This window comes from Nilaparvata lugens, chromosome 3 (assembly GCF_014356525.2).
Source record: "Nilaparvata lugens isolate BPH chromosome 3, ASM1435652v1, whole genome shotgun sequence".
Classification (NCBI taxonomy): domain Eukaryota; kingdom Metazoa; phylum Arthropoda; class Insecta; order Hemiptera; family Delphacidae; genus Nilaparvata; species Nilaparvata lugens.
The window spans coordinates 40,983,982-41,128,160 of NC_052506.1; the positions used below are offsets into that span (position 1 = coordinate 40,983,982).

General features: G+C 35.7%; 3 protein-coding genes, 2 long non-coding RNA genes and 1 other non-coding gene across 8 annotated transcripts in view; 4 read left to right on the top strand and 2 right to left on the bottom strand.

Moving 5' to 3' along the window:
- The window catches only part of LOC120350428, a 105,259-nt gene extending 86,741 nt beyond the window's left edge, over positions 1-18,518 (bottom strand). The window contains exon 1 of one of the 2 annotated variants that reach the window (XM_039423798.1): positions 18,403-18,518. The gene's annotated coding sequence lies outside the window, so the exon portion shown is untranslated. Of the gene's footprint in view, positions 1-18,398 lie in introns of both variants that reach the window. The other variant, XM_039423797.1, reaches the window with a different exon arrangement.
- Positions 18,519-31,563: 13,045 nt separating this feature from the next.
- On the top strand, positions 31,564-37,086 carry LOC120350432. Of its 2 annotated transcripts, none has more exons than XR_005570767.1 (2): positions 31,564-31,670; positions 36,388-37,086. It is a non-coding gene; the product is annotated as an uncharacterized LOC120350432 (long non-coding RNA). The 2 variants fall into 2 exon arrangements; XR_005570766.1 differs by lacking the exon at positions 31,564-31,670 and adding an exon at positions 34,526-34,661.
- On the bottom strand, positions 33,873-38,796 carry LOC111050349. Its single transcript, XR_005570763.1, has 3 exons — positions 38,073-38,796; positions 36,764-36,901; positions 33,873-34,618 (listed from the first exon to the last, which is right to left on the bottom strand). It is a non-coding gene; the product is annotated as an uncharacterized LOC111050349 (transcript).
- A 1,071-nt stretch (positions 38,797-39,867) lies between these two features.
- Positions 39,868-92,649, top strand: LOC111050347 (26S proteasome regulatory subunit 10B). The gene is made up of 9 exons (XM_022336660.2): positions 39,868-40,208; positions 54,005-54,084; positions 59,502-59,541; positions 60,369-60,604; positions 79,264-79,413; positions 82,266-82,389; positions 87,472-87,572; positions 88,845-89,007; positions 92,366-92,649. Exons 1-9 carry the CDS (start codon positions 40,112-40,114, stop codon positions 92,554-92,556), a joined length of 1,182 nt encoding a protein of 393 aa, XP_022192352.1. The 5' UTR covers positions 39,868-40,111; the 3' UTR covers positions 92,557-92,649.
- A 510-nt stretch (positions 92,650-93,159) lies between these two features.
- LOC111050341 lies at positions 93,160-115,909 on the top strand. The gene is made up of 5 exons (XM_039423803.1): positions 93,160-93,172; positions 97,563-97,564; positions 99,990-101,026; positions 104,865-105,255; positions 115,689-115,909. Exons 3-5 carry the CDS (start codon positions 100,637-100,639, stop codon positions 115,739-115,741), a joined length of 834 nt encoding a protein of 277 aa, XP_039279737.1. The 5' UTR covers positions 93,160-93,172; positions 97,563-97,564; positions 99,990-100,636; the 3' UTR covers positions 115,742-115,909.
- Positions 115,910-125,798: 9,889 nt separating this feature from the next.
- Positions 125,799-128,525, top strand: LOC120350430. The gene is made up of 2 exons (XR_005570764.1): positions 125,799-126,507; positions 127,687-128,525. It is a non-coding gene; the product is annotated as an uncharacterized LOC120350430 (long non-coding RNA).
- The last annotated feature ends 15,654 nt before the right edge of the window (positions 128,526-144,179 follow it).

The following is a 144,179-nucleotide window of genomic DNA, read 5'->3' on the forward strand; positions in this document are numbered from 1 at the left end:
TTTGCATAAAAATTTGCCATTGGTAGAACGATTGTGACGTAGACATGACGTCAGTGGCAAGCAAGAGAATATAATTCCTTTAATTACAATAATAACTCAGTTTATATAATTCTTAAAACTGCTTAAGCTCCTCGACATAGTTCCTCTTATACAATGCATATGTGCTAGCGTATATGATAAGGCAGGTTTGTTGTCTGATAGTAGATTAACATATGTTGTTTTCAAACGATCACCTTTTTGGTGCTATTTCTATGCACTATGATTGGCTTAGGCTTGCCAAAGAGATTTAATTACCATGTGGTTCAGTTGAAGTAATAATTAATAAATTAATATTCTTATACAATTCTTATTATGTTTGAGACTGTTATAATTAATTTCTGCTGTCTTTATCAATAATATAATTTCATGCTATGACCTAGTTAGTTACAATAAGACCTGACATATAATATAATTTCTTAAATAATAAATAATTTCAACAATAATACAACATTTTATTTTTTATTCGAAATTCTTGGTCCTTTATTGATAGTTTTATAATTTTTAGGAATGATATTATACCTTGCATGAAACTGGCATGACATTTGACAATACTTTGAATCAGTCAGCTGTGTTCGAACTGCTTTAAACATCTGATCGGCAGTAAACAAAGTGTAACCTCAAAATTCAATGAGCAATTCATAAATAATTCGTGCTTTATTTGCAGAATAATTATAATTTTATTGAATAATTTTCTAGAAAATATTCAGTACAGAACGGTACTCTTATCTAATATACAGTTACTGATAAGTAAGCTTTATCGCTCGGTCGCTAACTATTCCTTTAGCAAATTCTTTCATTTTAAAAGGTAATCACAATTTTTCTCTCTTCTCATGAGATCTATTTGAAAGATTCATCACACAAAAGCCCCCAGGATATTTTAAATAGGTAATTGGGAGACGAGTCGAAACAATGACTATTTGAAAAATCCGATATTGTGATGAATACACCATTTCATCTCCTTACTTCTACAAAAACTCCACACTTAACACTAAAACGATATATCGTGCACTTTTGGCTACGAGAAAATAAATAATTGATTGTTCCTTCCATTGGATACAATCGAAATACAATAATTAATGAGGTCTCTTTGGACCCTTCATTAAAACAACTCCACAACTTCCATTCACGGGTGGCTTATGAGCAGACCCATAACTATAACAAATATACAAAATTCAACATATTATCCTCTTAGGATTCAAACAGTATTTGCAACAAATATAGATTTTCATCATTTTTCATGGTTATTACAAGTTTCGACTCTTTGTCCTGGCTTTTACATAAATTGGGTGAGAATGTGATTAACTTCGGTGACTTGACAATTGTCTACCGCTTGATTCGAGCAATTTCTTTTTTACGCTTAGTACATTGTGTACAAACAGGGTTACACTTGAAGTGATTTTCGATTTTTATCAATGCTGGTTACTAATACTATGTTTTCAAGATTATATTTATCAATTTGAATTACAATTCATGATCCTTTGATGCAACAATAATAAATTTTCACATTTGAAGGTAAGAATTTCATTTTCTTTTAAGCTTTTTAGAGATACATTTATATAACATAGAACATGCGCATTTCGTGCAATTTAACATAAATATATATTTTTGGTTGCGTTTTTTACTTATAATTTCACATTAAATAATAGGTTACAATAATTAATAACGATATTGCTTTGATTCCATTAAAATTGACTCTATGATCTCGCACACATTGGTTGGTGTGACAAAGAAAATTATCAAACAGGCTTTGGCTCTGAATAGATTTTTCTATCGATTCTGTATTTCGAGGTTAGATTTACACATTTTTTCAAATAAACTTTGTTTATTTTCTTTCCTCCTATTCACCACTAACTTCATCTGATTTCTAATTTACAAATATTTTCTGTTGATAATATAACTCTTGTTTCTGTTTTTCAGTTGTGCGGATGGTACTAGGCGATTTTTCCTGTGATGACTATGACATGAGGCGGATGGCTTGATTAGGTTGGTAAATTTTTAAGTAGAATTTTTTTGTAGATTTCGGTATTATTCAAGGTCCAATTCCAATTTTTGACTATCCATTTTATCAAACTTGGTTTAAAACGAATGTGCCTGTGGTGTAGATCATTTCTTACAAATGTATTTCCTATTTGTCGGCCTGTAACATGCAGTTTGATATTTTTAAACCTGACATGCCAGTGGTGTCTGTGGGTTTTTTCAAATAATCTTTTTCTTTCCTGCATGCTGGTGTACAGTCTGCTTGATTTTAACCGGACATGACTGCGGTGTAAATAGATTCTTCCTGAGACTATTTTTCTTTTTTCTTGCATGTTGGTACAATGTTTGATGTGGGATTTCAGCCTTATATGACGGCGGTGTAAATGAACTCTATTAATGCTTCTTCTTTTCTGTTGAACTACTATTTTGCTTGTATGTTGTTTTGTTTTGTAGGTTTTTACTTTCAATTGTGATTTCGATTTGTTGTGGGTTTCCGTTTCATTTCTATTGTTTAGTGGGCGATCTTCACGAGTATTGGTTTCACATGTTTCAGGTGCTGTTCGCGGTGGATGGACGATGATGTGGGCGGTCGGCGGTCCGGGCTGCTCTTCAACTTGGTGGGCAATGTCTTTGGATTCCTGATGTCCGGCGCGCGGTGGTATGGGCTGTCCCTCAATGCCATGGATGACGTCTTCAGCTTGGCTGGTGATGTCGTCCGTTTCCTCCTGGCGTTCTGCGGGGTGTGGTGCGATCTCAGTCCTAATATTCTCGGTATGTTGGTCTTTCATACATGTGTCACGTTTGCTTGCCTGTTTTATGATCTCTCCTTCGAGTGTGTCTGCTTTCGCATGCATGGGTTCAGTCTCTGGTCCAATATTGATTCTAATTGTCTGACTTTTCTCCTTGATTTGCCATCCTAACATCCTGCTTCTTTCCACTGCTTCCTCCAACTGTTGATCCAGTTTCTCAAAACCTTGTTCACTTGCTTTCCTCCACTGTTTGATTTCCTTCTTTAATTCTTCTCTTGCTTGTTTGTGTCCTTTGTGTAGTTCTTTACTTGCTTTCCTTAATTCTTCATTTGCTTGTTTGGTGTCTGTAATCATATTGTTTAGTGTTTCATTTATTTGTTTCTTTTCTTCCTTTACTTCTTGGATTTCCTTCTTTAATTCTTCATTTGATCGTGTGATTTCTTCATGTGCATCATTTAATGCTTTCAGGATGATGTCTGTCCAACATAGCGAGATGGGTGTGTGGTCTTTGGTCAGCGGTGGGGATTCTGTAGTATGAGGTACAGACGTCTGGACCTCTGGAACGGCGGTGCATGGGCGTTTCTCCCGCGCGATATCTTCCGTCCTTGAGGTCGCCGATACGGTCTCCAGGATGCGAGGTGGTTCTTCCATAATTTATTGGATGATACAATGATGCGAGTGCAGTGAAACGATCGCAAATATGTGGGGTTATGTGCAAGATTACAAATGAATGACCACAAGTTGAAATAGTGTAAAAAATTCGTTGAATGAAGAAATACAAAAGTGTGATTCAACAATGTGTTCAGTGATGAAGTGAATCAAATCAGCAATATCGTTAACATAAAATGATAATACATACAGGATACACAATGGACATTTATGCGGTAATACAGGTACGCCTCTTATAATTTATTATTATTATTATTATAAATATTTTACTCTTATAATTTCTTGCCGCAATTATAGGCCTATATAGGGCTAGTATTCTTCGCAAAATTTTATATAAAAGCAGCAATGTTCTGCTTGAATTATTCCACAATATATCCGTGATTTAATTTTACTTCCCTCTTTATGCTTTAAAAATTTTAAAAAATGTAGATAACTTCAACCCTCTTTTCCGTAAATTTTTTATAAATTGTTTTAATATAGACCTAATATTCTTAAAATAATATGACTTCTCTTATGGTATTTCTTATACCTATGACTTATAATATGACCAATTTTCGAATAACACAATAATGAAATTCTGAGTTCGATTCTTTCTCTAAAAAATTCATCAATCGATAAATTTCTTTTCTGTTCAAAAATTGAGTATGGTACGTCTGATTATTTTTTATAACAGTGAACAGTTAATATAAAATTTGAAGAAATTCACAACCATGAATTTTTCAAAAATTTTCCCGTTGTCAGCGCTATAGTATACTGAGCAACTAAATAATCCTCGTAGTCGATTATCCACCTCTTCAATGCCCCCCACGTTGGGCGCCAAATCATGTGGTGCTGTATTTACTCGCCTCACATATGTAGAGAGATTTGCCAAATCATGTAGTGTTGTATCTAAATGCCCCATGTTGGGCGCCAAATCATGTAGTGCGTTTTTTTTACTCGCCTCACACATGTAGAGAGATTTGCCAAATCATGTGGTGCTGTATCTAAATGCCTCACGTTGGGCCGGCAAATCATGTAAAGCGTGGTTTGAAGGCTTCACACATGTAGAGTGAATCTTGTACTAAATCAACGGTGTTGGGGTTATAAATTTTGTAACTGCGTGCGTGGACGCTGAGTGTACACCAGACTGATTGATTCACTACAAGATTCAATACAATTGTCGGAATCGCGGGAGGCCTAAACGCTCGCTCACCCTTGATTCTTCTAATGACAGATTGTATAGTGATGAAATTTTTATAAGCAGTGTAGCGATCGCTAAACACTGAAGACGGATATCTTAAAATTATTACCTGTGAAGAATGAGCATACAGAATCATACAGGTCGAGCAAAAATCCCGATGTAGATAATTTACGGGACTGCGTCTCTAATAAGTTCCGAAGGATTAAGATACGGTATTTGAACCAAATATCGTTCGGAATATATTTTGAGAACAGAGTCTTGTCGGGTTTTAAGCTCTATTGTAGGAAATTATAGGATCTCTGGCTGCATCTGCTGTACAACTGATGTATTCGCTCCTAAGTCGAGGTTGGTAACAGATAAAAGCTGATATATGAGCAGGTAAGGACAAAGAATAAATATCTCGATCTGACCCCACTCGCTACATCCACTTAGACCTGTTCCAATATCCAGCTTAATTCAATTATTCCAATGATCGTATTCGATCGGTTCTTGATGATATAGAACGTATCAGACACAATAATTGACAGGCTTAAGAAATAATTGAACTCAGAAAACGAATTAACAAAATTGTAATATATTATAATAAAATATATGATCTCACAGTTCAGATTCAGAATATAATTTACAGATTGAAAGTGGTTTAACATTAACAAAAATGATTAGCAATTTTCTTGTACTTGCATGATACCATGCGTGATTCGACAGAATTTTACAATTGATAAAATTTAACAGTTTCGAAAAAATAGTGAAGAATGAATAAAAAATGTTTTTTAAAATTGTTCGGGGTCGTGGTTCTGGCAGCGGAGGATAGCTAATCAACTACAAATTCTTAGAAATTCTATATGAATAAATTCTAGGCTCTTAAATGCTAAAGCGCTTGTCGGCGTGGCCAATAATTTAACGAAGAAAAAATTTATGTTTTCTGCACTGTAATATTTTCGAAGCGTAGATTGGGGCCCCTTTAAACTTATAACTCACGTGAAATTCCTTGGCGGTCGTGGTTTTCTTCTTTAGATCAAAAATCGTTTGATCGGCAGCGGGTCCAGGCTTCGGTTTCAGCACGTGGGGAATTTTAATTTAAATATCTCCTTCACCAAATTAATTAAGGGATAATTTAACTTTAAACTTTTAATTTATCGATTGCTGAACATAGATTTACGAATAACAAATAGAATAGCCTAAAATATTGGCTCACAAATAAAACATATAAAATCGAACAAGAATTTTTTACGAATAGGTCTTGGTAACTATAAAGAGATCTGAACGGTGAGGATTTCAAAAGGGAAGTGAAGTCTTTTTCTCTCAGCTTCTTGGCTAGACCTTTCTTCTGAGAATCTCGGTGTAGTAAATTTGCATAAAAATTTGCCATTGGTAGAACGATTGTGACGTAGACATGACGTCAGTGGCAAGCAAGAGAATATAATTCCTTTAATTACAATAATAACTCAGTTTATATAATTCTTAAAACTGCTTAAGCTCCTCGACATAGTTCCTCTTATACAATGCATATGTGCTAGCGTATATGATAAGGCAGGTTTGTTGTCTGATAGTAGATTAACATATGTTGTTTTCAAACGATCACCTTTTTGGTGCTATTTCTATGCACTATGATTGGCTTAGGCTTGCCAAAGAGATTTAATTACCATGTGGTTCAGTTGAAGTAATAATTAATAAATTAATATTCTTATACAATTCTTATTATGTTTGAGACTGTTATAATTAATTTCTGCTGTCTTTATCAATAATATAATTTCATGCTATGACCTAGTTAGTTACAATAAGACCTGACATATAATATAATTTCTTAAATAATAAATAATTTCAACAATAATACAACATTTTATTTTTTATTCGAAATTCTTGGTCCTTTATTGATAGTTTTATAATTTTTAGGAATGATATTATACCTTGCATGAAACTGGCATGACATTTGACAATACTTTGAATCAGTCAGCTGTGTTCGAACTGCTTTAAACATCTGATCGGCAGTAAACAAAGTGTAACCTCAAAATTCAATGAGCAATTCATAAATAATTCGTGCTTTATTTGCAGAATAATTATAATTTTATTGAATAATTTCTAGAAAATATTCAGTACAGAACGGTACTCTTATCTAATATACAGTTACTGATAAGTAAGCTTTATCGCTCGGTCACTAACTATTCCTTTAGCAAATTCTTTCATTTTAAAAGGTAATCACAATTTTTCTCTCTTCTCATGAGATCTATTTGAAAGATTCATCACAATACTTATCCGCATCATATAGGTATGAGCAATCCAATTGAAAACAATGCATCAAATCTAATCGTCCGATGCGTGCAGTCCGTCTGATGACGATCTGTGTGCGCTTACCATAAGTGTGTAAAGTTCGTCTTTTAGCATGTATATTCTTCTTCTCCCAATCTCTTAATAATTATAATTGAAATGTCCATATCATTATGTTACTATAGAACTATAATCTAGAAATAGTAACTCTTCAAAACAGTTGTTAACTGGCAACTAAATTAATTATTTTGTCAGGTTGGTATTAAGTTGAGATGACTTCAGTAGGTTGGCACCAAGTTGAAGAACTAATTAAAATGCATTTATCGAGAACAAAATTGATTGGGCACTGCTGCTTCAACCGGAGCTATCTATACCTTGGAGTATAGATAATTTTAATTTTTCATAGAACAAACTTTCATGACTGGAGTTGCTTCTATCAATAAATTTATCCTATTCTATCAAGACTAATTTTGTTTGACATATCGCGAGAACTGTTGAAATAATTTCGATGAAATTTTAGTAATTCAGTATGATATATGGAGGGTATTTTCAAAACTTCAGAAGTGGAATCTATTTGCAAAGAATGAGGAAATTCGACCAAAATTTAACTTGGGCGAAAGAAAGGGGTTTTTAGAACAGCCAAATAGCTGTTGTTGCTTTTCCTAATGTAAAAATATCTTCCATAGAAGTAAGGCGCTTTTCCCATGAATCAATTCTTCCCAAACATTGATTGTTTGTTCTAAAAATATTGGAGAATATGCATAACAGTTCGTTGACTGTCAGTATTCCTCATTAATAGCATCAATGCTCCCCATTCAAACAATGCTGACACATTTATGTGAATCTTACTATAATTTGGTTACTTTAGATCAGACTAGCCGTCAGGCTCGCTTCGCTCGAATTTGTATCTATGTATAATGTATCGTTGGTTGCTCTATGATCACAACTCTCTGTGTTGATGCAATGGCCGATGCCTGATTTTCCCTGTTGTGTGGCTGAATTATGTATTTTCCATTATTACATTCTTACATTCTTTTTGCATACCTATCATGAAGTGTTCAATTTGTCTAAATAAAATAGATATTTTCTTCAATATTGCAGTTTTTATTCAAAAAGTTATGGGCCCAGCAAAGCCCAGTGAAAGTCAGTAAAGTAACGGATGTGCTATGCTGTTTCGTGTATGAGATTGAAGAATGCTACGATTGTTCAATTCTGAAACTATTGAGATACCAACATTGTTGAGTTTATTCTAATTGTGACTGATGATTTTGACTGATGATTTGTCTACGGTATTGACTTAAACTCTGAAAGGTTAGTAATTCATTCTCCAAGTGCTTACAAGTATTTGTTCCACAAGTTCTGATTCTTGAACAAAAATGGCTGAAGCTGATCGTCAAAACATCAAAAAAATTTAACGCTGAAAACTTTCACTTGTGGAAATTCCAGATGAACTCTATTTTCGTGGAAAATGGTCTTCTGGAGATCGTGAATGGCAGTGATGGTAAGCCAAAAACTGCTGGAACTGAATTGTCTACATGGAAAAAACAAAATGCTAAAGCTATGTTCATCTTATCATCCTCGATGGAATATTAACAGCTAGAACAATTTCTAACTTGTGTATAACCGCCGCTTAAATGTGGACTAAATTGAGTGCTATCCAAGAACAAAAGAGTGCTGCAAACAAACTGTGTATGATGACTAAATTCCATGAATACAAAATGACTCTCGGTGACACTGTAGTGCAACACATAACGAAAATTGAAAACCTGGCTCGACAACTGAAAGACATTGGTGAAAACGTATCTGACACTATGATAATGGCGAAAATACTAGGAAGTCTTCCGGCAAAGTACAATGGCTTTATAATAGCTAGGGACAGCGTCGATGAGATCAAACAAACCATACAATATCTGACTGAACGACTGATCAAAGAAGAAAGCAGGATGACGACCACTGAAGATGTAGCTGGCACATTTACGACAAGCCTTCATCAAAAGTATCCTTTTAAGAAACATAATCAAGGTAAACAAACAAATAAACCAAACAAAAATTTCAAGTGTCATTACTGTGGAAAAATGGGGCATATTGCCAGAAATTGTTATAAGAAACAAAAAGATTCTAATGTTAAGAAAGATACTGAAAATGGTAAGTCAAATCTTCAAGCTTTCAATGTAGTTCATGATAATGCTCACACTAATCTGATGAATCTAGATTCAAATGAAATATGGCTTTCTGATAGTGGAGCTTCACAGCATATGAGTTTTCGTCGTGAATGGTTTCATGAATTCACTGAATGTAATTCTGAATCAGTTAGGTTGGGTAATGATTCAACTTGTGAAATTAAAGGCAAAGGTACTATTTACATTAAAAGATTGTTTAATAATGAATGGCTAGATGGTAAATTGGAAAATGTTTTATACATCCCTACTTTATGCAAAAATCTATTTTCAATTGGTACTTGTACTGAGAAAGGTCTTGAACTAAAATTTCATTCCAATAAAATTGACATTTTTGATACAGATTCAAAATTAGTTGCTACTGGTTTAAACAAAGTAATAATCTTTTCAGACTATTATTTAAAGTACAAACAAATGAATTGAATGTTGCTTCATCTGAAAATCTAAAACTTTGGCATGCACGTTTAGGTCATATTAACTGTAACTCAATTAAAAATGCTGCAAAGAATGATTTGATTCTCAATGTAAAATTAATTAATGTTGATAGATTTGTATGTGAACCATGTCTGTACGGGAAACAATCCAAACTACCATTCAAGGCCATTCAACATGATAAAAGTATTAAACCTGGTGAAATGATACACACTGACATTTGCGGTCCAATGACTGAAACTTCTGTAGGAGGTGCAAAATATTTTCTTTTATTTTAGGATGAAAAGTCAAGTTTTCGTCATGTATACTTCTTGAAAAATAAAAGTGACACTTCTGAAGTTTTCAAAGAATATGAAGCTATGATCTATAATAAATTTAATCAGAGAATAAAAATAATTCGATCTGACAATGGTACAGAATACACTAATTCTGCTATGAAAAATTATCTTTCATCTAGAGGTATCCAGTTACAAACTTCTGCTCCCTACACACCCCAGCAGAATGGTAGGTCTGAAAGAGAGATTAGGACAATAGTTGAAAGCGCTAGGTCTATGCTCATTGCCAAGAATTTTCCCAGAAAATTGTGGGCTGAGGCCATCAATACTGCTGTTTATATTTTGAATAGAATTCCCTGTTCACAAATTGACACTACAGCTGATGAAAATTGGTATAATAAGAAACCCCAGCTAACTCACATGAAAATATTTGGATGTGAGGCATATGCTCATGTTCCCAAACAGTTCAGAACTGAATGGGATGCAAAATCTACGAAAATGATTTTTGTAGGGTATGAAAAAGATTCAAATAACTACAGGCTTTTTGATTTGAGAACTAATAAGTTGAAAATTTCTAGAGATGATGTATTCAATGAAAATGCTAATCCTGTTAATGTAAATCAAGAAAATCAAATATTCATTGATCATGATTTGAATGAGTTTGAACCTGTGCATGTAAATCCTGAAAATGTAAATGAAAATTTGAATGAAAATCTTGACATTGTAAATGATGCTGAAGAAAATGTAGGTTTCAATAATAATGAAAATGATAGTGAAACAGTTCCCACTCCTAATATTTGTAATTCAGGAACTTCCAATGAATACAATTTTAGAAACAGAAATACGATTAAACCACCTGCTAGATTCGAGCTTTGTTTAACTTATTATGAGGAACCTAAAACTTATAATCAAGCTATTTGTGATGTAAATTCTGAAAAATGGAAAATAGCTATTACTGAAGAGCTGCAAGCTCATGAAGAAAATAAAACATGGGATATTGTCACTCTACCTGATAATAAAAAGACTATTAACTGTAAATGGGTATTCAAAATAAAAAAATCACAAGAATCCAATGACCCCCGTTTCAAAGCAAGATTATGTGCAAAAGGATTTTCCCAGAAAGCTGGTGAAGACTATCAAGAGATTTTTTCTCCTGTAGTTCGCTATGATTCAATTAGAATATTGTTAGCTATTGCTGTTAATGAAAATTTCGAAATTGCACAATTTGATATAAAAACAGCATTTTTAAATGGTAAATTAGACTATGACATTTACATGAAAATACCTGAAGGACTAGAAATACCGTATATGATGAAACGCTGATTTGTAAGTTGAATAAGTCACTGTATGGTCTAAGACAGGCTTCAAGATGTTGGAATGTATCTTTTGATTCTTTCTTACAAAAATTCAAATTAGTCAAAACTAATGCTGATCCTTGTGTTTATTATGGTACTTTCAATAATGACAAATTATATTTAGCTCTCTATGTAGATGATGGACTACCTAGTATTGGGCAGTTCAAAACGCATTATTGATGAATTTATGCATACTTTGTGTACAACTTTCAAAGCAGCAGTCTTAAAACCAGATTATTTGGTTGGAATGGAAATGATCCATGACAAATTGAATAAAACTATCCATATCCATCAAAGTACCTACATTGACAAAATAATTAATCGATTCAACATGATTGATGCAAATCCTTTGAGTGTACCTGCTGACCCAAATGTAAATCTAATAAAATCTAATGAAAACGAAACCATTGATACAATTCCTTGTAGGGAGGCTGTAGGTTCTCTTTTATTCTTAGCAATGGTTTCTAGGCCAGATATTGCATATGCTGTTAGTATAACTAGTAGATTTTTGAATAAATACAACAGCAGTCACTGGCAAGCAGTAAAGAGAATAATGAGATACTTGAAAAATACTAAAGATTTTGGAATAATGTATAGCAGCAGTGGGAGTGATTTGAAGTTGGAAGGTTTTTCGGATTCTGATTATGCTGGTGATCTCGATACTCGAAGATCGACCACTGGATATATTTTCAAATTGAGTAATGGCCCTGTTACATGGTGTTCAAAACGCCAAGACACTGTTAGTCTCAGTACTACTGAAGCAGAATACATTGCAGCTTCTGCAGCAACCAAAGAAGCTGTATGGATTCGAAAACTTTTGAATGATTTAGGATAGTATAAATTTAGTGATCCAACTGTAATTAATATTGACAATCAGAGTGCAATGAAACTTGTTTCAAACCCAGAATTTCACAAAAGAACTAAGCACATTGATGTGCGTTATCACTTTATTAGAGAAAAGTTTGAATCCAAAGAGATTTCTATTGCCTATATCAATACTACTGAAGCAGAATACATTGCAGCTTCTGCAGCAACCAAAGAAGCTGTATGGATTCAAAACTTTTGAATGATTTAGGATATAAATGTAGTGATCCAACTGTAATTAATATTGACAATCAGAGCGCAATAAAACTTGTTTCAAACCCAGAATTTCACAAAAGAACTAAGCACAAGGATCAAGATGGCGGTTGAAGGAAGTAAGACTTTTTGTGGGCTCTGTAAAAATATCATAAAAAATAACGACGATGCAATCATGTGTGATGTATTTTGTGAAAACTGGTTTCATACGTCATGCGTGAACATTTCATCGGAAAATTTAGGAAAAATTACAGAATTAGGCGAACTTTCAATGTGGCACTGCAAAAGCTGTGAAGTAAGGTTAAAACGTGTTCGAAGTGTTGAATTCGGAGTAAAAGATTTTGTGGATGTAAATGTAAAACTCGACGAAATTGCAAATAATATTAATGTAATAAACCTTGGAAATGTTAAATTGTTAGAGAAAATTAAAGTTTTATTAAGAAATCTAGGTTATTCAGAAAAATCATCTCTGTCTGAACATGTTCAACCTACAGCTCTAACCAAGTCGAACCCTACTTTGAACTACAATAAAAATCTTGTAAACGATGGAAACCTGAATATTGTGCTAGATGAACTCACGAAATTGAGTGAAAATTCACTACAACTAAGTAGAAGACTTGACATAGTGGAAGGTAAGGATCGAAATCTCAAACTCACGAAGCCAAAACTGGTAAGTGATAAAAATAATTCTTTACTTGGCATGCAAACAACTAAAACTGTGAATAGACATCTCACTAATTCACAAAAAACTTTATCAAATAGTAACCATGAGAACAACGGAGATTTTCCTCCTTCAACATCTAGTATTGACTTTCCATCATTAGTGGACAAAATAAAAGTACATCCTTTGAAATTTTAAACATTGACGAAGTTAGTGCCAAGTGTGACTTAACAGATGCATTCTGTGATGATATTGCAATTAAGGACTGTATTATAAGAGAAGATGAGTGGAAAACTGTTACAATCAGAAATGGACGTGGTAAAAATAAGACTTATGCCAAATCTGTCGGTAGTAAATACCAAAAAAATGACAAATCCCCTAATAAATTATCAAAAACCAAACAAACCTACTCTTTTAAAGATAAACCATTACTGGTTGGCTCAAACAACTCCCAAGTCAATGGCCAGGATTATAGCCTAGTATGTGACAAGCTAGCCTGGTATCATCTTGGAAAGATAAAAGCGGGTGCAACTGAGAATAATGTAAAAACATTTTTGACAGATACCTTCCCTGGACTTGATTTTGTTAGAAAGTTGCTAGAAAGCAAAAGTGTGTCATATTGTAGCTTCAAACTTGGAGTTGATTTTGATCATAAAGATACTATCCTTGATAACACTAAATGGCCAAAGTATGCTACTTTAAGACGTTTTTTATTCAAACGCCCTCAGGGAGCAAAACTGATACAAATATGAAAAAGAGCAAAGTTACCATGGATGTGAATAAAGTTACCATGAATGTAAGTAAAGTTACCATCATTGTATTGAATGTTCAGTGTATTAGAACAAAACTCGACCTTCTTGAATTTTTATTTGATGAGATTAATACTGACATTTTCTGCATAACTGAGCATTGGCTGAAAGAGGAGGAATCAGAATTTTAGAGCGACCTAAATAACCTGAATCTAGCTGCCGCCTATTATAGGAAGCACCATACAAACGGTGGTTCAGCAATATATTTAAAAAAGAGCCTGAAATATAAATCAATTGATGTTAATAAATTTTGTGACGAACTGGTCCTGGAGATTGCTGCCTTACAGTTGCTTGAGCCCTCAATGATTGTGGTATCAGTATATCGTTCCCCTAATGGTAGTTTGGATCAATTTTTCGAGAAGTTTGAGATCTTGCTGAAGTTTCTATCTAGATTTAACAAAAAAATTGTTATAGGTGGTGACTTCAATATTCACCTTGAAACCCAGAACGAACTAAGCTCCAGGTTTACATGTCCACTCCAAGAATACGGGCTCTACACTGCCAACCAGAGGTACAGCAGTCCTGGATAACATTGCAACTAACCTAGATTCCTGGGAACTTAAAACAACTGTGGTGGACCCAATGATTTCTGATCACTGTGCTGTTGTGATGGAAGTCCAACCCCTAATTGGCACTGTCAGCGTCCAACCTGAAATAGCATGGAAGGCTGAATATATCTTCAGGTACGGGCCCTAGGGACTTTTCCGCCCTGGGCGAAATCGGCAAACTCCGCCCACCCCCCCCCCCCCACCTGAGGTATCCCGTCCAATAATTGTTTACTTAAAAATTTGCCCGAAGGTTATCAGCTGTTCAAGTTGGAAATTACATTTAAACAAATAAAAATATTGAGGAATAAGTACAGCCAACGAATTCTCAAATAGAGGTATGGAGGGAAAATTTTGGAACAAAATTTTCAACTCCACAGCTCTTCTAAGGATAGTAAGAGGACTAACATATCAAAAGTCCTCACCCCTTTCCCATGTGCTAAAGGTGATTTGAAAGTACCATTTTTTTCATTTTTCGCATATATCTCGGAAACTATGCATCCTATAAACATTTTTTGTACTCTACAAAATTGAAGCTCACAACATTACCAACAAGTTTTGTTCTCTACATTTTTTCCATATCTCTTGAAGTTTCTGAGATATCCGCTCTTAAAGGTGAGACATTTTTTGAAAAAACACTTCTGCCTCAAATTTTTTCATCTTTCTGGCCTTATAATTTTTGAACGATTGATGAAAAAAAATCCGTGCTGATTATGAGCTGATGAAGCATCAAAATGAAGAAAATTCAATTATCTTCAATTTTATGTATATTTCAAATATTTTACGCATTTCCCTACAACTGTTGCAGCAGTTTTAGTGTTGAGAGTAAAATTTCTGTTCAGCAACAATAGATCAGTTGACAATGAAATTTGGAGGGAATGCTTGGAACTCAATTTTAGACTATGCAGCTTTGTTGACACTAGTTTGGAGATGAAAATATCAATAATCCCAACCCCTACATCATGTGCTGAAGGGATGAGGTTGGTTTGAAAGTTGCATTTTCCACTTATTACTTACATGCTTATATCTTGGTAACAATGTGTTATATTGACATAATCAACCTGCATAAAAATTAAGCTTAATAAATTTCCTACAAGTTTTGTCTGGTAGAGGTTTTCGATAAATCTGATACTTTTCGAGATATTCATTATGTTCTAAAGTGATGCATTTTCGAAAACTCAGTTTTTCTTCCATTTTTCGCTTTTTCAAGTCTTATAACTTTTCAACAATTGAAGAAAAAAGAATGTGCTAATTACGAGATTATAGAGCATTAAATTATCTTTTATTTAATGTATAATTCGACTATTTCACGCATTCCCATATGACTGTTGCAGCAGTTTTAGGTTTGAGAGTCAAATCTCAAGATTTGCAACAAGTGACTTTTTTTGAATATCACACTATTCTGTCATCATAAATTGGCAGTGTGCTTCAGTATGAACATTCATATTGGGTAGCTATTGGAACGTCTGTGGAACTGAACACAGGGGGTGTTTCTCAACTTCCTACCAAACAAGAGATATGAAAAAAATGTAGGAGACAAAACTTGTTGGTAATTTTGTTTGCTTTAATTTTGTACAGAGTACAAATATTCATAAGATGCATAGTTTCCGAGATATATGTGAAAAATGAAAAAAAAATGGTACTTTCAAACCACCCCAACCCCTTTAGCACATGGGATAGGGGTGAGGACTTTTGATATGTTAATCCTTTTAGTACCCTTAAAAGAGTTGTGGAGTTGAAAATTGTATTCCAAACTTTTCACTCTATAATCTTTCGTTGACTGGACTAGAACAGTAACACAAAATATCTTATTAAACTATTTTTATGTTCGGAACAGATACAGTACACAATAAGAAAACATAATTAAGACGGTAGCTCTGAATCAAGAGACTGTGAGAGAGTATCAGGCCTATTTAACTTGCTAAGTAATAAAAACTACATTTGCTACAACACGAGTTTGTTCAACACACCTGTTTCATAAGTAGAACTCGTTTGACCTTAGCATAGAAAAATTCATTTTCCAGTTCTTCAATATCTAGGTAGGGACTGAGCTATTTTATGTTCTCTAGACCACTCAGACATTCCTGGGACATTGTTGATCTTAGATATATGTCTTTATTAGCATGAGTTTGGAAAAGCTTCTTATAAAATTTTACTTTGCACATTGAATATTATGAATTTATTATTTATTTGCATTTAAAAATTTTCCGTTTCTTGCCTTTAAAAATTTGCCGCCCTAAGCGGCCGCCCGGTCCGCCCACCCCTGGGGCCGGGCCTGTATATCTTCTACAAGAGAATAGTCCGGGAGGGAGCACATTCCAATACTTCGAGGAGAACTTAAACGCATAAACTGGATGAAAATTCTCGATAATGTAAGACCAGAATTCAGACTTGATAAACTCATCTCAGTCTACATTGACAGTTTTAATCAAGTATTTCCTCAAACGCATATAAAGTCAAAATAAAATAAAAATATAACCTCCAAACTACACAGAGACAAATCCTGGTTTACCAAAGAGCTTTGCAACATGAAGGACCTGGTGACACTCCTCCACTTTTTCTACAAAGCTGCCAACTCACCTGAGCAACAAACTTCATTGTATTCTAAATACGCAGACATGAATAGAAGGTACAGAAGTGCTGTAAATTATGCTAGAAAGAAACACACAGCAAATTACATCAAATCAGCCAGCAATGTCTGCAAGGCCGCATGGAGTGTAATAAATATTCATAGGCCCAAAAAAGAAGAAGTAGAATTCGAACTGAATCCCCATGACTTCAATGACTATTTTACAACAGTTGCTGAAGAGATACAAGCAAGTTTACCAGCCAATGATATGGAACCATCTTTTAACATCATGTTGACACAACACAGAATGACTGAGTGGAAGGAAGTTAGTCCATCTCAGATAGTGAATTTAGTATGAAATTTCAGAGGCTTGAAATCGCAAGACATCCATGGCATATCATGTAATATTTTGAAAGAAACCATCACAATGATTGCTGAACCAATAGCCAGCGCAATGAATGAGTGTCTGAAATGTGGCAGATTCCCTGATATTTTGAAAACATCAAAAACCAGACCAGTTCACAAGAAAGGTGCAGTTGACCAGCCAGCTAACTTCAGGCCAATATCAATTCCTCCCACCATGGCAAAGGTGCTGGAGACTATTATGAAGCAACAAATGGTGGATTACTTCGAAAGTAACAACCTCCTCTGCCAACAGCAGCATGGTTTTAGAAGTGGCCGCTCTACAACAAGCGCACTGATTGCCCTGACTAGCGAAATCCAGAACACATTTGAGACTGGTGATACAATGGCCCTTACACTGTTTGATCTGAGTAAAGCCTTCGATTGTGTTCCACACCAAATTCTCCTAAGGAAGCTGGAAAGGTATGGAATCAGCGGCCTGGTCCTCAACACCATAAAAAGTTATCTTGAAGACAGAAGCCAAGTAGTCTCAATAAAAGGAGCTTTGTCAAGGATTAGAGATATCAAACACGGAGTGCCCCAGGGTTCTGTCTTAGGCCCCCTACTATTCATCCTTTTGACAAATGACTTTGTTCCCAGCAAGGACTCCATACTGTTTGCAGATGATACAACGGTGATGTCTAGAGGAATATCTACTGAACAAGCGTTGGCAATGAATGCAACTCACACACAGGAGGCAAAGAGATGGTTCCAAATAAACAAGCTTAAACTCAATACCCAAATATTCAACACCAAGGACAAATCCCAAATATCAATATGCTCTCTGAAAAACGGAAAACCTGAAAGCCCTACCGAACCAGTAAAATTATTGGGTTTTTGGCTTGACAGAAAATTGAAATGGGACACACACATTTCAAAGACATGCCTAAAACTAGCAAGAGTCCTACATCTCCTAAAAAAACTAAGGTATGTTGTCACTCTAGAATACTTGATGACAGCTTACTATTCGCTATTTCACAGTCACATAACATGCAGAATCCTTCTCTGGGGACATGCTTCAGCCAGCTCGGATATACTATTGCTACAAAAAAAGGCCATTAGGATAATCACATTCTCTGACCACCTGGCACACTGCAGGCCACTATTCAAAACGCTGAGAGTACTTACAATCTTTAGCCACTATGTACTCTGCTCACTCCTATTCATAAAGAACAAAGCAAACAACATGACAAAGAGAAGCAATAACTTATACATACTTACAACACTCGACATGCGGCAGACCTGGATGTACCTCGAAGCAGACTTACAGCAACTCAAAAAAGTTTCGAAATATCAGCACTGCGACTGTATAACCAGCTCCCTGAATATATAAAAAATTGCGAAGCCAGAAAGTTTAAGCAAATATTGAAAGAACGCCTAATACAACGGCCATTATCCTCATTGGCAGAAATGGTGGATGAGCCCCTATACTCAAACACAAACAGCCGCCATCCCAGAGTCTGAGGGGTGACCCCCTGAACTCCCTGACACAGTCTATCCGGTTCTCCCGGTCAAGGACGAAGAATTCAAGTATCAAGTAAGTATCAAGTATCAATACAAATAATCAATTGGCTGACTTATTTATTAAAGCTCTAGCTAAAGAAAAATTTAGGTATTTTTGTAATCAGATTGTGAAATGCTCCAAGAGTGGGAGTGTTGAAAATGAAAACTAATTTGCTTTACGCATTTCTAATATTGCACTTAGTTGACACTCTATGTATTTGATAGTATCGGGGGAACCCCAACTGTTCGATGGGAGAGCCGATCGACAGTAAACAGAGATGGCCTTGAAGTTCCTAGCGTTCCACAATTCCACTATGAATACTTTGAAGTAATGCGCATGCGCTGGATCGACCAATAGAATTTACACGCGCGACTAGCCATTACATTTCAAAATTGCTAATACTTTGAAGTAATGCGCGTGCGCTGGATCGACCAATAGAATTTACATGCGCGACTAGCCACTACATTTTTAAAGCCTAGGTTTCTCTTGACGTAATCACGCAAAAGTCTGCTGCAGCTATTGCTAGGGAAGTGTTTTCTCTGACTTCACGCGCGCAATCTCTGTAATTCCCTCTGCGTCGCGCACTCAAGAATTTTACTAGTAATTCAATTGTTCCAAAAAATAATAATGCTAATAGGTTTCAACTTGATTCAAATCAAATCATTTATTTGCCATACAACAAATACATATTCAAAACGAATAAAAGAGAATACATAATTTTATAAACAAAAGTATAAAATAATAAAACAGAAAGTAAGCATAAATAATACCAAAATCATAATTAGATACTTTTCATCAACTGTTTTGATCAATTTTTCATAATTTTTACTTCAGTTCTTGAACTTGAATTTTTTCTAGGGGAGAGGAATAAACAATTTTCCCAAATATTCAGGGATGTATCTCCCCTGTTAACGATGGAAATTAGGCTACCCCCATTTATCATAACCGGGAAATTTTAAGGGTAGAAGAAGCTGCTGGTGCATTGTTTAAGGATATGAACTACTATAGGTGGCCATACTTGTCTTCTCAACCACATACTTGAAACTCAATAAACTATGATCAACTCTGAAAAAATATAAGCTACATTGAATTTCTTCAATATAATAGATGGTGAAAAGTAACAAAATTGACTCACTTTAAAGTGCTATCTTTTTATTTTCATGCTATCTCAGTCCATATATATACTAGACCATTCACTGTCTAGCTTATAATTTCATAATTATCATTGTGCTATTCTCTCATCTCCTAGATATTTGTTCGACTCATACAATATAAAGAAAGCTAACTAAGTAGTTGCTGAATGGGCCACGAAATAAATGTAGGTCTCATTTCGCTGGTGGGGGGGGGGATACATCCTCATATCCCCCCTGGATATGCCACTGACACAACAGCACAGGACAGAATTTACTCTGATGGACAGTATTAGAGGAGGCTGTGGTTTATAACTGCGCGAGGTCTACTATTCACAGAACAGTACCTCATAAAACAAAATGTATTGAAAGCCTAAAATATTCCCTAAACTTGGTATCTTTATCAAACAGATGCCTGGTAATCACAATTATAGAAAACCCTTCTTATCCCCAGTCAATAAAAAGTTCAATGAGTTTTCATTTACAAAATTCATTAATAGATCATTAGCTACAGCAACATGTTGGACATCTATGTTGCCTATGACTGAAAATATAATCGCGCGCTGCGAGGTTGCTGTCAGAGAAAACACCCACTTTTTTATCACACACGCGTGATTTTCGCGTATCACGGTTGACAGAACCCACAATAACGCTGCGTGGTTCAGAGAAACCTAAACTTAAAATAATTGCTAATACTTTGAAGTAATGCACATGCGCTGGATCGATCAATCGAATTTACAAAAATTGCTAATATTCTCAAGCATGAGCAACGATCAACAAGAACCTATTATGTTAACATATATTATGTTATGTTATTTTATGTGTAGACTTGGTTTGACCGAAGTATAATACTAGTAGTTCTGTGAACAGTAGACCTCGCACAGTTTATAAACCGCAGCCTCCTCATATACTGTCCATCAGAGTAAATTCTATCCTGTTGTGTCGTGTCGGCAAGATATCGGTGTGAAAACGGCTAATGGCTGTTCGGGTTGGTGTATCAAAAATGCTAACATCAAAAGCTAATCTCCTTCAAGACATACTGGCAACAGGACAGCCCGAGTTCAAAGCAGAGAAAATTTGAGAGCCAATACTATGGTATTTTAGTTATTAATTGCATGCGTTATTGCACGCAATCAATAATTCATTTAATAGTGCATAAAAATTGCATTCAATGAGGCATGCAATCAATAGTCTACACAGCTGATGATTTCTTTCCCAAGTTACATTGAGATATGCGTCATGGCATGCAATTTATATTATAATCCACTCAACAGCTGATTTATGATGAATAATTCTATAGTCTGATTTTTACTCTAATATATTGGCGTACGAAGGAGGCTCCTTTTTCCTTTTATATTATCCTTGAAATTTCCAAAAACCTTGTATATACGTCGACGCACAATTTGAAAAGGAATATCTGTCAAATTGCATGAAAATCTATTACCGAGTTTCGTCGTAAATGCGCAACATATGAACATTTAAACATAAAGAGAAATGCCAAACCGTCGACTTGAATCTTAGACCTCACTTCGCTCAGTCAATTGATAGACCTGCAGTTTTACTTATGCTAGGATCGAAATTTCAGGTGGGTTCCCAACCACGGAGACGTGATTATGCAGCTCATAATTTTCTGAGCTGGCCTATGAGATCCTACGTTTATTCATTTATTCAACGAAGATTTAATCGATGATATTAATCGAACAACAGTTGTTTTTCTTCAATTTACATTGATATATTAGATTGCTTGCGTCATTGCATGCAATTTATAATCCTCTCGAAAGCTGATCTATGATGAATAATATTCTAGTGTGATTTTTACTCTAATATTGGTGTATGAAGGATGCGCCTATTCCATTTATATTATCCTTGAAATGCAAAATTTCCAAAAGCCTTGTATATACGTTGACCCACAACTTGAAAAGGTACCTGTCAAATTTCATGAAAATCTATTACCGCGTTTCGCCGTAAATGCGGAACATAATTATAAACATAAAGAGAAATGCAAAACCGTCGACTTAAATCTTAGACCTCACTTTGCTCGGTCAATTATGTTCCTATATATTGTTTATTATATATTATTTACTACATCTATATAGGCCTATTGCTATACAGTTTATACAAGCACACTATATTCAAATTGCTATACAGTCGAGCCTCTCTATAACAAGCCACCACTTAATAAATTCTTCTAAGCAACAAATATTTTTACCTTGTCCCATGACATTTCAGAATTTTGGCTCCTTATTTTCTTCTATAACGAATTTTGTACCTCTCAACTACAAAGTTATCTCTCTTCACTTCAACATACAAAATGTAGTGTGAATAAGAAGCCAACAGTCAGAATTGTTTAGTTTCAGCAGAAAGGTCAATAAACTAAAAATAATGACAAGTTCAGGTAGGGAGAAGATAGGATGGTAAACAGTGAATAGAGTTTGAAACACATGTTGGAAATTGAATGCAAGTTACTGGAAATAGAATTTCAAAAACCTGTCATTCGTAGAACAGGCAGGTAGACAGGACTTTCCCATCCTTCTGCTTTTGTCACACATTTCAATTCTTAGAGCTGATGATGATGATGATGACTGTGACGAATCTGAAGAGAAGAATCCGTCAGATCAAGAAGTTCTACAAGCTTTCAAAATTATCAGGCGAGGATTACAACTAAAAATAGTGTAGACTACCAGACAACATTTTCAACTGTTTGAATAGAGATGTGAGTCATTTATTGAACGTGATGTTTTACTCAAATGCAAAATTTAACCGAAAATTACTCACTTTTTCAAGTAAAACGCTAGAAAATGGAAAAATTGAGTCATTATAGTAACTATCTATAGTAAAGTTATTGACAAAATTACTTCTTATTCTCTTATCCGATTTCCCATGGAATAATGTGTTCTATATCCTGTATACACTGTATAAAATATGAATAAGGAAGAGAGTTCCGTAGTTTAGTATAAGATATTTCAGAGAACTTTAAATTAGATTTTTTTCCTACTCACACTGGCGATCAAGAGTCATCTCACGCCAGTGGTTTTTTCCCTTACCATCTACTATCAAATTATTGAATTGTATTATCATGCTGAACTTTATTTGAATTCTGCATTATGTATTTATGTGTCTGTGTGAAGTATTTAATATCTTTTATAGATTCATGAATAAAGTGATATTGAATATTTTTCATATTGGTCTCATTCGATGGAGCCCATTCCTATACTATTCTCATAATTTGTCTCAAAAAATTCAACCGTGAGAGACTTTAAAAGTTTTCAAATTTGGCAGGCCAGCTCCACTACGTCCAGATTGGAAAAAAGTGTGAATCAATGAAAACAATTCTGGGCTTCAGTTCTAGTTGAAAATAGTCTAGATCGTTAGTTTAGCGTTAGTTTAGGTTTGTTTTGACAAATTTGACATTTATTTAGGTTTCTAAATATCAAATTTGGAAGTTTCAAATTTTCGTCCGGGCCAACTTCACACCCCAGCCACAGACCATATTAATCAATGGAATTGGTTGAAAACTGTATAGATCGTTAGTTTAGCTTATAATAGATAAGATTTTAGCTTATAATAGGGTATAGACTAATAGATTGGAACCCACCAGTCATGTAAGTGGCTTCTTATACATTCATATCTCCTATTGTAACAGTCATGAAAGCGTTTCTACGTGTACTGCTGAGGTGAATAGGATTTTTATTAGAAGTTGGCAGTGCATTCTTTCAAAATAATTTTTTTCCATTATATCAATGGAACTATTGCTCATATCTATCAGGAACTATAGAACTATTGTGTCTGCATCCAGAACTATCGTTTTCTAATGTAGGCTACTTCTGACAAATGTTCTGCTAACTTCACACTGACCAATAGTGTCTGTAATCTTGTTATTCTTCAATAGGCTTAATTACAGCATTATAATATAGCATTATGACTATTCAACATTGAAGAATATCATCTACCTCTAAACAGAGTATTAAAATATGCTTATTATTACAATTATCTGTACTTCTATAAATGAGTGTGAGTGAAATATAATATTGACTGCAGAAAATTTTCTTCATAATAATATCGATTGAGAAATTCACCAGGAATGAGTTTTTTCACGTGGTTTAATAACCTGAATAGTTGAAACATAATATATACATCGAAAGTGGGCTTTATAATAATATATATATATATATATATATATATATATATATATATATATATATATATATATATATATAGGCTGACGTGAGACCGGCTAGTCGATGGGTGAAGATGTCAAAAACAAATGCCATAATGGAGATACAAGTCACATGTCATGGTCTCGAATAAAGAGAAGCAGACATAGAGCGAATGGCGCCGAAATGAATACCCTACTCTTCAAACAAAAAAGTAGAAAGGGCACTCCGTGCTACGAGCATGGTCATGCTAATCAGTGTTGTCTTGTGGACAGTGTTGGGGAAGGCCAAGCAGGTTAATAAATTCGTCAGTGTCCACAACGATAAAGATGACTTTTGGCGCACTAATGCAACAATATGAGCACAGACGCTAATAAGGGGCATACGTCTGAAAGAATTCTGTCTCTGAATCCAACCAACCATATACTAATGTACCATAGCTGATATTTTTCTATTTGAAACAGTCTACATTATTTCAATGATTTTCAATAGAAGGGTTCCCAAGAATTTTGTAGAAAGAAAGCCGACAGTTGGTGACAATGTTGAGGAATGGAGAAAGAAGAAGGATGCACTTGTAAAAATCTCTGTATGTCCGCCACCAGCAGTACCTGCATTCAGATGAATTCAACATAAAATATAGCATTTATTCAGCATTTATAATAGTTGCGATTCAAAGTTCTATCAAAATTATATAAAAAACCGCGGTTTTCTCAAAAACCACTCCAACAATTTTGATCAAGCTCATAATATAAATTGACATTGGTAAGATCATCACCTGCCACAAGTGCCATATCTGTGAAGGTGCGTACAGATATACGCGCCGCGAACATGAACAATTCACTTTTAATCAGCTGACTATATCTGTATTTTCACAGAAACAGAAAGATACAGATATAAAAAGCTTGGCATCAGCTGTTTCGGATGGACACGTTAAGTCATCGGTCCCGGCTGCCTAAAAAGCAGTCGTTAGGTCATGTCAGAGGCCCTGAAATTGATCAGTTGCGACCTGAAAACTCTGTCACCAGACCTGAGCCAGCCAGGTAACTCGACATTATTATTATTATTAGCTGATTAAAAGTGAATTGCTCATGTTCGCTGCGCGTATATCTGTACGCACCTTAAGAATTGCAGGTGCTCCGCCTTATCCATGTAAATTTTTATTTTCAATTTCTAATTTCTGAGCGAGCCGAAGGTGAGCAAAGCTCTTATACATGAAATTGTTATTATTTGTTGGGATACTCCTCCTAGACCGTTCGACCAATGGTCATGAAATTTTGCAGAGATATTAAGTTCGACACGGTGACTGCTACTAGCAAATAATATTCTTTATCCGACTTCAGGACTTCTTATTGATTTTTAATAAATTCAGGAAGGTTATTGTGTTATCTTTATTTGAAAAAGTATGAAACATTTTGTCCAATATCCTTTTCCACTGAAACTTCGAGGTCAACATTTGAAGTCCAAGACTTAAAAACCAGAAAATCCTTTAAGCCACGTTTATACCAAAGTTGTTAACAAAATGCTAATAACTCAATCCTTATAGATTCTATTAGATTGAACGGAACTTGACAAACTCATATGATCATCATGTGTAACTATGATAAGTTATGTTCAATCTGATGAAATCTATAAGGATTAAGTTATCAAGATATTGTTAATAACTTTGGTGTAAACGCAGCTTAAGAGCATTTAATTTATTATATGGAATTCTAAATAATAATATTCATGCCAGATTTCAGCAATTTGAAAAATTGCCATGTTCCATGCAATAGAAAAAGACTTCTTGGTGAAAAAAATCTTGTGAAAAATTATGCTGCTCAATTGATGATTAAATTATTATTTTTGAGCTCTACCAACTCTTTCTTCTTTCAACTGTTTCTTATTTCTTTGTATAAACATATTTTTCATACCCCTTCACTAACTTACCTGAATCTAACTAAAATACTGTTCTCTTCTAATCTTATTAGTTATACTGAATCGTTGAGAATATTTAATTAAGTTCGTTATTATTTTCTTCTGTTTTCCTTTTTAATTGTAAAACTATAATTATTATATAACTACACGGACACGGACACGTAAGGACAGGACATAATTCACTCTGATGGACAGTATTACAAGAGTTTTGAACTGCGCGAGGTCTACTGTTCATTGAACTACTAGTCAGCTGATCAATTTCAAAATAATAATACATCACAATGTGGTAGGTTAAATCCAAATTCATATCACATATGGATTTCAAATCATAGTCCTAAACCGAGGTTTATTGTGATAGTGGTTTATTACAATAAGGCTTTGAGCCAAGTTTGCTCAAACCTCTGTTCACACGACACCAACTTTAACAATTCCGATCGGGCAGTCGATGCAATCGGACGGCTTTCTTATCGTGCTCTGAGTAACGAGTTCGGGCCGGCCAGCCAGCTTACAGTTATATTGTTTTTCTAACCTCTCACGAGTTAATAGTTTTTCTGCTTAAACTGTATTTTTTGTGAATATCGGTAAAGTGATTATGGAGTGTGACTTGTGCAAGGCAGAAATCAATAGAGATTGTGTGAAGTGTCATGAGTGTCAAGCTGCTTTCCACCAGAACTGTGTCGGACATGGAGTTGGAAAACGAAATAAAATATGGAAGTGTGAAAAATGTTCTACATCATCTACGAGTTCCGGTAATAACAAAACGGAAGATCGTGAAATTTCGAATGAAACAATATTAGAAGCAATCACGGAGTTTAGGAAAGAGACGAACAGTAAATGGGATAAAAACAACGAAATGTGGAACCAGATCAAGGAACAATTCAAAAACGTTGAAGAAAAATGCGATAAAACTTGTAAAACCGTCGAAGCTGTGAAAGAAGAAAACGCACGTCTCAAAGAAGAACTGAAAAACGTAACATTAAACGTGCAAGAACTTCAACAACAAACTCGAAAGAATAATATTTTAATTTCCGGCGTTCCAGTTACGCATAGAGAAAGTGTACTTGACATTTTAGGAGACATAGCCATGGCTCTACAATTGCAATTTTATCCAGCAGATATTTCAGCGGCGCACAGGCTGCGGAGTCGCAATACAGACAATAAACCCCCGGCCATAGTGGTCAACTTCATATCCCGTCTAACACAAACCTTTATTATAAACTAAACCATATATAAATATTCTATATGAAGTCTTTGAAGTGTTTATAAACTTGAGATGAATAGTAACTCAAGCCTCCTCCTCCTCCTCCTACTCCTTCTCCTCCTTGACCTCCTCCATCACCTCCTCAACCCTCCACCTACTCCTCCTCCTCCTCCTCCTCCCCCAACTACTCCTCCTTCACCTCCTCATCAACCCCTCCTTCCCCCCACCCTTCTCTTCCTCCTCCTCCTCACCCTACTCTTCCTCCTCCTCCAACTATTCCCCCTCCTCCTCTACTCCTCCTCTCCCTCTTCTACCTTCTCCTTCGCCTCCTCCTCCTCTTCCTCCTCCTCCTCGCCCACCTACTCCTCCTGCATTACAGATCTGACTCGACTAAAGTTATAAAAATTATAATGTACAGCAGACAGCATTGGAATATTCAAGAAATAGATTGAGAGTCATAAGAAAATATGATTGGACTAATGTGAATAATAGTGCTTACTATTTAATTTATAAAATCTATCACTTTATTTTTTAATCACACAATAATTATAATACAACTTGGATAAAATATAAAAATGAAAAATATAAATGAATGTTTAAATATAGATTGAAATACAAACCTCAGTACCCTTTTAAATTATTTTATCACAACATGATTCAGATATTAAATACCATTTTCAAGTTTGAAAATGAATCTGAATGTTTCAGACTTGAAAATGGCATTTAATGTACGAATCATGTTGTGATAAAATAATTTAAAAGAGTACTGAGATTTGTATTTCTATTTATATTACAAAAAGCCCTAAAGAAAAAGACAAATGAATGTTTGTATGTGATTGAGAAACTACTAGACCAATAAATTATTATGAAAGTTTGGGAATATGTTGTGTGAATAAGTCTTAAGTCTAGTAACACACACATCAATTTTTGAACTTTTTTATGCCATCCTAATAAATTTGATTAAATTGAACAAAATTTGACAAACATATATTATGATGTGATCATGAGTTTGTCAAGCTCCTGGTAGAGTTTATAAGGACGAAAAAAAATTGTTCATTCAAAAATTGATGTGTGTGTAGTTAGACTTTGGACGTTCGATAAAAACTTGTTAGAATTTTTATTGTACAACCAAAACTTGTAGCTTTTAGACACATTGATTCTATATCGTGGACGTGCATTTTCAATTATTTGCTCCAGCTGCTTGCCAGCAGTAACATATTGCCATTTAAAAGCCAAAACATGAACTCCCACACATTTTCTTTTACCTTTGAACCAAATAAAATACAATTTATTAGGTCATGTTTATTTATGACTCGACTGCCTGTGTATCAGCCTGCAATGTAAACGCAATGCTGTGACAACGTCCCATGTTCATGACCATCACAATGTCCTACTTTTGTTTCTGTTTTCTCGAAGATGTGAGACACTCCCTAAAGTAGGAACTTTGAATAATTTTACCCATTGAATAGTCAATATTGTAAATAAGGATATTTATTTAAAAAAAACTCTTATTTTTCTGAAATACAAAAGTTTTTCAAGTTGCCCGATTTGAAAAAAATGTCATAATTAGTTTGTGGTTTATTTCTGGTTCAAAATTTTTCTTAATAACTCAATATCTTCAAGTTTTGAGAGTTTATTGAATGTCATCATTCTATTATATTCGGATTTAATCAAATAAAAATTTTTAGTTTTATTTCTGGATTGAAAAAATAACTCAAATCAATTCAAGAGGATAGCATAACCTATCATTTTTATTCATTCATAACTCCACTTCCATTGTATTATCATTCATCCCATCATCATCACCTAGGCTTACAATACTTCTACAAAGTCGCCTTTGTAAAATAATAAATAATCAATATTATTGATTGATAAATTAACAGGATTGGCTCGTCAAGTGCTTCAAAGGCCTAGAAATCTTTGTAGTTTGATCACCGTATGACTTGTTTATCAATAATCACCTCGGTCGGTCTTCTAAAGCTGCGTTTATACCAAAGTTATTAACAAAATGTTTATTTTTCCGTCCTTATAGATTCTATTAGATCTTGACAAACACATAGGCACATCATTTGTATGATAAGCTACAGTATGTTCAATCTAATAGAATCTATGAGGAAGGAAAAATAAACATTTTGTTAATAACTTTGGTGTAGACGCAGCTTTAGCTAGCCACTAAAAAGCCTTCCAACGGATACCACCAAATAGAAGCAAAACTGCCTTAAATATTACTAAGAATATTTCTGATATGAATTATGGAGTTGTCTGATACTTTCATTTAGGATGAAACTTTCATTACACATAGGATGTCTAATCTGGCAAGTCAAGCAGTTTATTCAGATCCAGTTATTGCAGATTCGGCTCATAGTTTCCAATACCGTACCTATGATTGACTCTTATTGGTAGAGATACGGTATATTTAACTTTGAATATCATATTTTTACCCTTTTGAAAATGAATATTTTTACAAATTTTGAATTTTATTTGGGAAGCTGTCAATTGTAATTAGGAATTGTGAATTGTTATTGAGAAATAGTAAGATGTAAGTTACTTGGGAAGTTGTTAATTGAAGATTAGAAAATAATCCACTTGTCCAACGTCATATTCCATACTTGCATTCTTTCCATGAATTTTAATTCATGAACAAGATCAACTGGATTTTCAATCAGATTTCTTAATTAAAACAGAAACTTCTGACTAACAAATCTTATTACCGCATCTCAAATTGAATTCATACTTTCTCAAATACAATGTACTATTCTTAATATTACATGATGTGATAACTTCTAAAATACAAATGTCTATTCTCAATTATTACAATTGATACTTTCTTGAAATTTAAAAAGGTATAGGTTATTACAAGTCTGGTATAGGTAATACCTACACATTTATAATCAATTCAACCAGATTTTAGCTAATACTTAGCCGTGATAAAAAATAACCTTTTAATAACAATAATAATGCTTTTATTAAATCAAGAGCAATGTTGAATTAATACAATATAAAATACCTTTAAATAATAACTTATCCACTGAGTAAACTGAATTCCATTCAATCACAACAATACATGAAAAAGGATTGTCTGTTTCATTGTTAAATCATGACTAAGTGCCAAAAGCCGGTTAAATTTTAATCGTGATTAATTCCAGGAGAGCCTATCAGACAAACCGTCTTATAAAAAATGCCTTTTCTGATTGGTTCTCGTGAAATTAATCACGGTTAAAATTTAGCCGGCTTCTGTGCAACTAACATTAATTAGAGATTATTAATATAAAATTTATCAAACAAATATGAGAAAAATAACATTGTAAGAAATCATCTGTCTGTAATAATCATTTTAGTAAAAATAGAATATTGCTATTACCCGATTTCATTCTTTACCTATTCTTCCAGTTTTTTTTTAATAATGCAATGTTTCCAAATACCGGTAACATTGCCTATTAAAATTACGCCAAAGATAAGGCTAAAAACAGCGTTTTGAAGTGCATTATTGCATTTCGAAAATTACACAAAGTACATCTAATTGAAATTTTTTGAAGTTTATAACAAGATAAGCAATGCAATTATTACTGATAAGAATGTACTAGAATAATAATGTTTTAACAAAGTGAAACCGGTGATTAGGTTAGTGATTAGTTTCCATAATGGGCCTACATTTTTAATTCATAATAAATTATTTTAAGTTGCTGTACTACTAACAAAGAATCTACTTTATTATTGTAGCTACAATACATACAGCCTATCTAAATAATCTTCTACATAATTTATTTTATACATTAATACAAATAAATGTGAAAATGATTCAAACAGTAACATAACCTTTAAACCGTGAAGTGTAAAGCCACTGTGGGTGTGGTAAAGCTTTTACAGAGTGGAAACGTGGAACGATCCTATCGAGTTTATCTTTGTTTACATTTTTGACTGTCGACCAGCTCTCCAGTCGAACAGTTTATACCCACCCATTTTATGTATAATATATCGTTGGTTGCTCTATGATCACAACTCTCCGTGTTGATGCAATGGCCGACGCCTGATTTGCCCCGTTGTGTGGCTGAATTATGTATTTTCCATTTTTACATTCTTTTAGCTTACTTATCATGAAGTGTTCAATTTGTCTAAATAAAATAGATATTTTCTTCAATATTGCAGTTCTTATTCAATTGGAGTGCGCATACCTATACGGATGCGGAATGCATCAAATCTAATAATCCGATTCGTCCGATGACGATCTGTGTGCGTCTACCTTAAGGAAGCTATATCACAGTATACATACAGTACGGAAACTTGGCTATACACTGACGCCAAAATCCGCCATTTTGTTAGGAAGCGCCGCATTGTAATAGTATTGATGGTAGGTTCGGATCACTTCAATGATCCGGATCAATTGATCTCGTTCACTGCCACGAGCCAATCAGAAGACCAGGATTGGAACTTCCCAAGGTCACGTGACGTGTTTAGTATTGGGGTCATGTAAAAAGCATTGGTTAGATAGGCGATTGATTACAAGTTTCCATTCTGTATATTCTGTGGCTATATTCCAAGTTTTGTTGCAATCCATCCTGTAGTTTTCGAGAAATCGTGATCAGTGAGTGAGTGAGATAAGAATTGTATTAGTATAAATTAGAGAATAAATAACTTAAAAATCTTAACGCATTGCCATACGACTGTTGCAGCAGTTTTAGTTTTGAGTGTGTTTGTTTGGTAGGAAGTTTAGAAACAACCCCTGTGTTTAGTTCCGTAGACGTTCCAATAGGTACTCAATATGAATGTTCATACCGAAGCACACTGCCAATTTATGATGACAGAATAGTGTGATATTCGAAAAAATTCACTTGTTGCAAATCTTGAGATTTGACACTCGAAACTAAAACTGCTGCAACAGTCGTATGGGATTGCGTTAAATAGTCGTATTATACATGAAATGAAAGATAATTTAATGCTCTACAATCTCGTATTCAGCACATTCTTGTTCCATCAATTGTTGAAAAGTTATAAGTCTTGAAAGAGCAAAAAAATGGAAGAAAAACTGTTTTTTTGAAAATGCATCAATTTTGAACATGAATATCTCGAAAAGTATAGGATTTATCGAAAACCTCTACCAGACAAAACTTGTAGGAAATTTATTAAGCTTCGTTTTTATGCAGGTTGATTATGTCAATATAACACATTGTTACCAAGATATAAGCATGTAAGTAATAAGTGGAAAATGCAACTTTCAAACCAACCTCATCCCTTCAGCACATGATGTAGGGGTTGGGATTATTGATATTTTCATCTCCAAACTAGTGTCAACAAAGCTGCAAAGTCTAAAATTGAGTTCCAAGCATTCCCTCCAAATTTCATTGTCAACTGATCTATTGTTGCTGAACAGAAAATTTCACTCTCAACACTAAAACTGCTGCAACAGTTGTAGGGAAATGCGTAAAATAGTGGAAATATACATAAAATTGAAGATAATTTGATGCTCTATCAGCTCATAATCAGCACGGATTTTGTTTCATCAATCGTTCAAAAATTATAAGGCCGAAAACATGAAAAACTTGAAGGCAGAAGTGTTTTTTCAAAAAATGTCTCACCTTCAAGGGCGGATATCTCAGAAACTATGAGAGATATGAAAAAAATGTAGAAGTCATAACTTGTTGGTAATTTTGTAAGCTTCAATTTTGCAAAGAATACAAATGTTCATAAGATGCATAGTTTCTGAGATATATGCGAGAAATGAAAAAAATGTTACTTTGAAACCACCCCCACCCCTTTAGCACAGGGGGTAGGGGTGAGGACTTTTGATATGTTAATCCTCTAACTATCCTTAAAAGAGCTGTAGAGTTGAAAATTGTGTTCCAAACTTTTCCCTCTACAATATTTCGTTGACTGGACTAATAGATCACATAACAATATGCATAATCCTTGGTTTGAGTCCTACTCTCCTTCTAAGACATTATGTACCGTATCGATTCAATTACATGCTATTTCAAAGGTTCAACATGTTAAAAGCCCATTGTTCGATTGTTATAAGTTATTCAATTCTCACAAATACTCTAAAAATTTCATTGCACCTAGTTCATTAACACTGAATATGGATATCCTCAACAAAAATTCTCAAGAGACAAGTGGTACAGGGATAATGATGATTTGTAATACAGTATAGCTAACTGAAAATGTTATGAAGAGGTTATATACTTTTATCTCAGGCAGTGAATAAAATGTTTTGTTCCACTGATTTAAAGATTTAATTATATTTTTGATTATTTTCTAGCAAGATGTTTAGCAATATTTTATTGATTTTTGGAATTGTATTTAATATATATTTGATTTTTAGATTATAAATTCTATGCAAATTTATTCCATTTTGAAAAAAAACTCAATTTCAGTTATTTTTTGAAACTGGAATAAATTTTCCTAAAACTGATACTTTCAGGAATTAAATACCTATGTCATGAGATAAACAATAACTTGGAGAATGCATGATACAAATTTAATCGATTTGTTTGCTACCAAATCGAAAATGGATCTCTCCCCAGGTATAAAATTTGGTGCTCATATCTCAAAAAGTAAAAATAAAGCCTATAAAAAGTTATTTCTCGGAAATATGTTCCATTATAGTAGCTTGACAGTATCCCAATTGAAATACTTTAAAAAATGTTACCAGTAAAAAGTTTCCAAAAGTGCGATTACACTCACTCAATGGATATGGAGCAATTCATCTGCTAAAGTAGGCCTACTAAAATATCATTCATATGAAAAGTCAAGTTATTGTTGGACAAAAGAATAAAATAAATATTTATACATGATATCATAGCTTCAATTTTATATTTACACACATGATGTACGGGAAACTACAAATTAACAGTTTAAATTCTATTCAAACAATTCACGATTACAGAACAACTAATTGTAGAAGTTGGATAGTTGTATTCAACCATAGAATGAAGATACGGTACCGTTACGTTTAATGATAACGTTACGGTAAGATAACGTTACCGTTAAAATGAAATTGAATTAAGACTTGTATTATTTGTCTCTGATTCAACTGAGCAAATGTGGAGTTTTTCTAATTATTTAAGGTACTTTTCTTCAAATTTTATGTATTAGAAGTGGTTTGGGATACATGCCTGCTGTTTCCAAACCGATTTCATGTTTATCAATAAACAAAATGAAATATTCTTAACTAAATAAATATCTCGAATGAAATCTAAAATAGTCTATCGAAGAATTTCTACCAAGGAAATTAGACGTCCAATAACGGCATTCGAGAAAAACTGGGAATATAAAAAACCGAACCGGTATCATATTCAAACAGAATAATTATTCCACAATATCGATCATCCCCATGTACTCAGTTCTTTATTCAAAACATTTCTGTAGTTAATTGGCTGCATTGATGGAGGTAGATCAGGATCAAAGTTTTGTTGTGTAAAAGATGTAGTTTTAGTTGAGTCCGTGGGGTCAATCAGTCTTTTTCTTCTCTTTTCTAGCCAGGAATCAACTGTTGGCAGATTAATTTCTGGATGCAGCTTCATATGTTCCTCTTCTCTAGCTGGAAACAAAATTGAAAAATAATGAAGTTCAACTCAAGTAGAGTGAGTTATATTATAGTATAGGATTGTTCTGATTGAAATCTTGATTGATGTAGGTGATTAATTCGTGCCTCATAAAATTATATAAATAGATAGTTAATTAAAGTAATCAAATCAAATCAATTTATTTGCATTTGAAAAAAAAAACAATAGAGACATTTTAATAAGAGAAGCATATAACCTAGATTTCAAATCAATCACAATTGAGATAAAAAAAAAACATAATTATACAAAACATTACAAAAACTCATAGCTTAAATATACTATTACCGTATTAATATTATATACTATTATTACCGTATTACTATATACTATTATCGGTCATTATTATTGAGATATTTCTCCTTTTAATTATTTTTCTATGGTGGCTACCCAGCTAGGAAAACCTGTCCGCTGGGAGCGGTTCATTTAATTATTTAAATGTATGGGAAAACCATAAAAAACGAGATAAAAATTGAGAAGAAAAGTAAAATTTATAGAATATGTAGTTTTTCTTCCAAGCAATTGGAATACACACATCACACATGAATTTATAGTTTCAAAGTAATACAGCGTACAGTAATTAATTTCTTGGACTAGACATATTGGGCCCGTTCTGTGTACATAGAATGTGGTAAATTGTCCGATTCACAATTTACCAGGTAAAAAGTTTCACGTCCCATGGGAAGAATTTCGACAGATTCTGTACCAGAAACCAGTTCCATTTCCAAGTTCCTGTCCCACAGTCGAAGCGTGGTAAATTATTCCAACAAGGTACAGTTCCAACTATCCGAGCTCTCATTGGTCGATTGAATTTTGTTGCTTGCTTCTCTGCGGATGCGCATGCGCTGATAGCTTGTTTACCATAGCATAGCCATAGAATGCATAACCAACAAAATTATGTTTGATAACCATTCCTTAAATGAATTTTTCTCTATAGAAAATTTGAAAGTAATGGAATGAAAGAAATGCACTCTTTTCTAGACGGTAAGTTTTTAAAACAACATTTCTTCATTCACGCAGCTAGTGAACGATACATTTTGGTATAAATCAACTTTATAAGTGCGCGCCAAAAGCTTGAACCAATGATTTTGAAATGGCGTTCCATGAGAACATTTTGCACTAGTCACGTGATGGAACAATTTACTGTACACAGAACGTGAACATGTATGATGATGCTATGATGTGAGGTGAGAGTGAACTTTGTACACTATGAGGATTCTGTATGATATACTTTATAATATTCTGCACTTGGATATGAGAAATCTGTATATGGTACAGTATAACTCTTCATCTATTAAGAACGTCATTGACAGATTGCAGACTGAATATTATTAATGTAGAAAAGATGAAATATTGCAGTTTCTTTGGATCGATCGACCAATAATTTTATGTGAAAATCGGTTCACTCCATGAATATGTTGATTATTGCTTACTTTTTTTTTTAATTTTTATCTTAAAGACGTCCGTCATCAATGAAGTGGTAAATATAATATATAATTGATTTCTGAATATCTTACAAATTTTACATGTTGCAAATCAATGGATAATCTATTGTAAAACTTTGTTCTGACATGAATCTTTGAAAAAATCAAAAAAATATAGATAGTATGGTAGTAACCATATAGGAATGATATTTGTCTGATGCTTTCCAGGTCTTGTTTTATTGCAAAAATTTGTCTTATTCAATTATGATAATAACTACAAATACTTCTGATAAATTCTGGTTGCAAATGATACATTTTTACAGGTTGCAGCCATCTATGTGAGATTTGATTGGTCATTCTGAAGGTGCGTACAGACTCTCGCTCTGCTCTGCAACCGAACGTCACTCCAGCAGAGCGATTGATGATCGACCGGGGAGCAACAATGGTTCGACCGGGGAACGCGAGAAGATCTAACATCTTCCGTAACGTTCATGATGGGTGCGTGGGCGGCGCGACTGTAGTTCGATGGAGGAACGAGGGCGGTACGAGGGAGGAGCGTGCTCGGTGCGGGTTGGAAGAGCGTATATGTGTACGCATCTTGAGAAGCATCAGCCCTAAGCCTAGAAAAACATAATTGGCCTTTTTTCAATACAAAAACTAAGGTATTTTGAGTGAAATATATGAATTGTCATTACAAACCTCTGAGCACCAGATCATTAAGTTGAGCTCGTGAATAGTGAGTGAAATTGCAGTGTTCTCCATAGTGACATTCCCCTGTCTGCATAAATTTCCGGCACTCAACTTTAGTTGTCTCTTCTTGGACAATTGTTTTCAAATCTAAAAATTAAAAGACAATTTCAAGTCAACGAATATAAAAAAGTACAATAGAATATAAAAGAGTACAATAGAATATCATAAAAATAATTGTAGCCTACTTCTATTGGAGAATAGGTAAGCCAATGCCTCTTGCCAAATAAATAAGTAGGCTAGTATAAAGATGGGAATAAATGTTATAACTTACATATCATTTTTTATTTAAAAAAAAAATATGAAATTATCGAGTACGGTACAAGAAATCAGGGTTTTGTTGGAATAAAAATTTGGCGTTATTCCTGAAATATTAAAATAACATTGTCTGTTGAATCACATTTGTTTCAGCACTGATTTCCAGCAAAAATCGAAAATTTTGGTCACCAGAAAGATTAGGGAGACATGTTTCTAATCAGTATAGATAGATAACAATTTATTATTTTCTTCATTTAAATTAAAAAGACAGCCAGCAAGGTTTGATTATTGTTTTTCTCCTAATAAACTGTTTAGTGTGGAAACGTTTGAGGTGACCAGAAAATAGTATAGTACTTATATAGGCTTGCGAAATGGATGGATTTTGGAAACTCCATAGGAGGCAATTTTCAAAGTAACCTAGTGTTTAACTCGGTTTATTTTATTAGTGTTTTTAGATATCATTTTAAAATCACGATTCAGTTGTCAGTCATCCCCTTAAAAGGCCAGCTTCATTAACAGAGGGTATTTGATTTTGTTTTTACAAATGAAATCCAGTAGATTGAAACACACCAAAAACTGTAGATCAACTCATCTCTCATCACATTCCCTTTCAATATCAATGCAAAAGCCAAGGACTTGGGTCTATGAAAGCTGAGCCTTCTTCAATCGAAAAGTGCATAACTTGCACCCTTCTACATTCTATCAGTAATTTAAAACAAAAATAACATTTTATGTGTTTCTAGAAAACTCAGCTGAATCCTTCTTTATAGTCTACTGGTTCACACTGTACATCATTTACAATACATCCTTACAATAGTCAACAGCCTATACTCATCAATTAGAAAATGTGGCTAAATATTGATGCACGAGCTAACTCTGTACCTCAGCTATATTTAGAGATATCGACTCAATTTTTTATGGAAAAGGACAGAAAATTAAGGCTGTGAGGCCCAAATTTAATCAAAAAATATAAATTTGAACATAAAACAGTTTGAAATCTCACCTTATTTTGAAGAAACTGATCTAAATCATATGAACCCCGTATGATGCTCATAGCCTTCATCCTGTAAACAGTCATAGACCCTCAAAAAGTCCGATACAATAGTTGTACCTGGTAGAATAAACTCTTTTATAATTGGCACCAGTGTCTCCGAAGTTCTATCTTCTACCATAAACGTATCACAAGATTGCTCATCCACTCCCCCCAAAACCCACTGTCCTCCAATAAGACGGCCTCTATTATACCTCCTTCTCCCAAACTTACTTTCACCAATTTGCACTTTCCTACCTGGACCCTGGACCACCAATTTTCTGCTTTCTAACAAGCATAGCATCAAATATTACATCTCTACAAAAAGAGCTCCAGTCTACAACTGTTTTACTTGCAATATCCATCTCCTCACTAATCACTTTTGACGAAACGTTCTTCAACCACAAATGGAAAAATCCTAAAATTTCCCACAATGCATGAAATGATTTCTCAAAAAAGGTATTTTTCCTCAAGCTCAATGAATAGCGGCATCGTTTCGTTTTGCTTTCCGTGAACAACCATAATGTGTACACTCCCACTTGCATCCTTCAAAGAAATTTTATTTATTTACTTAATTGACTGCTGTGCTTACAGTATAAATGACTTAGGCCTAACTAGTAGTAGACCTCGCGCAGTTATAAACCGCAGCTTCCTCTTATACTGTCCATCAGAGTAAATCCTGTCTGTATGTCGTGTCGGCGAGATATCAGTGTGAAAACGGCTAATGGCTGTTGGGGTTTGTGTATCAAAAATGCTAACATCTAAAGTTAATCTCCTTCAAGACATACTGGCAACAGGACAGCCCAAGTTCAAAGCAGAGAAAGTTCGAGAGACAATACTATGTTATTTTAGTTATTAATTGCATGTGTTATTGCACGCAATCAATAGCCTATTTCATTTATTTATTTACAATGGAGACAACGGGTTTCCCCAAATATGTCTCCTTAACAATAAAAATTTTACAGATACAGATGAAAAAAGAAAAATAATTATAATAATAATACGAACTTATGCAATAATAAATAATACAAACAAAAAAAAAACACCTAATTAAGAAATATACTTATAAAAATACTTATGAAAAGGTAAAAAGAAAACAAATTGAGAATTAAAAATTCCAAGACTTAAAAAAATTGAAGAATATAATAACAAATAATAAACAAAAATTTTATGAAAAGGTAAAAATAAAACAAATTGAGAATTAAAAATTCTAAGACTTAAAAAAATTGAAGAATATAATAACAAATACAGTAATAAACAAAAAATGTATTAATAGAATAAATAACATTTAAGCTATAACTGAACGACGTCCCAAACCATATGCACATCCACACTGATAAACGAACTATTTATTTGATCAGATCATGCATACCTACACAAGATTTAATTATCATAATAATAACGCTTTCAGGAATTTAACACGAGAAAACCAGAAGACATCTAGGCGCCTAGACAAGCTGTTATAAGTTCCTTGCATCCTATTTGATAGTGCATAAAAATTGCATTCAATGAGGCATGCAATTTATAGTCTACACAGCTGATGATTTTTTACCAAGTTATATTGAGATATTAAATTGCATGCGTCATGGCATGCGATTTATGATCCACTCGACAGCTGATTTATGAATAATTCTATAGTCTGATTTTCACTCTAATATTGGCGTATGAAGGAGGCTCCTTTTTCCTTTTATATTATCCTTGAAAAGCAAAATTTACAAAAACCTTGTATATACGTCGACGCGCAATTTTAAAAGGAACATACCTGTAAATTGACTCTATGAAAAGTAATATTTCTTTGATTATTACTTATTCTCTTCTATAGAATCAATTTTTGGCTATATCAATACTCTTGACTCTAGAAACATCGATAGCTGGAGAGTCGATATTTTCTGAAGTTTTGTCAGTCATCACCTCTTGTTTGCATTCATTAGAATTTTTGCTGTGTAATTATTATTCTTTTTGTTGAAATACTTTGTTATTATATAAGAAAAAATTTATATAATTCTTCCGATATGACTGCTGCTGTTGAGCCTCAAAGGGCAAGATCCCTACAAGAATATCGCCGAAAATTAACTGAACATAAAGAAGTTGAAGGAAGACTAAAAGACAGTAAGTTTTTATTTTTAAGTTTTAATTTTTAATTCTGTATTACATTCACATTCCATGTTTTATTGTTAGCTCTCTGGCAATTTCCAGATTTATATTCATATTTACTGATAAATGAAACCAAATAAGTAAAATCAACATATTATAGGTTAGAATTTTAAGTTCAAGTGTATAATGGTATAATATGTGATTAATTATTTCGGTGCAATTGTATCTCAGCTATTTTTGAAGATATCGACTCATTTTTTTTAATGAAAGAGAAAGAAAAAAAAGGTGTCGCTAGCCTAATTTCAACTAAAAAAGACGATTCTAAATAGCCTAATATTAATGCCACTCCAAAAATCTCAGATGAACTAACCTTATTTTCAGTAGACGATGCCTGTAGTCTTGAATTAATTAATATTTATGCACTCGCAAATAATATAGCATATACTATGATAATGCTTTATGCAATATAGGATTATACCAAATGAAAATTCATTTTTATTTATTTTCTTCATAAATTTTAATGTTTCAAAAGGCCTGACGGGTAACGGCATAGCCACCTCTAATACAAGGCCCCGTCCAACGATATTGCAACGTCGCAGTGTAGGCCTAGAATCATAGAGTAACAATAGCATAAGTAGATATCCCATGGTATAGGACGTTTATGTCGCAACTTTTACTGTTATCTCAAGCCGATAGTTCATGTGATTCTTTCCCTTGAAGCTGTGTGACACTGGTAGTCTCTCATATTGTGCTGTTCATACACTCTCACCCCAACAAAACAGTAAAATTCGACAATAATCAACAGTAATCGGCTTGTGATAACAGTGAAAGTTACGACATAAACGCCCTATACCATGGGATATCTACTTACGCTATCGTTTCTCCATGCTAGAATCTAAAGCTGCGTACACATATTCGCGCTTCCAACCCGCACCGAGCACGCTCCTCCCTCCTACCGCCCTCGTACCACCATCGAACCACAGTCGCTCCTCCCACGCACCCATCATGAACGTTACGGAAGATGTTAGATCTTCTCGCGTTCCCCGGTCGAACCACTCTTGCTCGCCGGTCGATCATCAATCGCTCTGCTGGAGTGACGTTCGGTTGCGGAGCAGAGCGAAAGTCTGTACGCACCTTAATACATGATTGGTGAAAAAGATTTTAAAAAATACCAGCTGATCTTTTTTACCAATCATGTATTAGATTCTAGGCCTACGCTGCGACGTTGCAATATCGTAGGCCGGGGCCTTGTATTAGAGGTGGCTATGGCAACGGCCATTTTTCCATAGACACTTGATGACTCGACTCGACAGACGACATATCGACTATCATGTTTCAATACTTCAATCTGGGGCCTATTTCACAAAGGTACAAGTATTGTTACCAACCATGGTTACGAACAAGTACTTGTAGTTACAAGTTTACAAGTACTCACGTTTCACAAAAATTTATGATCTACAAGTTTACAAGTTTACAATTTTACAAGTCTACAAGTACTTCAATAGTAAACATAACCTATTTTCATGATGATTTCCTTTTTTCATCCTTTATAAAGGTTACTTGTACTTTTCAATAATTACTTTGAAAATATTTGAAAGCAATATAATGTTTTTTGTACAGTTTACTTCAATTATTGCTGAATTTGTAACCTACACACTATATGTACTCTGTATATATATAGTAGATGTACTATATATAATGTATACTATATATACTGTGTATATATACTATAGTACACATAACCTATGAGGTAACACATTAATAACTATTTTGGAAATTTATTAAATTTGATTTCCTGATGCATATATCTACAAAATAATGAATTTTAGAGGGATATAGGGCATTTTTGATTATTAGAAATATTTATTGAATATTTAAAATTATTTTAATGATCACTTGTAAATCCTTTACATAGCTTTCCACCTCGGTAGAAATTTCATAGTTACGAACAAGTATTTTCGACAAAAATTGTTGGCTACAATGAAAATCTTTGTGAAACACTTGTTCGTAACAAGCAAATCACTTGTAAACTTGTAGAAATTCATTGTAACTACAAGTTTACAATTCTGCTTTTGTGAAACGCTAGTAATCAGCTGTTCTCCAAAACCATGGTTGGCAACAAGACTTGTAACCTACTTGTACCTTTGTGAAACGGGCCCCTGGTATCAATATTTCTACTTTCCTTGCCCAATTACCATAGGTAAGGAAAGTATTGCTTTCCGAAAAAAATTAAGGTACCTCAATTTCTAAATTTCTATACGTTTCAAGGTCCCCTGAGTCCAAAAAAGTGGTTTTTGGGTATTGGTCCGTATGTGTGTGTGTGTGTGTATGGTGTATGTGCGTCTGTGTACACGATACCTCATGTCCCAATTAACGAAATGACTTGAAATTTGGAACTTAAGGTCCTTCCCCTATAAGAATCCGACACGAACAATTTCGAACAAATCCAATACAAGATGGCGGCTGAAATAGCAAAAATGTTGTCAAAACAGGGGTTTTCGCGATTTTCTCGAAAACGGCTCTAACGATTTTGATCAAATTTATACCTAAAAATAATAGTCATTGATAAGATCTATCAACGGCCACATGTCCCATATCTGTAAAAATTTCAGGAGCTCCGCCCCATCAATGCAAAGTGTGATTTTAGATTCCCAATTATCAGGCTTCAGATACCATTTAAACAAAAAATTTCAAGTGGAAAAGATTAAGCATAAAAATCTACAATTAATGTTCAGTGACATTTTCACCTAAAATTGGAAATAAGCTCGAGATTCGAGAAAATGTGTTTATTCAATAATGCAAACGGTTGGCAACTGTTGATTCCACGGTATATAGAAGAAGACGGTAGGTGTCACGCGCATGTTTGTGCTAAATTTCTGGTGTAGCTGACGTCATTTTATATCCAATCATCTGTTTTCAACAAATAAGTTTCATAAATTGTCAATAGGTGTTAAAAACCTCGGTTGGTGGCGTTGACGTAATCTAGCTGGCTGGCCACTGCGCACACATTTCATGACCACTACCGTTTTCATCTAAATACCGTGGTTGATTCTATTAAATCATTCACTATGATACTTATAAAGAGTGACTATGACTTATAAAGAGATAGCAGACTTTGCGTGTCTCCAGCGTTATTGTCCTGTCACCAGCTGGCAGATCTTTGAATAGTAGACTTGAGATACGCGTGTACACTAGCGTCAGGTGATAAATTTTCATAACGGCAAGGAAAGTTGTGTGAGTGCGCCACACCAGATTTTTAGTTAATCGGAATCGACAATATTACTTTAGTGAGGTCCACGTTATAATGACAGTATTTGATCAACTTTGGTTTTGCTATCCTTGCTTATCATTCGACAAAGTCGGTGTTACTATCCTTTTCTAGGTCCAACACGATGCCAATTATGTTTTTGACAGTGTAGAAATATAATTTATTAATGCAGAGAATCGGCATCGCTATTCTTCTATCTTTATCCACTGCTATTATAACGTGGATCTCACTATAGTAGTTCTTTGAACAGTTGACCTCACGCAGTATTCTCATCCACAAGTACCTGATGTCAACTGTTTTAAATGTTAACAAACTCAGTTCACGTTTGAATTTGTATTCCATATGATATAATTAATACAGTTCCGTGATGATTTTTCTATTTGATGAAAATTAATTCTTTAGAATCAAAAGTATTATAATTTAGCTCCAGCATTATTTAGTTCATTTGTTTATTTTTATTCACCTATTAAATTAGTTTTTTTCGAATGTGAGAATATTGATACTGATGGGCACGCATAATAATACCATGACTGCAAAACAAAATATTGAAACCAAAGACCTTAAAGCTGCGATTAGACCAATTTTATTAAAAAAATGTTAACTCAATCCTTATAGATTATTAGATTGAACATAACTTATCATACACATGATGAACATATGTGTTTGTCAACTTCCGTTCAATCTAATAGAATCTATAAGGATTAACTTATAACCATTTTGTTAATAACTTTGGTGTAAACCCAGCATAAAGATGCATACCTCTTCAATGTCTTTGATTGAAACTATAGACTTTATACAAATACAGTAATGGACTGGCTTCTCCACACATCTGTGTAATCACTTGTCAGCTGATTTATGATGAATGATTCTATAGTCTAATTTTTACTCTAATATTGGCGTATGAAGAAGGCTCCTTTTTCCTTTTATATTATCCTTGAAATGCAAAATTCCCAAAAACCTTGTATATACGTCGACGCGCAATTCAAAAAGGAACATACCTGTCAAATTTCATGAAAATCTATTACCGCGTTTCGCCGTAAATGCGCAACATATAAACATTCAAACGTTTAAACATTCAAACATTAAGAGAAATGCCAAACCGTCGACTTCGGTCAATTATTATTTTAGATTATACTCAAGAAATTCAGCTGGCTATGGCTAAACTGACTGTTTCAGCTACTTTTTTATATTGACAACAGTCATCTTATCACTTGTGATTGCTCAAAACAAAAACAATAAGATCACATTAAATGAAATTTTCATATAGCCTATGCCATAGTAGAACTCTAATTATCCGAATTAATTGAGACTGAACTCTAGTTGGTTAGGTTAATTAATATTCTGACATATTGGAGTTCACAAACCGTCGACTTCGGTCAATTATTATTTTAGATTATACTCAAGAAATTCAGCTGGCTATGGCTAAACTGACTGTTTCAGCTACTTTTTTATATTGACAACAGTCATCTTATCACTTGTGATTGCTCAAAACAAAAACAATAAGATCACATTAAATGAAATTTTCATATAGCCTATGCCATAGTAGAACTCTAATTATCCGAATTAATTGAGACTGAACTCTAGTTGGTTAGGTTAATTAATATTCTGACATATTGGAGTTCACAAAAAAAATAGGCAGGAGTTTAAGTAATAATACCTTTACTTAATATAGTTTTTAAAATCTACTTTTAACTCCATAACTAAGCTACATTATATTGAGACAATATAATCTTTGAGATATTTCTTTAAACTATTGCTGTCTTTTTTAATAATAAGAAATTGTAATCCCACTGAAGTTTGAAATTCAGTATTTCTTAGAGTTCAAAGACCTATTATTCCAAAATAAGATTATTTTTTATAGAAATAAAAAAAAACAATTCTTCACTCACACCAACTAGCCCAATATTAGTTGAAAAGGTAAGCTTGAGTAGCCCTAATATGGACTTATTAACAATAGGCTAATGAATTGTTTTTTTTATATAGACCTACATTGCTAATATATTGTATACTCATTTTTTTTTTAAATTGAAGAGGAAGAAAAAATAGGTGTCCATATCCTGCTATAAATTGTATCATAAAATACTAATAATTTTTATGATTTAAATTATTTAAACATTAAAAAAAAACAAGTTTTAATTTCTGGAGTGGGACTCAACAATGAAGAATGAGGTTATGTTAACAATGAGGAAAGAAGCCAATGTCACAGCTGACTCTGAGAAACGGCCTAGTTGAAGATTTCAAAATAAGCGATTGCTCAAATGAATGTAGGCATCAATTCAACTTCTTCGAAAATGATTAAAGAGTAACTGCAGGCAAACATGGACATTGAAATACCATATAATTGATTACTACTTGATGAAATAGATATCAGATATTATTCTAGTCTCAAGTCATTTACATTTATAGTAATTAAGGTGATTGAATAGAATTGAACATTGAGATAGGATTCAAGAGTTAAGATTGAAGAGGTTTTTCAAAAGGTAGAGTTAAAGATTAAAGAGATTTTTCAAAAGATAGAGGTAAGAAATCTTGGAGTATAGAATGAACTTTGAAGTTCAGAACTAGGAGTTGGAAAGAGTTGAACAAGGTACAAACCTTTACTTTTGAGCACATTTTTTATGACAGCAATAAATTTTAATTGAATGAACTATTGAACCAAGTAAAATAATTGCTAACCTAACCAAGTCTGACCAAAGCTTACTGAGCCTGAGCCAAGACCAAATCTCTCCTAACCTAAGCTTTCCCTAACCTAAGCTTTTTCTAATCTGAGTTTTTCCTAACCTGAGCTTTCCTCAATCTTAGCTTTCCTCAATCTTAGCTTCCCCCAACCCAAGCTCTTTCTAACCTTAGCTTCTCCTAACCTGAGCTTTCCTAATCTAAGCTTTTCCTAACCAAAGCTTTCCTTACCTAAGTTTTTCCTAATCTTAGCTTCTCCTAACCTAAACAACTCCTAACCTAAGCTTTTCTTTGCCTAAGCTGTACCTAACCTTAGCTTTTCCCATCCTAAGCTGTCCCCAACCAAAGCTTCTCCTAACCTAAGTTTTTCCTAACCTCAGCTGCTCCTAACCTAAACATCTCCTAACCTAAGCTTTTCCCATCCTAAGCTGTCCTCAACCTAAGCTTTCCTTAACCTAAGCTTCTCCTAACCAAAGCTTCTCCTAACCTAAGCTTCTCCCAACCTTAGTTTCTTCTAACGTTAACTTCTCCTCACCTAAACTTTCCTTAATTTTCTAAAACCTAAGCTTTTCTAAACCTAAACCTCTCCTAACCTTAGCTTATCCTAACCTGAGCTTCTCCTAACCTAAGCTATTCTCAACCCAAGCTTTTCCCAACCCAAGCTTTCCCCAACCTTAACTTCCCCTAACCTCAGTTCTCTCAACCTAAGCTTTTTTCCTAACCTAAGCTTTTCTTAACCTTAGCTTCTCCTAACCCAGGCTTTTCCTATTCAAAGCTTCTCCTAACCTGAGTTATTTCAAATCTTAGCTTCTCCCAACCTAAGCCTCTCCTAACCAAAACTTCCTCACCTAAGCTTTTCCCAACCTTAGCTTCTCCAAACCTGAACTTTTCCTAATCTAAGCTTTTCCTAACCTAAGCTTTTTTTCACCCAAGCTTTTTCTAACCTAAGCTTCTCCTAACCTAAGCTTTTCCTAACCTTAGTTTTTCCTAATATAAACTTTCTAATAGAACCCTTAATTTCCTAACCTAAGTTTTATTATCCCCAATCTAAAAAGCCCAACTCAAACTAACAAATTCAGCCCAGTCCAACCCAATGAAATCCAACTTAACTTTCCCCAATGCTAGCATAGCCCAACCTAATTTAACAAAGCCTAACCATATAAAGACTGAGCAAGCCTCAGGCTTGCTCAGTCTCTATCAGGTAAGGTTTGGTGGTCACATCGAACTTTGTTAAGTAAGGTTCCATCAATAGCATTAGATACAGGAGAAAATGTGGTCAGCAGTAATGGGTATGTCCATAAATATAAAAATATTCTGAACATTTTTCAAGCAAAGATTGGCACTTTTCATATTATTCAGATTTCTTATCAACTTCAATATTATCAATACCTAGTCTGGGTTCCGAACACGTCACAGTACGACCACTGCTCTGCTCAAAGTTACTGAGGATATCAGGTCAGCTATGGATAGTAGTCAGGGTACTATTCTGACACTATTCGATTTTTCAAAGGCGTTCGACTGTGTTCATCATCCACTCCTCCTTCTGAAATTAAGAAATCTTGGTTTTGGAGAGGGTTGTGTAAAATGGATCGAGTCTTACTTGTCGAATCGCCAACAGTGTGTCAGGGCCAATAATGAGGTCTCTTCATGGAGAAATGTAACCCGAGGAGTCCCCCAAGGCTCTGTTCTTGGGCCTCTTCTGTTCTCTCTCTACATCGATGACATCGCAAAATGCATAAAACACTGCAAATTTCATCTGTATGCTGATGATCTTCAGATCTATAAACATTTTTCTGCAGGTGAGTCTGATGCATGTGTCGAGCAGATGAATTCTGATATTGATGCTATTAGTGGCTGGGCATATAATCATGCATTGAGATTGAATGAAGGTAAGACACAGAGTATCATTGTGACTCATAACCGATTCAGAGCTCAGAATGTTCCAAGGTTGAGGTTGAATGGCATTGAGTTGGAGTATTCTGAGAGTGTTAAAAACCTTGGTCTTGTTATCTCTAAAACACTCTCATGGCTCAATCAGGTTGAGATTGTTTGTAAGAGGGTGTTTGCTTGCATCCATAGCTTGAAACGATTTGCCCTGTTTCTTCCACTCAACATCAAGATCATGCTGGTCAAGACTCTTGTGCTGCCTCACTTCAGCTACTGCGACACTGTCATGAACGACATGACTGTTGAGCTCTCTAACCGACTGCAGCGTACACAGAACTATTGTATTCGATTTATTTTCAATGCTAGACGATTTGATCATGTTACACCTTTTTATGTACAACTATCTCTCCTAAAATTGAATGATCTTCGTACTTTGCACATATTGACTCTGCTTCACTCAATAATCAAAACCAAATCTCCATCTTATCTGTCTGAGAGCTTCAGATTCCTGTCTGAGATCGGTGAACGTGCAACAAGGCATGGCAGCTTGCTGCTGGCTTTTCCCATTCATAGAACGACGACTTTTGAGAGATCCTTCACTGTCACTGGTTGTAGGCTGTGGAATAATCTTCCTGCTTCTGTCCGGGCCATTGATGGGCGTGCTCGCTTTGGGGTGGAGGTCAAGCGGATTTTGTTGGCGGGTCTGCGGGGGTAGCGTGTGGTTGGCGCTTGGAACTGGTCTGGTGGGCTGTGTGAATGTTGTATGAATGATTATATTAATAATTCCTTTTTTTTACTATTGTTTCTTGAATTATATCATTGATTTTTTTTTATTCTAAATGCAGATTGACTGTTTTGTTCCAACTATGTTTCTATTTTGTAGCTATATTATTTAATGTATTTCTATTTATATATTAAGTTACACTGTATTTTTTTCAATTGCATTTGTTATGTTGAGGTTGAGTGGTAGAGAGGACTTAAAAGTCCTAACTCCGCCTAATAAAGAATTTTTTCATTTCATTTCATTTTTTACCTAAATGAGACTTTTCAAAGTCCATTCAAAATTTTAATACCCACTGGAGTTACCAATCTTTTCAGAATAATACTTCCAATTATGTAAAAATTGTAGATTGAATCAGAATTCAAATATATCAAATTAAAGTTTGTAAAATAATAATAAAAAAAAACATTAAAATTAATATTGAACTCTTGAATCAGTAATCAAACAAGTGGAAATCGGAATCTCTCTCATCGAGCAATTGCAAAAACCGATGACACTGTTAACCCTCAATTATACATGTAGCGGAATAGCGTACTGCACTTGTGCATATTGGTTCTTTTAAGGTGGCTTCATTAGCTACCATTTTGCAGTGCTTGCACGTTTTCTTTCATCATACCTTTCTGTAGTAGATGACAGTGTTGGCTGTTGGTGGGAGTCTGGGGGCGCTTCTTCGGTGTGCAGCTGACTGTTGAAGTGGGAAGACTCCATTTTTAAGATAAATAAACTTCACAATTGCACTCAATAATCTTTTCTTTGTATTATATTATCCTTTTTAAATGTTATTTTTCCTTAATGCTGAAGTTGATAACCACTTTTCCTTAAATACTAATATTATTATTTTGTATTTTCATAGAAGCTTGTTTTCTCTGCTAAACCAACAATTATATTCTATACAATTTTCTCAATCTCTATTTGAATAATTATTGTGAATAAATAATATCATATCAAAAAAGTTTTTCTCATTTTCATCATCCATGTACAGCTCAAATTCTATGAAATAAGTTTGTGAAAGGTTTGAAAATACACAATTTACATATAGGTGTAATATCATTAGAAGGCACCTAGCGTGTAGTTGAGGGTTAAGCATGCTCCAAACTAGTGATCATTTGGATAGAGCAACAACTCTTTGGTGCTTGTAAAAACATTATAGGTTAGGGTTTATAATTCAATATTGGTTACTAATATGAATAATATTAAATTCCATCGATTATAATTGTCATTCAGCTGCCGAAACCTATTTTTTCTTCCTCTTTCATTTAAAAAAAAAAAATAATCTTCAAAAAATTATGTTCAATAATTAAAAAAAATATTACTGATTCATTTTCATAGAATAAATAAAGATAAAAATGATAAATAAAAGTTTCAAAATAATTTTCCATATTTTAAATTGTTTATATAAAAAAATATTGTAAAGCAATAGTAAACTTAAATCAAAAGCTGAAATCGATGCAGGAGTTTCATAGGAAAAATTATTGATATCAATGAATCGATAATCCCATGCACCATTGAAAAACATTGATTCATCCTGCATCAATGAACTAGGTTCAGGCTATCGCCACACTATCGCTATCACATATGATACTATCTTAATCGTTTAAAGTACTGTAATTTTATTGTTTACTACGAAAAAAAAAACATTCTGAGACAAAGTTTATTTAGATTAATGAGCAAAAAATACAAGATACAAGTATTTCAACTGTAAATAAAGAAGTAAAAATACTGACTAAGTACTGATAATAAGGTTAGCTCATGTGATATTTATTTTGTTAATATTATTTAGAATAACTTTTTTGTGTTGGAATTAGGCTAGCGACACCTATTTTTTCTTTCTCTTTAATCGAAAAAAATTGAGTCGATATCTTCATAAATAGCTGAGATACAAATGTGCCGTAATTAGTAACATTAGTCATGTATATTCCCTATTCCTTATGTGTATAAGCCAGTTCTTTCCTTTATCATAGTATAGAAAACTGAAGAATACATAATACTTGAAAACCTCACAGAATCATATTGATTTTTCCAATACATCAATAAATTTTAGTTCGATTAGGATCCTCCTCAATTTGAATCAGGCAGCCTTTTGTTTTCCCAATTCCAAACAAAATACCTTAAATACCGTACTCGTTTCACTGGGAAATTCGTGTCTGATAGTACATTATAACTGAAGAATATAAATTATTACTCATTTTATTGTGATCTATTCATGTTTTTCTTATGAAATTCAATGATAGGCCTACAGCATGAAGACTATGTCCAATTCATTTGTACTGGAGGCAAAATTTTACATTAAAAATAATTATTTGATAAATTCCAAGTTCAATTGTAATGAAAAAAAATTCCTTCAAAAAATAATTGATAATAATACGTTTTGAAGGAAAAAATTAGGAACAAAAAAATTGGGAAGCATCGGGATTCGAACCGAGGAACCATCGCTCTGTAAGCTAGCGTTTTACTGTTGCGCTACACGGCTGTTCGAAAATGATAGTCTTGTAACAGCATTATAACCTCCTCATAAAAAAAACAAACTTTGGGCTGCAACAATGTAGCCTATGGAACTTCATGTACGGTAGCATAGATGAATTTGAACATTAATTCTGAAAAATCTAGAAGGAAAATAGAAATTTGGGCTTCCAGGGGCACAAGATTGATATTTTTAGGAAAGAACTATAATAAAGGAAAGAACTGGCGTAAACACATATACACGTGTAGAGGATAGGAAAATTATGCTTGACGCATCATCACTTCTGAACTACTGGACTGATTTACTTGAAATGCTGCATATAAATTCTTAACCGAGGACTCTTATAGGCCTATTTTCAATTATTCCAGATATCATTACGTCAAGTTTTTAAATAGACCCGTGCGAAGCACGAGTTACCTGCTAGTTCTCCCATATAAGCGACGCGTCATAGGGGGTTGCAAATGCTATGCGTTCCTTCTTCGGACCGCGCAAATTCAAAATGTTGGACTATCTGTTCTGGCTTTCTGCTGTATGAATTTTGTCGGAATTGAGAAAATAATTTTCAATAATATAACCATCAAATTGAGGTGTTATTAAGACGTTTCTAGAAAGGAAAGTCTCTTTCTATTGTCTGATTTGTGGGGGGTTGTGCAACCTCGCAACCTTAAGAGGAGCCGCCACTGACAGAATGGTCACTTTTGCATTTACCTATAATTTAAAGCATCCTAATTTTTCATAATTTTGATCTAGGCAACCATATCATTGTCCAATCAGTTTAGTGATGATTTATGAGAAAAAAAAACATTCTGGAAAACATAAACAAAACCAAACATAACCTTGATGAGTGAGGAACGTTAATTTTAGAATTTATATTAATATAACTTATTTTAAATGCAAAGAAAAAATTGTTGTTTCAAGTTAAACAAAATATCATCACTTAATCAAATCCATAAGTTTTATAAGGGATGGAGTAAGTACATCTTTTTAAATACCTGATGTGTCCGTTGTGAACTGGTACCGTTTCGAGGTCCCCTAAGTCCAAAAAAGTGGTTTTTGGGTATTGGTCTGTATGTGTGTGTGTCTGAGTGTGTATGAATGTATGTATGTCAAGATATCTCATCTCCCAATTAATGGAATGACTTGAAATTTGGAACTTAAGGTCCTCACTCTATAAGGATCCGACGCGAAAATTTCGATCTAATGCAATTCAAATTGCGGATAAAATGGCAAAAATTACGTCAAAAAAAGGGGTTTTCGCGATTTTCTCAAAAACGGCTCCAACGATTTTAATCAAATTTATACCTAAAGAAGTTATTGATAAGCTCTATCAACTGCCACAAGTCCTATAACTGTAAAAATTCCTGGAGCTCCGCCTCATCTTTGCAAAGTTTGATTTAAGATTTCCAATTATCAGGCTCCAGATACAATTTTAACAAAAAATTCCAAGTGGATTGATTATGAAAATCTCTACAATTAATGTCCAGTACCTAACCTTTCCACCTAAAATTGAAAATAAGCTCGAAATTAGAGAAAATGTGATTATTCAAATGCAAACTTAATGAGTGAGGCAACTGTTGATTCTATTTAATCATTTACTGTACTGGAAGAGATAGCAGAATTGATCTTGTTAGCTGATTACTTTTATATTAAAGAAAACTACACGCTGGAGACACACATTACGGCAAGGAAAGTTGTGCGTGCGCCACACCAGATTTTAATCCTTGTCTTTGCCTATAATTCCAGTCAAATTGAACTTCACTTTTATATTTTCAGAGACTTTATTATATTACATAAATACTTTTCTATTTTCAATAAATGAAATAACTTTGTATTTAGTATTACTATAGGTGAGCTTCATTTCATGAATTCAGAACCTTAGGCCTATTTACATTAGTTTACTATCCTTGTATTGGTTTGTCATTCATTGAACAAAGCGGATAGCTCTACCCTTTTCTACCTCCGCACTGTTGCCAAATCGTTTTTTAAACACGAAAAAAGGTTATTTTATCCTTCCTCTGTGATTAACAAAAAAATTGATTCGATATCTTCAATAATAACTTAAATCCAGCAAACAACCACAGACTGCTCTCAAGCTGTTTTAAACTATTGTTTAAATGAACTTATATTTTTTATTAATATTATATTGTTTAAATGTAATTAGGTTATATTTTATGTTCAAATGTAGACTACATTTTTTAGTTGAATTTGGGCTTTTTAATCTTCTTATTGTTTTTTATTTAAAAAAATTGAATAAATTGAATCGATATATATCTAATAATAGCTGAGATACATTTTTTTGTCGTGGACGATTATTTAGATGATTGTATCATTAAATATTGAGATTATATATTCTTCACAAATACAATGTTTTTTATGTTAATATTATCAACAAGAATCAGCTATCAATTATATTTTTTTATTTATCATTCACAATGAACTTAAGGACAAAATATTACTAGATAGGCTGGAATAACTTGAATCATAGCAATCTAATATAAAAGACGATAGTAACAGAGCATCGGGCACTCTGTATTCCTATAATTTTCTCTGACTTTATAACATAGATCTCACTAGGCCTGTAGAGGTAGGCTACTCCAAAATTGTCTCTTGTAAATTATCATCATTGCAGAAAAAGCAAACAACATGATCTACTTGAGTTAGTGATTTATAAATATAACTTGCACAATAAAATCCGAACCATAATTAAATGTCATTTCTGTTTGCATTTTTTTATGCAGTGAGAGAGCAGCTAAAGGATTTGACAAAAAGATATGACAAATCTGAGAACGACTTGAAAGCTCTCCAGAGTGTTGGCCAAGTAAGTAAACATGATGTAAACTGTACAAAATCATATGATTATATTTATTAGTTTAAATAAATTGTTTTAAAAAATTCAATAAATTAATTAAATTTAAGGAATCCAAAACTAATGGCATGATGGTATTCATAATAGAAAATTCTCTTTTAGAAACAAAGTATTCTATTATTATTATTTTATTTTTTTGAGAATGTTGATATCTTGATATCTAAACTTGTGCATGATTAATGAGAGGTAAGTAATCCTTCATCTTCAGTTCGCTACTGCGAAGCAATTATTTTTAACTGATTAATAATGAGTTGGAGCTTAGCTGAGTTGGCTCTTCAAATGGTCACTCGTTCAACGATGGTGGCAAACGCATGTTTCTTAACTTATCTATGCAATAGCACATCAGCTGTGATGAAAAACACTAGACTGACTAGCCACTAGCGAATGGTAGAACCGGTTATAGAGCTCGACAGTGCGTATGTACCATCCTGACCAGACGCATCCATAGCCTACATCAGTTTTTCAGATTCAGGGCTCTCCTGACGAACGAACTGAACTGACTCACAAAATGGACGCGTTCACAAATTGTTTAATTGCAGCTTATTATTTTCGTAAAAGATGGAACATAAGAAGTAGATGTCAAGTTCACCCGATGGTCGCTCAAAGAGCATTTCAAGGGGAGTTCAGTACCATATATACATCATTGCTTGGGGATGAAGATACATTTTTTAACTACTTCAGAATGTCCATCAGAAGTTTTAATGAGTCATCTGCAAAATTACAAGATAACTTGAAACGTCAAAATCTATTTCGAGCTCCTGCATCACCATTGGAAAGACTTGCAGTCATTTTAAGCTACAGAACAAATAGATGTACCGTGGATGATAATAATAATAATAAATGTTTTTTTATTTTATAGAAAAGTTGGAAATAATTGAAGAAAAGTATAGAAAAAATCTGATTTCAAATCTATATAAATAAAAATCGAGCCTCAAATTTTTACATTCAATAACTTTTTCATGTGTACACCGAATTTTATGATTTTTTTAGTTGTATTCGTTATGTTCAGGGCCATGTTTATGGCTTATCAAATTTATAATCCAACTTCAGGACTTTTTCCTACGGTCCTTCAAAGAATACAATGTAATCCTTATGGAAGAAGATTAGTGAGCTAGCCCAATACCTACTATTACTTCAAGCAATTACCTACTAGTAATAGTAGTTATTGCCTGAAGTAATAGTAGGTATTGGCTAGCCACACACAGAAATAAAAATCAGCTGTTATAATCATTGCGTCATACAACAGCTGTCGGTAGATAGTAGACAAGAGTGTGTGCTGCTCCATAACCGCCCATGTATTTTATTCTAAACGCCCCGACTAAAAACAAAATGACTGTTCTGTGTGTAACCATCCATGCGGCCTCAGGTTAAAGACTCAGGGGTGCCCACAAGGGGGGGGGGCATGGCGCAATTTGCGCCATCAACATTTTTGGGGGGGGGGCATGATTTTTTGTATATTTTGTCAACATTTTGAATTATGATTAAAAAATCAAGGTATTAAATAGAGATATCCTAATGTAGTTAATTTTTCCCACCTTTACAATGTTATATTTTGCTAAGTGTAACTCAATGCTTATAAAGCATATAAGCACAATTGATAATATTTTGTATGCAGGAATTTTAGTAATTTTAAGCCTATGAGTTTGAAGGTAAATCTTTGACAAAAATAAATTATAACTTCATCATCCACTATTATTCTGATTTCCTTTGCTTCATTTTAATTTTTAATGGTCCTGTGTTTGAGTTTCCTTGCTGTTGCAAGAAATATGCGATATTTTTCTCATTTTCACAGTCTGGACAGTTTTTCGATATAAACAGTAATGCAAGATCAATTTAGGGCAACTCAGCTTATAGAGCATGAAATTTTCTCTCATTTAAGACTAATCGCAAGTTTCTATCATGCATTGTACTCATTTTAGAGACTCTTTAATAACAGTAAAATCGCAAGAAAAATGAGAAAATAAAGATCATCATTCAATTGGCTGTAACTTTTGAACGGTATTGAAAACAGAAGTATTTCATGGGAGTGAAAAGAGGAGAAACTTCATCACAAACTCGACCACTTTTTGGATTTTGCATCTGAAGTGTTCCACAAGATACACAACGTTGCATATGCCAGACTGTGAGAATGGGGAAAATATCACAAATTTCTCGCACATTCAAAGTTGCGTATCTTGTGGAACACTTCATATATAAAATCCAAAAAGTAGTCCTGCGCGACCACTCAATTCATTGGAAATTTATTATCTTTAATATCATATAGAGAATGCTTTTTCTCGAAAAATTCAAGGTTCTCGAGATTAAATAGAAAACTTAAAAAAATCCAAAATTTTGGGGTGAAGTCGCCTTCTGGTGTGTCAGCAAATTTCAGATTAGAATTCAGCGCCCCAAAATATATATAGAACCATCGAAAAAAATTATTTCGGGGCTGTTTCCTGAAAAACGACCATTTGACTGGACTATAAGTTGTTATCCTATTATAATAGCGAGCAATTTATGTATATCTGTTTATATTTTTCTATTTCTATATCTGGTTATCTAGCTATCTGGTTATTTATGTTCAACGGATCTCGGAAACGGCTCTAACGATTTTCACGAAATTCGGAATATTGTAGGTTATGATATCAAAATTCGATTGCGCTAGGTCTCATCCCTGAGAAAACTCCCTGAAAGACATGAAAAGGATAATTCATCCTTGGAAAAACAGATGATGATTTCGTCTGAATAAATCACAGACGAAATATATATTTTTCGTAGTGAATAAATCAAAATTCGGGTAAGTAACAGTTTTGGGCTGTGCCTGTTAGTACTTCCCCAATCATTTTAAAGAAATGATTATCAATGAAATAAATCTGTTTATCAATGAATAAATAACGAGCAAAGCTCGGTGCACCGATATTTGGTATTAATAGATAGAATTTACAAAATGTACTTGTTCAGATGATATCTTTATTACAAAAACCAAACCATTTAAAGATACATTTTGTTCGACTTGTGTTATTTACTCCTGTAATGTTAAAAAGTAAATACTACCAACAACACAACATCAGTGACAACCTATTCCAATTCATGATAAATATCGGGGCACCGAGCTCCGCTCTAGAGTACCTACATATAAAAATTATTACGAAAGAAGAAATTATAATAAATATTCATAGTTCATACAGAAAGGTTCTATCTAATCACAGTGGATTGAGATTAATTCGCAGAGGAATGCGAAAATTTCTCTCACAAAAGCATGTTAAATTTTAATCCTGATTCATGTCACGTGAACCAAATCACAGAAGACCATCTCAAAAAGATAGCTTATCTGATTGGTTCTACTGGAATCAATCAGGGTTAAAATTTAACCGGCTTTTGTACAACTGTCACTAAGTACCTGATTGAATTATGTACAAAAGTTCAACAGCTGAGTCATAATTTTGTCTCCGTCCCACTCGCTCACTCACTTCCATCATCAACAGACGCCGAAATTATCAGCTGTTTTTCCAAGGATGAATAAATTCTTTTAATGTCCTTCAGCGAGTTTCCCCAGGGATGAGACCTGGTGTAATCGAATTTTCATATTATAAACCTACTATGTTCTGAATTTCGTGAGAATCGTTAGAGCCGTTTTCGAGATCCGGTGAAATACAAACATATAAACATATAAAAATTTAAACATCAAAACATCTAAACAGAAATTGCTCGTTTAATAGTATAGGATTTAGAATACCTAAACTTGCCGACATTATATATTGTATGAATAAAATCGTTCCAAATTTGTATGAATGTTTACCAAGATTGCTATGCAATATTCTTTTGCAATAAAGAATTATCAATGATATTATTATTCAACTTTTTATAAGTAACCTTAACATTTAAAAAACAAAGCCTCCCTTACTTATCTTTTAATATCCTATTAAAATATGTGTCATGCAGTTTTTCCTGATGTAATGAAGTTCTTTCTAGTCCTCCCGAACAAGAACGGGTGCACTGCTAGTCTCAAAAATAATATCAAAAAAATACTTTATTTCTATTTTAAAGAGATCGAAACGATGGTATATATTTTTACAATATTATGAAAACAGAAAGAATTCCTCACAAGACCAAAGGTAAATAATGTCCTTTGGAAGATTAGAATGTAGAGGTGCGTACAGGTATACGCGCCGCGAACATGAGCAATTCACTTTCAATCAGCTGATTATATCTGTATTTTTACAGAAACGGTAAAATACAGATATAAAAAGCTTGGCATCAGCTGATTAAAAGTGAATTGCTCATGTTCGCGGCGCGTATATCTGTAAGCACCTTAAGATGTGAATTTTATTGTCATACACTGACTAATGTTAAAAACTAAAGAGTTGGGAGTTGGGGTACTTTGGGGGGGGGTCATTACACATGGATTGGGGGGGGGCATTACACTTGAATTGGGGGGGGGCATGCGCCATTGGCCTTGGGGGGGCTGGGCACCCCTTTGAAGACTTACATGCTCTAAATACATTGCTTTGTTTCTAATAATTGTGCTGTCTTCGGTCATTCAGAATTAATTGATTTTTAGTACCTAAATTATCTATTTTTAAGTTGGAAAATTATATAAATAAAATGCCGCATCGCGCCTCCTATTGCATTAAACTATTTGGCGGTACAAAGTTGGCCGGGCCAGCTAGTCTGATATATTTATTAATTGTATTCATTCCTTATGTTATCAGCTCATTTGCGGGCAGAGCTGTGTCAGAACAGTGGTTATGGTGCGATCGGGCTACTGATCAGTACAGCTCTGAAAGCTTCTATTTGCTTCAATAGCGCTTCAGTCGACCGATGGAACGGATGCGCACGAGCTCGACTGATGGTCTTCGTACGCATGGTACTGACCGCACACATGCGCACGGTCAGTCCTGCTCTGTACGGATACATGGAATCTCTATGGAAAAGACAAGCGCGACTGACGTACACACTGACGGTCGGTCGAGCTCTGTAACCGACCTACAGCTATAGCAGATTGGCTAGATATGTTTTATAACATACAAAAAACATTTTTTGACAAAGGATAACGTCACAATATTAACAATAAGCAAACTAAAGTTGCAGTGCTTCTGCCAATTACGCAGTACTAGTTTGCCAAAATATAATTTATTAAGAAAGTACATAGTTCAAAAACAGTCAAAAAGTCTAGAGTTAATCACACTGTTCATGTCGGATTGCTTCTAGGCTGTTTATTATATTTTCTGACGATACAAAGATTGCAATGACTAAAAATAATTCCAGTCTTCAATGTAATCTTATGTGGATAATTTTAAAAAGATGCTGGATATTGATTGTTATGGTTAGCTTCCAAGTTTTTTTTTCTATATAATTCAACATTAACAAAACCGATTTAATTTTTTCAGATTGTTGGCGAAGTATTGAAACAGCTGACTGAAGAGAAATGTAAGTGGAAATAATTCCGTTTTAGTTGAACTATTTTAAATACTGTACAGGATGGTTAACTCCGTACATTTTTATGCTTGCTAATAAACCCAGACCAATATTATTCATTCCACAAAATCTTTGAATGGTAAGCCAATTCGATGTGGCTAGCAAACTTTTGAAATTCACTTGCTGCTAGTCTGTCCAAATGTTTTTGTATAGACTGTTCAAATTGTGTTGTACAATCCAAGACGAGTAATAAAATGATGTTTATGATTAGTAGTTTTTATTATTGTTCTTCTGCAGCTTGCAAATAATTTTACAAAGTATTATATGTATATCACATCCATCGATTCATCCAAGATTTTACTCAGTCACTGCATATCTATAAATAATTGGAAGATGAATTCAATTATAATTATACCACTTTAGTATGCAGACACACATCTGCGTTTTACCACTGAGACTTGAAGTATTCAAGTATTCTGCTCATTAATTTACTGTATTCAGCTCATTACAACCTCAGACTTTGAGGGATATGCGGAGCAGAGAAATGGTGGGAGGTCAGTCGATTGCAGTAATCGAGTCATAGAAAGAAGTGCAGTTGCCAAGTTTTCTATCAGACTCAGTCGATGCAGTGCTTTCAGAGAGCAAACTAGGTATGCCTATCATGGGGTGTTGAACACTCACTAAAGACTATAGAACGCTGTCCGATTTAGTACGGCAACATCTCCGCCGGAGTATCCCTACTTTTGTCTGCTCCGCATATCTCTCTAAGTCGTGGGTACAGTAGTTTTAAATCGACTATAAATTGACTGGAGATGATTGAATGTGTGTCTGGTTGACAGTTATCGTGAAGGCGACGAACGGGCCGCGCTACGTGGTGGGATGTCGCCGCCAACTGGACAAGTCCAAGCTGAAGTCGGGCACTCGAGTGGCCCTCGACATGACCACACTGACCATCATGCGCTACCTGCCTCGCGAGGTCGACCCCCTTGTCTACAACATGTCGCACGAGGACCCCGGCACCGTCACCTACTCCAGCATCGGCGGCCTCACTGAACAGCTCAGGGAACTCAGAGAGGTATTCACCTTCAATATTGTAACTTACTCTAGTGAGATTCACTTTGAACTGTCAGCATTACTTATCCAAAAGGATAGCCCCTGTGGGTTGGGGGAGCTTTGAGTCGATCATCGTACTCAATAATGTTTTGAAAACCAGAATTCATCCATAGTATCCATGCTTGTCGTAGGAGGCGACTAAAATGGACCTCAAGGCAACTCCAGAAGTTGCCTTGCCTTAAAACCCACGGGATCTGCCCATCAGGGCAGTTTCGGAGGGGCAAAAAGAAAAACCCAATAAATTAGAGATGGGTGAAACTCCAGGCACAAATGTGGGTCAAGATGCTGAGTCGAGGGTGGCCGGGCGCCGAGCGCCCTAGTGGCAGTTTGACGTCCACTCTCTCAGCGGAAGGACCTACAAAAAGGCCAGGAGTGGAACTCACGTAGGTCACGAGTTTGTGGATGGAGAGGCCAAAACTCGCCACTTCTCAAAGAAGGGCGGCTATTTAGGCAAAACTTCTTGAGAGAGGTGAGGCTTTCGACCCTGCGACTTTTCGGAGGGGCATGAAGAAAAACCCAAGAGACCAGTGATGGGTGAAAAATCAGGCACAAATGTGGGTCAAGAGGCTGAGTCAAGGGTGGCCGGGCGCCCTAGAGGCAACTTGGCCGCCCCTTCCTAGGCGGAAGGACCTACAAAGAAGGCCAGGAGTGGAACTCACGTAGGTCACGGCGACTAATCAATCTGGAAAGACTGCCAAGCATATCACACTGGATTGTGACAAGGATTGCAACCAGGTGATTAATGGAATGTTAGTATAGGGAAAAACTCCTGGTTCTTGTAAAGGACATAAGTTTTTTTTTGTGTAGTTGAGAAGTTGATATTTTAGTAATTATTCATATTGAATGAAAAAGACTAAGAAATTGTCAAAAAACCACAGATTTATTGATACTTAGAAAGACCGGTTTCGGTTATTACACCATTGTCAATCTCTGATGAACTGAAACTAAATACTAGAGCAGCAGAATTTATACTAGTAGGCGAGTACTGTTATTGGTCAAGGGCCAATGGCAGGCGTTCATGCCCTGTGGTTTTTTGACAATTTCTTGGTCTTTTTCATTCGACATAGGTATTGGTTTGCCTAACTAACATACTACTTGGGAACACAATAAGCTTCGGTTGACGTGTGGGGTTCTTTGAACCTTTGGATCCTTGAATCCGTCCCTTCAAAAACAATAAACAATATCCAAAAGCATTGGGAAAATCCACTGTAGAGATAGTTCAGTCATTATTCTAACTCGCTATAGTGAAAATCAGTTTAAACTGCCAGCTTTACTTATCAAAAAGGATTACGAAAATAAATTGTAAAGATAGTTAAGTGACGAGGATAAGCTTGTCTAGTAAAGAGGACGTGTGGTTGGCTGCGCTGTCGGTTAGTGCAAAGCAAATTGCTAGATAAACATGGCTCATACGCACTTCTCTTTAGTAAGATTCATTTTAAATACCTACAGCATTAGACTACTTACAAACCGTAAATGCTTGAATCCCATTCAACTGATGCTGATTGTTTAAAATGATGAATCTCACTGGAGAGAATGTTCAGTCACGAGAATATGTTTCAACTCAGAGAGAATAGTACCAGAAAATAATTATAGCACAAGATGCTATCTTTGCTCTATGGTTTCCTATTGCAGAGGCATGAAGGGGAACATAGTGAGATTTACTTACCTCCTCAGACCCAGTCTACAGTATAGTGTACATATGGATTTCTCTCTATCCAAACCCAACCTCTCTCTCAAAATACAACTTTTTAAGAACTTCACAGCTCAACTGTGGTCACTGCTATCTGTAAAGTTGTTGTCATACGATAGCTGACAATGTACGCTTCAGTGTACCTACAAGTCGTCTCAACCGGAAAAGTGGGAATCTACTCCACCATAACCACTATCAGCTCAGAAGGCGAATGTACAGTATAGTGTAAAAATCAACCCAAGTATACATGAGTAAGTGGAAGACGCCAGTTCTGACGAGGTTTTTCTCAACATTGCTTGGATGGGAAGCATTGATGTATTGTTTTGTTTTGTTTTTTAATACTGACAATTAAAAGTGAATGTCACAGTAGAATAATGTGTATGCGCTATGCTTCTCTAGCAATCTGTTTCACACTAACCCACATGGCAGCCAACTACCACAGGTTCTCTTTACTGGCCAAACCTATTCTCCTGACTGAACTATCCTTACATTGGATTCTGCTTGCTGAATATGTTGTTCTTATAAATCAGAGGCTTGCACGTGGGTAATGGGAGAATTTCGTCTATGACAGATGAGTAGAACTTATGTTGTACTTGTAGGTAACTATTAAGAAATGCAAATCTCTTTATTGTTTAATTCTTTTATAATGAATTTTTTGTTTCAAACACACTTTTCAGATGATTGATGACCATCGATCGTACTAGTACATAAGATGCAACCCATGTTAATGTAACCCAGTTATTATAAATGCTGGGACAGCACAAATTGTTCACTATTGGTTCTTTTAAATATGTCAGTTTGGTGATTGACTGTGTTTCTTTTGAATTTCCAATTAACATTCAATATAGATGCTATTATAATATAGGAACATTGAAGCAGTGGTCAGCATTATTTCGTAAAGAAGCATAGATTAGGTAATTGACGTTTTTCTGGAACTAGTTAAAAGGATGGCTGCTTGAGGCCACTTTCACTAATTTTCATTTGGCATCTGCACAGTAAGTGACTGCTTATGAGCTTCAAAATAAATTGCCTATGAATCTTACATAATCATTCATATCATTATTCATGCCTAAAATTTATGTTAGCATTATCCTCAGCAGAAAATTACTATATCATACTTGTTGGGGCAGAATCAATCACTAAATAACGTACATATGATATAGCAGAGTGAGACTCGTCGCTTTATGTGTGGAAAATCATGCCACTTCATTTTTTCGCCATGCCGTGAACATGTGAGCATGGAAGTTTTGCAATAGAAACATTCTTCAAAAGTGACGATAGTGTGGTGATGATACAAATGGCGTTTTATAGATGGTTTGACTTATTATTACAGTTTATGGATGCTCAAACCCTTCGAAAATGAGTTTCTAATGTAAGGGAAACAGTATCTAACGTTCCTAAAAACCAGTTGGGCGACCTTGAAAAGTGAGAAATGAAAAATAAAGTAAAGCAAATATTAGGCTGGGGGACTGCTTCTGCCGGACGGTTTTTTTGTCGGCGTCGTGCGAAGTGCAAAATACACAGGAAGGCATGGAGAAGGACACACTTCGGTTCCGGTGGGAAAATGGACCGAAGGCACTCACGGCTATTCTCTACTTCGCCGGACGGCTGTATCGCCGTTTCCCGGCTGTTTCGCCGTTCGGCAGGTTGGAGGGCATTGTACTTATGAAGAGGAACACACGGTACGGCAAACAGCCTGCCGGCCCTGTCCCTACATCTGCCACTTCTTCATTCATATTTTCAACCTTCAAAGTAGTTGTGTTGTTGATTTATGCAGTGTCCAGAGTTGACTTTGAAGTTACTATTAGCATCTCTTGTGGATGAATACAATTTCCCATTTTAGTATTTCGTCCTTGTATTTCAAATTTTATCTTATAGGAAAGCTCGATAAATGTGGTCGCGGACATCCGAAAATGATATAAACTTATATCTTGTCATTCCTGAGCTGAAGAAATGAAGAATAAAATGCTCTATGAATCTGTCTTTGCACTAGAATTGGATGAACCCAAACTCTTCGGCTGCGTTTCCTCTTTCTTCTGTGGTGGAGCAAACATAGCACAACCGATTTTTTAGTTCTTGACAGTAGCATTTCATAAACACGACTGAGAACCTCAAAGAAGACACTTCTCTTATTGCCGGCAACCGTCGAACGGCGATCCGGCGGAAACAGCCCTCCGGCAGTACGTCGTCTTGTGTGTCCTACTATTTGATTTGACCTACCTAACGCCACTAGTCCCACTCCGTTTTGTCACTTGTATACTGTTGCATTGATACGCAGTGTTGGTAGAGCTGCTCACTGATACACGGGAACTTTGTAGCTTGTTACAGATTAACTAGCAGTGATACAGGGCAGCACTTAGAAAATTTGTAATACCTCCATAAGAGGTATCTTCCTTATCTTTAGCCCTAGGGGTGTTTTGACACCTGTTTAGGGGTCATACCCCTTACCCCCCGACCCCCCCCCCAAATTTTTATTGTACCATTGGATCACTCCCCTTAAGGGAGGATCATAGCCAAAATTTCACCCCCCCCCTCACCCTTAGTTCTCTTGATATTCGCTCTTAAAGCGGATACTTTGTCCCCCCGTAACTTCCCTCCCCCTCATTCGATCCTCTCCAGATTTGGACCTGAGGTGTATGGTGACTAGCACCTTCCATCACCTGAACCTTATCCTCATACCTCCCCCCCCCCTTCACCCCATCATCCTTCAAAAATAGTGATTTTCTTTCCCCCTCCATAACTCTCTTGCCCCCTCTGTAAGGTGAGGGTTCCCTTTAGTCATAAGCTCCGCTTTTCAGTGGTGCTTCCTCCCCCCACCCATTTACCCCTCCAGCTCCACCCTTTTTTTTTTTTTTTTTTTTTTTTTTTTTTTTTTTTTTGCTGTCTCTGTGGTTTGTGGTTCAGTATGGCCTAGGATATGTCTCATACTTCGGAGGAATCGTCGGCTGGTACGGTGGAGGCGCTTGCGCTGACCGTGTCCGCCGGGACTGCGGTTCTCAAAGATCTATGGGACCTGGACAGTGCTGGTGTGAGCTTCGGAGCGAGGATTCCTGAGCTGAGGTGTCTGGCTCATGATCTCAAGAAGGAGTTAAGGCTGGTCCTGGATCAGGAGGGAGTGAAATATAAGAAGCTGACCGTGAATTTGGTGAACGTGGTTACGGGTGTCATGGACTTGATGGCTGATTGTGTGGATATCCTAAGTAACTCAGTGTCCTACTACAGGGGTAAGAGTGAGGCTGCTGGGTCCGATCCATCGGGTCAACAGGTGGTGGAGGCGGTGCGAGCTCAGCTTCAGAGCGTTGTTGAGGTTTCCGTCAAGGAGTTCAGAAAGTCCATGGCTCAGGAGATGGAGAAGAGTGTTGCGGCGACGAGAGAGGCGATGGCGAAGGAGTGCGGGGATTCGCTTGCCAAGTCTGTGGCTGTGTGTGTAAAGAAGTGTGAAAACTGTGTTGAAAGTGTGAAAGCCAGTGTGAGTGAGTGTGTGAAAAAGAGTGTGGAAGAAGGTATGAGTGTGAGTGGTACGAATGTGAGTAAAGCCAAGAGCTATGCTGGGGCCACTGAGGGTATGCTGAAGGTGAGGGGTGTTAGGGTGGGGGGACCAAGTAGGCTCCTAATGGTGACTCCTGAGGGGGCTAAAGAGGAGGAATGGACGGCCGACAAGACAAGGGAAAAAATGAGGGAAATTTTGAAGCCTGCAGACGATGGATTCCAGGTGGTGGCAGCAAGGCGTGTTACTGGAAGGAGGGGCATGGCAGTGGTGTTAGGCTCGGATGAGCAGGTTGATAGAATGAAGGCAGATCCTCGCTTGCGTGAGGCGGGCTTGTCTGTGGCTGAGCCTAAGGGCCTCCGCCCGAAGATGAAGCTTTTTGACGTGCCTGCTGAGCTCAGCGAGGATGAATTTTTGAGTTGTCTGATTCGTCAGAACTTTGAGGAGGAGGAGAGGGAGGTATCCCGTAGGGGTGTCAAGGTCGTCCGGAAGTTCGCTGGTGGCTCGGATGATGTATGTAATTATGTGGTAGAGTGTGACCCCGGTGTGCGTGAGCATTTGATATGTGCTGGACGGGTGTATGTGGACTGGCGCTCGTGTCGTGTGATCGACTGGCTGGCTCCCCTGCGCTGCCTTCGCTGCCTGTCCTATGGTCACGTGGCGAGGGTGTGCAGGCTGGCGTCCCCAGTCTGCCGTAAGTGCGGAAAAGGGGGGCATTGCGAGGCCGATTGCACGGCCCGTGCTCCAGTGTGTGTGAATTGTTCGCGCGCGGGTCGGTTGGCGGACCACTCTGTGTTGTCCCCCAACTGCCCCTCATATAAGGCGGCGTTACAGTCCTTGGCGAGATCGACCCGTCATGTTTAAGATCGTTCAAGCCAATTTTGGGCGTAGCCGAGCGGGTATGATTGAGTTGTTGTCTGATTGTGTTGCATGTGGTGTGGATGTTCTCCTTCTGCAGGAGCCGTACTCCTCTAGGGGTACTGTTCCTGTAGAGGGCATGGGTCGCGTATTCTGTGTGGGTTTGCCCCGCCAGAATCGAGGCATAGATGTCTGGGTGTGTGTGTTTGTATTGAATGATTGTTTGGGTGCAGTCCTACTGAGTGAGTTCTCTTCTCCTTATTGTGTGTCTGTGGATTTGGTGACAGGTGGTGGTTGTCGTGTGGTTGTATGTAGTGTTTATTTGCGTCCTGGTCGTGTGCATGATGATGAGTGGGGTATGGTTGAGAGAGTGAGTGTTGAGTATGAAAGGGTTCCTCTGCTGATTGGGTGTGATGTGAACTGCAGTTCGGAGTTGTGGTATGGTACAGGTCGCGGTTGTGCAAGGAGTCAGCGAATTGAGGACTGGGTAGCACTGCAGTTCATGTCTGTGTTGAATGAATGGGATGAGCGCTGTACGTTTGAAACTGTGAATGGTAGATCAAATGTGGATGTTTCTTTTTGTAATGATGCATGTCTGGTGATGAATGTGTCTTGGCGACTGGGGGATCTGTGCGTCAATCATCGTTCAATCCATATGTCTGTTGGGCTGGAGGATGACCGACGGGCAGATCCAGAGCGAGTGAGGTTTGTGCTTTCTGGTGCGAACTGGCTGACATTTGATCGCGAGTTGGTTGGTCGGATGAATGGAATTGATGGTGGTGGGGTAGACAGATTGGCTGACAGTCTAACTGCTGCGGTCCTTGGTGCTGCCAGGGCCTCTATTCCAGTTAGCCATGGTGGCAAGCGGGTGCCGTGGTGGGGACGCCAGTTGGCTGATCTTTGTAAGTCTGTGAAGCGTGCTAGAAGGCGGTTTCAATGTGCAAGGGGGGAGCGGCGACTTCGACTGCAGGTGGCTTGGAGGGATCTTCGTCGTATGTATGTGTATCCTGTGTTGGTGTGCAAGTGGAATGCATGGAGGCAGTGGGTCTCCAGAGAGGGTGCCCGAAATCCTTGGGGAATCGTGTATAAAAGTGTGATTCGTGGTTGTGTAAGGAATCGCGTGCTTGTCACTGTCCGTAGGGAAGGGAGGGTAACAGCTGGTGTGAATGAGACTTTGAATGCGTTTCTGTGTGAGCTTCTGCCTGGTGATGACGCTCGGGTTGATGCGGGAGCACAGCCTGTTGCTCGTGCTGGTTTTGTGTCTGAGGATGGTTGTGGGCCTTGTGTGGGTGAGTGGAGTCCTGAGGCCCTGGCCGTTGCCGTTTCAAAGATGATGCGTGGAACGGCTCCGGGACTGGATGAAGTCTCACCTGACCTTGTCTGGCGTGCTTGGGGGAGAGTGAAAGATGTGTGTTTGGATCTGTTCAATCGATGCCTGAACCAGGGAGTGTATCCAGCAGCCTGGAGGATCGGTGAGGTGGTTCTTATACCCAAAGCGGGTGATAGGGACTTATCCCTGGTGAAGTCATTCCGACCTATCACCTTGCTGAGTGTGTGGGGCAAGCTATTGGAGCGCCTCATTGAGACGAGCCTGCGAAGTGCTATCGGGGCTGCTGGAGGCATGAGCAGGAAGCAGTATGGCTTTGTTGGTGGGAAGAGTACTGTTGATGCTGTCAGGCATGTGATTGAGTGGGTCGGTGGGTGTGGGTATAGGTTTGTGTTGGCTGTGTTCCTTGACATCCGGGGGGCATTTGACTCGTCTTGGTGGCCGGCCATAATGCGGCAGCTGAGGCGGTTCCAGTGTCCCTTGGATGTCGTTAGGTTGGTCCGAGCGTACCTCACTGGTAGAATTGTGCGTATGGGTTGTGGCTCGGTGTTTGTGGAGCGTATGATGGAGCGTGGGTGTCCCCAGGGATCTGTTCTGGGTCCCCTCTTCTGGAACCTTCTGTTGGATGAGTGGCTTTGTATGGATCTGGGTGTGGATGTTGAATGTGTTGCCTATGCTGACGACCTGGTGCTGCTGGTGGGCGGTGATCGGCGGGCTGAGGTGGAGGAGCGAGCGACTGCTGTGTTGGACCGTCTGTTTGAGTGGAGCATCAGTGTTAAGTTGGAGTTCGCACTGGAAAAGTCTTTGTGCATGAGTATGAGAGGCCTGCGTAGCTTGTCTCGCAGGAGGAATGTTCGTATGAATGGTGTACCTGTTAGGTATGTGAGTGAATGTGTTTATCTGGGAATCACCCTTGGGGAGGACCTGCGAATGGAGGGCAACATTGCCAGATTGGAGGAGAGGTGTCTACGGGTCTTCTCGTGCTGTGGAGTGGTTGCGAGGCGCGATTGGGGCTACAAAGGAGATGCTCTCCGTGTTGTTTATAGGGGTGTGATTGAGTCGATGTGTCTGTATGGCTGTGAGGTATGGGCGAATGGTTTGAGTGATCGAGTTCTATGTCGACTGAATGGTGTGCAGAGGAAATGTTTGAAGAGTGTGACCAGGGCATATAGGACTGCAAGTGGCCCTTCATTGTGTGTGATTGCTTGTGTTTTTCCCTTGAGTGTTTTGTGTAGAATGAGAGTGCGTGAATGTGGCCTTTGTATGGGCGGTATGGATCGTAGGGCTGCTAAGTATGAAGCATACCATGAGGCGTTGGACTGTTGGCAACATGATTGGGAGAATGGGCAGTTTGGGCGGCAGACCTTTGCCTTCTTCCCGGATGTGCGTCGGAGGGTCCGTGTCCGGTTTTATGACTGGACACATTATTCCGTGCAGTATTTGACCGGGCATGGGAACTTCGCCGATATTTTGTACCGATGGGGGAGGCGGGAGAGTCCACTCTGCCCTGAATGTGGTGTCTATGAGTCCAGTGCTCATGTTATGTTTGAGTGTGCAAGGTATGAGGTCGTCCGGATGGCATTCGTGTTAGAGTATGAGAGGATTGGGTGTCGCTTTGTGTCTGAGTGTATGGTTTGTAGTGTGCAGGCATGTAAGTTGTTTGTACGATTCTGTGAGAGATTGGGTCGTATGCATGAGGACTTTGTCCAGGTTTGATGTTGCATACTTGCTCAGGTTGCTCATGTTTATGTTCAGTGGTTTTGATTTTGATTTTGATTTTGGTTAAAGAATAACCGGTTAGATGATTTTGTTGTTTTATTTGAGGAGCGGGTATGCGGCATGGTCCCGAATGCGTGTGTGTGAATGTGTGTGTGTAGTGTGTATGAGCCTCAGGAGTCACCATTGTTTAGGCGTAGGGTTTGTAGGTTGGGTGTGAATACCATGGGTTGGTTGGGTTGAACTGGTTGTGGGGGGGAGTATTTGCTAGTAATTCAGTCGGTTGGTAATGAGAAGGAGTACTGTAGGTTGGGGTTATGTTTGTATGTATGGTTGTTGTGAATGGTGTTGATGGTACGTCGTGCCTTGTGTGAATCTGTCTCTGGTGCCTGGTCGCGGGGAACCAGTCCGGAGCTCTTCCCTGAGAATTGTAAAGGGCAGAGTTCTGGACTGTTGAATGCCCATACCACTCTCCTGCGGTGAAGGCCCCTCACCGTAGGGGGTGGTCGTCATCATCTTAGCATAGGCACCAGCGTGGTGTGAGTTGGGCAGCATGGGTCTTAGGAGGCCTAGAAGGCCTGTTCCTGGGTAGTTGGGCTGGGATCGGGACCTGTGCTGTGGTATGAGTGTGTGGTTGACTCTGGGGTATCATGGGTTGGGTTGGGTTTTTGGGGATAAGTTGATGGCTGAGCTGGGTGGGATTATTTTGGTGGGTGGGGTTACTTTTGTTTGAGGTTAGGTTTTAGATTTTGGGTAGGGTTGCTGTCGGTGCTCAGACGACAGTCTAGGCGGAGTTTCGGGTAACATCTTTCCGAAACGCCCTGGCTGCTGTCTGAATGCCCCTGATTCTGTCGGGGTCATTTTGGCAGTGGCGCGGGCTTTTTCCAAGTCTTCAGGTAGCGGAGAGGATACGTCCGGGCCTTCTGGCCCACGTACCGCCGGAACTGGGCATCTGTGGTGAGGCACCTTGTCTCTCCATTGGCGTCCAGGCTAAACTCCTCAATGATGCCCACCTGACGATTGGCAGTGGTGCTACGGACCCTGAGCCGTTTTTGTGGTATGATGTAAATCAGGTACACAAGGGCTCAGGTGAGGTTTACCGGACCGGAGGGTCTACACATGTCACTTGTATACTGTGCTTGTATACTGGGAGAATGGGCAGTTTGGGCGGCAGACCTTTGCCTTCTTCCTGGATGTGCATCGGAGGGTCCGTGTCCGGTTTTATGACTGGACACATTATACCGTGCAGTATTTGACCGGGCAATGGGATATTCTGTACCGGTGGGGGAGGCGGAAGAGTCCACTCTGCCCTGAATGTGGTGGTGTCAATGAGTCCAGTGCTCATGTTATGTTTGAGTGTGCAAGGTATGAGGTCGTCCGGACGGCATTCGTGTTAGAGTATGAGAGGATTGGGTGTCGCTTTGTGTCTGAGTGTATGGTGTGTAGTGTGCAGGCGTGTAAGTTGTTTGTGCGATTCTGTGAAAGATTGGGTCGTATGCGAGAGGACTTTGTCCAGGTTTAATGTCGCATACTTGCTCAGGTTGCTCATATTTATGTTCAGTGGCTTTGATTTTGATTTTGGATAATGAATAACTGGTTAGATGAATTCGTTGATTTACTTGAGGAGCGGGTATGCGGCATGGTCCCGAATGCGTGTGTGTGAATGTGCGTGTGTAGTGTGTATGAGCCTCAGGAGTTACCATTTTAGTTTAGGTGTAGGGTCTGTAGGTTGGGTGTGAGTACCATGGGTTGTTTGGGTTGAACTGGTTGTGGGTGGGGGGAGTATTTGCTAGTAATATATTTCAGCCGGTCTGTAGCGGGGAAGGAGTATTGTAGGTTGGTGGGGTTATGTTTGTATGTATGGTTGCTGTGAATGGTGTTGATGGTACGTCGTGCCTTGTGTGGATCTGTCTCTGGTGCCTGGTCGCGGGGAACCAGTCTGGAGCTCTTCCCTGAGAATTGTAAAGGGCGGAGTTCTGGACTGTCGAATGCCCATACCACTCTCCTGCGGTGAAGGCCCCTCACCGTAGGGGGTGGTCGTCATCTTTAGCATAGGCACCAGCGTGGAGTGAGTTGGGCAGCATGGGTCTTAGGAGGCCTAGAAGGCCTGTTCCTGGGTAGTTGGGCTGGGATCGGGACCTGTGCTGTGGTATGTGTGTGTGTGTGGTTGATTCTGGGGTATCATGGGTTGGGTTGGGTTTTTGGGGTTAAGTTAGTTGCTGAGTTGGGTGGGATTATTTGGGTGGGTGGGGTATCTTTTGTTTGAGGTGGGTTTTAGGGTTCGGGTTAGGTTGCTGTCAGTGTTTAGACGACAATCTAGGCGGAGTTTCGGGTAGCATCTTTCCGAAACGCCCTGGGTGCTGTCTGAATGCCCCTGGCTCCGTCGGGGTCATTTTGGCAGTGGCGCGGGCTTTTTCCAAGTCTTCAGGTAGCTGAGAGGATACGTCCGGGCCTTCTGGCCCACGTACCACCGGAACTGGGCGTCTGTGGTGGGGCAGTTCGTCTCTCCATTGGCGTCCAGGCTAAACTCCTCAATGATGCCCATCTGACGATTGGCAGTGGTGCTATGGACCCTGAGCCGTTTTTGTGGTATGATGTAAATCAGGTACACAAGGGCTCAGGTGAGGTTTACCGGACCGGAGGGTCAACACATGTCACTTGTATGCTATTCAGTGATTTTTGACACTAGTGAATCCATTATGCCCCTCTTTGTCTATTCAGGAATTACTTTGAGCTCACTCACTTCTCAAGCTTTGAACTTTCATCATCTATCTGAACTCTCACAACCTGCTCAAAGTTAGCAGAGTTTTTTCTTTAAACATCTACTAGAGCATAAACATCTACTTATGCAATGATACGAAATGATGACATGAAAAAGCAACCATGCTGATTTGATTCGCGACTTTTTCAGCTACAGTCTATCAAACGTTGCTAGTGCCTCTAACTGAGCTATCATTTTTCACATTACAGGACTCCTTTGAGAATCCTGCTTTTTCATTCCTGATTGAACAATAATCCCGTAATAACTCACTCCATCCAGTCCAAAATTTGAACTAACTCAGAGTTGCTGCAGCAACTACGATTCAAAGCACTACTATTTACTACTATTTAAACTACTATTTACTTACTCCATTATTCTTCGCCTGTGTATTAGTAAGGCTAGTTTCACACTCATTCGGTTCGTTTCGTTTTCGGCAAATTCCGTTAAGTGTGAAACGGTAATTCGGTTTGAATTCAGTACCGAATAGAAACCGCATAGAACCGAACGCCCACTTGACTCTAATAAATTCCATCAGGTTTCAATTCGTTGCTAACGAGAGGCTACTTTCACACACTTTCAGTTCGGTTCGGCTCGTCTCGTTTTCGGCAAATTCCGATAAGTGTTAAACGATGATTCGGTTTGAACTCGGTACCGAATTGCAACCGCAAAGCACCGAACGCCCCCTTGACACGAATAGGTTTCATCATAATTCGAATTCGTTGCTAGGGAAACAGGAAAAACAAAGTCTTTTACACACGCTTGCCTTTTTTACTTTCCTTGCCCTATTACCATAGGTAAGGAAAGTATTGCTTTCCATAAAAAATTAAGGTACCCTAATTTCATGTTTTCTATACGTTTCAAGATCCCCAGAGTCCAAAAACATGATTTTTGGGTGTTGGTATGTGTGTATGTTTGTTTGTGTGTGTGGGTGTGTGTATCTGTGAACACGATAACTCCATTCCTAATCAACCGATAGACTTGAAATTTTAAACTTAATGTCCTTATACCATGAGGATCCGACATTAAGAAATTCAATAAAATTCAATTCAAAATGGCGGAAAAAATGGCGAATAATGGCTAAAAAACCATGTTTTACATGGTTTTCTCGAAAACGGCTCTAACAATTTTCTTCAAATTTATACTCTAGATAGTTAGAGATGCCCAGTTTACTTAAGAGCAGTGGACATGGAAAGAAGGAGAATTAATGTTGACGATGATTGAAGTGTGTCAACTTAATTTGCAGGGTTCCTATGTTTGTCAATCAGAATTGGAAAGGTTAGCTGAAGAAAGTCGATTCAAAATTCTACTTTTGCAAGAGATTTACACAATTGAAGGACAAATGAGAGGATTTCATGGCTGGAAAAAGTATACATTTGGGGAAGATCCAAAGACTGCTATTTTGGTGGCAGAGGAAATGGATTCGATACTGATTAGAGAGATGTCTTCAGAACATATGGTTGTTGTTAATATCCTGTTGTATGATTTTAATGTTACTTTTGTAAGCTTGTATTGTCAGTTTCGAGACCCAGTAGATATATATTTGATAAGGCTTGAGAGAGTGGTGGATAGACTTGGAAATGGTAAGATCTTGATAGGGGGGGACTTCAATGCGAAGTCACCACTATGGTTTGGTTCGGTCGTGGACCCGAGAGGTATGGAGGTTGAAACGTTTATTATTGTAAAAGAATTGGAAATTTTAAATAAACCTGGACAACTCAGTACCTACAGGGGAAATGTTGATTTAAGAAGACAGTTTGAAGGAACAAATATTGATCTCACTCTGACTAAGAACTTGGAGGACTGTGACATGGATTGGATTGTCACTGAGGACAGCAGCAGCGACCACCGGCTTATCAAAATTTGTATGAAGATGGATGGAGAGAGACCTCAGAATGGAGTTAGACCTGAAAAACGATTTAACACAAGAAATGCTGCTTGGACTCGTCTATCGAGAGAGATTGCCCGTCAGATTGGAGAATTGCAATTGGATATTGAAGTGGATACTGTTTTGACAAATTTCATGAACTGTCTGACCAATGTGTGTGAGCAGGTGCTGGGAAGGAGAGGATTAAAGTGTGTGTCCACAAGATGGTGGAATAATGAGTTAACCAACCTAAAAAGAAACGTGAGAAGGAAGAGGAGACTGTTGCAGTCAACTCCAGAACCAGAGAGGAGAGCATTTATCCTGGCTGAATATAAAGCTCTTGAGAGAGAATATTTCTCTAAAATAAGAGAGAGTAAAAGGGCATCCTGGAGAAATATTGTTGAGGAGTCAAGCGAGGACCCGTGGGGCCTGGCATACAGAGTGGTAATGGGAAAGATAAAGACTAATGTACCATTAGAAGCGATGAGATTTGAGAACGGCATTGAGATTGAACCAAGATTTGTAGTTTCCAGGTTGCTAAATCATCTTATGCCTGATGATGAGGTTGGTAATGAGGATTGGTTCCATAGAAGAATGAGAGAACAGTTGGAAATATTTGAAAACCTAGAAGATGGTTTGGCTATTGAGGAAGACGAGGTGAAAACAGCCCTGTATGGCATGGCAAGAAAGAAGGCACCAGGTGAAGATGCTCTCACTGTTGAAATTATACAGAGTATTTATCCAAAAATTAAAGATTTTGTTTTGTGTTTGTTCAACCGTTTGTACTTCTCGGGATACTTCCCGACCGAATGGAAAAAAGGTAATCTTAGGCTGATACATAAAGGACAGGGTAAGCCCTTTGACAGTCCATCGTCATATAGGCCACTTACGTTATTGTCTGTAGTTGGGAAATGGTATGAAAGAGTGCTTAACAAGAGAATAACATCAAGAATCGAGGGACACTTGCAGGATACCCAATATGGTTTTCGAAGTGGTAAAAGCACAGAAATGGCTATAAATAAGCTCTTGTCAATATCAGATGAGGCAGAAGAGACATACGTGTATGTCATCTTTATTGACATTGCTGGAGCTTTCGACAGATTGTGGTGGCCTTCAGTCCTGTATCAGCTTAAGAAGAGAGAGGTGAGTAAACAGGAATACCTTGCAATAAAAAGTTATTTTGACCAAAGAGAAGTAGTGTATAAGGTTGGAGCTGTTGAGGGTCGAAAATATCTAACTCGTGGATGTCCACAAGGAAGTATTCTAGGACCTACTATGTGGATAGTAGAGTTTGACTCGTTACTAAGGATAAGAATGCCAGAAGGGTGTTGTGCCTTGGCATACGCAGATGACTTGGTTGTAGTTGTTAAAGCGTCATCAAGAATACAGATAGAGGAAATAGGAGAAGCCTCAATGAAGTTAATTGAGAATTGGTGCAGAATGCACAAGATGAATATAAGTGTAGCCAAGACACAGGCATTGATACTGAAAGGTCATTTCAATAGATATAGGCGGCCAAGGATACATTTACAAGGAGAATTGATTTCCTATGGCGATGTAGTCAAGTACCTGGGAGTCTGTTTGGATGAGAAGTTGAGTTTCAAAGAGCACATAATGCGCACTGGAAGGAAAGCGGTGGAAACTTTTGCTAAGATAAAAAGAATAAGTAGAGCAAGTTGGGGTCTAGCTTTTAAAGATAGACTACTAATGTATAAAGCAGTTTTTGAGGGAATTCTTTTCTATGCGGCCTCTACGTGGGCACATAGAGTGAGATTATCAACATATGGAAAGTTACTGAACAGATACCAAAGACTAGCTTTACTAGTGGTTACTGGTGGTTACAGAACAGTTTCACATGAGGCGCTGTGCGTTTTGTGTGGAGTTCTTCCGGCTGACCTAAGGGCGATAGAATTGAAGACAATGTACGAGTTGAAAGCAGAAGGCAGGTTAACATCGAGAAGAAAGAGGGAGATTGAGGAGGCAACTTGGTTGGCTTGGGAGGAGCGTTGGAGAAACTCGGCAGTCGGAAATTCACTTTTTGAAGTGATACCAAGTGTTATTGAAAGAAGAGATTGGTATTGGTTTCAGCCTGACCATTACTCAACCCAGGTATTGACTGGACATGGTAAGTTTGGAGTATATTTGCGGAAATTCCATGTGTTGCAGGATTCTCGCTGTGTGCAGTGTTTGAGGCAGGAGGATAATGTAGCTCATGCTTTATATCGGTGTGGCATGCATGTTGAGGACAGGAGAACAACGGAGAGATACTTACGCCGTTTTGGTACCAGACTGGATCTTAGAGAAAATATAAGAAAAGAAATTGAATGGAAAATTACTAGTCTGTATGTCAAACATCTAATAACAGCTAGAATGAGCCAACTCTGAAAATGTTTCTATTTTTGTTAAATTTGTATGTAATATTTGTCTTTTCCAGTGTCCTTGGACTGGTCTGCTGTTTCCAGTGGTAAATAGTGGATGAAATTGATAAATTGTGTAGCTTTGACTTAAATGTAAACTTTCTATAGATGTTGAGTTCTTGTCTGGTGAGTGTGTGGTGTGTCCTCTGGAGGTCGTGGGCGAGGCCTTTGTGTGGTTCCCGGGCTGCATAAGGTAGTATCCTACGATCTCGACCGGCTAGAACCTGGAAGAGGTCAAATGGTGCTGCTGGCTGTTCGTGGACCTCACTGGGCAGTGGGCAGTTCCCCGGTCTAGCTTTTCCACGATCCCGACTGGATAGTATCCGGAAGGGGTCAAGAGGCAGCGAGCGGGCTGGGTTGAGCTGCGCCACAGGATATGCTATGCATATGCCTCTTTCCGCTCATGGCTTCTGGGGGGAGCCCCGTGCCCTTGCTTGTGCTGGTCGTATACCGGACTGATGGGATAACTATGTCAACATAAACTTAAACCTAACTGCTGATTTCAGGAGTAATGAATGCTGTACTGTGGAGTGCTCTTGGAGTAATCATGACTGAAGACTGACTGGGGTTGGTCCCTCCAAACTAGTTGACGGAGGTTCTGACAATGACTTGACGTGGGTTTGCTTTAGATTTATGAGGTGCTGTGGCCCAAAAATATCATCCGAATGAATAATGAAAATCCATAAAAACTAATATAACTGATAAAAATCAAATAAAAACTAATAAAAATTGAGAAAAGCACATAAAAACTATAAAATCAAAAAATCTCTAATTGACTGACTGACTGACTTATTGTTGATGCTTATGCATCTGGGGCTAAATTGACTGAAGAATTGAGTACAACAAGACAAGATATCGTAATAAACATTTTCTATTCATAAATAGCCACAGTAACCCTTAGAAGTGGTGCCCTCGTAGCACCAGTAGACCGAAGTAGGAGGACTAACACTAGGCGGAAAATTTCGGTCTGCTCCTGACACTGGTAACAGTGTTGGTAGCAGGCCGAGGACAGTGAGTGGTGCTATGATACTTGTATCATAGTGCCACGCTAACTCAGTGCTGATCTTAATATCACTGCGGCCTGAGTATTCAGTAGCAGCTCGCACGCGCGGGAGAGTTGCAAGTTCTGCAGGAGAGGCCTCTGGGCCTATATACTGCAGGGGTGGAAGGCGGATACAGGAGTCGGCTCCTGTATCCGGGAATTTTTGGGCTTCGGCCCCTCACACTCTAGATAGTTATTTATAGGCACTATCAACTGACATGAGTCTCATTTCTGGGAAAATCGCAGGAGCTCCTAATATTCTTGAGAAAAGTGAATTTTGTTAAATTTCTATCACGATTTTCTGAAAAATGACTTGACCGATTTTTCTCAATTCATACCCTGTATAGTTATTTATAAGCTCTATTAACTGGCATGAGTCTCCTCCCTGGGATACTAACAGGGGGTCTAACCCATCCTTGAGAAATTGACTTTGTAACTCCTTCTCGTGCGTGAGGTAGGTAGGTAGAGCAGTTTATTCAAAAGAACACAATAGTCGATATTTTATTTGTAGAACAGCTGTTTTACAACTTTTAAAAAATCATCAAATTTCACAATAATTATTATTTTTAAACAAAGGAAAATGTACTCTGAAAGCAATAAAAAAATAGTATAATCGTAGTTTTAAATATTTAGCCGCCAATCGGCATCAAGTTATTCCCCTGAATTATTCTCGTTTAAGAATGAGGCTTATAGATCAATGAGCAAGGAAAGTTGTGTGAGTGCACCACACCAGGTAATCACGATATCAGGTTAAAAAAGAAACAAAAAAACAGGAAAAAACAAAGTCTTACACACGCTTGCCTTTTTTGTTTTTATTTTAACCTGATATCGTGATCACTGTTTCAAAGTCAAAATCATAAGGTCAATTCATTTTTGTTAGTTCACAGGAACATTTTTTTCTCAATGAATAGTTTGCTAAAAAAAATATGAAAGATATATAAATTAAAACTCAGGGAGAATTTTTATTCTATTTTCCCCACGAATATTACATGATTTCATCAATGGAGAGAAGAGATGACGTTCATATACCATGTGTCAAAACAAGGAACAAATTTTTCAATTTAAAAAAATAATCTGAAAATGCAAAATTAACATAATCAAAAAGAAACTATTCAAAAAATTCACAATTTTTAATAAACTTTAAAATTTTGTTGTTCAAGAAATCATCTTACAATTTATTTAACACTCGCTGTTATATTTAAATATACCAGCATGAACTGTGAAAATTCAAACACAGCTGTGTTTGAAAAGAAAATACCTAATTAGAACCGTACGATTTAAAACCTGACATGTATGAAAGCCTCATTCGTTTTCAGTAACGAACCGAACCGAATGAAACCGAATGCGTGTGAAGCTAGCCTAATGGTGATTCCACACATTCCTCTACGACATTCCACAATCTCGAGATCAAAATCCTCCTTTGTACATTTAACTAAAATATTGAGTTTTTGTGTCTCAGGTTATTGAGCTGCCACTCCTGAATCCAGAACTGTTGTTGAGAGTAGGCATCACCCCACCGAAAGGCTGCCTTTTGTATGGTCCTCCGGGAACTGGCAAGACGCTTTTAGCTCGTGCTGTCGCCAGTCAGATGGATGCCAATTTCCTCAAGGTGAGTGCTATCAAAATATTTATGGCTCTCTTGACCATACTTATAAACCCTCATAATCTCACTGTATAAAATAAAAATAACCTTTAATCATGACATGTTACTAAAAAATAATTTCCCATAGCATTTGCGGAATTAGTTATACTCTTTCTAGTGTAAAATTCATAGTTTGTGATTTAACATAATGTCATTCCACTAATTTTCAACTGAATAATTAGACTGTAAATTTTTGTGATTATTATAAAAAGTGTTTAAATAACCTCATTTAGACTATTTTTATCAAAATTGGGGAAAGAAACAGTTTTGAGTACATCTTGATGATTCTCTCTTAATCATTAATTTGGTATTGTGATTGTGAAATGGGATATACAAATAAATAAATCCAATAAAGTTGCAATAAATTCAATAAACTTTTAGCAATATGATCACTGACTTAGATTTTTCTGTTAATTAACTATTGTAAATTATATGCCAACAATAACATTAATGACAAAAATAATGCCTAGATCTATAAAGTATACTAATCTTCTCTTACTTTTACAATGTAAATTTTGCTTAAGCTTTCCTAGCTACAGAATTACATTGCGGCTTATTGAATATCGCACTAAACTTTGGCCGCTGCGTTTTTCGTCATGGGTTCTTTCCTAAAAGAACCTAAAAGATCTTCGAGTATGATAAGATTCATGTCAAGTGGGTGCTCGTGCTCGTTCTCGTGCCAGTTAAGATCATTCTACCTACGTGCCGTGGTGGATTGCACCAATGCCTGTGCAAAGCTTTGTGTTGCTATATTATGTGTTTGCATTTGATACTCATTTTAATAAAGTCTTCACATTGCAAAAGCATCTTATAAGGGCAGCACTGGGTAAAGCAAGGCGATACCCGAGTAGGAAAATTTTTGAAGAACTAAGGGTACCCACACTTAGGCAGTTATATGTGATAAAGATTGTTTCGCATTTAAATAAAAATATAAGTAATTTAGAAATAAGGCATACACCATACCAAACACGACCAGCAGTATCAAACATTTTTAATATAAATTTTATTAAGTTAGTGGTGTGTAGACACCAATTCTCTTATTTTTGTAATATATTTTTGAACAAAGTTCCAATTATTTTCATAAATACAAAAATTACTAAAAAACTTCTTAAAGAAATAAATATATGGGTTGAACAGAATATTTATTATAGACTACCTAAATTCTAATAGTTTCATAATTTCGTTACCAGCTCCATTTTGGTTATGTGTTGAATCAGTTTTCTTGTCTTTTTTGTCATTGTACTACCTATTGGAATTTTGTTACTTCTAATTTCTTTATTTATATAATTTAATTTCCTGTATGAACTCACAGCCAGCGCACAAGTTTACTTTGATGGCTGTGCCAAGTATGTGTAAAAATGTATTTCATCTCATTATTTGTATTGTACATTGGCAAATAAATATTCTTATTCTTATTCTTATGTTTTTTTTATCAGATACTGTTTTTTGTGAAATGTAGTGATATTAATCTACAATGAAACACTAGAATATTGTCTAAAAATATCACGAAGTTTTTGAAACGCTACATAGATGTTTCAACACCTATGGACACCATAAGATGACTTCATAGGTGTTGAAACATGTATGTAACTTTCAAATAAATTCGTGATATTTTTAGACAATATTCTAGTGTTTTATTAGTTTTGTTCTGTTGATCAGTACCCTAATTTCATTTGAAATTACATTATTATAATAGTTTCTTTTCAAGTCTTTCTTAAAATATGTTGAACTAAAATTCCACAAAAAGACATACCTAGCAATCAGCTCGATCAATTGACTGTCCTGAAACTGTAAACCTCCATTTGATTGGACTTGGTATGGAAAACACTACAAAAAGAACAATATTTAAAGACACTCAACAATACTGTCATAAAAATAGCCTGCCTACAGTTCTAGTTCGCTGCGTGGTGCGGGTTTGACTGCTCTGGGAGCCTGACACCCAGAATGACCTCCGATTGGCTACTTCCCATCAACAACTGATTCTCAGCCAATCCGAGGACATTCTGGGTGTGGCAAAAAATCGTAAGCGTGAAAACGGCCATTCAGTTCAAACATATTCGTTAGTTTTAGACACAGAATGTATATCATAATATGTAATCTTAAATATCATGGAATATCTTTTATATCTTTTTATCCATAGAATCTCATAATATGGAGTCAGCCATTTTTTTTTTTCATTTAGTTTGAAATATTAGAAAAAATATGTTTCCGTAACGTATTAGAGCACTCTTTTCTCACAACACAGAAACCTCATTTCAATCTTTTCTATAACCAATTCCAGTATTTTCTATTATTTTCTCAATCTAAACCAATAAGTGCCTCAATTGTCAGATGAATACTATCATTGATTTCCATTATCATTAAACTCTACTAAGTTTTGTTTAACACACATCTACACGCTTGGTTAACATTATTCTTTATTCGCTACTATCAGAGAGAAAGTAGTCCTAAATAGATTATTTACTTCATCTCTGCTACTATTCAAACGAATCTACTTGACCAAATGAGAGTATTATGTATGCTCGTGAAGAAAATAAATTTTACTAAACTTATCTTGGGTCAAAAACCTAAAAACCTGGAACCTTGACAATCTAATTGTTTTTCTATTACTTATTTGATCACTTCAAATTCAGTAAACAGCTTTCATTTTTTCTACTTATCAATTAGCTATCAAATATATCATCAGTGAAGTCAACAATCCCAATAGTTCATATTTTAATTTAATAATAATAATACTCGATTAATGTACCTTTGAATATGGTGTAGTGTGAGATGATGAAACATGACAATTAATATTTTCTAATTACTCTTATTTGCAGGTTGTTTCGAGTGCTATAGTCGACAAATACATTGGTGAGAGCGCTCGGCTAATTCGTGAGATGTTCAACTACGCCCGCGATCATCAGCCGTGCATCATATTCATGGATGAAATTGACGCTATTGGTGAGTGGTGATCAGGCAGCCATCAGGCAGTCATCATCTTAGTTCAACCCTCTATTACACGCGGGTCTTCTCCATAAAATATTGCACCTTGTGATCTAACACCTCGTAAATAATTTTTTTCTGATTTTCCGACAGTTAGAAATACATGGTAATGTAGGTCTTGATGATCTGTTACATCAAATTACTACTAATTGACAAATCTGTTACTTCGATCTCAAGTCTAATAGATTTATTCTATTATTAAATTAAAATTAACTGATTAATAAAATGAACATAAGCCTGTATCCATCCTCGATAAAATCAGATTCCTTATGCAAAATTCAAGCTAATCAGTTCAGTAGTTCAGACGTGATGATACATCAAACATGTGTTTCTTATCCCGTACATGGATAAGCTGATTCTTTCCTTTATAATATTATTGGAGATTGATAACAATGTTGGCACTCATAGTCCGGTCAAATAGTCGTTTTTCAGGAAACAGCACCGAAAGAATTTTTCTCGACGGTTCTATATGTATTTTGAGGCGCTGAATTCGAATCTGAAATTTGCTGACACGCCAGAGGGCGGCTTCACTTCCAAAACCCCCAAAAACCCCCAAAATTTCGGACTTTTTCAATTTTCCATTTTATCTCGTAAAACGTGAGTTTCTCAAGAAAAATCATTCTCGACAAAATTAAAGAGAACAAAATTTCCAATGAATTGAGTGGTCACGCAGGATTCTACCATATTTGGTTCCAGAGCTACAAATTTTCAAAAAAGGGGTATTTTCAAGGTGTTTTCAAAATTATGCAAACCTACCACTTCTACCCTATAAAACTTGGACGTTTTTCCAGTATAGATAAAAAACCATACATCACGTGAAAGAACAATTCATTATGAACAGGATTCCTTAGAAATTTTCGAATTTAGTAGTGGGGGAAGGGGGAATACACCCAAAAATAGAAAACCATGTCCTACAGCCAAAATACAAATTTTTCATTATAATACCTTTTCAAGGCCTTCCTAACAAAAAATAAATATTTCGGCTGAAATCATCTCACTTGAAAAGGCCTTGAAAAGGTATTATAATGAAAAATTTGTATTTTGGCTGTAGGACATGGTTTTCTATTTTTGGGTGTATTCCCCCTTCCCCCACTACTAAATTCGAAAATTTCTAAGGAATCCTGTTCATAATGAATTGTTCTTTCACGTGATGTATGGTTTTTTATCTATACTGGAAAAACGTCCAAGTTTTATAGGGTAGAAGTGGTAGGTTTGCATAATTTTGAAAACACCTTAAAAATACCCCTTTTTTGAAAATTTGTAGCTCTGGAACCAAATATGGTAGAATCCTGCGTGACCACTCAATTCATTGGAAATTTTGTTCCCTTTAATTTTGTCGAGAATGATTTTTCTTGAGAAACTCACGTTTTACGAGATAAAATGGAAAATTGAAAAAGTCCGAAATTTTGGAGGTTTTTGGGGGTTTTGGAAGTGAAGCCGCCCTCTGGCGTGTCAGCAAATTTCAGATTCGAATTCAGCGCCTCAAAATACATATAGAACCGTCGAGAAAAATTCTTTCGGGGCTGTTTCCTGAAAAACGACCGACCATTTGACTGGACTATTAGGGAAAATGGTTCTCAAGAGTTATGCACTAATACCTTGTAAAAGCGCACTGTACTGGATAGTATTTCAATTTTATATCAAATTTTTCCCAATTATGAATTTGAACTTTGTAAATTGAAAATGTTTTCAAATTCATTTTGAAGTGAAACCTTGTATAGGTTGGCTCTACATAGAGTAACAACCTCTGCAAAACTATTCGTTACCTTGTTACCATGGCATGGTTTAAGGAAATGTGAATCCTTTTTCAATATCAATGATCTGTTGAATCAATCCTCCTTATCAAATTGAAATGAAAGATATGTTATCAGTCCTACATAACTTATTTAAGCCAAACTATAGTTAGGTCCACGTTATAATGGCATTGAAGAATGATAGGAGAACACCGTTGCCGATTCTCTGCCTTACCACATCCTTCTATAGAGGATAGCTGATACCGGAATATCTTATGTAATATCAAATTTCATTCTTGTTGAAAATAATTAATTATATTTTATTCGCCAATAATTCATTTATTTAAGGATACATTTTTATAACTTATATTAAATATTTCGTTGTTTAATTTATTATTATATTTTTACATTGTTGAAAACCAATATGACAACACTTCGGAGCAAGAAAAGGATAGCGTTATCTACTTTGTTGAATGATAGACAAGGACTGCCATTATAAAAACACTGGCATTATAACGTGGATCTCATTATATTGTTCCAATGCACTTGAGGCATCATCAGTGGTCTTTTTGGTTTAACTGGTGTAAATTATCTGTTACTATGTAAATGCAATGCTCCTTTTTTAATATTAGAAATATAAGACGAGGAATCTGAAGAGGTCCATTGTTTTCAATATGGAACAGAAATAATTAAAACTAACTAATACCAGCGACCCCTTGGCTTGGAGAACTCGCTCAAGAACTGTTGTGTGTCTGAAACCCGCAAATTTTAACTATACAGATTTGGTTGAAATTATGGAAACAGCTAAATATTTCTTCCACAAGAATAATATTGACAGTAGGTTTCATTGGGGTTCCTATTTGAAATGAAAATTTACTCTTCAAAAACTACTCTGTCGCTTCAACATCTTTGTCCCTCATATGAATCCAAATTCATGATACATGATTTCCATACAGAGTCCAAGAGAAAATGAATGGCGAAAACCGCACATTGACATCTCAACCCGTATCAGTTTGTTGATGTAAAAGTTGTGAATTGTGTTGTATATTAACCAGCTGAAATCATGTGTCAGTGCATAAAGAAATGTCTGTGTGATAGCTTCCAAATAGCCTCAGCTGATGTTATGAATGAATTAATGGGAAAACTGGTGAAATGGTGACTGAATGAACAAAAAATTTGGGATCACAACAAACTTTTTTTACTTTCCTTGCCCTATTACCATAGGTCGTAAGGAAAGAGGCCTATTGATTTCTGAAAAAAATTAAGGTACCCCAATTTCTAAATTTCTATACGTTTCAAGGTCCCCTGAGTTCAAAAAAGTGGTTTTTGGCTATTAGTCTGTATGTGTGTGTGTGTGTGTGTGTTTGTGTGTGTGTGTGTGTGTGTGTATGAGTGTATGTTTATTCATTTATTTACAATGCAAATAACACTAATGCAATAACACTGAAAGATGAAATAATAAGGTAGTCTTTGTGCTATTTTTCTTCCAAATTTAAAGGTTACAAAGTCCAAGATAAGGTTAGAATTTCACGTGTACAATTTTTATAAAATTTTGGTCCGAAATAAACATTAAAACTATAAATTTTGAATTTAGATGGCTTAAATTGATAAATTAATCAGAAATATTCCACTCAATTACCACTTTTAACGAATAATATTGAGTTATTTAAGAAATTTGGAGCTATTCAAGAAACACAAACTCGTAAACACCTAATGTATTGAAATCATATTAAAATCATATTTTTTTATGTGCGTCTGTGTACACGATATCTCATCTCTCAATTAACGGAATGACTTGAAATTTGGAACTTAAGGTCCTCACACTATAAGTATCCGCCATGAACATTTTCAATCAAATGCAATTCAAGATGGCGGCTGAAATGGCGAAAATGTTGTGAAAAACAGGGTTTTTCGCGATTTTCTCAAAAACGGCTCCAACAATTTTGATCAAATTCATACTTAAAATAGAAATTGATAAGCTCTATCAAGTGTCACAAATCCCATATTTGTAAAAATTTCTGGACCTCCGCCCCATCTATGCAAAGTTTGATTTTATATTCCCATATTATCAGGCTTCAGATACAATTTAAACAAAAAGATTCGAGTGGAAAAGATTGAGCATGAAATTCTCTACAATTGATTTTCAGTAACATTTTCACCTAAAATTGAAAATAAGCTCGAAATTCCAGAAAATGTGATTATCCAATTGCAAACTGTTGGTAACTGTTGATTCTATTAAATGATTCACTATGAAGAGATAGCAGACCTTGTATGTCTCCAGCATTATTGTCCTGTCACCAGCTGGCTCAGATGCGCGAGAACACTAGCGTCAGGTGATCAATTCTCATAACAGCAAGGAAAGTTGTGTGAGTGCGCCACACCAGATTTTTCTTGTGCACTTTCAATGTTATTTGTTATATATTGAAAAAGGACGAAGGAGTGAATCAATTTTGTTGTCCATCGAACTTGACCTGTAAAAAGGTTCGAAGAATACGTGTTCAAAATTTGAAGCTGAGTGATTAATTCTTTCTTAAGTTATTGTAGTAAATACAAACAACAACTTGAAGCTCGCCAACGCTCGTTCAAAAAGGCAAACTTGTCATTTAATATGATAATCCAATAGATTAAAATTCACTATAGTCGCATTACAAAATGATTGACAACAAGTATAACTAATTTACTCAATCTTTGTTAATAGCTAGTAAGGCACTAGGACATTAGGCTCTCTTGGAAGAGTATGTTTTTTTACAATCACATGGTAGCACCTTTTTTGGAAATTGAGATGTTTTGACCTCATTATACAATAAGATCCACTGTTTGCATCACAGTCATGTCTTTCTTGTAGATGAATCCTAGGACCACTAAACAATCACTATTTGAATAGGCGTTTCACTCCATCTTCTCTCTGTACATAATTATGATCTATTTTTCGTTTTTCTTGAGAAATATGAATTACATTCATACCATTTTGTAGCTCCGGAAAATCTTATTTAAAGTTGATTGTATTGATTTAGACTTTTTGCATTTGTTTGACAATAAATTCAAAGACTTCACTTCTGAAATTACAATAACAATATTAGGTTTCATGGGTTAAGAAATAATGAGGACGGGTTATTTCTTTTTCCAATAAATGTTTTGCTTATTATAACCTGATTCATTTACATATTTATACCATCATTTATTTATTTCGATAAATTTGGTAATTTGATTGTGTTTTTTCAGTCATTCTTTCAACTTCCCCGTTTATATTGTGCGTGATTTTTTTTATGTATATAATTGGTTAATAAGATGGAATGATTTGGAACAGGTGGACGTCGTTTCTCAGAGGGAACGTCTGCTGATCGTGAGATTCAGCGAACTCTCATGGAGCTGTTGAATCAGATGGATGGATTCGATTCTCTTGGACTGGTAAAAATTATTCCTTTATCAATAACTAGCAAGTAACCCGTGCTCCGCAAGGGTCAAATTGAAAACTTGGCAATCTGAAATCGTTTAGAACTTAAAATAGGCCTATTTTAAACTGAATAGAACTTAGAACTTAAAATAGGCCTTGGTAAATTAAGAATCAATATGCAGCATTTCAAGTTAATCAGTCCAGTAGTTCAGACGTGATGATGCACTATCCCGTACGCGTATAAACCAATTCTTTTCTTCATTGTATTATAGTTTACCAAGTTTTAGATTATGCATTTTCATTTTTTCTTATTCAAATTACTCGTTCAATTTGAATCATTTTAGTATTTCATGCATATGCTCCCTGAAAACGAATATAAGCTGCTTCAAATGACTATGATGGGATACTTACGACATGTGCTAGTATGCCTTCATTATAAAAAAAAAATCAAGTTTACAAACATTCTATAATAAGGGTGAATTCACATAAATGAACTTGCTGATCTGTTTATTGTTCCACCCATTAGAATAGTACAGGGGTTGATCACAATTAACGGAAGGAACCTGTATGTGTAGTGTCTCGAAGTAACTAAATAGGCATTCAGGGCCAATGAGTTTATGTATCCATCCCAAATAAATGGAAAAATATCTTGGTCACACCTGGTACGAATCTTCGATACCTCTGGTTGTCAAGGCAGCTAAAACCCCTTTTGACTGTGCCCACTTTCAATAATTGATCATGCAACAGATTTAAAATTTTCAACGTTTATGAAAAAATTTATCCTTTGAGGTCTTCTTGAACATTAGAAGATTGATAACATGAACTGTGTAAAAGAATGATTGAGTATTTGAACATAGAATCAGCGTCAATGAAACCAAAGCAAGTGTTGGAATAGAGCAGTCTCCATATACCATGTGAAGCCCATGCCCCTTTCTCTCTTTTTGTGTTACTATTATTCAAAAATGTTTGTATCATTGAAGAGGAAATAAATGGATTATAATTATAATTAAAATAATTGGGCAAGATACACATTAAAGCGTTTTGCATGTGCGCGAACCAGGCGGTGTTAGCAAACTGAATGCTGTTACGTCCCAGATCACTAGGCCAACCTGGCCGGTCTTTGAACAGATACTTTTTCAACCTCTTATTTGAATTGTCTCTAATTTATTCACATACAAAAATGAGTTTTACTTCATCAATTAGTTTTGATGAAAATGTTATTAATGAGCTTGTGTTTAACTATATTGAAGCTTTGAATGTGAAAGTATTTTATGTTTGTGCTTCAGGTGAAAATGATTATGGCCACCAACAGGCCAGATACTCTGGACCCTGCCCTTCTCCGTCCTGGACGTCTCGATCGTAAAATTGAAATTCCACTTCCCAATGAGCAGGCTCGACTCGAAATTTTGAAAATCCATGCTGCACCGATCGCTAAGCACGGAGATATTGGTAATATTATCGCTTCCTCATCATCACAGTCTTCATATTCTTACTTATATAAAATTGTCTCCTGTTTTAGTTCATGGAATGTGCAGTGCTCAAAGTATGTACAGAAAATGTACAGAGGGTAGATGTCTGGGTGTCACCCCGACAACTGGTTCTTGGAGGTGACCTATTGAAGCCGACAATTTGTCTCCTCTCTAAGGAGGTGACATGCTGACGGTAGGATTAGTTGACGCGAGCGAACAGGTGATCTCTATCGTGCACGGCAACGACAGGATGTCACCTAAGATTCCGGTGGGAGCCATGCAAAAGAATTGCCAAAACTAATGTTTTCATTCAATCTCAAAGTTTGAAAGGTGTGCGCAACTTGGCACTACTTGGCACTCACTAACTGGAGATTAATACAAGAAAAAACATCCAATTAGACTAGAATTGTAGGTAGTTTTATTCTCTTCAAGCTTTTTTCTCTGAAATTCAAATTCAACCATTCCGTTTGATTGAAAAGTGGCTTGAACTATGTAAAGAGGATGGATTTCTTGAAATCTTCATCTTCTCAAAATCCATTTAACTAACTTCAAGACGAATTTACAAAAGAGAGCAATAAACTATACAATAGAATAATGAAATAATTCTACACAATAAAACATTAGGAAATACTTCCCCAAAATAGCAAGCTCAAGCTTGGGAAACGAGATTAGCTGGATAATTAAGATTATAGTACATTGAAAAAGTATGACTTAGAATAAACCATTATATGGAACATTGTTTCGAAAAACGGAAACAAGTTATAAAATTATGAGGCGAAAATTCTCTGGCTATTTATGGGAATGACTTCCTAATCGATGGATATATGATAAAATGTGATAGGACATTAATTATAATAGGTATTATAATTGCTATTTAAGAAGGTGATATGTTGACGGAGTGACCACTTGACGCAAGCAAGCAAGGTCCCGACAGGATGGAACCTGCCATTCCAGTAAGTGACATGCTGACGGAGGGACAAGTTGACGGTAGCGATATATTTTCGCTAAGGGATAAGCTGCCGCCTGTGCTCAGAATGTCGAGGTGACAAGTAGACACTCGACTGGCATAAGGACTTGACTGGCATAAAGCAAATTAAAGCTTACATAATTTCCTACAATATTCATTACACAACTTTTTTATATCTCCTCTAGATTTCAAGATATCTGCTCTTGAAGGTGTGACATTTAAAAAAAACACTATTAAGGTGAAATAAAAAGATGTTGTCCAAATAAATGGACTCAAATAAAAACTTTGTGGAATTGAGAACATCTTTTTATTCCACCTTAATAGTGTTTTTTTTTAAATGTCACACCTTCAAGAGCAGATATCTTGAAATCTAGAGGAGATATAAAAAAGTTGTGTAATGAATATTGTAGGAAATTATGTAAGCTTTAATTTGCTTTATGCCAGTCAAGTCCTTAGGATACATAGTTTACAAGTTTTTTGCGAGAAACCAAAAAATGGTACCTTTAAACCACCCTGACTCCCTTAGCACAGGGGGTAGGGCTGGGGACTTTTGATATGTTTACCTCCTTACTACCCTAAACAGAACTGCGGGGTCAAAAATTGTCTTCCAAACTTTTCCCTCTATAATCTTTCCTTGACTGGACTAATTAGTTCTTAGTTCTTAGGGCGCAAATGCCATGAAAAAGGCACTCCGTGGTCATTTTTGGGTAACAGCCATGGAAGATGTATGAATTTCTTCGTCAGGTCTAGCATAATGTGAAACGCGATGATGATAAGTCGAAATCACAGGCAAACACCTCGAAAACAAGATGACCGCCGAAATGTTTTAGGTTTTGTTATATCGCTTGTATTCTAATATTCTCCCTCTACAATTCTTGTCTATAAAATTTCCATTTAAAACGCATATTTTATTAGTTGACACTTAAGTTTTATGATCTTCAATCCTCCTAAAAAACTTTTTTCTCAAATTTCTTTTTTTTGTAACTTTTTTGTGCAAGAGATACAGATAAATGTTAAATCATTGAAATTTAGATTGTTTTTTCAGCTTTGAAACGATATATCTTCATGCGCTGTACCTCAATAAATGTGTTCTCCAGCGCTCCCCATTGAAAAACCTGCAATATTTCTGGTGCGTTTCGCGCATGAGGTAACAACCGTTGACGCTCCAGCTTTGAAATATGGACTTGGATATATTCTACAACACTGTGCCAATAATATTAGTATAGGTCTACTGCGATCACATTTACAGGGTGGAAAGTGTTATATTGTCCCCGAGAAATGTATGTTTCAAGAGTTGAATTATGAGTACCGTACTTCAAATGAGACGATACTCTCGAATATTATATATTTTGGTTAATTCTGAAGACTTTGGTGGGAAAATCAATCCGATATCTCTCACAATAACTGAATAGGAAGCGATATAAAAACTATTGTCAGTAATGACCACCATCTTGAATTTTTCTAATGATGTCGAATATTTTTGTAATTTCCATCATCAATATTCTTATTTGGCTTGTTGTAACAAAGAAATTGAGATCATTTGCAAGTCTCTATCTTTTGAAGTAGTCATGAAAAAATCGATTTTATAGTTCTAGCTTGTTACCTCATACGTATGGAAAAACGCACTAGAAATCATGCAGGGTTTTCTTTGGAGGGTGCTGGAGAACACATTTATTGAGGAACAGCGCGATTGTTTCAAAGCTAAACATTTCTCTGTATCTCTTGCACAAAAAAAGTTATAAAAGAAATAAATTTGAAAAAAATTAGAAAAAAGTTTTTGTAGGATGTTTGAAGGTAATAACTAATAAAGTATGCGTTTTAAAGGGAAATTTTATAAAACAAAAATTGTAGAGGGAGATTATTAGAATATTTTCGTTCGAAAAACGGCAGAATATCTTGAACGGTTATTAAAATACAAGCGATATAGCAAAACTCTAAACATTTTGGCAGTCATCGCGTTTCTCATTATGCTAGACCTAACGAAGAAATTGAGACATCTTCCACGTCTGTTACCCAAAAATGACCAAGGAATGACATTCCTCTCAATCAGATTCAAATAATTTCACTTTCAAGATAAAATCTTATCATCATTCAATCCATTATGAATGTTTCATATAAACTAATTTTTCAAGATAGAAAGAGATCTATGTACATATATTATCAAACAAATAAATTCCATAATATCAAGTTTGTCGAAACATGTAAGTGGTCAATAATTATGATGCTGTGCCATATTTTTCAGCCTTCACGTTATTGTTTCAGTTTCAGATTTTGTCTCTGCTTATCTCTCCATCTGCGTGCAACTTTGCTTTAAACAATCCTCTATTGAATTCTATATAGCCTAATATTATAATTGTGATTGATTTTGCAGATTACGAAGCTGTAGTGAAGTTGTCGGATGGGTTCAACGGTGCCGATCTGAGAAACATCTGTACTGAGGCCGGCCTTGTGGCCATCCGCGCAGAGAGAGAGTACGTCATCCAGGAAGATTTCATGAAAGCTGTGCGCAAGGTTGCTGATCACAAGAACCTGGAATCGAAGCTCGATTACAAACCTGTCTAAACCGCACTGTTCTAAACGTATTATCAATAATGCATTTTGAATTTCGAATAATCTTATTTCAATGTATTATTAAACCTATAATTTTCGAACTGGTTCATGATTTTCATTGCATCAATCAAAAATCTTCAACTATCATTGTTTACTTTATTTTCTGTACTATATAATAATTATCAATTTATGTTAATCAAGATTGTAACTTTTCCATAGGCATCTCTTGAACATAATACCATGCTGTATAAGTCCATTAGACATTCTTTGGTTTGTAGTTATTTCGAACTTATTTGTTTTCTATTATATATAACATGAGAAAAAATCCAAAACTCATTTTAAACTGCGTAACTCTTATGGAGTAGGTTACTTATTGGAAATCTGGTGTGGCGCACTCATACAACTTCCCTTGCCGTTATGAAAATTGATCACCTGACGCTAGTGTTCAGGCGCATCTCAAGTCTACTATTCAAAAATTTGAGCCAGCTGGAGACAGGACAATAACGCTGGAGACACACGAGGTCTGCTATATCTTCATAGTGAATGATTCAATAGAATCAACAGTTACCAACAGTTTGCAATTGAATAATAACATTTTGTCGAATTTCGAGCTTATTTTCAATTTTAGGTGAAAATGTTACTGTACATTAATTGCAGAGATTTTCATGCACAATCTTTTCCACTTGATTTTTTTTGTTTTAATCGTATCTGAAGCCTAATAATTGGGAATCTAAAATCAAACTTTGCATAGATGGGGCGGAGCTCCTGAAATTTTCACAGATATGGGACTTGTGGCAGTTGATAGAGCTTATCAATGACTATTGTAGTTATAAATTTAATCAAAATTATAGTTGGAGCCGTTTTCCAGAAAATCGTGAAAAAACCTGTTTTTGACAACATTTTAGCCGTCATCTTGAATTTCATTTTATTGAAATTGCTCGTATCGGATCCTTATATTGTAAGGACCTTAAGTTCCAAATTTCAAGTCATTCCGTTAATTGGGAGATGAGATATCGTGTACACAGACGCACAACATACACTCACACACAGACATACAGACCAATACCCAAAAACCACTTTTTTGGTCTTAGGGGGCCTTGAAACGTGTAGAAATTTACAAATTGGGGTACCTTAATTTTTTTCGGAAAGCAATACTTTTCTTACCTATGGTAATAGGGCAAGGAAAGTAAAAACTAAAATGTTTAGTCTAAAGGTGCGTACAGACTTTCGCTCTGCTCCGCAATCGAACGTCACTCGAGCAGATCGATTGATGATCGACCGGGGATTTCAGCTATTTGAAAAATTGGATGTTGATGAAATCTTGTACAGACAGTACATCTAGTACATCTTGTACATCTAGTAGCCTATTGTAGTAATAGTATAAATGCTAAATACAGCCATGCTGAAACAGGTATAGCTAATAGATTTCGGATCTTAGTGAAGCATCAAGTCAATATTAAAACTGTTGATCAGTGTATGAGAGGGTCGATTATAACTAATCCAGTGGTATGAATCTAGATGCACCCTTCCTAATAGATTGGAGTAGAAGGAGGAAGATGAGGATGACAAAGTATTGTGATGCATTTCTCCCTGAGAGGAAAGCGTAATGCAGATGGTATCTACAGTGGAAATGTGCTTCCTTCCTCCTGCGATTTGAAGAGGAGCTTGGCGTCGAGTATGTGTGTTTGTGTCTCTGTCTCATTGTGAGTGAAGTTCAGACAGAGTGACAGAGATGGACGCTAGATATGACGTAGACGAGGGCGAATAGTCATTTGTTTTGAGAAGTATTTTTGTCGGAAGGGCCAGAAGCCTCTCAGTGGAGGAAGGGTGTCGGCAGTCTTCCTTTCTTCAAGTTATGGTGATGACTCACTAGCTCTCTGAGTCACAGCCAATCATCCGCTCGCTCGTCTAAATAGACTTGGCGACCGGAACCTATAGTGGGGACTGACGCTCTATCCTGGTCCTGGAAACACTCTACAATTCCACCGTCGAAGTTCCTCTATGAACTTTATTCCAGCCAACAACTTGTATGATTCGTTCAAGATTTTGATCAGTCGTTGTATTTATTTAGTTCGCTCAAAACGTTTGATTTCAGGTCGTTGGTTTTTCGTGTGTTTCGTTACAAGCGCTAAGGGTCCTATTAAATCCACTACCGTATATTGGTACTCTACTGATAAGGCTGTCGCAATATGATTGTGGCAGCTCAACTTGATATGCGATCGCACATATTATCTTGTCGCTATAGTATTTTTTTCAAATGCTATAATTAATGAATAATTATCATTAAACGAAAATCCCAATTAGATGCTACTGTAAAATTCGGTTACAGCATTTGGGACTTACTTTTAAGAATAATGACTCAGTTGGTTTTACAATAATGGTTGTAATATTTAAAAAAAAGAAAATATATTTAAAGGTAGGCCTACCTAATATTATTATTTATGGAAATTAATGAAAAGTTGCATTAGTTCAAAAGCTATTGAATAAATAATTATCATTAAGAGAAAATCCCAAGTTTTATATCACCTCGAGGACTTCTGCTACCTTACTGCAAATATTGACCACAGGGTGAACAGCTAGAAGTAAATTCGATGAGAGCAACTATCCAAAAATTATTCGCCAGCCCGGGAATTGAACCCGGTACCTCCTAATTGCTAGTCAGGCTAATTACACCAAACTGATTAGCTCGGGATTTGGATAGCAGCGCTCATTTTCAAATAGCGGCCAGCGAGTCTAAAAAAATGTAAATTAATCAGAAATTTTTGAAATGATAATGAACAAATTCAAATGTATTTCCACACAGAAAATAATAATAGGCTACAAATTCAAGATGCAATGTGAATCTATTTATATAAAAGCGAAATAGCACTCACGCGCAGAACTAAAAATCTACCGGACCAAAAACGTTAAAATTTGGTAGGTATGTTCAGTTGGCCCTTTAGAGGCGCACTAAGAAATCTTTTGGCGATATTTTAACTCTAAGGGTGGTTTTTAAGGGTTTAAAGCTCGTCTTTTAGCATGTATATTCTTCTTATTCCAATATCTTAAAATATTATAATTGAAATGTCCATACCATTATGTTAATATAGAACTATAATCTAGAGAGAGTACCTCTTTGAAACAGTTGTTCTGGTAACTAAATTAAACATTTTAAACTTGAATTTTAAAAAAACACTTTTGAAGTGAAAATGCACTTACTTTTGTAGTGACGATCGTTTCGACTTGTTGTTGGTCATCATCAGACTGTGGGAATTTACTCAGATGACAAGGCTATGTGTAGTAAGGGATGAAGGTGGTGGAATAGGTTGTGGTGGGGGTTGGGTTGGTGGATACTTAGTGAGGCGGTAATTTTGAACTGTGGACTATTTTGTCAAAGAGTGAGGGATTTTTTGATCATTTAGGAGACTGTTGGGAAACTGTTTTGTGTGGTTGTAAATTTCATATTGTTCCAATACATTAAGTTTTCTGCTTTTTTGTGAGATATGGAGGATTTCAAGATTGGTAGCGATGTCGGTGTATGTGTGGTCTGTTGATATAATATGGTCAGCAAAGTTTGAGTGGCTATGTGGTTTATTAATGGCTCTGAAGTGCTCTTTGTATCTTGTCTGAAAGTCACGTCCAGTCTGTCCGATATACAGTTTACTACAATCATTACATTTCAATTTGTAGATGCCTGGCTGCTCAAATCTCTGTTTTGTTTGTTTGGTAATTTTGAAAATGTTTTCTCTGTGAATTTGTTGTTTTAAAGGCGATTCTGTATTTGAGTTTTTAAAATATGATGCTACTTTCTGTGATTTTTTGTTGTAGGTAGTATATGAGTGTGATGAATTTTTAGTCATTTTCCATATTAGCCTTTCTTGGTTGAAAATTTTGTTCTTATTTTATGGAGTAGGTTGTCGACTAGAGTGGATGAGTATCCATTTTGTTGGGCAATGAATTTGATCGTGTTGAGCTCTTGATTGTAATCAAATTGTGTCATGGGGATATTCAATAGTCTGTTGATCATGTGGTGGAAAGCTGCAAGTTTATGTTGGGTTGGGTGGTTGGAGGTATTGTGAATTACTGTGTCAGTTGTGGTAGGTTTCCTGGATATTTTAAATGTTTTGAAAGTATGGATTTGTTTAAATATGGTGATGTCCAAGAAATTGTACTATTGTTTTTCAGTTCTATGGTGAAGTGCAAGTTTTTGTGTATTTTGTTCAGTTTGGAGAGAAATATTTCAGTTTGTCTGGTGTTTCATTTGTATAAAATGAAAATATCATCAACATATCTAAACCAGCTGATGATTCTGTCAAACTGATTGAGAATGTGTTTTTGTTCAATGTTGCGTGGATGAAGATCTCAGCTAAAATGCAAGAAATGGGGCTCCCCATGGGGAGACAGTTTGGCTGGAAATAATATTGGTTATTGTAACAGAAGTAATTCTGTGAGGTGACTAGGTTAGTGTTCTGTTCAAGCATTGTTTTAAGGAAATTTACAGTTTCGGGAATTGGTACATTGGTGTATAAATTTGAAATGTCTAATGAAGCTATAGTCCACAGTTCAAAATTACCGCCTCACTAAGTATCCACCAACCCAACCCCCACCACAACCTATTCCACCACCTTCATCCCTTACCACACAAAATAGCCTTGTCATCTGAGTAAATTCCCACAGTCTGATGATGACCAACAACATGTCAAAACGATCGTCACTACAAAAGTAAGTGCATTTTCACTTCAAACGTGTTTTTTAAAATTCAAGTTTAATTTTAACAGTGAAAAAGTATGGATTACAACAGATTAAAAATTTTGTCAGGTTGGCATTAAGTTGAGTTGACTTGGTTAGGTTGACACCAAGTTGAAGATTGAAATGCATTTATCCAGGACCTCCTAAGTACCAATTTATCCAGTACCTCCTAAATACCTATTCAGGAGGTCCTAATTTATTGAGTACTGCTACTTCAATCAGAGCTATTCCTGGGAATATTATATTACTAGCCGTCAGGCTCGCTTCGCTCGCCATATCCATTTAGCCAGACGTTTAGTCCAGACCACCGACTGGATCGTCCTAACATATGATAAAACAATGACATAACATTTCAAATTTGGTAGGTGTGTTCAGTTGGCCCTTTAGAGGGGCAATAAGTACGGATTTGGAAACACTTCCAAAGATACGCCCAAAATCTGCATTTTTTAGCGTTTTCTCAGCTTTATCGAAAACAAATAAACAGAAAATGTTCAAATTTATTACAGAAGCTCAGCTGGGGTGTAATAATGTTGTGTTAGAAGGAATTTGAAATAACGCCAAAGATACGCCCAAAATTAGCGTTTTTTTAGCTTTTCTGCGTTTCTTCACCTTTTTCAATAATTGATGGAAATATATTTTAAAAAATTCAGTACACAGGTTTAGCCGAGGTGGAAGAATTTGAAAGAAAGAAAGAAATATTTATTGCCAAAATCATTGAACAAACTTTACAAATGTGAAAAATATAAAAATTTTCATATACAATACATTGCAAAAACTTAAAATTAAAATATTTTTCATTTAAAAATCGATTATAATATTATCATTGGCGTTACCAGCAAAACTAAGTAGTTTGAGCGATTGCAACGAGTAATCAGTCGGCTATAATTAGTGGCTTGAGATTCAGTCGAAAATAGAAAAAATATAATAAAGAAAAAAGAAACATATGGAATGTATGAAAAACTAGAAAAAAAATAAAATTTCAATCCAAAAAGAAGAAGTACTAAGAGTGAAATACTAAGAGAACAAAAAACTTTCGTTCGCCAAAGATACGCCAATATAGTAACAGGTGTTTTTCGAGATCAAATTGACATAATACATTCAAATTCTGTACAGAGGTTCCGCTTAGGTCTACATGCAGGCGAGCGAAGCGAGCCCGCTGATCTCATTTTTGGACGATCCAGTCGGGGGGTCCAGGAGGTTCCGCCCCCTGGCTAGACAGATATGGCGAGCGAAGCGAGCCTGATGGCTAGTACTAAACTAAAAATTAAGTACAAATTCTCAAAAAATTACCCAAGTTACAGAGTTAATGAAACATTTAGGCCTATAATTTCACATAAAGAATTATTGTAAATGTATTTACATTTCTACTTAGGCCTAATGAATAATTACTATTAAAGTTTAATTATGTGAATCACCCCGAAGACTGCACATTTTGATCACAAGATGAACAGCTAACAAAAACAATGAGTTAGTGGATCAATAAAACGGACAACTTGGCCGGAGTCTATCAACTTCATCTGTGAATTGTAGTCTACCCATATTTGGTGAGGGGGGGGGTTACACCAGGACTAACTAAATACCGGACCTTCGCCTGTGTGAAAAGTTAGGTAAAATGGCGCCGTTATTTGGTGGGGTCTCAAATCAGCTAACACTAATATGTTGTCATCAGTTTTTAGTATTTACAGTTAGTTTTTAGTATTTTTGTTAGTTGTAGTTGAGTGAAGTTTGTTTACAAATGTCATGGGCTATTTAATATTTTTATGAGTTTTATAATTATTGATCAATTATCATTTCATAATTATTTAATATGCAATAGAGATTTAAATTAGATTTTTTTAGTATTCAAAGTGTTTAGTAAGTGTTTAATAAATTCAAACTGTGAATCGTTAAGTTTTGAGAATTCAAAATTTATAGTTAGTGTTGAGTGTTGGAAGTGTATTCAGTGTTCAAAGTGTTTTTATCAACAATAGGTAATTTTATAATATTCAACAGTAGCCTAGATTAATTTTTGTTTATCATCCGCAACTCATTTAGCTTTAAAACAACATGCTACAATGAGTAGGCCTATGAACAGTTTTAATTGAACATGCCTAGAAATGGGTGTGTCCCTGGGTGTGAATCGAACTATATATTATAGAAAAAACCCCTCAGTGACAATATTTACTTTCCGAAAGATAAAGAGCTGAGGAAAAAATGGACAAGGTGTAGAGAGATTCTAAAGTCACCAACAATTCGGCTGTGTTTATCAATCATTTTAGAGCATCAGACATTATTAAAGAAGACAAGTTTTTGTGTGAAGATGGTTCTTATGTGAATGTTCCAGGAAAAAAAGTAAAACTATGTTATGGTGCCTTCCCTTCAATTTTTCCAAATCAACCTTACAACACAATTAAATCGTGTGTAAAGGTATTGGGCAATATATTGAAGAATAATAATCAGTTGCCCCAGCAAGCAAAGTCGCGAAAATTGAGAACATTGAATTCTTAAGCAAGAATAAAATAACGATAATTATAAGCTTTGTGCATGTGAATTGCACTTGAATGCTATGTGCATGAGAATAAATAAAGTCCAGTTACCCTATCAAATAATTACTTCTTTAATAAACCTTAATTAAATTAATTAAACTAAACCTTATTTAAGTTCTTAAAAATGATTTTGATTTTTGAACAGTAATAAGTTAGGCCTATTAGAGAGAGCTGGAACCTAGCTGATGACAGTAGAGATGTGTCGTTCGGTCATGACCCGTTCGAATTGAACGGGTCATTAAGGTGAACGAGTGATCCGGATCACATTTATTCAAAAAACCCGTTCATTTGACTCGTTCATCAACTGGGGTAAACCCCTGTTTTTACTGTCTTTACACATTACTGGTTACACATCAACTTTTTACACTCTTTACACATCACTGCCGCGAACGGGTCGCGGCAGTGAACGTGAACGACTGACCCGAATCAGTAAAGTGATCCGAACTTCCCATCTCTAGATGACAGTAAGTTAGTCCACCAAACATGGCGGCCATCTTGTTTGTATGCTCAGGTCCGGTATTTAGGAGGTCCTGGGTTAACAGAATGAGAAAGCGGCACGCCACACGCAACGTCTTATATCGACGTACGATTTGACCTTGGTTTTGCTTGTGCGGTAAAACGATGCGCAGTATAGCTGGACCGAAAAGTAACTAGCAATGACTACGACAAGTCGGTCGACCTACCAAGTCGGTTTCAGCCCAGCCAACTTAGTTTGAACAGTTTTCGTTAGGCCTTCTACGTGCAGTGTCAGAGGTAATATTTTACAAATTATATCAGAGTTATCAGGTGAAGTTGACAAACCAAAAGATAGGTACGGTACCTAATAAACTGAAAACAATATGTCTGATTTACGACATTGTACCCGCGACTTCATTCTGGAATTAATTGACTTATACCACAGTTACCCCTGTCTATGGAATGTGCAGATTAAAGATTACACAAGCCGACAGAAGAAAAAGGACGCTTATGATGTGCTTGTGAAAAAGTACAGGGAAGTTGAACCCAAAGCCAATAGGGACACTATCATCAAAAAAATAAACTCTCTACGAACTGTGTATCGGAAGGAGCTGAATAAAGTGATCAAATCTCAACAGGAAGGGAGAGAAGTGTATAAACCAAGTCTGTATTACTATGATAGACTATCCTTTTTGACCGACGTGCACATGCCATCCAAATTGTTGAGTTCGTCATCTAACAATGATGATGCAGACGCTGAAACAAAAAGTGAGGTAAGATAACTTTTGGAATCAGCCTAGATCTATAAAGCGTTGCACATCCCAGCGTTAGATCAAAAAAGATACACAAGGAGCTTTTTGGAAATAATGTATTTCTCCATAAGCAACAGATGCTCTTATGTATCTTCTCAAAAGCAACGTGTTCTATCCGAAAAGATACGCAAGGAGCTTTTTGGTGTTAGGTTACGTTCTTTTAGCTCACAGCTGACATTCATTGGACATGCTCTATTGCTCTTATTTCCATTGTTGTTGATACGTTGCAACTTTGCAACTCTCTCATTCATGAAGAATATCTGTATCTAGCAAGTTTCGTTCCTTCCTCAATCTAGGGATCTAGGGTCTCTGAAGCTTATGTTTTTTCAAAACTGTTAACTTTTACCCCGCAAACCATACCTTGCCTATATGCAGTTTAAAGCCATGGATGCAAAATTACGGGACCATGGGATGCGTACTGTAACTTTAGTAGTATTTGAGATATTGCAGAGAAAGTGCATTTTTCCTTTAAAAGAGGTTAACTTGCTTAATATATGGTGATTGATAGGTATTTTGAAAAATTGGATTTTGTAGAATGATGAATTCTGGAGGAAAAGTGTTCAGTCACTTTCACTTGATAGCCTAAACTCAATATTTTTCAAGATATATGTGAGAATAAAAGAATTAGCACACTACATATTCCAATTTTTATTTTTTGCAAATTTCAGTGACTATTAAATTGGATAAATCCTATGTAGAGTTGTACAGGAATTCCATTGAAACGATTTTGATGTTATTAACTTAATAAATTAGCAAGACCTTTAAAAAAATGTAAATAAGTGTAGAATATTGTCAAACCAACTTAATGAAGTCAAACCTGACTAAAGCCTCACGAAATTAAGATTAACCTAACCAAATTAACATAACTTGACTATGCCTAACCAGGCAAAACCTAGCTATAAAACATGCTCAACCTGACCCAACCATGCCTAACCTAATTATAACCAACTCAACTTAACCTAAGCACACCTAACCCAACCTAACCATGCTCAACCTGACCCAACCATCTTCTAACATGACCAACCTGACCTAGTCAAACCCAACCTAACATAAACCAAACAAGCCTATTTTAACCTAATTAAACCCAACCTAACCCTACCTAATCTAATAATATTTAACCTGACCTAACCAAACCCAAGCTGACCTGACCAAACACCTGATCTAACCAAACCCAAGCTGACCTGACCTAACCTAACCTGACCTAACCAAACTTATCATAACCTAACCAAACCATAAACCAACCCAACCCATACCTAATCTAACCTAACATAACCTAACCCAGCCTAACCTAATCATTGCCAACAAGACCAAAAATACCCAAGATTCCTTGTCAATTTTTTCCTTATATTGCACCATTTTAAAACCTATTGTAGCTATAAAAAATAAACTTTCTGCAATGTTTGTTCACCTAATCCTTCATAATCAACAACAATGTTATACATAGTTGAATTCTTCTTGACCTCCCCTATTGATCTACGTTATGTCTCAATGCTGGATTCTGCGGCCCATACCATAAAGTGTAGCTGAACAATGATCTCAAAAATGTATGAAGCACTGAGGCACTGAATCTGTAGAAGCGCTCAGGCAGTATTACAATTAGATGGCACATTACGTGTACAAAATATTTACGTGTACATATTTGTGGTATGTATTGTCCAAAAATGCACAAGGGTTCACCCCCTGAATTAAAAATTCCACTTTCAAAAAATGTTTCATGAATTTGATCCACATCTTCCAGCTATTGGCTATATTTTTTTCGAATAGCTCGTTGGGAAAGCATGTCTAATCAATATTTCAGGTCACTGTTATGCTATGTTCTGCTTCTCCATTCGCCTGCATGCCACATCAATTCCATTCTTTCTGATCTATCCTCCCTGAAGATCACACTCTGCACTTTTTGTCTGAACATTTCTCTATTTTTCGTTTATGATAGGCCTATACACAGTGTAACCTATACATACGGTATATGTATACCCTTCAATAAGTTGGAGACTGTTGTAGATACATGTATAGTACTGTAACTTTCAGGATAAGTTATTGGCTGAGTACTCCACCTTTTGACATACTACTGAATTTCAACCCCTCATAAGGGGGTGACTTGGGGGTTGTAACTCGCCTCTTGAATATCTTGTGTGAATCTTTCTACTTCATTATCCAGTTCTTCTTCATTCCTAATATGTAAATTAAGGTTTATTCTCTGCTCTAGGATCTGTTGAAATTTCCCAGTCTGTTCCTTTATTCACTAGTTTCAGCTGACATTCTTTCATTACTAATTTTTCACTGACTTCCAATATAACAGTGGTGTGATCGGAACTCAAATCATCACATTCGTCTACTTTCATAATGTTATATAAAAAGTTCCTAAACACAAAAAAGTCTATCAAGTCTGGTATTTGGTTTCTGTCTATTGGCTAATATGTAGGTTTACCTGAGGATATGTGTGTCACACCTGCATTCTTGAACTGCCCTAAAAAGTTCTTTTCCTTTTGGATTGTTTAATCTTGAGCCCCAATATGTATTTTTGGCATTGAAATCACCCCCAATAATAAATCTATTACCAAGACGATTGATCATAGCCTTATACATTTATTTTACACTATGCCTTAGTGGGCTATGGATTGATGCTACAGTGAATTTGTTTAGTTTAGTCTCAACTAAAATTGATGTGATTTACATCTCTTCTGTTTGTATAGATGTGTTCTTAAAATGTTTTATGCTATCTCTTATTATAATTGCATTACCTACTCTCGCTGTATTTTGAAGAAGTATGGTGTGATAAACTTTGTAGCCTCCGAGTCTCATGTAGGATTCCTTAGTAAAGTGAGTCTCAGATATTAAGCATATGTCTACCTATGTTCCTAATTTGGAGTATCGCCAACAATTCCTGTTGTCTCTGTTGCAGCCCATTGGCATTCCATGTCAAGTTCCTCATAGCATTATTAATTTTTTATTGGATGACCTAGTGTAGATGTTATATATTTTTTCAGTCTCTGCTCAAAAACAGTCATCAAGGACTCCTGTCTATCAAGCTTCTCGAGAATGTGAGTTAATATGGCATGTATGTTCTCATTGGTTTTTGGTTTCTCCTCTTTTCCCTTCCAGAAGTAGCCTCGGAAAATGTTTTTTTTTTTCAGATTTGATAATCAAACTACTCTGAAGAACTTTTTTTGGTTCCACTGCTAATGTAGAAGTTTTGTTTGGGACCTTATTTCTGCTATTTTGTTCAACTTTGAATAGCTTACTGCGATCATTTTTCATTTTTTGTAGTTCAACTGCATCCTCTATAGTTGGCTGGGTGCTTCCACAATGAACACATTTGGGCACATTCTCCTTAGAATTTGTGCAACTAATGGTGCTGTGCTTTCCAGTAGTGATTAATAATGTGAATATCTTTGAAACAGTTTGAGATATCGATATGCGGTTTTCACCATTCATTTTGTATTGAAATTCCATATCAAAATCATGTATCGCATGACCACCTTCTCATTTAAAAAAACAAAAATGCATTCAATATGGCAGAACAGATCTTTGATGTCATAGTAAAGTGGTATTTTCAATTTGAGTAGGATTCCCAATCACACCCACCATCTTATTACCTTTGTGTATGAGATGTTAAACCGTTCTTGGACTTTTCACCCACTCTGTATAATTGGCTATAATTATAATGCATATGTTAAACTTGGAACCCCTCTTTTTATAGAAATTAAAAAACTCACATAGAAAAGAGTCGGATAAAAATAAATTTCATAAAAGCCCTCCTATGGATTTACAGGTTGAATAATAGATGTGTTTTTTTCAGAATATCGGAAGCATCAGTGGAGATCATGATGACTGGTTCAATAATAAATCATTAGAACATAATAGCCGATCAAGTACACCATCAACAACTCATGAAGAACCACACTCTCCTATAGAATTGTGTATGGACTCATCATTCCCAACAACGACTTCTCACGTGAACCAGTCAAATAAGAGGCAAAAATTTAGCGACCCCGACGAGATGCCAGGGATACGAGAGAAGAGAGAATTGCTACGCCAGAATGATGATGAATTCGACGATTTCGCGAGGCACATAGCCAACAAGTTGCGTGGCTTGGAAAAAAAGCAAAATATTTTCGCACAAAAGTTAATTAATGATGTCGTGTTTGAAGCTGAAATGGAATCTCTGACTAGAGATAGCAAACTTGTCTGTAAGTGAGAGTTATGATTTTTTCAAATAATTGTAGGGAACAATATTCAGGTCCAAATGGCTTTCTTGGGTTTATGTTAGTAGAAATTATTTCAACTTCCAGTAGTCACCTCAGAATAGCATGAGGGGTCACGCAAGGGTGCCCAGAAGGGGGGGGGCATGGCGCAATTTGCGCCATCAAAATTTTTGGGGGGGGCATGATTTTTTTAGATTTAACATTTTAAACCATGGCTAAAAAATCAAGGTAGGTATTGAATAGAGATATCTTAATGTAGCTAATTAATACTTTTTCCCATCTTTACAATGTTATATTTTCCAAGTGTAAACTCTATATAAAGCTTATACAAGTGTAAATTCTATACAACTCAATATAAAGCTTAAAAAATACAATTGATAATAATATTCTGTGTGTGGGAGTTTTAGTCATTTTAAGCCTATGAGTTTGAAGGTGAATCTTTGACAAAAATAAATTATTACTTCATCATCCACTATTATTCTGATCTATGCTTTATTTTTCATTTATAATGGTCCTGTGTTTGAGTTTCCTTGCTATTGCAACCTAATTTTCTTAAAATCACAATGATAAGTTAAATTGTAATGTATATTTTAATCTAATCATTATTTTAATTTCGAGTTCGTTTCATGATGATATTAATAGCTCTGAAATGGGAACGAAATTATAAACAACATCGCAAACACTAGTGAATTTGACAGAAGAAAAACTTCTTTTGTCAAAAATTTAAGAAAAGTACCAAATGAAGCCAATTTTAATCTTTCAAATTTACACCCTATTTACACCCACACAGTAATCAAGTAATTATTGTAATGTTTCATTACTTTTTTCTTTTTTGTATAAGTTGTTATTGGTATTAATGGATAGGATTTACAAAATTTACTTGTTCAGATGATATCTTTATTCCAAAAACCAAACCATTTAATGATACGATACATTTTGTTAGATTTTTGTTATTAACTCTTGTAATGTAAAAGTAAATACAACCTACAAGACAACATCAGTAACAACCTGTTCCAACTTATGATAATTCAGAATACCTAAACTTGCCGACATTATAATATAATGTGATTATACCTATTGTATGAATAAATTTTTTTCTAAACTGTATGAATGTTTACCAAAGTTGCTATACAATATTCTTTTGCAATAAAGAATTAACAATAATATTATTATTCAACTTTTTTCAAGTAACCTTAACATTTAAAAGGCAAAGCCTTTACTCACCTTTTAATATCGTATTAAAATATTTGTAATGTAGCTATTCCTGATGTAATTTAGTGCTTTGATAAACATGTTGTGGTATACAGAGTGTCCCGAAATTAAAGTGACAAATCGCTAATAGGTTCTATGGGTCTAAACAAAGAGAAAATGTGGAATATATTTTTCCCTGAAACGTTTCGTTCACGAGATATTCGCCATTTTGTATTTTATCTTCAAAGTTTTACAACCGATCGCTATAAAAATCGGTAGGAATGTTCAAATAAGAGAGATGAACTGTAGAAAAAATATTCAACTTTGTCAAATTCAAAAATTTTAACACAAGACAGCTTTTCGAAAGTTACAATAAATGTTCCACATGTGTTAGAATTCAATGTTGTTTTTATATTTTTTTCTAATAGATACAACAGTCAGTGATTTTTATGATAGCCTAAATAATAATATATTTTTAGAACAATAAGTGCATCTATTAATGGAAATTTCTCTTAGTTTATATTCCTTATCAACTATTTGTACTATTAAAATATACTAAACCACACACACTTGCCTTTAATAACAAATCACTTGAGGATGTGTGATACTGTATAAAGTGAAAATCCTCAGCATGGCTGGCTTCACTAAAAACTTTTGTTTGAGTTGTGAGAGGTGTGATGATTGGAGGAAATGTAGTTGAAGGCATAGATAGCTCCAAATCCCTCAATGGAAAATACGTTTTTAAAACTAGAACATGGTCAACTGTTGTAATTTTACAACAACGTGAAGGTAGGTTAAGATAACTACATATTAATCCTACCATAACTTATGCCCCAACGTCAAATTATTATTTTGAACATCCAACTCTCTGGTTTATTGGGGAGTACCCTCAAAGAAAACCCTCTCCTATTTATTTATTTATTTATTGAAAAACAAGAATATGTGGAAGCAACAGATCAAAGATCCATTTTGCTCCCATTACATTAATCGTTTGAAAAACAAAGAAAATTTGAAGTACAACTAGACAAATTAATATTGGAAATAAGAAATTAAATGTAGAAACATTTATGATGATGATTATAAATACATTAATATAAAATGCAATTACATCAAGTGATTATACAATCTTAAGTTCTGCACCAAATACTAAAATGAAAAATGAGTGAAATGAAATAATACTTAAATAATTAAAGAAAATTTGAAGTACAACTAAACAAATTAATATTGGAAATGAGAAATTAAATATAACTGAAGAAAATTTGAAGTACAACTAAACAAATTAATATTGGAAATAAGAAATTAAATGTAGAAACATTTATGATGACTATAAATACATTAATATAAAATGCAATTACATCAAGTGATTATACAATCCTAAGTTCTGCACCAAATACTAAAATGAAAAATGAGTGAAATGAAATAATACTTAAATAATTAAAGAAAATTTGAAGTACAACTAAACAAATCAATATTGGAAATAAGATTAATTCTCCCAGACTCTATGGATCAACTCTCCCATACTCCCTTCCATCCAGTAGGGACTCTCTAACTTCACGATGAAACCGACTCCCAGAAAGGTGAAATAAGTCAATTCTGTCCGCAACCGTATTGAACAGACTGGGCAGCCGATTCATTGGAGCAAAAAAACCACTCAATGATCTGCTATAATTTACTCTGAATGAGAATGTAGATCTCCGTGCTATTGGAGATACATAGATATTGATCTGGGCCAACAGCTCGGGTGTATCAACTGAACCATTCAACAGCTTGTGCAAGAACACCAGATCAATCACAGAATGTCTCACACAGAGAGGATCAATATTGAAGATTATGTATAGCTCTCTGCTAGGAAAACCAATAGGACACGGGACACTAAATCTCTTATAGAACAAGTGTCTCAAAAATCTCTTCTGTACCCTCTCCAAGTCCTGAATTAGACCCCCAGAGTATGGATTCCAAATAGGAGCTCCATACTCCAGCACACTTCTGACAAGTGACTTATACAGACACAAAAGAGTCTCTTCACCTCTAAAGTCCCTGCAGGTTCTTATTACAAAGCCCAGACTTTGACTAGCCTTGTTGACAATTTTTTTCGACATGGAAATTGAATTTCAAGGAAGAATGAAAATAAACTCCCAGATCCTTAACTTCCAGGTTACGAGGCAGCTGACAGTTACCTACATTGTAAGCAAAGTTAATCAGCTCATTTCGCCTACGAGTAAAGGTGACAACACTACACTTATTAACATTCAGCAGTAAACCATTTTCTGTGCACCATGCATGCAACCTATCTACATCCTCCTGCAAAGATTCACAGTCTTGAGTGGTGTGTATTACCTTAAATACCTTCACATCATCTGTAAACATTAAGCAGTGAGAATTCTTGATCGCATGGGGCAAATCATAACAAATAGCAAGAAGAACAAGGGTCCAAGATTTGAGCCCTGGGGCACCCCTGATCCATTCTTGAAATGAAAAGAATCAGTACCATGCACCGATACATATTGTATCCTCTCAACAAGGTAGCTTCTAACAAAGGACAACATATTCCTACCGAAACCAAAATTTGCCAACTTTTTCAATAGTATACCATGATTGACCCTGTCAAAAGCCTTGGACATATCACTATACACCACATCCACTGAGCCACCCTGCTCCAAAGCAGATGATACAGTGCCAGTAAACCTCATCAGATTGGTTACAGTTGACTTTTTGGGCATGAAACCATGTTGCTCTCTACAAATCAGAGGATGGACATGATTGAATATATTCCTGTATATAACCTTTTCAAAAACCTTAGCTAGTACATTCAATAATGATATTGATCTGTAATTAGTAATCAGATACCTATTCCCACTCTTAAAAATTGGGGTGACACGGGCCATCTTCCACCTAGATGGAAAAACGCCAAGCCTCAATGACATGTCAAAGATGAACTTCAATGGTTCCAACAGCAATGTGGCACAGCCCTTAATTATAAATGGTGGTAAACCATCCGGCCCCATCGATGCTCTTGGCTTCAACTCCACAATTGCTGCAGAAATCTCTTCAATGGAGACCGAGGACAAGTTGAAAAAACAGCCACCATTATTACTGCAATACACTGTATCAATATTCGGACAAGGAGGGTCATTGACATATACAGAAGCAAAGTACTCAGCAAATGCATTGGGAATATCCCTACCAAAATATGACACATCATTCAGCTTCATTGCCTTTTCTGAAAAACTATTGCAGTGCTTGCTATTGACGAATTTCCAAAATGATTTAACATTGCCTTTCATCTGAGACTCCACTTCATCTAAGTGTGCACGATGGGCATTTTGAATTTTCAACTTTATTTCAGCTCTCAATTTTTTGAACAACTCATCATGATACCTTGAAAATTTCCTTTTTCGGGAGCATTTATTCTTTTGTTTTATGTCATTAATGATCTCAGGTGTAAACCAGTAAGGATATTTACTCTTCACTCCTGATTTCTTCCGTTTAGGTATACACTCATCAAGAGCGTTGAAAATGTTGGTATAAAGAGCATCAACCGCCTCATCAACGTCAGCACAAGAATACAATGAATCCCAATCTGCATCCCTAATATGACAATATAATCCATAATAATCTCCCCTCTTGAAATCATAGTATTCCTTCGAATCATCAATATTTTCAACAAATGACGATGACAACGTGGGAAAGCATATATTAAGAGCTGGATGATGATTGTCTTCATTAACAAGAGAAACATCCATATGTTGAACTGTGAGGGGGAAAGTACTTAAAACCAAGTCTAAAGTACGACCATTAGAATTCAATACAGAATTGTACGAGCCCAAATCCATAAAGTTCATGAAACGAGCCAAGCACTGTGCCACCGTTGAGCCCATTACCAGATCATAATTATTGCCATTAATTTCAGGAATATTGAAATCGCCCAAAATCATACAATCATCCATCATATCAGAATAGGGTTCAATGAACTCGAAATACGTTTTATGTACATTGAGAGGTGTGGATGGGGGAAAATAAAGAGCATTCAAGTATAACGATTTTTTATTGTGAGTAATTTTCACCCATAGACACTCGACATCGATGTCGCACATATCATGACAACATTCCGCCTGCAGTGACCTGTGGACCGCCACCAAGACTCCCCCTCCCCTACCGGCCTGCCTATCCTTTCTGAAAATCGCATACCGATCATCAAACAATTCCATGTCTCCAATTCCATCGTGCAGCCACGTTTCAGTTAATACAATCACATGGAAACGACTATTAAGCAGATTGAGACTAAAATCAGATAATTTGGTTCGTAATCCACGTACATTCTGATAGTATATATTAAGTTCATTCATTGTCGCTATGAAGATGGAACTATACACAACGAGTCTTCTTAATTAATGAAGAATTAGTTATAATTGAAATATATACATAAGACAAAATAAACCTTCAATAGAAGGTAGAGTGAAGGGAGGAACACCAGACAGATCAATTCAAAAGAGAGCTGATTTGGATAAAGTCGTGAGAGAGTTCAATACCGCAATTTATTTTTACAATATTATGTTATTACGTAGTTTTACAATATTTATGACAAAGGAAGAATTTAAAACATGAAAATAAACAGTGAAATAGATATAAGGGAGCTAGAGTACAAGATAAACCAACTCCGCACTCCTCATTTAAATATTAATCAAATGTGACCCTTCTTCTTTTTCTTCTATTGTGAGCTTGGAAAAATAACTAATTAACTATGAGTGAACAATGGAATTGTGCAATGAGATTCATAATAATAGGAGTCTGCCAAGAAATCATGAATAATATGTCACCCATAAAAACTCTCACCAGCCTCAATGATAAATATAAGATCAAATTATAAACTAAAACGGTCAACTCTTATCAATAGTTAAGATAAATAACGGACTATACTCTAACTATATAGCCGCTGAGCAAACCAGTAACAGATAAGAGGTGTACATTGCAATATCTAACAGCCGATAAAACTGAAAACACGAAATTGAATCTCATTCACTAATCATTCTCAGCTCTAATCATTCAAAATAATTCATTCAATTCAAAAAGTGCAAGATTTCTTCATTATAGTGTATGTAGTTTGATTGACATAGTAACTTCAGTCAATCCATACCCTCATCTAGTGATTAACCTGAGGAAGAGAGAGTAAGTCCTCATCTGACCTAATAACTGTCACTGGACCACCCTCACAAGTACGAGCCTTGATTCTGCCCGCTTGATCAATCCATAGAAACTTTACTATGCCACTTTTTACGAGATTGCGAGCTTTTCCGAACAGAATTCGTCGTTTCGCCGTCAGAGAAGCATTAATGTAGATCTTATCAGCACCATTCAGTCCAATATCCTTGATTGTGAGATTCCCCATCCTCTTTTTCAGCCGCATGAAGTGATCTGCATCGTCTCTCCTCAAGAATTTTACAATTATTCCTGAAGTTTCACGATTGTTACGTTTCTTAAGCCTATGACAACAGCTCACAGCTTCAAATCCCCTATCAAATTTTATTGCCCTACTTACATCAGCAAAAAGTTTTGGTAGATTCTCGTTGTTTACCTCCGGTACTCCGAAAATTTCTACACACTCTCTACGAGAATACTGTTCTAAGTCATCTAATTCGCATTTTAAATCATCCAATTTCTGTTTCAAATTCGAGTTCTCAGATCGAAGATTCCCAATTATTCCATTCTGACGTTCAATAGTCAATTGTAGTTCCTTGAGAATGTTGGCTATTACAATTTAATGATCCTGTTTCAAAGACAATTTTATTGGAATGACAGACATTTCTAACTTTCTTTCCCTTCTAATTCTCCACGTATTCTATTTTCATAATATTGCTTACTTTCTCCAGTATTTCATTGTGACCTACCTATTACACCTTCATAATGAGTCATGCATATTATCCTCTAATTCTAACTTTTTAGTTCATTTTATATATATTATTCATTCAATGATTACTGCTTATGATAATACTTTCAATTTAAATTACAAAATTTCTCCGTCAATGTATATGGTAGTCAATATTGTAATTATTGAGTAGGTATCTCATGTAGAGTATGCTCAAGTATTGAACGTTTACTAAGAACAAGTTTAGTATAGCCTTAAGAAATTAATTTCTATTCTATTTAGAACGATTCTATTAGAGGATAATTATTCCTCAATGTGGAATTGAAAAATATATTTTGAAAAATGTATGTGTATTCTGTATAGTGATGTCAGTAAATTGTCCATACTGCAGGATTAAATGCTGCTTCAATTCCACATTACCTGTTCTACAGAGGATTTCAGTTACAGTCTTTCATTCATGCATTTCAAAAATTACATAGTGCTCTCAGCATGATTTTTATAGCATAATTTGCTAGTTTTTACTTTAATTGGAGAATTTAACTAAGGACGTCAACTTTCTCGTTTTTCAAAAACATAAAAATCTTCAAGAGCTATTTTGAAGTTCAATCTGATTTCCCTCCCATCTTAGAGTCTTTACAATTCCTGTTTATCATGAAAAATGAAATTTCCAATTTTCAAGCAATACTAATGTATTTAGAACTAGCAGAAACCCGTGTTCCGCAAGGATCTATTTTAAAACTTGACAAACTGAAAACTTGACGTAATGAAATTTTGAAGAATTGAAAATAGGCCTATAACCATCCTTGGTTAATTAAGAATCTACATGCAAAATTGCAAGTTAGTTTCAGTCCAGTAGCTTAGACGTGATGATGCGTCAAACATAATTTTCCTATCCCGTACGTGTATAAGCCAGCTCTTTACTTCATTATAGATATAGTTAACGACTGCAAGAGATAGGACTGTGGAACAGAATCATGGTGAAACTATGATAGCGCCAGAAGTGTCTCAACAAATACAATAGTAGATTACTACATAAAATTTTTGAAAATGATTTGAAAAAAATGTTCAAACAAAACAGAACTGAAAGTTGTCAACCTTATTATTCTACCTCCATTCAGAGAGACTTTTTTTGAGCCGAATGTAAATCTATGTACATAAAAATGAATGTCTGTTTGTATGTTTGTTTGTTCCCTACAGACTTGAAAACTACTTGACAACGGCATGAAACTTTGGGAATATGATGTGATATGAGGGATGGTTTCTGAAGAGAAATTCTAATAGGGGGGATGATAATAATTATTTATTAATCCATTTTACATACCTATGTTTTCGAAATTGTCGACAAAGCGGCTACCGAAGAACGGAAAAATGATCATGATTCAAGATCATATTGTGATAATATGATTGAGCATCTGAAGTTACCAGCAGTATAATAAACATGTCACCCTGTGATAAATATTGTGTACTGGTATTAAAACGGTAGTTTGGAGATGAAGTTAGTGTACTTGATTGGTACCTGCTGTAGATAATCGTTCCTTAGAAGACCTATACAAATAATTATCACTCCCCTATCATTGAAAAATCTGGTGTGGCACACTCACACAACTTTCCTTGCCATTATGAAAATTGATCACCTGACACTAGTGTTCCCGCGCATACTAGTTTACTATACAAAGATCTGAGCCAGCTGGTGACAGGACAATAATGCTGGATACACACGAGATCTTCTATCTCTTCATAGTGAATGATTTAATAGAATCAACAGTTTGCAATTGAATAATCGCATTTTCTAAAATGTCCAGCTTATTTTCAATTTTAGGTGAAAATGTTACTAGAGAGAAATTGAAGAGATTTCCATGCTGAATCTTTTCCACTCAAAATTTTTCGTTTAAATTATATCTGAGACCTGATAATTGGAAATCTAAAATCAAACTTTGCATAGATGGGGCGTAGCTCCTGGAATTTTTACACATATGAGACTTGTGGCAGTTGATATAGCTTATCAATGACTATTTTAGGTATGAATTTGATCAAAATCGTTTGAGCCGTTTTCGAGAAAATCGCGAAAAACCCTGTTTTTGACAACATTTTCGCCATTTTAGCCGCCATCTTGAATTGCATTTGATCGAAATTGTTCGTGATTCATCGTACATCGCATATTTCCTGGACCATCATTCAATTCATTTCTGAAACACTGATTTAACCCATCTATTTTTATTTTTTTTTAATTAAACACTTTACAGATGGATATTACTACCAATTGATAGAGTAGAATATGTTTTTGGAATAATAAATGCTGCATGACTAAGCACATAGGAAGTCCGTATTGAGATGTAAATAAAAATATTGATTGTCAGATGAATCTCATTAGGTATTCACCAAATAAAGTCAAGTGTGCCATGAGATACATTGACCTTTTGGCAGTACAAAGTTCGCCGGGTAGGCTAGTTGTAAATAAAGCTTTATTATTAATAGTCAACGCTGAAAAAAGACAGGCTCAATCACAAGGAATAGTACAAATTCTATGAGGGACCAGTAAGCCATTAATTTTGAGTAGTTCAATCACTTCCACTATGGACACTGGATACATGGACAATCAATGAATCAATATGTTTTAGTAATTCAATTCAAAAATATGTATGGAATTTATTAGCTACAGAATAAAATACTTTTGATTGCAGTGACCCCGACTACTACAATATGAATAACCATTTGGATCAAATATAAGGAGTTGCTAAAATCTCTCATCAACTCGTACTTTTTATTCACAAAATATTAACAAAAAAATATATAAGTTATACTAGCAGGAGCCCGTGCTTCGCAAGGATCTATTTTCAAACTTGATAATCTGAAAACTTGACGTAATGAAATTTTGAAGAATTGAAAATAGCCCTATAACCATCCTTGGTTAATTAAGAATCTAGCCTATATGCGAAATTTCAAGTTAATTAGTCCAGTAGTTCAGACGTGATGATGCGTCAAACATAATTCTCCTATCCCGTAGGATGAGCCAACTCTTTATTTTATTATAGATATGGTTAACGACTGCAAGAGGTAGGAGTGTGGAACAGAATAGTTATGAAACTATGATAGCGCCAGAAGTGTCTCAAACACAATAGTAGGTACTACATCAACTTTTTGAAAGATATATATATATATATATATTATATATATATATATATATATATATATATATATGAATGTCTTTGATTACTTGTCTTTGATTATATATATATGAATGAATGATTACTTGACATAACGGCATGAAACTTTGGGAATATGTTGTGTGAATATTGGGGATGGTTTCTGACCAGAAATTTTAATAGGGTGGCTAATAATGATTATTTATTCATCCATTTTACAGACCTATGTGTTCCAAATTGTTGGCCTAGCAGTTACCGAAGAACGGAAAGATGATCGATCATGATTCAAGATCATATTGAGATAATATGATTTAGCATCTAAAGTTACCAGCTGTAATAAACACGTCACCCTATGATAAATTGTGTAGGCTACTGGTATTACAACGGTAATTTGGAGTTGAAGTGTAGTTGATTGGTATCAGTTGTAGATAATGGTTCTTTAGAAAACCTATAAAAATAATCATCACTCCACTATCATTGAGCAACCGGAAAATGTTGGTAAAAAATTATTTACCTCATGGAAGAGAGTTGTTCATATTGCATTCATTAATGGCAGAATAATTTACAATTTTTTTTCAATTTAGCTTAGTTTATATTCATCCTAAAATGGAAGATGGAAAGAATATGGAATTCTGTGTGATTAATCGTACATCGCATATTTCCTGGACCATCTATTGACAATCAACAACTACGAAAACATTGAATTCATCTTTGAAACACTGATTTATCCTATCTATTTCTTTTTCTAATTTAACACTTTACTGTTAGATATCACTACCAATTGATTGATAAGAATAAGTTTTGGGAATAATGAATGCTGCATGACTAAGCACATTGGAAGTCCATATTCAGATGTAAATGAAAATATTGACTGTCAGATAAATTTCATGATTTATCAAATAAAGTAAAGTGTGACATGAGATACATTGACTTTTTGGCGGTACAAAGTTCGCCAGGTAAGCTAGTTGTAAATAAAGCTTTATTATTAATAGTCAACGCTGAAAAAAGACAGGCTCAATCACCAGGAATACTATAAATTCTATGAAGGACCAGTAAGCCATTGATTTTGAGTAGTTCAATCACTTCCATTATGGACACTGGATGGTATAATGGACAATCAATACATATGAAATGTATTAGCTACAAAATAAAAAACTTTGATTGAAGTTACCCCGACTACTACAATATGAATAACCATTTAGATCAAATATAAGAAATTACTCACATCTCTCATCAACTCGTACCTACTTTTTGTTCACAAAATATTAACACAAAAATATAAGTTATATCAAAGAGAAACAATAGCGTAAGTAGATATCCCATGGTATAGGGCGTTCATGTCGCAACTTTTACTGTTATCTCAAGTTAATTACTGTCGATTATTGTCGATTTTTACTGTTTTGACCGGGTAAGAGTGTATGAACTGCACATATGAGAAAGAATTTCTTTTCACGGGAAAGAACTACGTGGACTATCGGCTTGAGGTAACAGTAAAAGTTGCGACATAAACGCCCTATACCATTGGATATCTACTTATGGTCGGGTTTTTTCTGCATAGATCTGATTTTTTTCGTAGCTGAACAAAAAAGTTCCTCGTGACTTTGCTGTGCAATGAGCGGTTAAAAAGTACAATATTTTTGGGGGGCCCCAGCTCCCTCAGGGAGGCAAATTTCTGAAAATCCTTTCTTAAGTGGATGTTTTAAGGCTATCATAAACATTTGTGCAAATTTTCAAGTTTTTAGGCTCAGTAGTTTGGGCTGTGGTGTGATTTCAGTCTGTCGGGGCTTAGCCTTTTATAGATATAGAGATAAGAGAAAGAAGATGAATTTCTTCATTTCTACTGATTCAATTTTCTTAAATTAAAGCCTTTTTTATTGAAACAATATGATATATTGGATATACTAGAAACGAATAATTTCCAACTTATCTTTCCTCTACGGATATACTATCCAATTGATTAAAGATTCAAAGTATTACTCATAAACTTCAATTTTTGAATCAAAACACTCCTCTTTCCTCTATTTAAAGAGTTGAAACAACCAACTCTTCCTCAATCAAACATACAGTTATCCAGCATTCCATGATTATTGAAGTATTTAGGAATTTAGCACCTTCTGGGTCCAATTCCGAATTGAAACAGAAGCCAGGCTGTTGAACTGGAGCGTTTTCCATTCTGGTTCTTTTCGGATTAGTGAAGCAGACTGATTTTCGGCGTGGGTTGCCGGGTTAGGGGTGCGAGGGGAAATGTGAGCGTTTGTTGCTTCTTCGTTGTTGTATTTAATCGATCCTATCCCTTCCTATTCCTTCCATTTGACCCTCTGTTCTGGACCTTGCGCCCTTCTGCTCTCTCATTACTCAGTACTCACACTAACACACCTGCGCGCGCACTCACCCTGTTTCAATCTTGCTGGTTTCGGATAGCAGACATTGACTGAAACCCTCTGCTTCTGCCGACGCCTACGCTTCCTTCCGTCGCGCAGTAGTGGGCTATTTGAAATTTATGTTTTTCCAAACCCACCTGTTCTCAACAAATTCTGACTACTCCTCACTTTTTTACCGCACGTCCCACTCAGTTCATTGTGTTTGTATTCCACCTCCACACCACAAAAATTACTCAATATATCAATATATATTTGAATTTATCATCTGTCTCAACTAATAGGAGAAGTTTACGGGGTTTCCCTCTTGAAGAAATTTAAGACAACACCACTATATTACTTCATCAGAATATTGATAACATTTTGAATCAATAATTTAAATTAGTAAGAAAGCTTACATATTATTTCTTCCATCTAGTAAAAAAATATTTCATTTCTCTCTTATACGACTAACATATTGGTGTTGAAGAGTGAATTTATATTTATATTAGGACGTATCAAAATATTTAACTGGAACTATATTAGTAGATGATGTATATGATGAGTTAGGATGATTTATATGATTAAAATTTGATGAAAATAATCTCAATCCATTTTGATGCTGGTTTTGCATATGACACATACCCTTAATATTTTCAAGTTCATTGAAAATTATCCAAATATTAACTTATTTTTTATAAAATTCATAAATAATTTATTCGATGATTATTATTATTTTGATAATTATTATTTTATTATTCATTTACTTTATTTTTTATTATTATTTTGATTATTATTTATTTCATCATAATTTATTTGATGATTTCCACAGAAATACTACACATTCATCAATACCTATATTCAATGAAATATAGGCCTATAGTATCCCTTTAATCCTGTGTCTGATTGGAACCAATGGATGGAATTCAAAAAACCTCTCTATAATCGGTATAGTCTCTTCAATAATGAATAATTTATTCTAATGTAAATGGAATATCAAAGTGATTATCGGATAGTGAAGGGTTGCTGGATTATCGTCTACTTACGGTACATAACTTTTTAAATTGAGTCATATTCATTTTAATTGTTTTGTTAACTACTGACCTTAGTCCACTGATAAATAAATATCATTAAGAAATAATTCAGATGAAAAGTAGTGGTTGATATTCGTATTTTCAGTTCCCTACTTTAGAGTGGAAATTCACAGTTTAAGGTAACAATACCTATTGTGCGTATTCCAAACAATAAAATGACATTGTTCGACTAATGAAAAATAGAAACAAGGAAAAACTATCTTGTTAAACCCTTGCTTCGTTTTGTATGGTTATTGCATGAAATGAGCCTTAAAATTCAATTAATTCATGATTCATGGTAAGAAAATGTTATTATTACATTTACTCAAAAAAAAACCTCTCAATCTACAGAACTTACATTATAAATTAATCATTGATCAATTAGTATACTGACTGAAATACTGTATCAGCAAATCACTAGGACTACTAGGAGATTAGCCATATTTTTATTCTCTGATTCCTTAATTTCTTGTGAAAAGTTTCCAAGAGGGAACACAAACCCCGTTTTTAAAATGAAGGAGAGTTTTTATATCGTATTGGAATTAAATATAGGTACCGTATTGGGTTTATCTTTACTGAAACATCATTAAATTTTTATTAGAGATTGAATGTGACATAAGGGTAACATTATACAACAAACATAATGAGTGTACAAACGAATATAGAAAATATAATTTTTATTCGTTTTTTAATGGAAACTTACGAATTGGGAGTTAGTAATAATAATGATAATAATCAATTTATTTATTGGAAATTCTGGTATGTGTAACACTGCATAGATGATTGAACAGTGTAATGAGAAAAGTGCGTTTGAAATGGATCCGGAATTCAGGGCATATTTTTCTTCAGTTCCATCTCGAAATGAGATCGCTCTGTATCAGCTCAAGAAGCGTCAAAGGCAAGAAGGTGGAGGAGGAGTGCAGAGAGGAGAGAGCCGAAGATTGCCAAAGATAAGAAGAAGAAGAAGAAGGCAGGTCAACGAATGTCGAAGAAGAGAAGGAGGCCGACCTCGAGACTGTCCGCCTAAGGAAGTGGAAAAGGATAAGCAATAGCCACAAAGTGAGGAAAGCGAGTGGGATGGAAGATGCAATAATAGTATACAGACCCTAGGCCGGGTCGGAGAACGGTACCTCAACTAGATCCCCTTCAACTACGTCAAGTAATGCGTTCGAATCAGAGCTGCTTGGTGTCATAGGCATAGGCGCAGTTCATCCGGTGGAATAACGATTTTTTTTCCCTGAATAGTTTATTACACTCCAAGGTTCTTTTTCATAAAATACAATCAAAAGGTTTTTGATTCATAGAATTGTCCAATAGTTATTTGTGCAACTAGTGCGCAAAGTGACAGTTTGCTGCACCGAAATAAACGTTTATGCCCGAGCCATAGGCGAGGGCGGAATGGTTTCTTGAGTGCAGCAGAGGAACTTTGCATATGTATTTCACATTAAATTTTCCCTACAGTTACCATTGAATATGAAAAGTGGGTAATTATGGGTAAAATTGCCTGAAATCCATCAAATGTTTTTCTGTGTAATTTTATTATTAATAAAAACCTTAATTTATTGTCAAAGTGAATAATGTAGTAGTAAATGAATGAAAGGGCGGCTGTCACTCATGTTGCTGTCCTCGTTGTCCTTAATATTATTATAACGTGCACCACAACACTATACCACAATCACTGTTACCAACTTCATTTTTGTTTTCATGCACTAATCCTCCATATAACCCACCAACTATTTTGCTTTGCCATGTTGCAAATCTGGAGTGCAGAAAATTTTTTTCCCCCACTAAAGTGGAAAAGTGATTCTTTGCATTCTGTAATCAGTGCAGGAATGGCCACTCTTCAAGGTAACTGTGGGAAAAAAATATTTCATGATCAAGTAGAAAATTTCAATAGGTTTGTTTCTACCATCTCGTCTCATAACACTAGTGATAAATATGCTTCTGATATCTATAAAAATAACTTTTCTGGTAGCAAAATTAATAGAGGACCAGGTAGGCTGAGTCCTGAATACAACTCGTCCTACCAAAACAATAGGTAATGCGAATAATTGCAAAATCAAATAGTGAATAATTGTTATTTTTATTGTTGAATTAATTGTGATGTAAGTTTCAAAATACATAAGTTGAATGTGATGCCAATTGTAAAGACTTTTAAATTGTGAAAAAACAAATTCAAAAAATAAAATGATTTTGTATTCAAAATCTTGAATATTATTCAATGTCCTGAAATGACAAACTCTTTGATTGCCTTTGTAGGCACAGCTCATAAGTAAGATAAATCTATATAAGTAAATGAACAATAGCAGTATGAATGATAATGAATGAATGAAAATAGACAGATGAATGAATAAGAATGGATGATATTACAAATTTATGATGAATATACAATTACTCAACCTGAATATCTTGAGGATGTCGAAAGCTGTCGAAGATTGTAGGCATTTGTAAGAAATGCTCCGGCAATGGAAATCATCATCACCATACCGGCCAGAGAGTGGGAGGGTATATGTAACCCCAAAGTGGAATGCTAAATTGCACAGTCGACCAAGTGAGTGGGAGGGTATATGGAACCCCAAAGTGGATGCAATTTCGACTGTCAATAGAGACTGCAGACCTTTATCGGTAGATTCGATCGTAGGTAGAATTGTAGAACAGATTCGGTAGCAGATTGATTCGAGAGATGTAGAGAGAGATTGATTGAGTTTCCCAAAATCCAAACTGTGGACAGAGGAAAAGAAAATACCCTACGGTAAGAAAATATGTTGACTGTAGCAACAGCGCTCTGAACTACACAGAGTTCAGAGTACAAAGAGTTTGAAAACAAGAATATGAAATAAAGATTTGTAGAAACATCAAGCAATCTTGATGATCTTGGAATTTTGCAGAAATGCAATGGAATCAAAATTCTAAATTGACATCTTTTAAAAAAGATTGAAATAGATGAACAATGTAAAATTGGAAAGAGCTTTAAACTAAATTCTAAAAATTGAGTTCAGAAAAGCATGTTCAAATTGAAAGTGAGGTTACACCTACCAGAAGTTTGAGATTCAAACACAATCCGTGAAGACATACAAGTTGTTTGATTGAATTAGGCCAATATTTATTGCAAATATGCCAATGAAACATGAAAGTACTGAATATTCAGCTGGAATAAATTCAAATTCGAAAATTGAAACAAGAGCTGGCCAATTCCCACATTCTGGAATCGAGTTGAAAACAAAGAAGCAGCACACCAGCGCCACACAAACCGAGTGGAGCAAAATCTACCTACAACGGTTTCCGCAAGTGAGAAATGCAAGAATAAAGATACAAAACACAAATATTATTCAAAAGCAAGTGAAAAAGGACAAATTTGAAATTAATCAAATAATACTAGACAACAAATTGAAATTATTACAAAGATACAAATATTGAAAACAATGCAGACTAAATCTGCCAAACGTTGGCTATACTGGCAACGCGCTAAGTTCAAAGATCAAGGATGATGCAAATTGAGTTTTAACAACTAGTGAAGGTTATTATGCTGTGGACATCACCCACCATGAAGAATATTCCAATTGCTATGATAGGAATTTCAATGTAGATCACCAAAGTAAGTCTGGCTCCTTAATGCGGACAATATAGTTGTTTTTTTATTTCCATTGAAATACATTATAGGATATTTAATATTCGTCCAGAATTTTTTTTTAATATTTGTCTTTTTACAAGGATTTGGCCATGGTTCCTGTTCTGATCTCAAGCACTTTAATTCCCAGATTCCCATCTTTTTCTAGATATGCTGATTCTTTTTTTTCCTTCTGGCTTGTATCAGTGTTTATTCTGAGCTTGTATGTCATGCTCTGGAAATTCTTCCAAACTCCATCCTTTCAATACGGCCTCTCCAGTGCTTAAAAGTCAGGGCTGGCTGGTTGAAGAACCTGCACATCTTCCCTAGCTTCCCTTGCAGTATTGTCTCCATGATATGGTGCCAGTCAGTTGAAGTGAACTATTTGTGGAGTACCTCATGGCTTCTTGATCCTGTAAACCACATCGTTGATCCTTGTGACCACTTCATAAGGTCCATCCCAGGAAGTCTGCAACTTGGGATAGTATTCACGACATTGTTGAGGGTTGTACAACCAGCCCTGGTATCCTCCATGGTCTGCTTTGATGTCATAGCATTGCTTCATCATGTCACTGGCTTTCTGGATGTTTGTGCAGATAGTCTCATGGATTTCATCCATCTGTTTCCAGAGCTTGGTGATGCAGTCTTCTTACTCCAGGTCCTCTCCAGGCTTGCATCCATACTCCAGGTCACAGGGTAGTCGCATATCTCGCTCAAAAACTATCTTTGCTGGTGCCGTTTTCGTAGTCCCATTGATTGAACTTCGGTATGCCATCAGGCAGAAATGTAGGTGTCGATCCCAGTCTCGTTGATGCCTGGATACAACCTTCAACAGGTATTTTACCATGGTCCTGTTCATTCTCTCCACCATTCCATCAGATTGGGGATGCAATGGTGTTGTCCTGGTCTTGTTGATACCCAATGCTCCACACATCCGAGAATACACTGCAGATTCAAAGTTTCTCCCTTGGTCTGAATGTAACTCCAATGAAATACCAAAATGACCAAAGAACTCCTTCTCCAATACATCAGCTACAGTAACCACCTCCTGATTTGGCAGGGCATAGGCTTTTACCCACTTCCTGGAGTAATCCATTGCAACCAGGAAGTATTCATTCCCATCATCAGTAATTGGAAACGGTCCAGCAATGTCAATTGCTATTCGTTCAAATGGGGCTCCTACATGGTATTTCTGCATAGGGGCTCTCTTTCTAGGCATAGGGCCATTTGCAGATGCACATACTGCACAATTTCGACACCAGCTCTTGGCATCCTCTTTTGAATTTGGCCAGTAGAACCTCTCTCTCACCTTTTCCAGGGTATTTTGCACTTCAAAATGCCCACGAGAAACTCCATCATGTAGCTGTATCAATACTTCTGGAATTCTCTCCCTTGGGACAATGATTTGTAGTCGGCTATGATCACCTGCAGCATTCTCCATCACCCTCTTCAAGATTCCTCTTTTTTCCACAATTGAATCCCATTGTGCCCAGAGTGAGGACGATGGAGCTACTTCTTACCAGCTGGGTCTTCCTTGGGTGGAACGTTTCCAAGACCACAGGTGCTTTAGATCAGAATCTTCCTCCTGGTTCAGCATTTCATCTCCTCCCTAGTGATCTGTGGCTACAGTTATCCTGTTCACAGTTGCTTCCTTTCACTCCTGGCGTGAGCATTGCTTCCAGTCCTTATCACAATCCCCAATCTTCCGCTTCTTGTCAAAAATTGACTTCTTTGGGCTTTTGCTTTAAAGATGACCTCTCTCTCTGCAGCACTTTATCACCTTCTTCTCGGTCCTGAGCCTCTCCAAAACCTTCTTAATTATTTCCTTCATGAACTCATTATGATTTTCCTCCACAGATACTCCTCCAACACGTTTACTCCCCTCACTGATTGTTTCACAGCTTCATATTCCAAAGCCTGAGTAAGTGCCACATTGAGGGTTTGAGGACAAGCAAGTTCAACGGCTTGTCGAGTTTCTGGCTCACGAAGACCATCCAGGAATCTTTCATCTGCCAAGCTCTCATAAACTTCATCATCCACAGATGGGTAAGCATTCCTCACAAGGCGAGCTAAGTCGGTTTCAAATTCTTGGAGTGATTCATTTGGCTTCTGAACTCTGTTCTTAAATTGGGAACGGCACAGTTGAACCATATCGACTGTCAGTGGCCAAATCTCATTTCCATGCACCTCAACAGTTCATTAATGTCTTGGCTGTTAGCCATTGGGATCGTCTGAAGTACTGCCAGTGCATCCCCACGAAGGGACAGGCTCAATATTGCAGCCTTCACTACTGGCGTCCATCCATGTATATCTGCAGCTGCTTCAAACAAGGCGCGGTAATCCTATCATGGCATTTTACCAAAAATTTGGTAGTCCACTCTGCTGAGTTGTCATATCAATAGGCCCATTGTAGTTATTGACTTCTCAAGGTGGATAACATAAGAATCATCCACTTTCAAGGTTGTTCTTGCCCCACCATTATCATTAATTTGCTGCTCCTTATTCCTCCTATCAAATTCATCTTCCATATTTTTGAGTTCGGTCTCCAAAATCTCATTGTCTTCCTGAAGTTTCCCATCGAATTGATCTTTCAAAATTTTATTGTTTTCTTGTAGTTTCTCATCAAATTTACTTTCCAGAGATCCAGATTTACTTTCCAAAGATAATTCATTTTCTTCTTATTAACTTTCCAATGATGATTCATTTTCTTCTAATTCACTTCCCAATGATGATTTATTTTCTCCTAATTTACTTCCCAATGATGATTTATTTTCTTCTAATTTACTTTCTAATGAAGCCAATCATTATTTATTTTCTCCTAATTTATTTTTCAATGATTCAAATTTACTCACCATCAGGGCTTCGGAATCTATTTCGAATAAGTAGGCTTCTGGATCCTCACCCTGAGTCAGTAATGCTTTGCAAAGATGATTTTGTAAAACAGATTTTGAGGCATTTGTATCCAAATCACACTCTTCGAGTTCGGCTTTTAATTCTCTCACTTATAAACTTGTGTCACACCTTCCCCAACCATTTTAGATTAAGTTTCAAAAAATATTGCAGAGTTCACAGATATTCACAGATCAATAGCGATTTTAATACTAAAATAAAAGTTACTCACTTGAAGATTAAAATTCACACATGAAGATAAAAGTTCGATCAATCTGAGATAAATGTTCACACTCACTCGAGAATAAAAGTTCAGATATAATGATACTTGAAAATAAACGTTCAAACATGAAGATAACAGTTTATAAGATCACCTCAAACAATAATGTCCCCAGTTCTGAAAAAGTTATTTTTGCTCTTGCAAGTTTCATATTTGAACCTTTAAATTTGAAGTTCTTTTTAATTTTTGAATTATAAATAGCTCTTTAAACCACATATCACATTGAAACAAGCTGGAAGAAAGAGTGTAATAGAGGAATGGAGTAGTAGCCTAGTTGACAAACCTGACATTAAAGAAGATTCATTCATCAGGAAAGTATCGAGACGTGATGTAATAGAGATAGTGATAGAGATAGAGAGGTAATAGAGATTACAATTTTCTTGTCAGTGAAGTTGTGTTTTCTTATCGCTTGTTGCCTGACAGATGTGATCAGTTTACAGTGTGAGAACTGGGGATATCAGTCTCACTACTTGTCTTCTCTATCACTTTATTATTGAGAGAGAGGTATGCTTATGAGGGGAATCAATTTTTGTCCTCTATTAATTGGCAAGCCTGATTGAGCTGTATCCAAGATTTTGCTAAAGCATTGCTCGTCACTTGGAAAAACTTTGGAGCCAGGGAACATCTGTGTATCTCTGCCCGATTTTTTAGTTGCAATTTATCCTAGTTCTGGATTCTAGTCAAAATATGTAGTAGATTGGTTGTGACCAAATTGTACATATTCTCAAGTATTATTTTTTCTTCTATTATGCTTTAATAAATTTCATGTAAAACTAGGAAAGAAAGAGATAAGAAAATGGCTCGATTTTATTCTTGAACAATTTCCGCTTAGAGGTAAGTATTTTATAAAAAAGATTTGTAACTTGTATTTTATAGATTCATTAGATTGATTTTCCAATCAAATTTTTTGATTTCAGTTTATGATCTGATGTAACCTTTTATCAAGGGCGTCTCATGTCACCATTTTGAGGTTAGGTATTGTTTCCTGTTATTTTAAATTACTTGAAAGTAATTTTGACTGAGGTAACTTAATAAAACAACTGAGCGATTTAATTTATGGAATCATGATACCATAACGATTGGAATAACTTAACGAGATAAGGAGTAGAAATTATTTTTGGTAAGCATTATTGTTTTTGTAAATTATTACAGCTCTTAACCCTTCCACTACCAAGCGGGGTAATTGGACTACCCCAACCCACATTTTCCCCATTTTTTTGTAGATAATGTTGTTGTATTTCATTGAAACCTTGAGTACTTGTTAAAAACATATCACTTTAGTTGTTTTTTCTCATAAAATCATTTCATTCCTCTTATTTTTTCAATTATTAGCAGATTTATCCTTGGGGTAACTCTATTACCCCGCTTGGTATTCCATGTCATGCAATTTTTTGGTATATTCCATCCATTATCGGAATGCATAAGATATAAATTTAATGTCCAATTATAATTTTTTCGCCAAACCTGATTCATAATGATCACTTGAAATCTAAATTTGAAAAAAATGCTTCTCTATAGCCATAATTTAATTATTTGACAACATTTCCCCTACATCTATTTGATAGAATGCTCAATTTTTTGTCCTGTCAGTTTTTGATTGAAAACATATTTTTCAACAAAAGAAATTTATTTTTAATTATATTAAAAGCTTTTGTAATGCATTTCATAGATGAATTAATGGAAAATATATAGAATAAAGATATAAAACAGAAATCTTGTTGGGGTGACCCAGTTACCCCAGTTGGTATTCCGTGTATGTGAAGAAGGTTGGTAGTCCAAGGGTTAAGTTGCTGTAAACTGAAGTAGGGTAATTTCATACTTTTCTTGAAGCAACAGCTGTATTTATGATTTGTAGTTATTCTACGTTACAGCAAAGACAGAGTAGTCTCTAGGTCATCTGTATTTTGATTTTAATTTGAAGTTAGATCGTAGAATTGTGTTTTGTATCAGTGTTAGTTGCTTTGAACTCTTGCTAGAGACACCGAAATTATTTAGTTTTTTCATTTCAAACAGCGGTTCACGAGTTGACGACCCACCACCTTCACAATCGACCAGGAACCCTTGAATCATTATAAGGACGGCCGCAGTGGATTCTAACAACGGGCTCTGTACTACGAACTCGCAGGACGTGTCAGGGATAGCAACAAACCGTCAGTATCAAATCAATACAATACCCAGTACGATCAACGGAACAAGGTATGAAAAAATAATTCATCGTGAAAAGGTGTAAACAGGAAAAACGAAGTGGATTATAAACTGTTTCAAAAAGGGGAGTGGTTCGCCAATACAGACTGTGTTTGGTGTGATTAGCTTTTCTAAAAATGTTTAATCACCCCTGACACAATCAAAGTCTTTGGGGTGAAAATAATGGAAGGCGCCTAGGGGCTATAAATAAGATTTAACAGGTTAATTTTCTGTAATGTGAAGAACAGGTTGGTTTTGTAAACTTGTTTTGTTTTAGTTTGAATTTTACTAGAGTCCTAATAGTTCCCGTTTGAGTAACTTCTCAACCTTATATTTTATTAAATTTCTTGTTTGCTAAAATAATTTATTATTTTGAAGATCTCTGTATTAATCTTGGCTTACCTGATTTCTTAACGCTTTATTATCTCTAGTCAAAATATTTCTAGTCAGTTGAAATATATTTTGTAATGTTCACAAAATCAGGTCCATTAAAGTCATATCTCTCTCTACAAATATGTTGTTCATTAACTAGTCTCCTTTCCACACCAGATAGTAAGTCAAGTAGTCTTTATTTTGTTACGTAATTCAAAATTTATTCTAAATTTTTACTGCCAACCAAAGAAATGTAACAGTGAGTACATATCAATTAAAGTTCAAGTGAATGACTATATGTGGCTTTTCAATTTGTTTTCTCCTTGTTTGGTAAAAACTATACAGAGTGTTTAGAGTGTTTCTGAAACAAATCGAAAAACTTGTTGAGGTGTATCCTTGCATCAAAATAAAAAAAAAAGGTTCTAATAAATAGGGGTTCTAAAGGCTTATGATGATGATAATGAAGAATGATTTCAATTTTTTCTCCAAACTTTCATTATTACAACAAATACAATAAAACCCCAACAACCCCCCCCCCAAGGTTGTGTGGCTGTCCCGTTATCAGTACCTCAAAATCTGGTCACTTTAACTATAACACACTGAGGTGAACTAGAAACAACTATAAACTGATAACTACCTAATAAATTACACAGAATTATCACAAATGTACGTTAACTAGTATAAATAGCTGTATAAGAATAACTGTCACCAAGAATAATAGCTTTATAAACAACTACAAAAGTATATTATCACTTTATCACTAGTATGTTACGATTAGAAGAAGCGAACAATATGACTGTAGTTTTTCAACTCACTCGCCGACTCAGATAAGCTTTAAGGTGAGCAGAATAATCTAGTAAGGTCTAGAGGTATGGCGAAACGTCCGACTAATCGACTAATCGCAGTTCATGGAGATCGCCAGAGACTTCCAGATCACGTTTGCCATTGGTCGACAGCTTCATGAGCCAAACCCGAATGCGCTGGAAGAGTCTAGAAGCCCCCCTGCTTCTGCCGCGTCAACCCTCTGACGGCCCTGCTTCTGCTGCATCAACCCTCTGAAGGCCCATTCATAACAATTTCCCCTCTTTTACAGCCTTCCATCAATGCATATTCACCGCTTGTATACTGCTCAAATTTCAATTTTATGAATCCATGCTTTAGAGCCATACAAAAGCACAGTAACTGGCATGACCTCATGGAACGTAAGCATGGTCTTTCTTCAAGCTTTATTGCTCAAATAGTCCCGGATAATCATAGTCAAATAGTTGTGGAAAGTAGTCCCAAAATGGCCTGAATCTTCTTGAGATGAGATATCGTAACTAATATTCAACTACACAGGTAATCACAGATACGCCTCTATACTAGCTGAGCATCTGTAATTTTTCACAAGTTTTGTCCCACAGCAAAGATTTCGTTAACACTGCAGAAATAAGTCAATCGATATCATCAAATCAATAGCTCAATTCAAACTATTACAAACTACTTTCGATTAATTGAAAAAACCTCTTCATCAAGGGAGTTGAGAGCCAGACTCACTCCCTTCTCGAAGATCTTTTCCTCCTGCTCCAAAATAATATGTAGATTGAATTTTTCTGAAATGTTCAAAGTAGGCACTTTCAATACCCAGTAATCAAAGTTGATGCAAAAATAAATAGCATATTTAATAAATTTTCAAAAATATTAATATGAATTTTTTATTATTACTTTCCTTGCCCTACTACCATAGGTAAGGAAAGTATTGCTTTCCAAAAAAAAGGTACCCAAATTTCAAGTTTTCTATAAGTTTCAAGGTCCCCTGAGTCCAAAAACATGATTTTTGGGTGTTGGTCTGTGTGTGTGTGTGTGTGTGTATGTGTGTGTGTGTATGTGTGTGTGTATGTGTGTGTGTGTGTGTATGTGTGTATGTCTGTGAACACGATAACTCCATTCCTAATCAACCGATTGATTTGAAATTTTAAACTTAACGTCCTTATACCATGAGGACCCGACAATGAGAAATTCAATAAAATTCAATTCAAGATGGCGGAAAAAATTGCGGATAATTACTAAAAAACCATGTTTTTCACGGTTTTCTCGAAAACGGCTCTAACGATTTTCTTCAAATTTATACCATGGATAGAGCTATTTATAAGCCCTATCAACTGACATGAGTCTCATTTCTGGGAAAATTGCAGGAGCTCCGTAATATTTTTGTGAAAAATGGCGGATAATCACTAAAAAACCATGTTATTCACGGTTTTCTCGAAAACGGTTCTAACGATTTTCTTCAAATTTATACCATGGATAGCTATTTATAAGCCCTATCAACTGACATGAGTCTCATTTCTGGGAAAATTTCAGGAGCTCCGTAATATTATTGAGAAACATGGCGGATAATCACTAAAAAACCATGTTTTTCACGGTTTTCTCGAAAACGGCTCTAACGATTTTCTTCAAATTTATACCATGGATAGCTATTTATAAGCCCTATCAACTGACATGAGTCTCATTTCTGGGAAAATTTCAGGAGCTCCGTAATATTATTGAGAAAAATGGCGGATAATCACTAAAAAACCATGTTTTTCACGATTTTCTCAAAAATGACTCGACCGATTATTTTCAATTCATACCCTGTATAGTCATTTATCTGCTCTATTAACTGGAATGAGTCTCATTTCTGGAAAACTAATGTGGGGTCCACCTCATCCTTGAGAAATGGACTTTGTAGCCTCCTTCTCGTGCATAAGGTAGGTAGGTAGAGCAGTTCATAAAAAGAACATATAGTCGAGATATTTCATCTGTAAAACAGCTGTTTTGACTACTTTTAAAAAATATCGAATTTCACAATTTACACAAAGGAAGAAGTACTTTTAAAACAATTATGCACATATACAGAAGTCTGATCGTAGTTTCAAATATTATGTTGCCGCCAATCGTCATTATGTTATTCCCCTAAATCATTCTCCTTTAAGAATGAGGCTTATAGTTCAATGAGCAAGGAAAGTTGTGTGAGTGTACCACACCAGATTTTTTTTCTATTGTAATAATGCATTTATTAATTGTAGTACAGATTTTACATAGCTGAACAGGAATTGAGCAACATTCATAAATTGATTAGTTATGAATAAAAGATGAATCAGTGTTGGAATCCCATTTAAAACAAAAGAAAATCATCATTCGTTCATTTACTGTTGTAAAAAGCTGAGCAAAAATTCAACATGAAATTCAATTTCATGTACTAGAGGAGGAATACGAGGAATATTCCCGGCGCTAGGACCTACCGGGAATCCCCGTAAACAAACGACAGGAAAGTTTCCAGTTGACTCCGGGAGGCGAAGTGTTCTCCTTCTCCCTCCCAGCACTTGATCAATCCTACCTTCCACCGAATCCATCCAATCCATTGCTGTTTGCACTGGTAGAGTACACTGAACCCAGGCCAATGCCCTATGGCGTCACCATCCAGAGGTCCTTTTGTCCACTATCAAAGATACCTCTGCTCTGGTCTCGCTAATCTTTTCTCTACTCTCCTCTACAAAACTACGCAGTTTGGACTATGATTACAGTTATGTCATAACTGCTTTAGAATAATTGAACTAGGGTCGTTCACCAAACAATAATAGAGAGATGGTGTTCGAGTATTCATAGTTTTTCAAATAAAATATTCAGAACTTACAAAAGAAAAGTAATAAATAATATATTGCATGAGAAAAATATTAATGTGAAAATGTGATTTCATGGCTTTGGCAAATATTAGAACAGTACTCAAAACATAGTGTAAATACTAGAATATTATACAGAGTATGTAAGGCAGATAATAGTCTCCATATACCCTGTCTTCACCTCATATATCATTTCTCCCATACCCTATACCAGAAAATAAGACTCAACACTCACTCTTATTTAAAGATCCACGTAATAAAAATTTGATCATTTATGTAAAATGTATTGAGAAGTTTGATAAATAATGACAATAACATTTCATATTTATCGGTTTTTTTAACATGTTATGAATTGATTGAATCAACATAAAATGATAATTTAGCCTTAGTTTTTGTAGCCTTACAGAGGTAAAATCCTACCACTATCTGGTCTTCTTCACACTATCCTACAGTGAATGAGATTATTGAAGAAGTTTTCATCTTCATCAAAAACATTTCATGTTTAATCTCAACTGATCAGATCAAGTTGCAAATTGATAGATGAGCTCAGCTGATGATTGGTGAATAAAATTGGAGTTGTGGGAGGAGTAAGCGGGTGAGTATCTTGATTGAGAATATTCTTGGAAATAATAAAGAGAAATATACAGGAAGGAGGAGACAGGATAAGAAGGATAAGGACAAGAGAAGAATGTGAGTGTTTGAGGGAGAATGAGGATATTCTTTGAATTAATAAAGGGAGAAGAGAAAAGAGAAAAATTAGAAGTCGGTGAGTATTTGGAGAAGATTAAAGGTATTCTTATGAGTAATGAGGGGAAAAGAGATGGAAGACGTACAGGAGTAAGTGAGTATTATGAAAGAGATTGAGGGTACTCTTGGGGGGGTCGTAAGTTAGATTATAACTTTCTATATACTCAGTTCAATGATTAATCAACATATAAGGCTAAATTGGTCTAATCAGTTGTTATTGTTTATTGTGTAATGTCTAATCTAGCTTTCCCTAATATTACCTTTCTATGTACTTAGTCCAATCTATTACTGATATCTTAATTGCAATCCATTACTAAATTGGTCTAATCAGTTGTTATTGTTTATTGTGTAATGTCTAATCTAGCTTTCCCTAATATTATCTTTCTATGTACTTAGTCCAATCCATTACTGATATCTTATTTACAATCCATTACTAAATTGGTCTAATCAGTTGTTATTGTTTATTGTGTAATTTCTAATCTAGCTTCCCCCAATGTTATCAATGTAACTGTTTCATATAAATACGGTATTAGAATCAATGTAAAATAGTCTTAAGCAATATTCTGTATTATGTAGTTGTAGTGTACAGGCTCGGCCTGAATAAAGTCTTTTTAAAAACGCACAGTGTGTTCCTGCACCCTTAACTGTAGAGAATCGCCAGCCCTTAAAATCACCATAACCAAAAAAAAATGGGACAAATTGGGCTATTTCGTCAAACTGGGACGACGACAAACTAGATCTTTTTTCGATCCAGCTTGTCGCTTCACGCACACGACAAGCTTGGTTTACTCGCGGAAATCCACCACCCCCGGCCGAAAAATTCTATTGACCAAACGTAGGCAACGTTTTCCAACTTGTCGAAAGTGGCATCTTTCTACAGAACTGTAGATTATTATTTTGTCAATGAGTTCAGATTCATATTGTTGGTTGAATATTATGAAGGACAATATTATTAAGAGTCATTGAATATTCTGATCACACAAAAATGTAATTTATAAATATTGTTTGCTATTTTTCGGAAACACAACATAATTATTATAACTTATATTTACTGTATCAGTTGAATCTATTGTTGGGCTCTATTTATTTATTCAATTTTAGGTTTTTAGTTGAATATCAATAGATTTAAAGCCATTGAACTGTTATAACTGAATTTTAATATTTATGGTTTCTGATACAGTACTTCCGCCGATACAAACTGCTTTTCAGTGTAACCGCCAAGTTCAATTTTACAAAATGTAACTTGCAGGGTCCCAGCAAACTACATTGAATCTAATTGCATTAGATTTTCTTGACTCAAGGATACCTCGAACTTTCAATAAAATTCACAATAAATTGAACAAGAATTTCGTAGTGATAAAATTTTCACTAATTTATTATCACTATTCCTGGAAAAGGTACTACATACAGCTCCTGTCTATGCTATAGAAAGATAGAAATCACTCGAAAAGTTGAATAATTTTACATGCCACATCGTTTTAATCATGCATTCATACATAAGGTGTCCCTATACAGTAGGGTACCTAGTTTCTTATTTATAGCATGCCGGTATGGCAGATACTGGTAATACGGCAGATAATATAAATAATAATTTTATTTCAATATATTATCAACGTTTGTATGAGAAATAATTAGTATTCTATTTTATTCATCATATTCAACTATCAATTTCGAGTAACTAGTCAAGCAGTCAACGGCTCAGTCAATGGAATTTTTCTGTTGAGTAGAGCCAGGATAATGATCATTAATAATATTAGAATTACTAACCTATAAAATCTGGTGTGGTACATTCACACAATTTTCTTTGCTCATTGAACTATAAGCCTCATTCTTAAACGAGAATAATTTAGGGGAATAACATAATGACGATTGGCGGCAACATATTTGAAACTACGATCAGACTACAACTGTATATGTGTATATTATTATTGTTTTCTGAGTACTTTTTCCTTTATGTAAATTGTGGAATTCGATGATTTTTTCAAAAGTCGTCAAAACAGCTGTTCTACAGATGAAATATCTCGACTTTGTGTTTTTTTTATAAACTGCTCATCTACCTACCTCATGCACGAGAAGGAGGTTACACAGTCCATTTCTCAAGAATGGGGTGGAACCCCCATTAGTTTCTCAGGAAAGAGACTCATGCCAGTTGATGGAGCTGATAAATAACTAACTATACAGGGTATGAATTTGAAAAAAAATCGGTCAAGTAATTTTTGAGAAAATCGTAAAAACATGGTTTTTTAGTCATTATCTGCCTTTTTTCTCAAGAATATTACGGAGCTCCTGCAATTATCCCAGAAATGAGAGTCATGTCAGGTGATAGGGCTTATAAATAGCTATCCATGGTATAAATGTGAAGGAAATCGTTATAGCCGTTTTCGAAAAAACTGAAAAACATGGTTTTTTAGTAATTATCCTCCATTTTTCTCAAGAATATTAAGGAGCTCCTACAATTTTCCCAGAAATGAGACTCATGTCAGTTGATCTATAAATAGCTATCCATGGTATACATTAGAAGAAAATCGTTGGAGCCGTTTTTGAGAAAAACGTGAAAACATGGTTTTTTAGTAATTATCCGCCATCTTAAAATGAATTTTATTGAATTTTTTATTGTCGGATCCTCATCGTATAAGGACCTCAAGTTTGAAATTTCAAGTCGATTGGTTAATTAGGAATGGAGTTATCGTGGTCACACACACACACACCACACACACACACACACACACACACACACACACCCAAAAATCATGTTTTTGGACTCAGGGGACTTTCAAACGTATAGAAAACTCGAATTAGGGTACCTTAATTTTTTGGGAAAGCAATACTTTCCTTACCTATGGTAATAGGCAAGGGAAGTGTGAAAATAGATAATGTAAATTGACCACCTTCTCTGATCTGAGCCTAAAAATCTGGATCTAAATCTGAGCCTATAAATATCTTAGTTTTGTTTCCAATACAGTTAGATACTAGAAGGAGATTTAAGAAGAAATGATAATAGCATTATGTTTTCATAAATTTGATTCCCTGAATATGATGAAATTCCCCAATATAATAATATTACTACAACTAATGATAATTCCTATAATGAACACTTTTAATAGGCCTATTTACTTTTCAGCCTTTTTAATATTACTACAAACTAAGAGGAATACAGGTTCAGTGCTACCAAAAAATTGTAGATGTAAAATAGGAATAGACCCTGTTTGTCTTTCACTGTTCCACTTTGGTAGCGTCCGTAAAAACTGACCATTTTTTTGGTGACTGGCGGAACTCCGGCGACCCCTCTTGGGAATAGTGAGGATTGAAGAGGAAGAATATAGGAGGAGGAGGAGGAGGAGTAGTAGCAGGAGGAGTAGGAGTGTCGATGTCCTCTCCTGCGCTGAGTTGTTCTGAAGTCCTGGGCTGAGTTGCACAACACGGCGCGACTGCCCTGAGTTTCCATAGGAGGCTGCTGGCTGCTGTTGCTTGCCAGCTCTTGTGAAAGCCGATTTCGAAAACCGAGTGGAGGCCTCACTCACAACAATAATCAGAACAGACTCCACTCGCACGATCCGCTTTCTATTCTCTTTCCACCGCCAGTTTGTAGTAGGCAGCAGGGCAGCAGGCACGCATCTCGTATCAGTAGAACAAACAATCACCATCGCTTCAATGACTCATTGCTACCAGGAATAAATAATTTTGTTCAATTGTTGTAGTGGGCCCTGCAGTGGGGGGATACCAGCAACCAAGTTAGATCCACCTACAGTGAGATTCACTTTGAACTAGCAGCATTAGTTGAATGGCATGTGCTGATGTTCTCTTCAAAGCAATGTTGACATATTCAATTTCACCATAATTATCTAGATCCAACTCAGAGAATTTCATAAGGCCTAAATATTAAAATGGTCACAAAAAACCGGTGGATGTCTTATCTGCAGGACCTCCTAAGCTACTAAGAAATCTTACTGTGGGATTATTCATTACGTTTTTGTTTTTTGTCATTGAATTACTTAATATAAATATAATTACTGGATAATCACTCAATACATTCTGTATATAATATAGTTAATTCCATTCATAGTACTGTAACTGTGGAGAATTCCCCATGAGTGGATGGTGACCACTGCTCCAATTCAAGAAACTTGCAGGAATATCAATTTATTAGTGAGATACACTTCAAACGTTCAGCATTGTTCGAATGAAGAGCTTTTTTTCTGGGTACACGCAGTAGGCCTATTGGCTGTGAATTGATTGTCATTTACATCTTTACTATTAATAGATTCACAGAGAATGCTGGCAGTTGGAAGATTGGACCGGGGTCAACATTCCATTTAAAACACATGCCATTCAGCAGCCAACTAATGCTGGTAGTCAAAGTGAATCTCACTGTAGATGGATCTAACTTCGTTGCAGGTATCCGCTGATCAGTAGACATTGTATTGTGGATACAATAGTCAGTAGTCGGTAGTACAGTAAATGCACACAGCTAAAATACTAACTACTTAATATTACTAGTAACTTTGTAACCCAATTATAGGAAAAGTTAAAAACCCAAAGGAAACATATCAATCAGCTACTGTATATTATCCATCCAATAATAATGATAGAATATGCATAAGGAAAGTATTGTGTGGCAGGAAGCAGCTGCCTACTTGCTCTTCACCTGCGCGCTGATTCCTGCGTCGTTCGTCTGCGCAGATATCGACTTTGCCTGTTTTATTTATAACTTGCCGCCAAACTCCGCCAAACAAGCTCAGCTCACTTCTGTTAAAAAGTTAAAATGTTGAAGCAAATTCTTCATCCATTATTGATTAAAAGCATTCAGCATACTTTATGGATATCAGTTGTGTCACAAGTATCACTACTTTTGTTCAATGCAGAGAGGTACCTAGTCCACCTACAATAATATTTAAAATTTTAGTTCAACATCAAAATAGACTTTTTGTGTTGAAAGTTTGAAATGAGTTGAAACTTGGAGGGGAAACTAATCCAGACGAAAAACAAACAAAAGTCTAGTACTATCCCCTAACTTCAAATGTCCAAGTAAATATCAACCTAATCAATTCAAATAGGATCTGTAAAGGTCAAAACGAACCAGTAAAAGTGAATTAAACCACAGCAAAATGATAGATATCACAGTAGAATTTAATAAATCAACTTCGATTCACTTTCCACAAATGAAAGTCTGATTCAATTCATATAATATCAGGGATGTGAAATTGTTCCGGTGCACATCTCTTCCTCGGCCATCCCACATCTCTTTAGGTCTATTTAACATCTATCCATATATCAGTGAGCTGTAATTTCTATAGTGATAGATATTCGACTATTTTTATTATACAGTATTTTATTTTTTAAATGTCAAAAATACACTTCAGCTCCTATATCAAACTACCAAACCGAGCCGAATGATTCAGATTTTCTCAAAGTCTGTTTTCACAAGCTTCCAAAAGTTATAAAATTCATCAATCTTCACAGTATTCAGAGCCACAAGTATTATCAAAATATGGTAGCTATAATTTGCTTAATAATAATATTATGTAGGCGATATTATGTATGTAATAAGAGTGTAATCAATTTTAACTTATGAATTTTTAGAAAGATCAACAGTGAGCTTTAAGCTCATACGAGTAACAAGAATTGAAATTTTCAAAGGCTTCAAACAACTACGTGTTTATAGAGGCAATCAGTTCTCTATGTGTCAATATTTTATCTTTGTTTCAAGGCTACGTTACCGGAAAATTTACTTTATTATCTCGTGATAAGATTAATTTGGTCACTTGTCAGTCTACGTAGTACCTAATAAACTTCGTGAAGCTTATTCAACACTATAATAAATTTCAATACTACAATTTATCATTTCATTAAAAACTCATATTCATTGGATTATATCCATATTTTTTTAAAATAGAACAATAGAATCTCTGTATCATTATCAATTTATTATTGTGTTGTCAGATTTTTTCTATAATTTGTCCAAAGCGGATGTACAAACATTAAAATTTATTATAATTATTAGTTCCAAAAAAACTCTATAACTACATTTAAATACAAATGGGAAGAAATATTAAATTGCATTTATAAAAATAATCGCATGAATACAACATAATAACTATAAAACGAAGACCAACAGGGATGAAGTGGATGAGGCTAATGGTAATGAGGAATTTGAGAGATGGTGAATGAAAAGGACGGACAAAGATGGAGGACTCGGGCTAAAAGAAGGAAGAGAGTAAAGTACTGTAAAATCCTAAAATATATATAACTATAGAAAAAAATTAAAGTTGATTGCCATGAACTTCTCTGAAGACTTCTATTAATGCATATATTGAAAAAATCAGAAAAAAACTAGTAGGGAATTCGATGAGAGCTATTAGCTATTATAGTAATATTGTTATCATTTTACTACAAATTCTTCACAAACTTCTTATCAATAAAATAACTACCGTATTCTAGTGAAATTAGTTTGTCGGATACTTCAAGACTGAAGTATTATAGGTAAGATATCGTTCATTGCTTCTTTGCATAATTAAAGTTAGTTTAAAAGAAAATTGAAAACAATGCCTTGATCGTTGTCGTCTTCCTTCAAGATTAGGCCCAAAGGTACCTGTTCGGACCTCAAAGGCTCTCACTGCCATATCTTTCTAGGCTTGCCAATTTGTTTCCTTTCTGACTTGTAAGCAATAACTGATCTGGTATGCCTTAATATCAATAATGCCTTGATAAATTTAATCGCTTAATAGAAGAATAATATTATGAATTAATAAAAACGAATCGCTGATTCATTTCGGTAACTGGAAATAATAGTTGAGATCTGTATGTTTTGTATAAGGAGTATTGAGAATAAAGATATGATTTCGAAGAATATTATTTCAATTGTATAGTATTTAATTCGATCATAGGTTTGCTGGAGCTGAGAGCAGAACGCTGACCCGGTTTGCGCTTTGCACAGGTCGCAGGTGAAATCTCGTCGCTGCTCTCTATTCTCTGCTTCTCTCCACTCTTGTCCACCGCTCCTTCTTCTGCTCCTACTTCGTCCTCCGTCCTTGGTCGTTTCTCCGACGTGGGCAGACGCACAGCATAGCACAGCTCAGCGAAGAGAACGGATTCTTCTCTCTGAAATCACGTGATCAGGTCGAACGGTCGCTGCCACAGATGAAAAGCTCACTGCTTACATAAACTATCTAGCACTGAAATTAGTCCGCAACTAAATGATTCTACGGACCTCTTTTCAATGCAGGCCAACGGCCTGCCATTTCCTCTAAGTTAAACCGAACAGTATCCAGTATCAAACACCATTATTCATTTAATTATTTGGTGGCTCATGCTCATAATGTAAATCATTACAATCGGGAGAAGCTTCATGTTCAAAAGTGATTTATTTAAAAAAGCTTGTACAATCTTTTAGCGTTACCGGGCGTTACAACATATGAAATGATTATAAAACTGACAGAGAAAATAAGATTAAATAACACTGTAAGATACATGATACATAAATAATATGGAATAAAATTCTTGCAGTATTGCAGTGGCAAAACTGGCTGTGTGCCAGAATGAGCATGGTATTTTCTTTCTCAGTTAAAAATTGTAATTAGATTAGATTTTTCTGGGATTTTTTCCACATTCGAACAAAATTGTCAAAATAGAAAATATAGAACTATATCCATTACAGATGAGTGCTAAGCATAAAAAATCATGTCTTCTATAATGTAGGTAACAGACAAAGTGGTTAACAGTAATATTATTATTTGTTGATGAAGTCTTAGGATAGCGGCTTGGCAATAGTGAGTAACATATAAGAAATATATTTCTAGAACAATTATTTATGGTGAGAACCCACTGAATTATAAGCTGCTCTGATTTTTGCGACGGCATTAATTAGCTCACCGATTTAACATCATCTATATATTCTACAAAACTGAAGGCTCATTATTATTTGACAACTTTATTGTTCACACTCCACTAGTTTAACAGTCGTTGATCAAAGGGAATTTGAAAACTTCATGAGTCTTGAAAATAACATTTGAATTCAAACTTTTAACATTTTATTTATAATTTCTCGAATTTAGAAGAAAATAAGAATTACTATATTCATATATACTGTTACAATAATAGATGACTGATATCACCTATTCATTTGATTGATAGATGGAACATCGCCCTGAAATCTAAATGGGTTATCATTGGTGGGAGATTTGTGAATTTGGCTGGCATGGAATTGTTTATTTACAGTGCACTGGAAGATGGGTCGCCAACTCGCCACTCGCCAATGTGCAGAATATTGAACGAAGAGTGGGAGGATTCTGGAAAGGGGATGTAGAAGGAGGATGAGTGAATGAATGAGGTAATCACGTGAATGTGGTAGTGGTATGGGGGGGCACAGATCGATCGCAGCCCCTTTCACATCGCAGTCCACAGTCAGTCATTCCCTCTCCCACCCCCTTCAACACCAACAGTGCTGTGTGCTGTTGTGCTAAGTCCCCAAATAATACTATTCTGATGATAAGACATACTACCACAGAATAAAAATACAGCAGTATTGTTGTAATCTGTGATACTACAAACAGTGCATACAAAAACCAAACAAATATGATATAATCATAATGTAAGGTTAATTTGAGTCAATGGAGCTCAGAACGGGTGAAACCTATTTCAATGGGGGCATGGGACGGTCTAGCGAGAACATTACAACTGCGAGACCATTTGGCAGATAGATTTAGCACATTTTCGATCCTTGTGCAATGAAGCGTATGCACCCATCCTGTTATGTTTAGTAGCATTATTCCACACTTGGACTTTCAGTAGGGGATTCTCATTTTCGTGGTCTGTAGGTCCATCGAAGTTATAATTTCCAAATAATAGACAGTCTATACTCTGTAGCTCTGGGTTTTAGCCCTCAGAACATACTCGTGAATCATAATGCCAAAATGCATGTTGTTGAATGAGCTAGTAGTTAACTATATCTGCTTTTGTATCACCTACCCGTTGCTCGGGTTACACTTTAGAACAGATTCATGAACGGCCAAGGAGCATCCATCAATAACGGATAGACACTTCACCTAATAATTTGCATTAGAATATAATAATGTATAATAAATTGAAGGAATTAAGGCCAAGCCAACGTAGGAAACGTTTTTCATGCGTTTATGCACTGGCGGCGGAGGAGTCGGCAGGGTAGGAAGCCGTCCAATTGGCTGATTATCAGCTGATTGGGTTGTCGTTCGTGAATCAGCTAATCATAACCTTTCCTGTTTGAATCATTTCGCATTTTTCTCATCAGCTGCATACTGAATTACGCATCACGAAGACGCGCATTTCACTTTTCATCAGCTGATTCTAAGCTACATATTTCTGTATTTGTACAGGAACAGTAAGATACAGATATAATAAGCTTAGTATCAGCTGATGAAGAGTGAAATGTTCGAGGCGCATGGGCTGAATACCTATTGATAAACATCAACTGTTAAGCAACTGATATTTTTCTTCCAATTATGAGGAAATTGATATGAGAAATCGACTTCGAAATTATGTCTATGTTTGAAATAGTATATTTCGCACCTAGGGCCGAAAATGAGACTTTGCCGAGGACTAGAAAAGATTGAGAGCCGGAAAAACATTTTTGCCCATGGTGAAAACGTTATTTTTCGCCACACAGAAAAATAAACAATATAAATATGAGAATAATTGTTTATTAGGCACTTCCCAAAGCAAAACAGGAAGGTCATAGCTCTAGCAAATCTGAGGTAATCTGAATATCAGGAAATTGCCCAAGTATTTTTTTTTTATTCTGATTTGTCTAAATAACCTAAAAGATTATGTTCAATTATGTAAGAGGTTGAGTTTATACTTTTTATTCTTCCAAATGACAATAAGATGATATTATTATAAATGTTTTGATTCTTGAATAATAAACACAAATAATGAAAAGTTTTTTGATCAGCTGTTTTAGCACACTTGAAATTTGGCCAATCTGAATGTCAACGTCAACAATGCTTGTTGTCGTTGACTCAACAATGCTTGTTGTTGTTGACTTCGGAAGTTTAGATTAGAAGTTCTATCCTACTCTGAAAATCGAATTTGAATAGTTTATAACATATATATTATATGTATTTTATTCATCCAAATAAAATGATAGTATCTTATTGCAGAATACTTATTCAATTCTAGAAGCATAAACTGATTCCGTTTCATGAACCATTTTGTAAACACGTTCACATCAAATCAGAATCAGCTGACTTCAAGGTTATTTTACAGCCCTAGGGCCGTAAAACTTTCACCGGCCTGGTCAGAAAACAATCACTTTCGGCCTCCATATGACGCACGAAAACCAGCTCATTACATCCAAGTGGGGCAAAATAGTATATTTCGCACCTAGGGCCGAAAATGAGACTTTTCCGGCTCGAAATCGGTTTTGAAGACCGAGGCCGTAGGCCGAGGACTAGAAAAGATTGAGAGCCGGAAAAACATTTTTGCCCATGGTGAGAACGTTATTTTTCACCACACAGAAAAATAAACAATATATATATGAAAATAATTTATTGTCTATTATTATATATATATATTATAAGCACTTCCGAAAGCAAAAGTGGAAGGTCATAGCTCTAGCAAATCTGAGGTGGTCTGAATATCAGGAAATTGTCCAAGTATTTTTATTTTTTATTCTGATTTGTCGAAATAACCTAAAAGATTATGTTCAATTATGTAAGAAGTTGAGCTTACACTTTTTATTCTTTCAAATGACAATAAGATGATATTATTATAAATGTTTCAATTATTGAATGATAAACACAAATAATGAAAAGTTTTTGATCAGCTGTTTTAGCACACTTGAAATTTGGCCAATCTGAATGTCAATGGAAGTTTAGGTTAGAAGTTGTATCCTACTCTGAAAATCGAATTATTTGAATAGTTTATAATAATATATATCTTATCTGTATTTTATTCATCCAAATAAAATGATAGTATATTATTGCTGAATACTTTATTGAATTCTAGAAGCATAAAATGATTCTGTTTATCCACCATGTTCCGTGATAAACGCAGTACTAGGAGGTGTGAGGTTAGATTCTATTATACTCTGAAAATTGAATTTGAATAGTTTATGATATATCATTTGTATTTCATTCATCCAAATAAAATGATAGTATCTTATTGCAAAATACTTTATTTAATTCTAGAAGCATAAACTGATTCCGTTTCATAAACTATTTTGTAAACACGTCCACATCAAATCAGAATCAGCTGACTTCAAGGTTATTTCACAGCCTTTCTTCTTCTTCTTCTTCTTCACGTGCCTGCTCCGTTTCGGATGTTGGCGATCATAATGGCTATCCTGATTTTGTCGACGGCGCTACGGAACAGCTCTGCAGATGACTGGTGAAACCATAGCCTCAGATTTGCCAGCCATGAAATTCTCCTTCTGCCAGGTCCCCTTTTTCCGTTGATTTTTCCTTGAAGGATCACTTGCAGAAGTCTGTATCTTGAGCTATTCCTCATAATGTGGCCGAGGTATTGGAGTTTTCTACTTTTAATGGTATTCAGGAGCTCCGGTTCTTTATTCATTCTCCTGAGAACCTCTTGATT

What these genes read in the sequence shown, in the direction of transcription:
- LOC111050341 (XM_039423803.1), top strand. Translation starts at nt 100,637, where the DNA reads ATGTCTGATTTACGACATTGTACCCGCGACTTCATTCTGGAATTAATT. An exon ending in ACGCTGAAACAAAAAGTGAG is followed by an intron (nt 101,027 to 104,864) that starts GTAAGATAACTT and finishes TGTTTTTTTCAG; the next exon opens with AATATCGGAAGCATCAGTGG. An exon ending in TAGAGATAGCAAACTTGTCT is followed by an intron (nt 105,256 to 115,688) that starts GTAAGTGAGAGT and finishes TCCATTTTACAG; the next exon opens with ACCTATGTGTTCCAAATTGT.
- LOC111050347 (XM_022336660.2), top strand. Translation starts at nt 40,112, where the DNA reads ATGACTGCTGCTGTTGAGCCTCAAAGGGCAAGATCCCTACAAGAATAT. An exon ending in AGCTCAGGGAACTCAGAGAG is followed by an intron (nt 60,605 to 79,263) that starts GTATTCACCTTC and finishes TTTGTGTCTCAG; the next exon opens with GTTATTGAGCTGCCACTCCT. An exon ending in TGGATGCCAATTTCCTCAAG is followed by an intron (nt 79,414 to 82,265) that starts GTGAGTGCTATC and finishes TCTTATTTGCAG; the next exon opens with GTTGTTTCGAGTGCTATAGT.